Here is a 144,179-nt window from a genome sequence, read left to right as displayed (position 1 = left end):
AAGTTTTCAACTCGCACCAGTCGACTGACCATTGGCAAAAAGTCTACAAACAATAAATGCTGAAGAGGTTTTAGAGAACTGTGTACCCTCTAGCTGCTGGTGAGATGTAAAAGGGTTAAACGCTAATAATGAGAACAGAAAGGAGCTGCGTTTAAAAGGAAAAATTGAGGTACCATTCAATCCAGCAGGCGCACCAATGGGCCTCTCACCTGAGAAGACAAGAATGAAGAAGACCCGGGCTGCCAAAACTGCACTGCAGCCTTATTCACAATAGACAGGACAGTGAAGCAACCAAAATGTCCATCAACAGATGAAAGGGTAAAGAAGAAGTGGTCCATGTACACAATGAATACTAGCCATGGAAAACAATGAAACACTGCGCTTTGAGGCACCATAGATGATCTTGGAGATAATCACAGAATATGAGGTAAGTCGGAAAGCAAAAGTCCTATATCCTATGATATCACTTAGAGGCGTTATCTAATAACTGACACAAAGGAACATATTTCCACAGAGAAAGTCAATCACAGACTTATTAAAAAAAATACTATGCTTATCTAAAAGGAAAGGTGGGGGGAATGGATAAATGAAGATTAGCATTACCATATGTATACAAACACATATTATACACATATATCAAAAAGACCGACCATACAGCAAGGAGGGTTTACGCAACACTCTGTAATAATTTACACGGGAAGAGGATCTCTACATAAATAGGTATATAGAATATGTAGATGAACCAGAGTGCGTATACCTTGGACAAGCAACATTCTAACCTTTACCCCAATTGAAAAAATTAAAACCACGAACTAGGAGTAATGAGACATGAACTTATGGGGGGTTTTCCTGGCCCATTGCATTCAAATTTACACCCTAGGCAAACGACTTCCAGAACGGCTCTGCTGCCCTAGTACCCAGATTTGGGAATGGAGAAATGCTGCATCCTTGTGGCCGTTTCCCACAACAGCAGCTTTAAACCCACTGCAAAAGGTCACTAAATATTCACCAATTGCAGTGCTGTAAATGACACCTGCCCTCCAAAAAATCCTGAGGTCGAAAATCGACCAAAAAATTCTAGAGTGCAACCTTCCAAAAAGGAAATTTGAAGAGGTATATTATACTCACACTTTTTTTCTTTTTTCTTTTAACAGAAAAGAAAAAGGCGTGGAAAAATGATGAATTGTAGGAATTTTTACAGACACGTAAACCCAAATTACAAAAACCTATCAGCTCACACCAGTCAGAATGGCCATCAACAAAAATGCTGCAAACAATAGATGCTGACGTGATTGTGGAGAAATGTGTACCCTCGATTCTAAGGGGGACGTGGTAAGAGCCACTAATGAAAGCACAATTGAGGTGCCTTGAAAAGGTAAACGTTGAGCTACCATACCAGTCAATCAATCATACCCACTGCTGGGTCTATCACCTGAGAAAATGAAAATCAAAAATCACAGGCTGGCAATCCTGCACTCCAGCAATATTTACCATAGGCAACACTTGGAAGCAACGAAAATGTCCATCAACAGAGGAATGCACCAAGAAGAAGTGGTCCATGTACACAATGGAATATTAGCCATGGAAAACATTGAAGCACTGCTCTTTGAGGCACCATAGATGAGCCTGGGGATAATCACAAAACATGAAGTAGGTCGGAAAGCAAAAGGCCTATAGCCTATATTATCACTTATGGCATTATCTAATAAGTGACACAGATGAACAGATTTACAAAGAGAAAGACACTCACAGGCTTAGAAAACAAACTATGCTCATCTAAAAGGAAAGGAGGGGGGGAAATTGAGAAATGAAGATTAGTGATACTATACATATACAAATACATATTATATACATGTATCAAAAAGACCGAACATATAGCAAGGGAGGTCGACGGAACACTGGTATATTTTACATGGGAAGAGGATCTGTACGTTAATAGACATACATGATGTACAAATGAACCAGATTGTGTACACCTAGGACAAACAATATTCTAAACTTTACCCAGATTAAAAAAATTTTAAAAACCAAGAAGAAGTAATGAGACATAAACTTATGGGGATTTCTCCTGGCAAATTCCATTCTAATTTACAACCTAGGACAATGACTTCCAGAAAGGCTCTGCTGCCCTAGTACCCAGATTGGGGCATGGAGAAATGCTACCTCCTTGTGGCCGTTTCCCACAACAGCAGCTTTGAACCCACTGCAAAAGGTCACTAAATTTTCACCAACTTGCAGTTCTGTAAATGACACCAGCCCTCCAGAAAATGTCTGGGGTCAAAAATCGACCAAAAAATTCAAAAGAGGGCAACCTTCGAAGAAGACAATTTCAAGAGCTCTATTGTACTCACGGTTTTTTCTTTTAAGAGAAAAGAAAAAGGCGTAGGAATATGATGAATTTTAAAAATTTTAATGACATGCATACCCATATTACAAAAACCTATCAGCTCACAGCAGTCAGAATGGCCATTAGGAAAAATGCTGCAAAAAATAAATGGTGAAGGGTGTGTGGAGAAATACGTACCCTCGGTTGTAAGGGGGGGCATGTAAAGAGCCACGAATGAAAACACAATGTAGGTGCTTTGAAAAGGGAAACATTGAGCTACCAGTCAATCAATCACAACCGCTGCTTGGCCTATCACCTGAGAAAATGAGAATCAAAAAGTCACAGGCTGGAAAACCTGTACGCCAGCAAGATTTACCACAGCCAGCACTGGGAAGCCATGAAAATGTCCATCAACAGAGGAATGCACCAAGAAGAAGTGGTCCACGTACACAATGGACTATTACTCCAATAATAACTATACATTAAATTTAAAAACAAACAAAAGCAAGGAGACATCAACATTTGTGGGTTTACCCGGGCACATTGCACTCTAATTTATAACCGAAGAACACCACTGGCCGGTAGGTCTGTTTCCCTAGTACCAGCATGGGGAACGTAGAAAGGCTGCCGCTCGCTGGCCGTTACCTGCAAAAGCAGGTTTAAAGCCTGAGCTAACGGTCACTTCATGTGAACAAGAACTGCAGGGCTGTAAATGAAACCTGCCCTCAAAATGTCTTGAGGGAGATAATGGCCAAAATATTTCAAATGGTGACACATACTTTAAGAAAACACTTTGAAGAAATAAGCTCTAATCACAGCTGGAAAAATAAAAAGGACGTGTCTTAAAGCTCAATTTCAACGCATTATGAGACACATGCAAATTCAACCACAAAGAGGTATCAGCTCACACCACTCAGAATAACCATCAGCAAAAACTACAAAGAATAAATGCTGAAGGTGCTGGGAAGAAATACATACCCTCCACTTTAAGTGGGACGTTACCTGGAAAGAGCCACTAAGGAGAACAAAATAGAGGTGCCTTGAAAAGGTAAACATTGAGCTACCATATGATCCAGCAGACCTATTCCTGGACCTATAAACTAAGAAGACAGAATTGGAAGGACACAGGCACGCAAATCTGCATTGCATAGTATTACAATAGCCAAGATATGGAAGTAACCAAAAAGTCCAACGACAGATGGGTGGACAAAGAAAGCTGCTACCTGTACAGATGGAATATGAGCTAGTGAAAAAATGAAACAATGCCATTTGCAGCACCATAGATGAGTCTAGAAGTAATCACGCAACTTGGAGTAAGTGAGAAAGCGAAAGACACATATCCTATCATATCACACATAGGTGTTACCTAAAAAATGATACAAACAAAGATATTTCCACAGAGAAACACTATCATAGATTCATTAAAAAAACTTATGGTTCGCCATATGGAATGGTGTGAGGATTGGATACATTACCATATTGAGGTGAACAGAGAGATACATACACGTATGAAATATATAATCACCAAAGACCTACGCAATACCAAGAGAAGACTACTCAACATTGTGTCATAACCTACATGGGAAAAGGATCCGAAGAAGAACAGATATATGTATATGTGTGAAAGAACCACATCTTGCACACCTAGAACAAACAAAACATTGTAATCAAGTTTGCTGTGGTAAAAAATAAAAATTAAGTTAAAAATACCAACAAGAAGTAATGAGACATAAATTAAAGGGCTGTTTCCTCGCACATTCCATTCTAATTTACAACCTAGAACACCACTTCCAGTAAGGCTCTGTTGCCCTAGTAACCAGATTTGGTAAAGGAGAAATGCTGCCGCCTTGTGGCCGATTCCCGCAAGAGCAGCTTTTAACCCACAGCTAATGGTCACTTACCTTTCACAAGGACTCAGGGCTGTAAAGGACACCTGCCCTCAAAATTGTGCTGAGGTAGGGAATGTATAAAAAAAATTCAAAACAGGCAAAATTTTCAAGAAGATAGTATGAAGAGGTAAGTTTTACTCACTCTCTTTTTAAAGAAAGGAAAATGGATAAAAGCTCAACCTCAGGAATTAGTAGACTCATGCAATCTAATCTACAAAAAGTTTTCAACTCGCACCAGTCGACTGACCATTGGCAAAAAGTCTACAAACAATAAATGCTGAAGAGGTTTTAGAGAACTGTGTACCCTCTAGCTGCTGGTGAGATGTAAAAGGGTTAAACGCTAATAATGAGAACAGAAAGGAGCTGCGTTTAAAAGGAAAAATTGAGGTACCATTCAATCCAGCAGGCGCACCAATGGGCCTCTCACCTGAGAAGACCAGAATGAAGAAGACCCGGGCTGCCAAAACTGCACTGCAGCCTTATTCACAATAGACAGGACAGTGAAGCAACCAAAATGTCCATCAACAGATGAAAGGGTAAAGAAGAAGTGGTCCATGTACACAATGAATACTAGCCATGGAAAACAATGAAACACTGCTCTTTGAGGCACCATAGATGATCTTGGAGATAATCACAGAATATGAGGTAAGTCGGAAAGCAAAAGTCCTATATCCTATGATATCACTTAGAGGCGTTATCTAATAACTGACACAAAGGAACATATTTCCACAGAGAAAGTCAATCACAGACTTATTAAAAAAAATACTATGCTTATCTAAAAGGAAAGGTGGGGGGAATGGATAAATGAAGATTAGCGTTACCATATGTATACAAACACATATTATACACATATATCAAAAAGACCGACCATACAGCAAGGAGGTTTTACGCAACACTCTGTAATAATTTACACGGGAAGAGGATCTCTACATAAATAGGTATATAGAATATGTAGATGAACCAGAGTGCGTATACCTTGGACAAGCAACATTCTAACCTTTACCCCAATTGAAAAAATTAAAACCACGAACTAGGAGTAATGAGACATGAACTTATGGGGGGTTTTCCTGGCCCATTGCATTCAAATTTACACCCTAGGCAAACGACTTCCAGAATGGCTCTGCTGCCCTAGTACCCAGATTTGGGAATGGAGAAATGCTGCATCCTTGTGGCCGTTTCCCACAACAGCAGCTTTAAACCCACTGCAAAAGGTCACTAAATATTCACCAATTGCAGTGCTGTAAATGACACCTGCCCTCCAAAAAATACTGAGGTCGAAAATCGACCAAAAAATTCTAGAGTGCAACCTTCCAAAAAGGAAATTTGAAGAGGTATATTATACTCACACTTTTTTTCTTTTTTCTTTTAACAGAAAAGAAAAAGGCGTGGAAAAATGATGAATTGTAGGAATTTTTACAGACACGTAAACCCAAATTACAAAAACCTATCAGCTCACACCAGTCAGAATGGCCATCAACAAAAATGCTGCAAACAATAGATGCTGACGTGATTGTGGAGAAATGCGTACCCTCGATTCTAAGGGGGACGTGGTAAGAGCCACTAATGAAAGCACAATTGAGGTGCCTTGAAAAGGTAAACGTTGAGCTACCATACCAGTCAATCAATCATACCCACTGCTGGGTCTATCACCTGAGAAAATGAAAATCAAAAATCACAGGCTGGCAATCCTGCAGTCCAGCAATATTTACCATAGGCAACACTTGGAAGCAACGAAAATGTCCATCAACAGAGGAATGCACCAAGAAGAAGTGGTCCATGTACACAATGGAATATTAGCCATGGAAAACATTGAAGCACTGCTCTTTGAGGCACCATAGATGAGCCTGGAGATAATCACAAAACATGAAGTAGGTCGGAAAGCAAAAGGCCTATAGCCTATATTATCACTTATGGCATTATCTAATAAGTGACACAGATGAACAGATTTACAAAGAGAAAGACACTCACAGGCTTAGAAAACAAACTATGCTCATCTAAAAGGAAAGGAGGGGGGGAAATTGAGAAATGAAGATTAGTGATACTATACATATACAAATACATATTATATACATGTATCAAAAAGACCGAACATATAGCAAGGGAGGTCGACGGAACACTGGTATATTTTACATGGGAAGAGGATCTGTACGTTAATAGACATACATGATGTACAAATGAACCAGATTGTGTACACCTAGGACAAACAATATTCTAAACTTTACCCAGATTAAAAAAATTTTACAAACCAAGAAGAAGTAATGAGACATAAACTTATGGGGATTTCTCCTGGCAAATTCCATTCTAATTTACAACCTAGGACAATGACTTCCAGAAAGGCTCTGCTGCCCTAGTACCCCGATTGGGGCATGGAGAAATGCTACCTCCTTGTGGCCGTTTCCCACAACAGCAGCTTTGAACCCACTGCAAAAGGTCACTAAATTTTCACCAACTTGCAGTTCTGTAAATGACACCAGCCCTCCAGAAAATGTCTGGGGTCAAAAATCGACCAAAAAATTCAAAAGAGGGCAACTTTCGAAGAAGACAATTTCAAGAGCTCTATTGTACTCACGTTTTTTTCTTTTAAGAGAAAAGAAAAAGGCGTAGGAATATGATGAATTTTAAAAATTTTAATGACATGCATACCCATATTACAAAAACCTATCAGCTCACAGCAGTCAGAATGGCCATTAGGAAAAATGCTGCAAAAAATAAATGGTGAAGGGTGTGTGGAGAAATACGTACCCTCGGTTGTAAGGGGGGGCATGTAAAGAGCCACGAATGAAAACACAATGTAGGTGCTTTGAAAAGGGAAACATTGAGCTACCAGTCAATCAATCACAACCGCTGCTTGGCCTATCACCTGAGAAAATGAGAATCAAAAAGTCACAGGCTGGAAAACCTGTACGCCAGCAAGATTTACCACAGCCAGCACTTGGAAGCCATGAAAATGTCCATCAACAGAGGAATGCACCAAGAAGAAGTGGTCCACGTACACAATGGACTATTACTCTAAAAATAACTATACATTAAATTTAGAAACAAACAAAAGCAAGGAGACATCAACATTTGTGGGTTTACCCGGGCACATTGCACTCTAATTTATAACCGAAGAACACCACTGGCCGGTAGGTCTGCTTCCCTAGTACCAGCATGGGGAACGTAGAAAGGCTGCCGCTCGCTGGCCGTTACCTGCAAAAGCAGGTTTAAAGCCTGAGCTAACGGTCACTTCATGTGAACAAGTACTGCAGGGCTGTAAATGAAACCTGCCCTCAAAATGTCTTGAGGGAGATAACGGCTAAAATATTTCAAATGGTGACACATACTTTAAGAAAACACTTTGAAGAAATAAGCTCTAATCACAGCTGGAAAAATAAAAAGGACATGTCTTAAAGCTCAATTTCAACGCATTATGAGACACATGCAAATTCAACCACAAAGGGTTATCAGCTCACACCACTCAGAATAACCATCAGCAAAAACTACAAAGAATAAATGCTGAAGGTGCTGGGAAGAAATACATACCCTCCACTTTAAGTGGGACGTAACCTGGAAAGAGCCACTAAGGAAAACAAAATAGAGGTGCCTTGAAAAGGTAAACATTGAGCTACCATATGATCCAGCAGACCTATTCCTGGACCTATAAACTAAGAAGACAGAATTGGAAGGACACAGGCACGCAAATCTGCATTGCATAGTATTACAATAGCCAAGATATGGAAGTAACCAAAAAGTCCAATGACAGATGGGTGGACAAAGAAAGCTGCTACCCGTACAGATGGAATATGAGCTAGTGAAAAAATGAAACAATGCCATTTGCAGCACCATAGTTGAGTCTAGAAGTAATCACGCAACTTGGAGTAAGTGAGAAAGCGAAAGACACATATCCTACCATATCACACATAGGTGTTACCTAAAAAATGATACAAACAAAGATATTTCCACAGAGAAACACTATCATAGATTCATTAAAAAAACTTATGGTTCACCATATGGAATGGTGTGAGGATTGGATACATTACCATATTGAGGTTAACAGAGAGATACATACACATATGAAATATATAATCACCAAAGACCTACGCAATACCAAGAGAAGACTACTCAACATTGTGTCATAACCTACATGGGAAAAGGATCCGAAGAAGAACAGATATATGTATATGTGTGAAAGAACCACATCTTGCACACCTAGAACAAACAAAACATTGTAATCAAGTTTGCTGTGGTAAAAAATAAAAATTAAGTTAAAAATACCAACAAGAAGTAATGAGACATAAATTAAAGGGCTGTTTCCTCGCACATTCCATTCTAATTGACAACCTAGAACACCACTTCCAGTAAGGCTCTGTTGCCCTAGTAACCAGATTTGGTAAAGGAGAAATGCTGCCGCCTTGTGGCCGATTCCCGCAAGAGCAGCTTTTAACCCACAGCTAATGGTCACTTACCATTCACAAGGACTCAGGGCTGTAAAGGACACCTGCCCTCAAAATTGTGCTGAGGTAGGGAATGGATAAAAAATAATTCAAAACAGGCAAAATTTTCAAGAAGATAGTATGAAGAGGTAAGTTTTACTCAATCTCTTTTTAAAGAAAGGAAAATGGATAAAAGCTCAACCTCAGGAATTAGTAGACTCATGCAATCTAATCTACAAAAAGTTTTCAACTCGCACCAGTCGACTGACCATTGGCAAAAAGTCTACAAACAATAAATGCTGAAGAGGTTTTAGACAACTGTGTACCCTCTAGCTGCTGGTGAGATGTAAAAGGGTTAAACGCTAATAATGAGAAGAGAAAGGAGCTGCGTTTAAAAGGAAAAATTGAGGTACCATTCAATCCAGCAGGCGCACCAATGGGCCTCTCACCTGAGAAGACCAGAATGAAGAAGACCCGGGCTGCCAAAGCTGCACTGCAGCCTTATTCACAATAGACAGGACAGTGAAGCAACCAAAATGTCCATCAACAGATGAAAGGATAAAGAAGAAGTGGTCCATGTACACAATGAATACTAGCCATGGAAAACAATGAAACACTGCTCTTTGAGGCACCATAGATGATCTTGGAGATAATCACAGAACATGAGGTAAGTCGGAAAGCAAAAGTCCTATATCCTATGATATCACTTAGAGGCGTTATCTAATAACTGACACAAAGGAACATATTTCCACAGAGAAAGTCAATCACAGACTTATTAAAAAAAATACTATGCTTATCTAAAAGGAAAGGTGGGGGGAATGGATAAATGAAGATTAGCATTACCATATGTATACAAACACATATTATACACATATATCAAAAAGACCGACCATACAGCAAGGAAGGTTTACGCAACACTCTGTAATAATTTACACGGGAAGAGGATCTCTACATAAATAGGTATATAGAATATGTAGATGAACCAGAGTGCGTATACCTTGGACAAGCAACATTCTAACCATTACCCCAATTGAAAAAATTAAAACCACGAACTAGGAGTAATGAGACATGAACTTATGGGGGGTTTTCCTGGCCCATTCCATTCAAATTTACAACCTAGGCAAACGACTTCCAGAACGGCTCTGCTGCCCTAGTACCCAGATTTGGGAATGGAGAAATGCTGCATCCTTGTGGCCGTTTCCCACAACAGCAGCTTTAAACCCACTGCAAAAGGTCACTAAATATTCACCAATTGCAGTGCTGTAAATGACACCTGCCCTCCAAAAAATCCTGAGGTCGAAAATCGACCAAAAAATTCTAGAGTGCAACCTTCCAAAAAGGAAATTTGAAGAGGTATATTATACTCACACTTTTTTTCTTTTTTCTTTTAACAGAAAAGAAAAAGGCGTGGAAAAATGATGAATTGTAGGAATTTTTACAGACACGTAAACTCAAATTACAAAAACCTATCAGCTCACACCAGTCAGAATGGCCATCAACAAAAATGCTGCAAACAATAAATGCTGACGTGATTGTGGAGAAATGCGTACCCTCGATTCTAAGGGGGACATGGTAAGAGCCACTAATGAAAGCACAATTGAGGTGCCTTGAAAAGGTAAACGTTGAGCTACCATACCAGTCAATCAATCATACCCACTGCTGGGTCTATCACCTGAGAAAATGAAAATCAAAAATCACAGGCTGGCAATCCTGCACTCCAGCAATATTTACCATAGGCAACACTTGGAAGCAACGAAAATGTCCATCAACAGAGGAATGCACCAAGAAGAAGTGGTCCATGTACACAATGGAATATTAGCCATGGAAAACATTGAAGCACTGCTCTTTGAGGCACCATAGATGAGCCTGGAGATAATCACAGAACATGAAGTAGGTCGGAAAGCAAAAGGCCTACAGCCTATATTATCACTTATGGCATTATCTAATAACTGACACAGATGAACAGATTTCCAAAGAGAAAGACACTCACAGGCTTAGAAAACAAACTATGCTCATCTAAAAGGAAAGGAGGGGGGGAAATTGAGAAATGAAGATTAGTGTTACTATACATATACAAATACATATTATATACATGTATCAAAAAGACCGAACATATAGCAAGGGAGGTCGACGGAACACTGGTATATTTTACATGGGAAGAGGATCTGTACGTTAATAGACATACATGATGTACAAATGAACCAGATTGTGTACACCTAGGACAAACAATATTCTAAACTTTACCCAGATTAAAAAAATTTTAAAAACCAAGAAGAAGTAATGAGACATAAACTTATGGGGATTTCTCCTGGCAAATTCCATTCTAATTTACAACCTAGGACAATGACTTCCAGAAAGGCTCTGCTGCCCTAGTACCGAGATTGGGGTATGGAGAAATGCTACCTCCTTGTGGCCGTTTCCCACAACAGCAGCTTTGAACCCACTGCAAAAGGTCACTAAATTTTCACCAACTTGCAGTTCTGTAAATGACACCAGCCCTCCAGAAAATGTCTGGGGTCAAAAATCGACCAAAAAATTCAAAAGACGGCAACCTTCGAAGAAGACAATTTCAAGAGCTCTATTGTACTCACGGTTTTTTCTTTTAAGAGAAAAGAAAAAGGCGTAGGAATATGATGAATTTTAAAAATTTTAATGACATGCATACCCATATTACAAAAACCTATCAGCTCACAGCAGTCAGAATGGCCATTAGGAAAAATGCTGCAAAAAATAAATGGTGAAGGGAGTGTGGAGAAATGCGTACCCTCGGTTGTAAGGGGGGCATGTAAAGAGCCACTAATGAAAACACAATGTAGGTGCTTTGAAAAGGGAAACATTGAGCTACCAGTCAATCAATCACAACCGCTGCTTGGCCTATCACCTGAGAAAATGAGAATCAAAAAGTCACAGGCTGGCAAACCTGTACGCCAGCAAGATTTACCACAGCCAGCACTTGGAAGCCATGAAAATGTCCATCAACAGAGGAATGCACCAAGAAGAAGTGGTCCACGTACACAATGGACTATTACTCTAATAATAAATAGAAATTAAATTTAAAAACAAACAAAAGCAAGGAGACATCAACATTCGTGGGTTTACCCGGGCACATTGCACTCTAATTTATAACCGAAGAACACCCCTGGCCGGTAGGTCTGTTTCCCTAGTACCAGCATGGGGAACGTAGAAAGGCTGCCGCTCTCTGGCCGTTACCTGCAAAAGCAGGTTTAAAGCCTGAGCGAACGGTCACTTCATGTGAACAAGTACTGCAGGGCTGTAAATGAAACCTGCCCTCAAAATGTCTTGAGGGAGATAATGGCCAAAATATTTCAAATGGTGACACATACTTTAAGAAAAGACTTGGAAGAAATAAGCTCTAATCACAGCTGGAAAAATAAAAAGGACGTGTCTTAAAGCTCAATTTCAACGCATTATGAGACACATGCAAATTCAACCACAAAGAGGTATCAGCTCACACCACTCAGAATAACCATCAGCAAAAACTACAAAGAATAAATGCTGAAGGTGCTGGGAAGAAATACATACCCTCCACTTTAAGTGGGACGTAACCTGGAAAGAGCCACTAAGGAGAACAAAATAGAGGTGCCTTGAAAAGGTAAACATTGAGCTACCATATGATCCAGCAGACCTATTCCTGGACCTATAAACTAAGAAGACAGAATTGGAAGGACACAGGCACGCAAATCTGCATTGCATAGTATTACAATAGCCAAGATATGGAAGTAACCAAAAAGTCCAACGACAGATGGGTGGACAAAGAAAACTGCTACCCGTACAGATGGAATATGAGCTAGTGAAAAAATGAAACAATGCCATTTGCAGCACCATAGATGAGTCTAGAAGTAATCACGCAACTTGGAGTAAGTGAGAAAGCGAAAGACACATATCCTATCATATCACATATAGGTGTTACCTAAAAAATGATACAAACAAAGATATTTCCACAGAGAAACACTATCATAGATTCATTAAAAAAACTTATGGTTCACCATATGGAATGGTGTGAGGATTGGATACATTACCATATTGAGGTTAACAGAGAGATACATACACATATGAAATATATAATCACCAAAGACCTACGCAATACCAAGAGAAGACTACTCAACATTGTGTCATAACCTACATGGGAAAAGGATCCGAAGAAGAACAGATATATGTATATGTGTGAAAGAACCACATCTTGCACACCTAGAACAAACAAAACATTGTAATCAAGTTTGCTGTGGTAAAAAATAAAAATTAAGTTAAAAATACCAACAAGAAGTAATGAGACATAAATTAAAGGGCTGTTTCCTCGCACATTCCATTCTAATTGACAACCTAGAACACCACTTCCAGTAAGGCTCTGTTGCCCTAGTAACCAGATTTGGTAAAGGAGAAATGCTGCCGCCTTGTGGCCGATTCCCGCAAGAGCAGCTTTTAACCCACAGCTAATGGTCACTTACCATTCACAAGGACTCAGGGCTGTAAAGGACACCTGCCCTCAAAATTGTGCTGAGATAGGGAATGGATAAAAAAAATTCAAAACAGGCAAAATTTTCAAGAAGATAGTATGAAGAGGTAAGTTTTACTCACTCTCTTTTTAAAGAAAGGAAAATGGATAAAAGCTCAACCTCAGGAATTATTAGACTCATGCAATCTAATCTACAAAAAGTTTTCAACTCGCACCAGTCGACTGACCATTGGCAAAAAGTCTACAAACAATAAATGCTGAAGAGGTTTTAGAGAACTGTGTACCCTCTAGCTGCTGGTGAGATGTAAAAGGGTTAAACGCTAATAATGAGAACAGAAAGGAGCTGCGTTTAAAAGGAAAAATTGAGGTACCATTCAATCCAGCAGGCGCACCAATGGGCCTCTCACCTGAGAAGACCAGAATGAAGAAGACCCTGGCTGCCAAAGCTGCACTGCAGCCTTATTCACAATAGACAGGACAGTGAAGCAACCAAAATGTCCATCAACAGATGAAAGGATAAAGAAGAAGTGGTCCATGTACACAATGAATACTAGCCATGGAAAACAATGAAACACTGCTCTTTGAGGCACCATAGATGATCTTGGAGATAATCACAGAACATGAGGTAAGTCGGAAAGCAAAAGTCCTATATCCTATGATATCACTTAGAGGCGTTATCTAATAACTGACACAAAGGAACATATTTCCACAGAGAAAGTCAATCACAGACTTATTAAAAAAAATACTATGCTTATCTAAAAGGAAAGGTGGGGGGAATGGATAAATGAAGATTAGCATTACCATATGTATACAAACACATATTATACACATATATCAAAAAGACCGACCATACAGCAAGGAAGGTTTACGCAACACTCTGTAATAATTTACACGGGAAGAGGATCTCTACATAAATAGGTATATAGAATATGTAGATGAACCAGAGTGCGTATACCTTGGACAAGCAACATTCTAACCATTACCCCAATTGAAAAAATTAAAACCACGAAGTAGGAGTAATGAGACATGAACTTATGGGGGGTTTTCCTGGCCCATTCCATTCAAATTTACAACCTAGGCAAACGACTTCCAGAACGGCTCTGCTGCCCTAGTACCCAGATTTGGGAATGGAGAAATGCTGCATCCTTGTGGCCGTTTCCCACAACAGCAGCTTTAAACCCACTGCAAAAGGTCACTAAATATTCACCAATTGCAGTGCTGTAAATGACACCTGCCCTCCAAAAAATACTGAGGTCGAAAATCGACCAAAAAATTCTAGAGTGCAACCTTCCAAAAAGGAAATTTGAAGAGGTATATTATACTCACACTTTTTTTCTTTTTTCTTTTAACAGAAAAGAAAAAGGCGTGGAAAAATGATGAATTGTAGGAATTTTTACAGACACGTAAACCCAAATTACAAAAACCTATCAGCTCACACCAGTCAGAATGGCCATCAACAAAAATGCTGCAAACAATAAATGCTGACGTGATTGTGGAGAAATGCGTACCCTCGATTCTAAGGGGGACGTGGTAAGAGCCACTAATGAAAGCACAATTGAGGTGCCTTGAAAAGGTAAACGTTGAGCTACCATACCAGTCAATCAATCATACCCACTGCTGGGTCTATCACCTGAGAAAATGAAAATCAAAAATCACAGGCTGGCAATCCTGCACTCCAGCAATATTTACCATAGGCAACACTTGGAAGCAACGAAAATGTCCATCAACAGAGGAATGCACCAAGAAGAAGTGGTCCATGTACACAATGGAATATTAGCCATGGAAAACATTGAAGCACTGCTCTTTGAGGCACCATAGATGAGCCTGGAGATAATCACAGAACATGAAGTAGGTCGGAAAGCAAAAGGCCTACAGCCTATATTATCACTTATGGCATTATCTAATAACTGACACAGATGAACAGATTTCCAAAGAGAAAGACACTCACAGGCTTAGAAAACAAACTATGCTCATCTAAAAGGAAAGGAGGGGGGGAAATTGAGAAATGAAGATTAGTATTACTATACATATACAAATACATATTATATACATGTATCAAAAAGACCGAACATATAGCAAGGGAGGTCGACGGAACACTGGTATATTTTACATGGGAAGAGGATCTGTACGTTAATAGACATACATGATGTACAAATGAACCAGATTGTGTACACCTAGGACAAACAATATTCTAAACTTTACCCAGATTAAAAAAATTTTAAAAACCAAGAAGAAGTAATGAGACATAAACTTATGGGGATTTCTCCTGGCAAATTCCATTCTAATTTACAACCTAGGACAATGACTTCCAGAAAGGCTCTGCTGCCCTAGTACCCAGATTGGGGCATGGAGAAATGCTACCTCCTTGTGGCCGTTTCCCACAACAGCAGCTTTGAACCCACTACATAAGGTCACTAAATTTTCACCAACTTGCATTTCTGTAAATGACACCAGCCCTCCAGAAAATGTCTGGGGTCAAAAATCGACCAAAAAATTCAAAAGAGGGCAACCTTCGAAGAAGACAATTTCAAGAGCTCTATTGTACTCACGTTTTTTTCTTTTAAGAGAAAAGAAAAAGGCGTAGGAATATGATGAATTTTAAAAATTTTAATGACATGCATACCCATATTACAAAAACCTATCAGCTCACAGCAGTCAGAATGGCCATTAGGAAAAATGCTGCAAAAAATAAATGGTGAAGGGTGTGTGGAGAAATGCGTACCCTCGGTTGTAAGGGGGGGCATGTAAAGAGCCACTAATGAAAACACAATGTAGGTGCTTTGAAAAGGGAAACATTGAGCTACCAGTCAATCAATCACAACCGCTGCTTGGCCTATCACCTGAGAAAATGAGAATCAAAAAGTCACAGGCTGGCAAACCTGTACGCCAGCAAGATTTACCACAGCCAGCACTTGGAAGCCATGAAAATGTCCATCAACAGAGGAATGCACCAAGAAGAAGTGGTCCACGTACACAATGGACTATTACTCTAATAATAAATATAAATTAAATTTAAAAACAAACAAAAGCAAGGAGACATCAACATTTGTGGGTTTACCCGGGCACATTGCACTCTAATTTATAACCGAAGAACACCCATGGCCGGTAGGTCTGTTTCCCTAGTACCAGCATGGGGAACGTAGAAAGGCTGCCGCTCTCTGGCCGTTACCTGCAAAAGCAGGTTTAAAGCCTGAGCGAACGGTCACTTCATGTGAACAAGTACTGCAGGGCTGTAAATGAAACCTGCCCTCAAAATGTCTTGAGGGAGATAACGGCCAAAATATTTCAAATGGTGACACATACTTTAAGAAAACACTTTGAAGAAATAAGCTCTAATCACAGCTGGAAAAATAAAAAGGACGTGTCTTAAAGCTCAATTTCAACGCATTATGAGACACATGCAAATTCAACCACAAAGAGGTATCAGCTCACACCACTCAGAATAACCATCAGCAAAAACTACAAAGAATAAATGCTGAAGGTGCTGGGAAGAAATACATACCCTCCACTTTAAGTGGGACGTAACCTGGAAAGAGCCACTAAGGAGAACAAAATAGAGGTGCCTTGAAAAGGTAAACATTGAGCTACCATATGATCCAGCAGACCTATTCCTGGACCTATAAACTAAGAAGACAGAATTGGAAGGACACAGGCACGCAAATCTGCATTACATAGTATTACAATAGCCAAGATATGGAAGTAACCAAAAAGTCCAACGACAGATGGGTGGACAAAGAAAGCTGCTACCCATACAGATGGAATATGAGCTAGTGAAAAAATGAAACAATGCCATTTGCAGCACCATAGATGAGTCTAGAAGTAATCACGCAACTTGGAGTAAGTGAGAAAACGAAAGACACATATCCTATCATATCACATATAGGTGTTACCTAAAAAATGATACAAACAAAGATATTTCCACAGAGAAACACTATCATAGATTCATTAAAAAAACTTATGGTTCACCATATGGAATGGTGTGAGGATTGGATACATTACCATATTGAGGTTAACAGAGAGATACATACACATATGAAATATATAATCACCAAAGACCTACGCAATACCAAGAGAAGACTACTCAACATTGTGTCATAACCTACATGGGAAAAGGATCCGAAGAAGAACAGATATATGTATATGTGTGAAAGAACCACATCTTGCACACCTAGAACAAACAAAACATTGTAATCAAGTTTGCTGTGGTAAAAAATAAAAATTAAGTTAAAAATACCAACAAGAAGTAATGAGACATAAATTAAAGGGCTTTTTCCTCGCACATTCCATTCTAATTTACAACCTAGAACACCACTTCCAGTAAGGCTCTGTTGCCCTAGTAACCAGATTTGGTAAAGGAGAAATGCTGCCGCCTTGTGGCCGATTCCCGCAAGAGCAGCTTTTAACCCACAGCTAATGGTCACTTACCATTCACAAGGACTCAGGGCTGTAAAGGACACCTGCCCTCAAAATTGTGCTGAGATAGGGAATGGATAAAAAAAATTCAAAACAGGCAAAATTTTCAAGAAGATAGTATGAAGAGGTAAGTTTTACTCACTCTCTTTTTAAAGAAAGGAAAATGGATAAAAGCTCAACCTCAGGAATTAGTAGACTCATGCAATCTAATCTACAAAAAGTTTTCAACTCGCACCAGTCGACTGACCATTGGCAAAAAGTCTACAAACAATAAATGCTGAAGAGGTTTTAGAGAACTGTGTACCCTCTAGCTGCTGGTGAGATGTAAAAGGGTTAAACGCTAATAATGAGAACGGAAAGGAGCTGCGTTTAAAAGGAAAAATTGAGGTACCATTCAATCCAGCAGGCGCACCAATGGGCCTCTCACCTGAGAAGACCAGAATGAAGAAGACCCGGGCCGCCAAAGCTGCACTGCAGCCTTATTCACAATAGACAGGACAGTGAAGCAACCAAAATGTCCATCAACAGATGAAAGGATAAAGAAGAAGTGGTCCATGTACACAATGAATACTAGCCATGGAAAACAATGAAACACTGCTCTTTGAGGCACCATAGATGATCTTGGAGATAATCACAGAACATGAGGTAAGTCGGAAAGCAAAAGTCCTATATCCTATGATATCACTTAGAGGCGTTATCTAATAACTGACAAAAATGAACATATTTCCACAGAGAAAGTCAATCACAGACTTATTAAAAAAATACTATGCTTATCTAAAAGGAAAGGTAGGGGGAATGGATAAATGAAGATTAGCGTTACCATATGTATACAAACACATATTATACACATATATCAAAAAGACCGACCATACAGCAAGGAGGGTTTACGCAACACTCTGTAATAATTTACACGGGAAGAGGATCTCTACATAAATAGGTATATAGAATATGTAGATGAACCAGAGTGCGTACACCTTGGATAAGCAACATTCTAACCTTTACCCCAATTGAAAAAATTAAAACCACGAACTAGGAGTAATGAGACATGAACTTATGGGGGGTTTTCCTGGCCCATTCCATTCAAATTTACAACCTAGGCAAACGACTTCCAGAACGGCTCTGCTGCCCTAGTACCCAGATTTGGGAATGGAGAAATGCTGCATCCTTGTGGCCGTTTCCCACAACAGCAGCTTTAAACCCACTGCAAAAGGTCACTAAATATTCACCAATTGCAGTGCTGTAAATGACACCTGCCCTCCAAAAAATACTGAGGTCGAAAATCGACCAAAAAATTCTAGAGTGCAACCTTCCAAAAAGGAAATTTGAAGAGGTATATTATACTCACACTTTTTTTCTTTTTTCTTTTAACAGAAAAGAAAAAGGCGTGGAAAAATGATGAATTGTAGGAATTTTTACAGACACGTAAACCCAAATTACAAAAACCTATCAGCTCACACCAGTCAGAATGGCCATCAACAAAAATGCTGCAAACAATAGATGCTGACGTGATTGTGGAGAAATGCGTACCCTCGATTCTAAGGGGGACGTGGTAAGAGCCACTAATGAAAGCACAATTGAGGTGCCTTGAAAAGGTAAACGTTGAGCTACCATACCAGTCAATCAATCATACCCACTGCTGGGTCTATCACCTGAGAAAATGAAAATCAAAAATCACAGGCTGGCAATCCTGCAGTCCAGCAATATTTACCATAGGCAACACTTGGAAGCAACGAAAATGTCCATCAACAGAGGAATGCACCAAGAAGAAGTGGTCCATGTACACAATGGAATATTAGCCATGGAAAACATTGAAGCACTGCTCTTTGAGGCACCATAGATGAGCCTGGAGATAATCAAAAAACATGAAGTAGGTCGGAAAGCAAAAGGCCTATAGCCTATATTATCACTTATGGCATTATCTAATAACTGACACAGATGAACAGATTTCCAAAAAGAAAGACACTCACAGGCTTAGAAAACAAACTATGCTCATCTACAAGGAATGGAGGGGGGGAAATTGAGAAATGAAGATTAGTGGTACCATACATATGCAAATACATATTATATACATGTATCAAAAAGACCGAACATATAGCAAGGGAGGTCGACGGAACACCTGAATATTTTACATGGGAAGAGGATCTGTACGTTAATAGACATACATGATGTACAAATGAACCAGATTGTGTACACCTAGGACAAACAATATTCTAAACTTTACCCAGATTAAAAAAATTTTAAAAACCAAGAAGAAGTAATGAGACATAAACTTATGGGGATTTCTCCTGGCAAATTCCATTCTAATTTACAACCTAGGACAATGACTTCCAGAAAGGCTCTGCTGCCCTAGTACCCAGATTGGGGCATGGAGAAATGCTACCTCCTTGTGGCCGTTTCCCACAACAGCAGCTTTGAACCCACTGCAAAAGGTCACTAAATTTTCACCAACTTGCAGTTCTGTAAATGACACCAGCCCTCCAGAAAATGTCTGGGGTCAAAAATCGACCAAAAAATTCAAAAGAGGGCAACCTTCGAAGAAGACAATTTCAAGAGCTCTATTGTACTCACGGTTTTTTCTTTTAAGAGAAAAGAAAAAGGCGTAGGAATATGATGAATTTTAAAAATTTTAATGACATGCATACCCATACTACAAGAACCTATCAGTTCACAGCAGTCAGAATGGCCATTAGGAAAAATGCTGCAAAAAATAAATGGTGAAGGGAGTGTGGACAAATGCGTACCCTCGGATGTAACGGGGGGCATTTAAAGAGCCAATAATGAAAACACAATGTAGGTGCTTTGAAAAGGGAAACATTGAGCTACCAGTCAATCAATCAAAACCGCTACTTGGCCTATCACCTGAGAAAATGAGAATCAAAAAGTCACAGGCTGGCAAACCTGTACACCAGCAAGATTTACCACAGCCAGCACTTGGAAGCCATGAAAATGTCCATCAACAGAGGAATGCACCAAGAAGAAGTGGTCCACGTACACAATGGACTATTACTCTAATAATAAATAGAAATTAAATTTAAACACAAACAAAAGCAAGGAGACATCAACATTTGTGGGTTTACCCGGGCACATTGCACTCTAATTTATAACCGAAGAACACCACTGGCCGGTAGGTCTGTTTCCCTAGTACCAGCATGGGGAACGTAGAAAGGCTGCCGCTCGCTGGCCGTTACCTGCAAAAGCAGGTTTAAAGCCTGAGCTAACGGTCACATCATATGAACAAGTACTGCAGGGCTGTAAATGAAACCTGCCCTCAAAATGTCTTGAGGGAGATAATGGCCAAAATATTTCAAATGGTGACACAAACTTTAAGAAAACACTTTGAAGAAATAAGCTCTAATCACAGCTGGAAAAATAAAAAGGACATGTCTTAAAGCTCAATTTCAACGCATTATGTGACACATGCAAATTCAACCACAAAGAGGTATCAGCTCACACCACTCAGAATAACCATCAGCAAAAACTACAAAGAATAAATGCTGAAGGTGCTGGGAAGACATACATACCCTCCACTTTAAGTGGGACGTAACCTGGAAAGAGCCACTAAGGAGAAGAAAATAGAGGTGCCTTGAAAAGGTAAACATTGAGCTAACATATGATCCAGCAGACCTATTCCTGGACCTATAAACTAAGAAGACAGAATTGGAAGGACACAGGCACGCAAATCTGCATTGCATAGTATTACAATAGCCAAGATATGGAAGTAAGCAAAAAGTCCAACGACAGATGGGTGGACAAAGAAAGCTGCTACCTGTACAGATGGAATATGAGCTAGTGAAAAATTGAAACAATGCCATTTGCAGCACCATAGATGAGTCTAGAAGTAATCACGCAACTTGGAGTAAGTGAGAAAGCTAAAGACACATATCCTATCATATCACACATAGCTGTTACCTAAAAAATGATACAAACAAAGATATTTCCACAGAGAAACACTATCATAGACTCATTAAAAAAACTTATGGTTCACCATATGGAATGGTGTGAGGATAGGATACATTACCATATTGAGGTTAACAGAGAGATACATACACATATGAAATATATAATCACCAAAGACCTACGCAATACCAAGAGAAGACTACTCAACATTGTGTCATAACCTACATGGGAAAAGGATCCGAAGAAGAACAGATATATGTATATGTGTGAAAGAACCACATCTTGCACACCTAGAACAAACAAAACGTTGTAATCAAGTTTGCTGTGATAAAAAATAAAAAATTAAGTTAAAAATACCAAGAAGAAGTAATGAGACATAAATTAAAGGGCTGTTTCCTCGCACATTCCATTCTAATTTACAACCTAGAACACCACTTCCAGTAAGGCTCTGTTGCCCTAGTAACCAGATTTGGTAAAGGAGAAATGCTGCCGCCTTGTGGCCGATTCCCGCAAGAGCAGCTTTTAACCCACAGCTAATGGTCACTTACCATTCACAAGGACTCAGGGCTGTAAAGGACACCTGCCCTCAAAATTGTGCTGAGGTAGGGAATGGATAAAAAAAATTCAAAACAGGCAAAATTTTCAAGAAGATAGTATGAAGAGGTAAGTTTTACTCACTCTCTTTTTAAAGAAAGGAAAATGGATAAAAGCTCAACCTCAGGAATTAGTAGACTCATGCAATCTAATCTACAAAAAGTTTTCAACTCGCACCAGTCGACTGACCATTGGCAAAAAGTCTACAAACAATAAATGCTGAAGAGGTTTTAGAGAACTGTGTACCCTCTAGCTGCTGGTGAGATGTAAAAGGGTTAAACGCTAATAATGAGAACGGAAAGGAGCTGCGTTTAAAAGGAAAAATTGAGGTACCATTCAATCCAGCAGGCGCACCAATGGGCCTCTCACCTGAGAAGACCAGAATGAAGAAGACCCGGGCTGCCAAAGCTGCACTGCAGCCTTATTCACAATAGACAGGACAGTGAAGCAACCAAAATGTCCATCAACAGATGAAAGGGTAAAGAAGAAGTGGTCCATGTACACAATGAATACTAGCCATGGAAAACAATGAAATACTGCTCTTTGAGGCACCATAGATGATCTTGGAGATAATCACAGAACATGAGGTAAGTCGGAAAGCAAAAGTCCTATATCCTATGATATCACTTAGAGGCGTTATCTAATAACTGACACAAAGGAACATATTTCCACAGAGAAAGTCAATCACAGACTTATTAAAAAAAATACTATGCTTATCTAAAAGGAAAGGTGGGGGGAATGGATAAATGAAGATTAGCGTTACCATATGTATACAAACACATATTATACACATATATCAAAAAGACCGACCATACAGCAAGGAGGGTTTACGCAACACTCTGTAATAATTTACACGGGAAGAGGATCTCTACATAAATAGGTATATAGAATATGTAGATGAACCAGAGTGCGTACACCTTGGACAAGCAACATTCTAACCTTTACCCCAATTGAAAAAATTAAAACCACGAACTAGGAGTAATGAGACATGAACTTATGGGGGGTTTTCCTGGCCCATTCCATTCAAATTTACAACCTAGGCAAACGACTTCCAGAACGGCTCTGCTGCCCTAGTACCCAGATTTGGGAATGGAGAAATGCTGCATCCTTGTGGCCATTTCCCACAAGAGCAGCTTTAAACCCACTGCAAAAGGTCACTAAATATTCACCAATTGCAGTGCTGTAAATGACACCTGCCCTCCAAAAAATACTGAGGTCGAAAATCGACCAAAAAATTCTAGAGTGCAACCTTCCAAAAAGGAAATTTGAAGAGGTGTATTATACTCACACTTTTTTTTCTTTTTTCTTTTAACAGAAAAGAAAAAGGCGTGGAAAAATGATGAATTGTAGGAATTTTTACAGACACGTAAACCCAAATTACAAAAACCTATCAGCTCACACCAGTCAGAATGGCCATCAACAAAAATGCTGCAAAAAATAGATGCTGACGTGATTGTGGAGACATGCGTACCCTCGATTCTAAGGGGGACCTGGTAAGAGCCACTAATGAAAGCAAAATTGAGGTGCCTTGAAAAGGTAAACGTTGAGCTACCATACCAGTCAATCAATCATACCCACTGCTGGGTCTATCACCTGAGAAAATGAAAATCAAAAATCACAGGCTGGCAATCCTGCACTCCAGCAATATTTACCATAGGCAACACTTGGAAGCAACGAAAATGTCCATCAACAGAGGAATGCACCAAGAAGAAGTGGTCCATGTACACAATGGAATATTAGCCATGGAAAACATTGAAGCACTGCTCTTTGAGGCACCATAGATGAGCCTGGAGATAATCACAAAACATGAAGTAGGTCGGAAAGCAAAAGGCCTACAGCCTATATTATCACTTATGGCATTATCTAATAACTGACACAGATGAACAGATTTCCAAAGAGAAAGACACTCACAGGCTTAGAAAACAAACTATGCTCATCTAAAGGGAAAGGAAGGGGGGAAATTGAGAAATGAAGATTAGTGTTACTATACATATACAAATACATATTATATACATGTATCAAAAAGACCGAACATATAGCAAGGGAGGTCGAAGGAACACTGGAATATTTTACATGGGAAGAGGATCTGTACGTTAATAGACATACATGATGTACAAATGAACCAGATTGTGTACACCTAGGACAAACAGTATTCTAAACTTTACCCAGATTAAAAAAATTTTAAAAACCAAGAAGAAGTAATGAGACATAAACTTATGGGGATTTCTCCTGGCAAATTCCATTCGAATTTACAACCTAGGAAAATGACTTCCAGAAAGGATCTGCTGCCCTAGTACCCAGATTGGGGCATGGAGAAATGCTACCTCCTTGTGGCCGTTTCCCACAACAGCAGCTTTGAACCCACTGCAAAAGGTCACTAAATTTTCACCAACTTGCAGTTCTGTAAATGACACCAGCCCTCCAGAAAAAGTCTGGGGTCAAAAATCGACCAAAAAATTCAAAAGAGGGCAACCTTCGAAGAAGACAATTTCAGGAGCTCTATTGTACTCACGGTTTTTTCTTTTAAGAGAAAAGAAAAAGGCGTAGGAATATGATGAATTTTAAAAATTTTAATGACATGCATACCCATACTACAAAAACCTATCAGCTCACAGCAGTCAGAATGACCATTAGGAAAAATGCTGCAAAAATTAAATGGTGAAGGGAGTGTGGAGAAATGCGTACCCTCGGTTGTAAGGGGGGGCATGCAAAGAGCCACTAATGAAAACACAATGTAGGTGCTTTGAAAAGGGAAACATTGAGCTACCAGTCAATCAATCACAACCGCTGCTTGGCCTATCACCTGAGAAAATGAGAATCAAAAAGTCACAGGCTGGCAAACCTGTACGCCAGCAAGATTTACCACAGCCAGCACTTGGAAGCCATGAAAATGTCCATCAACAGAGGAATGCACCAAAAAGAAGTGGTCCACGTACACAATGGACTATTACTCTAATAATAAATATAAATTAAATTTAGAAACAAACAAAAGCAAGGAGACATCAACATTTGTGGGTTTACCCGGGCACATTGCACTCTAATTTATAACCGAAGAACACCACTGGCCGGTAGGTCTGTTTCCCTAGTACCAGCATGGGGAACGTAGAAAGGCTGCCGCTCTCTGGCCGTTACCTGCAAAAGCAGGTTTAAAGCCTGAGCTAACAGTCACTTCATATGAACAAGTACTGCAGGGCTGTAAATGAAACCTGCCCTCAAAATGTCTTGAGGGAGATAATGGCCAAAATATTTCAAATGGTGACACATACTTTAAGAAAACACTTTGAAGAAATAAGCTCTAATCACAGCTGTAAAAATACAAAGGACGTGTCTTAAAGATCAATTTCAACGCATTATGTGACACATGCAAATTCAACCACAAAGAGGTATCAGCTCACACCACTCAGAATAACCATCAGCAAAAACTACAAAGAATAAATGCTGAAGGTGCTGGGAAGAAATACATACCCTCCACTTTAAGTGGGACGCAACCTGGAAAGAGCCACTAAGGAGAACAGAATAGAGGTGCCTTGAAAAGGTAAACATTGAGCTACCATATGATCCAGCAGACCTATTCCTGGACCTATAAACTAAGAAGACAGAATTGGAAGGACACAGGCATGCAAATCTGCATTGCATAGTATTACAATAGCCAAGATATGGAAGTAACCAAAAAGTCCAACAACAGATGGGTGGACAAAGAAAGCTGCTACCTGTACAGATGGAATATGAGCTAGTGAAAAAATGAAACAATGCCATTTGCAGCACCATAGATGAGTCTAGAAGTAATCACGCAACTTGGAGTAAGTGAGAAAGCGAAAGACACATATCCTATCATATCACACATAGGTGTTACCTAAAAAATGATACAAACAAAGATATTTCCACAGAGAAACACTATCATAGATTCATTAAAAAAACTTATGGTTCGCCATATGGAATGGTGTGAGGATTGGATACATTACCATATTGAGGTGAACAGAGAGATACATACACATATGAAATATATAATCACCAAAGACCTACGCAATACCAAGAGAAGACTACTCAACATTGTGTCATAACCTACATGGGAAAAGGATCCGAAGAAGAACAGATATATGTATATGTGTGAAAGAACCACATCTTGCACACCTAGAACAAACAAAACATTGTAATCAAGTTTGCTGTGATAAAAAATAAAAATTAAGTTAAAAATCCCAACAAGAAGTAATGAGACATAAATTAAAGGGCTGTTTCCTCGCACATTCCATTCTAATTTACAACCTAGAACACCACTTCCAGTAAGGCTCTGTTGCCCTAGTAACCAGATTTGGTAAAGGAGAAATGCTGCCGCCTTGTGGCCGATTCCCGCAAGAGCAGCTTTTAACCCACAGCTAATGTTCACTTACCATTCACAAGGACTCAGGGCTGTAAAGGACACCTGCCCTCAAAATTGTGCTGAGATAGGGAATGGATAAAAAAAATTCAAAACAGGCAAAATTTTCAAGAAGATAGTATGAAGAGGTAAGTTTTACTCACTCTCTTTTTAAAGAAAGGAAAATGGATAAAAGCTCAACCTCAGGAATTAGTAGACTCATGCAATCTAATCTACAAAAAGTTTTCAACTCGCACCAGTCGACTGACCATTGGCAAAAAGTCTACAAACAATAAATGCTGAAGAGGTTTTAGAGAACTGTGTACCCTCTAGCTGCTGGTGAGATGTAAAAGGGTTAAACGCTAATAATGAGAACAGAAAGGAGCTGCGTTTAAAAGGAAAAATTGAGGTACCATTCAATCCAGCAGGCGCACCAATGGGCCTCTCACCTGAGAAGACCAGAATGAAGAAGACCCGGGCTGCCAAAACTGCACTGCAGCCTTATTCACAATAGACAGGACAGTGAAGCAACCAAAATGTCCATCAACAAATGAAAGGGTAAAGAAGAAGTGGTCCATGTACACAATGAATACTAGCCATGGAAAACAATGAAACACTGCGCTTTGAGGCACCATAGATGATCTTGGAGATAATCACAGAATATGAGGTAAGTCGGAAAGCAAAAGTCCTATATCCTATGATATCACTTAGAGGCGTTATCTAATAACTGACACAAAGGAACATATTTCCACAGAGAAAGTCAATCACAGACTTATTAAAAAAAATACTATGCTTATCTAAAAGGAAAGGTGGGGGGAATGGATAAATGAAGATTAGCATTACCATATGTATACAAACACATATTATACACATATATCAAAAAGACCGACCATACAGCAAGGAGGGTTTACGCAACACTCTGTAATAATTTACACGGGAAGAGGATCTCTACATAAATAGGTATATAGAATATGTAGATGAACCAGAGTGCGTATACCTTGGACAAGCAACATTCTAACCTTTACCCCAATTGAAAAAATTAAAACCACGAACTAGGAGTAATGAGACATGAACTTATGGGGGGTTTTCCTGGCCCATTGCATTCAAATTTACACCCTAGGCAAACGACTTCCAGAACGGCTCTGCTGCCCTAGTACCCAGATTTGGGAATGGAGAAATGCTGCATCCTTGTGGCCGTTTCCCACAACAGCAGCTTTAAACCCACTGCAAAAGGTCACTAAATATTCACCAATTGCAGTGCTGTAAATGACACCTGCCCTCCAAAAAATCCTGAGGTCGAAAATCGACCAAAAAATTCTAGAGTGCAACCTTCCAAAAAGGAAATTTGAAGAGGTATATTATACTCACACTTTTTTTCTTTTTTCTTTTAACAGAAAAGAAAAAGGCGTGGAAAAATGATGAATTGTAGGAATTTTTACAGACACGTAAACCCAAATTACAAAAACCTATCAGCTCACACCAGTCAGAATGGCCATCAACAAAAATGCTGCAAACAATAGATGCTGACGTGATTGTGGAGAAATGCGTACCCTCGATTCTAAGGGGGACGTGGTAAGAGCCACTAATGAAAGCACAATTGAGGTGCCTTGAAAAGGTAAACGTTGAGCTACCATACCAGTCAATCAATCATACCCACTGCTGGGTCTATCACCTGAGAAAATGAAAATCAAAAATCACAGGCTGGCAATCCTGCACTCCAGCAATATTTACCATAGGCAACACTTGGAAGCAACGAAAATGTCCATCAACAGAGGAATGCACCAAGAAGAAGTGGTCCATGTACACAATGGAATATTAGCCATGGACAACATTGAAGCACTGCTCTTTGAGGCACCATAGATGAGCCTGGGGATAATCACAAAACATGAAGTAGGTCGGAAAGCAAAAGGCCTATAGCCTATATTATCACTTATGGCATTATCTAATAAGTGACACAGATGAACAGATTTACAAAGAGAAAGACACTCACAGGCTTAGAAAACAAACTATGCTCATCTAAAAGGAAAGGAGGGGGGGAAATTGAGAAATGAAGATTAGTGATACTATACATATACAAATACATATTATATACATGTATCAAAAAGACCGAACATATAGCAAGGGAGGTCGACGGAACACTGGTATATTTTACATGGGAAGAGGATCTGTACGTTAATAGACATACATGATGTACAAATGAACCAGATTGTGTACACCTAGGACAAACAATATTCTAAACTTTACCCAGATTAAAAAAATTTTAAAAACCAAGAAGAAGTAATGAGACATAAACTTATGGGGATTTCTCCTGGCAAATTCCATTCTAATTTACAACCTAGGACAATGACTTCCAGAAAGGCTCTGCTGCCCTAGTACCCAGATTGGGGCATGGAGAAATGCTACCTCCTTGTGGCCGTTTCCCACAACAGCAGCTTTGAACCCACTGCAAAAGGTCACTAAATTTTCACCAACTTGCAGTTCTGTAAATGACACCAGCCCTCCAGAAAATGTCTGGGGTCAAAAATCGACCAAAAAATTCAAAAGAGGGCAACCTTCGAAGAAGACAATTTCAAGAGCTCTATTGTACTCACGGTTTTTTCTTTTAAGAGAAAAGAAAAAGGCGTAGGAATATGATGAATTTTAAAAATTTTAATGACATGCATACCCATATTACAAAAACCTATCAGCTCACAGCAGTCAGAATGGCCATTAGGAAAAATGCTGCAAAAAATAAATGGTGAAGGGTGTGTGGAGAAATACGTACCCTCGGTTGTAAGGGGGGGCATGTAAAGAGCCACGAATGAAAACACAATGTAGGTGCTTTGAAAAGGGAAACATTGAGCTACCAGTCAATCAATCACAACCGCTGCTTGGCCTATCACCTGAGAAAATGAGAATCAAAAAGTCACAGGCTGGAAAACCTGTACGCCAGCAAGATTTACCACAGCCAGCACTGGGAAGCCATGAAAATGTCCATCAACAGAGGAATGCACCAAGAAGAAGTGGTCCACGTACACAATGGACTATTACTCCAATAATAACTATACATTAAATTTAAAAACAAACAAAAGCAAGGAGACATCAACATTTGTGGGTTTACCCGGGCACATTGCACTCTAATTTATAACCGAAGAACACCACTGGCCGGTAGGTCTGTTTCCCTAGTACCAGCATGGGGAACGTAGAAAGGCTGCCGCTCGCTGGCCGTTACCTGCAAAAGCAGGTTTAAAGCCTGAGCTAACGGTCACTTCATGTGAACAAGAACTGCAGGGCTGTAAATGAAACCTGCCCTCAAAATGTCTTGAGGGAGATAATGGCCAAAATATTTCAAATGGTGACACATACTTTAAGAAAACACTTTGAAGAAATAAGCTCTAATCACAGCTGGAAAAATAAAAAGGACGTGTCTTAAAGCTCAATTTCAACGCATTATGAGACACATGCAAATTCAACCACAAAGAGGTATCAGCTCACACCACTCAGAATAACCATCAGCAAAAACTACAAAGAATAAATGCTGAAGGTGCTGGGAAGAAATACATACCCTCCACTTTAAGTGGGACGTTACCTGGAAAGAGCCACTAAGGAGAACAAAATAGAGGTGCCTTGAAAAGGTAAACATTGAGCTACCATATGATCCAGCAGACCTATTCCTGGACCTATAAACTAAGAAGACAGAATTGGAAGGACACAGGCACGCAAATCTGCATTGCATAGTATTACAATAGCCAAGATATGGAAGTAACCAAAAAGTCCAACGACAGATGGGTGGACAAAGAAAGCTGCTACCTGTACAGATGGAATATGAGCTAGTGAAAAAATGAAACAATGCCATTTGCAGCACCATAGATGAGTCTAGAAGTAATCACGCAACTTGGAGTAAGTGAGAAAGCGAAAGACACATATCCTATCATATCACACATAGGTGTTACCTAAAAAATGATACAAACAAAGATATTTCCACAGAGAAACACTATCATAGATTCATTAAAAAAACTTATGGTTCGCCATATGGAATGGTGTGAGGATTGGATACATTACCATATTGAGGTGAACAGAGAGATACATACACGTATGAAATATATAATCACCAAAGACCTACGCAATACCAAGAGAAGACTACTCAACATTGTGTCATAACCTACATGGGAAAAGGATCCGAAGAAGAACAGATATATGTATATGTGTGAAAGAACCACATCTTGCACACCTAGAACAAACAAAACATTGTAATCAAGTTTGCTGTGGTAAAATATAAAAATTAAGTTAAAAATACCAACAAGAAGTAATGAGACATAAATTAAAGGGCTGTTTCCTCGCACATTCCATTCTAATTTACAACCTAGAACACCACTTCCAGTAAGGCTCTGTTGCCCTAGTAACCAGATTTGGTAAAGGAGAAATGCTGCCGCCTTGTGGCCGATTCCCGCAAGAGCAGCTTTTAACCCACAGCTAATGGTCACTTACCTTTCACAAGGACTCAGGGCTGTAAAGGACACCTGCCCTCAAAATTGTGCTGAGGTAGGGAATGTATAAAAAAAATTCAAAACAGGCAAAATTTTCAAGAAGATAGTATGAAGAGGTAAGTTTTACTCACTCTCTTTTTAAAGAAAGGAAAATGGATAAAAGCTCAACCTCAGGAATTAGTAGACTCATGCAATCTAATCTACAAAAAGTTTTCAACTCGCACCAGTCGACTGACCATTGGCAAAAAGTCTACAAACAATAAATGCTGAAGAGGTTTTAGAGAACTGTGTACCCTCTAGCTGCTGGTGAGATGTAAAAGGGTTAAACGCTAATAATGAGAACAGAAAGGAGCTGCGTTTAAAAGGAAAAATTGAGGTACCATTCAATCCAGCAGGCGCACCAATGGGCCTCTCACCTGAGAAGACCAGAATGAAGAAGACCCGGGCTGCCAAAACTGCACTGCAGCCTTATTCACAATAGACAGGACAGTGAAGCAACCAAAATGTCCATCAACAGATGAAAGGGTAAAGAAGAAGTGGTCCATGTACACAATGAATACTAGCCATGGAAAACAATGAAACACTGCTCTTTGAGGCACCATAGATGATCTTGGAGATAATCACAGAATATGAGGTAAGTCGGAAAGCAAAAGTCCTATATCCTATGATATCACTTAGAGGCGTTATCTAATAACTGACACAAAGGAACATATTTCCACAGAGAAAGTCAATCACAGACTTATTAAAAAAATACTATGCTTATCTAAAAGGAAAGGTGGGGGGAATGGATAAATGAAGATTAGCGTTACCATATGTATACAAACACATATTATACACATATATCAAAAAGACCGACCATACAGCAAGGAGGTTTTACGCAACACTCTGTAATAATTTACACGGGAAGAGGATCTCTACATAAATAGGTATATAGAATATGTAGATGAACCAGAGTGCGTATACCTTGGACAAGCAACATTCTAACCTTTACCCCAATTGAAAAAATTAAAACCACGAACTAGGAGTAATGAGACATGAACTTATGGGGGGTTTTCCTGGCCCATTGCATTCAAATTTACACCCTAGGCAAACGACTTCCAGAACGGCTCTGCTGCCCTAGTACCCAGATTTGGGAATGGAGAAATGCTGCATCCTTGTGGCCGTTTCCCACAACAGCAGCTTTAAACCCACTGCAAAAGGTCACTAAATATTCACCAATTGCAGTGCTGTAAATGACACCTGCCCCCCAAAAAATACTGAGGTCGAAAATCGACCAAAAAATTCTAGAGTGCAACCTTCCAAAAAGGAAATTTGAAGAGGTATATTATACTCACACTTTTTTTCTTTTTTCTTTTAACAGAAAAGAAAAAGGCGTGGAAAAATGATGAATTGTAGGAATTTTTACAGACACGTAAACCCAAATTACAAAAACCTATCAGCTCACACCAGTCAGAATGGCCATCAACAAAAATGCTGCAAACAATAGATGCTGACGTGATTGTGGAGAAATGCGTACCCTCGATTCTAAGGGGGACGTGGTAAGAGCCACTAATGAAAGCACAATTGAGGTGCCTTGAAAAGGTAAACGTTGAGCTACCATACCAGTCAATCAATCATACCCACTGCTGGGTCTATCACCTGAGAAAATGAAAATCAAAAATCACAGGCTGGCAATCCTGCAGTCCAGCAATATTTACCATAGGCAACACTTGGAAGCAACGAAAATGTCCATCAACAGAGGAATGCACCAAGAAGAAGTGGTCCATGTACACAATGGAATATTAGCCATGGAAAACATTGAAGCACTGCTCTTTGAGGCACCATAGATGAGCCTGGAGATAATCACAAAACATGAGGTAGGTCGGAAAGCAAAAGGCCTATAGCCTATATTATCACTTATGGCATTATCTAATAAGTGAGACAGATGAACAGATTTACAAAGAGAAAGACACTCACAGGCTTAGAAAACAAACTATGCTCATCTAAAAGGAAAGGAGGGGGGGAAATTGAGAAATGAAGATTAGTGATACTATACATATACAAATACATATTATATACATGTATCAAAAAGACCGAACATATAGCAAGGGAGGTCGACGGAACACTGGTATATTTTACATGGGAAGAGGATCTGTACGTTAATAGACATACATGATGTACAAATGAACCAGATTGTGTACACCTAGGACAAACAATATTCTAAACTTTACCCAGATTAAAAAAAATTTACAAACCAAGAAGAAGTAATGAGACATAAACTTATGGGGATTTCTCCTGGCAAATTCCATTCTAATTTACAACCTAGGACAATGACTTCCAGAAAGGCTCTGCTGCCCTAGTACCCCGATTGGGGCATGGAGAAATGCTACCTCCTTGTGGCCGTTTCCCACAACAGCAGCTTTGAACCCACTGCAAAAGGTCACTAAATTTTCACCAACTTGCAGTTCTGTAAATGACACCAGCCCTCCAGAAAATGTCTGGGGTCAAAAATCGACCAAAAAATTCAAAAGAGGGCAACCTTCGAAGAAGACAATTTCAAGAGCTCTATTGTACTCACGGTTTTTTCTTTTAAGAGAAAAGAAAAAGGCGTAGGAATATGATGAATTTTAAAAATTTTAATGACATGCATACCCATATTACAAAAACCTATCAGCTCACAGCAGTCAGAATGGCCATTAGGAAAAATGCTGCAAAAAATAAATGGTGAAGGGTGTGTGGAGAAATACGTACCCTCGGTTGTAAGGGGGGGCATGTAAAGAGCCACGAATGAAAACACAATGTAGGTGCTTTGAAAAGGGAAACATTGAGCTACCAGTCAATCAATCACAACCGCTGCTTGGCCTATCACCTGAGAAAATGAGAATCAAAAAGTCACAGGCTGGAAAACCTGTACGCCAGCAAGATTTACCACAGCCAGCACTTGGAAGCCATGAAAATGTCCATCAACAGAGGAATGCACCAAGAAGAAGTGGTCCACGTACACAATGGACTATTACTCTAATAATAACTATACATTAAATTTAAAAACAAACAAAAGCAAGGAGACATCAACATTTGTGGGTTTACCCGGGCACATTGCACTCTAATTTATAACCGAAGAACACCACTGGCCGGTAGGTCTGTTTCCCTAGTACCAGCATGGGGAACGTAGAAAGGCTGCCGCTCGCTGGCCGTTACCTGCAAAAGCAGGTTTAAAGCCTGAGCTAACGGTCACTTCATGTGAACAAGTACTGCAGGGCTGTAAATGAAACCTGCCCTCAAAATGTCTTGAGGGAGATAACGGCTAAAATATTTCAAATGGTGACACATACTTTAAGAAAACACTTTGAAGAAATAAGCTCTAATCACAGCTGGAAAAATAAAAAGGACATGTCTTAAAGCTCAATTTCAACGCATTATGAGACACATGCAAATTCAACCACAAAGGGTTATCAGCTCACACCACTCAGAATAACCATCAGCAAAAACTACAAAGAATAAATGCTGAAGGTGCTGGGAAGAAATACATACCCTCCACTTTAAGTGGGACGTAACCTGGAAAGAGCCACTAAGGAGAACAAAATAGAGGTGCCTTGAAAAGGTAAACATTGAGCTACCATATGATCCAGCAGACCTATTCCTGGACCTATAAACTAAGAAGACAGAATTGGAAGGACACAGGCACGCAAATCTGCATTGCATAGTATTACAATAGCCAAGATATGGAAGTAACCAAAAAGTCCAATGACAGATGGGTGGACAAAGAAAGCTGCTACCCGTACAGATGGAATATGAGCTAGTGAAAAAATGAAACAATGCCATTTGCAGCACCATAGTTGAGTCTAGAAGTAATCACGCAACTTGGAGTAAGTGAGAAAGCGAAAGACACATATCCTACCATATCACACATAGGTGTTACCTAAAAAATGATACAAACAAAGATATTTCCACAGAGAAACACTATCATAGATTCATTAAAAAAACTTATGGTTCACCATATGGAATGGTGTGAGGATTGGATACATTACCATATTGAGTTTAACAGAGAGATACATACACATATGAAATATATAATCACCAAAGACCTACGCAATACCAAGAGAAGACTACTCAACATTGTGTCATAACCTACATGGGAAAAGGATCCGAAGAAGAACAGATATATGTATATGTGTGAAAGAACCACATCTTGCACACCTAGAACAAACAAAACATTGTAATCAAGTTTGCTGTGGTAAAAAATAAAAATTAAGTTAAAAATACCAACAAGAAGTAATGAGACATAAATTAAAGGGCTGTTTCCTCGCACATTCCATTCTAATTGACAACCTAGAACACCACTTCCAGTAAGGCTCTGTTGCCCTAGTAACCAGATTTGGTAAAGGAGAAATGCTGCCGCCTTGTGGCCGATTCCCGCAAGAGCAGCTTTTAACCCACAGCTAATGGTCACTTACCATTCACAAGGACTCAGGGCTGTAAAGGACACCTGCCCTCAAAATTGTGCTGAGGTAGGGAATGGATAAAAAATAATTCAAAAAAGGCAAAATTTTCAAGAAGATAGTATGAAGAGGTAAGTTTTACTCAATCTCTTTTTAAAGAAAGGAAAATGGATAAAAGCTCAACCTCAGGAATTAGTAGACTCATGCAATCTAATCTACAAAAAGTTTTCAACTCGCACCAGTCGACTGACCATTGGCAAAAAGTCTACAAACAATAAATGCTGAAGAGGTTTTAGACAACTGTGTACCCTCTAGCTGCTGGTGAGATGTAAAAGGGTTAAACGCTAATAATGAGAAGAGAAAGGAGCTGCGTTTAAAAGGAAAAATTGAGGTACCATTCAATCCAGCAGGCGCACCAATGGGCCTCTCACCTGAGAAGACCAGAATGAAGAAGACCCGGGCTGCCAAAGCTGCACTGCAGCCTTATTCACAATAGACAGCACAGTGAAGCAACCAAAATGTCCATCAACAGATGAAAGGATAAAGAAGAAGTGGTCCATGTACACAATGAATACTAGCCATGGAAAACAATGAAACACTGCTCTTTGAGGCACCATAGATGATCTTGGAGATAATCACAGAACATGAGGTAAGTCGGAAAGCAAAAGTCCTATATCCTATGATATCACTTAGAGGCGTTATCTAATAACTGACACAAAGGAACATATTTCCACAGAGAAAGTCAATCACAGACTTATTAAAAAAAATACTATGCTTATCTAAAAGGAAAGGTGGGGGGAATGGATAAATGAAGATTAGCATTACCATATGTATACAAACACATATTATACACATATATCAAAAAGACCGACCATACAGCAAGGAAGGTTTACGCAACACTCTGTAATAATTTACACGGGAAGAGGATCTCTACATAAATAGGTATATAGAATATGTAGATGAACCAGAGTGCGTATACCTTGGACAAGCAACATTCTAACCATTACCCCAATTGAAAAAATTAAAACCACGAACTAGGAGTAATGAGACATGAACTTATGGGGGGTTTTCCTGGCCCATTCCATTCAAATTTACAACCTAGGCAAACGACTTCCAGAACGGCTCTGCTGCCCTAGTAGCCAGATTTGGGAATGGAGAAATGCTGCATCCTTGTGGCCGTTTCCCACAACAGCAGCTTTAAACCCACTGCAAAAGGTCACTAAATATTCACCAATTGCAGTGCTGTAAATGACACCTGCCCTCCAAAAAATCCTGAGGTCGAAAATCGACCAAAAAATTCTAGAGTGCAACCTTCCAAAAAGGAAATTTGAAGAGGTATATTATACTCACACTTTTTTTCTTTTTTCTTTTAACAGAAAAGAAAAAGGCGTGGAAAAATGATGAATTGTAGGAATTTTTACAGACACGTAAACTCAAATTACAAAAACCTATCAGCTCACACCAGTCAGAATGGCCATCAACAAAAATGCTGCAAACAATAAATGCTGACGTGATTGTGGAGAAATGCGTACCCTCGATTCTAAGGGGGACATGGTAAGAGCCACTAATGAAAGCACAATTGAGGTGCCTTGAAAAGGTAAACGTTGAGCTACCATACCAGTCAATCAATCATACCCACTGCTGGGTCTATCACCTGAGAAAATGAAAATCAAAAATCACAGGCTGGCAATCCTGCACTCCAGCAATATTTACCTTAGGCAACACTTGGAAGCAACGAAAATGTCCATCAACAGAGGAATGCACCAAGAAGAAGTGGTCCATGTACACAATGGAATATTAGCCATGGAAAACATTGAAGCACTGCTCTTTGAGGCACCATAGATGAGCCTGGAGATAATCACAGAACATGAAGTAGGTCGGAAAGCAAAAGGCCTACAGCCTATATTATCACTTATGGCATTATCTAATAACTGACACAGATGAACAGATTTCCAAAGAGAAAGACACTCACAGGCTTAGAAAACAAACTATGCTCATCTAAAAGGAAAGGAGGGGGGGAAATTGAGAAATGAAGATTAGTGTTACTATACATATACAAATATATATTATATACATGTATCAAAAAGACCGAACATATAGCAAGGGAGGTCGACGGAACACTGGTATATTTTACATGGGAAGAGGATCTGTACGTTAATAGACATACATGATGTACAAATGAACCAGATTGTGTACACCTAGGACAAACAATATTCTAAACTTTACCCAGATTAAAAAAATTTTAAAAACCAAGAAGAAGTAATGAGACATAAACTTATGGGGATTTCTCCTGGCAAATTCCATTCTAATTTACAACCTAGGACAATGACTTCCAGAAAGGCTCTGCTGCCCTAGTACCGAGATTGGGGTATGGAGAAATGCTACCTCCTTGTGGCCGTTTCCCACAACAGCAGCTTTGAACCCACTGCAAAAGGTCACTAAATTTTCACCAACTTGCAGTTCTGTAAATGACACCAGCCCTCCAGAAAATGTCTGGGGTCAAAAATCGACCAAAAAATTCAAAAGACGGCAACCTTCGAAGAAGACAATTTCAAGAGCTCTATTGTACTCACGGTTTTTTCTTTTAAGAGAAAAGAAAAAGGCGTAGGAATATGATGAATTTTAAAAATTTTAATGACATGCATACCCATATTACAAAAACCTATCAGCTCACAGCAGTCAGAATGGCCATTAGGAAAAATGCTGCAAAAAATAAATGGTGAAGGGAGTGTGGAGAAATGCGTACCCTCGGTTGTAAGGGGGGCATGTAAAGAGCCACTAATGAAAACACAATGTAGGTGCTTTGAAAAGGGAAACATTGAGCTACCAGTCAATCAATCACAACCGCTGCTTGGCCTATCACCTGAGAAAATGAGAATCAAAAAGTCACAGGCTGGCAAACCTGTACGCCAGCAAGATTTACCACAGCCAGCACTTGGAAGCCATGAAAATGTCCATCAACAGAGGAATGCACCAAGAAGAAGTGGTCCACGTACACAATGGACTATTACTCTAATAATAAATAGAAATTAAATTTAAAAACAAACAAAAGCAAGGAGACATCAACATTTGTGGGTTTACCCGGGCACATTGCACTCTAATTTATAACCGAAGAACACCCCTGGCCGGTAGGTCTGTTTCCCTAGTACCAGCATGGGGAACGTAGAAAGGCTGCCGCTCTCTGGCCGTTACCTGCAAAAGCAGGTTTAAAGCCTGAGCGAACGGTCACTTCATGTGAACAAGTACTGCAGGGCTGTAAATGAAACCTGCCCTCAAAATGTCTTGAGGGAGATAATGGCCAAAATATTTCAAATGGTGACACATACTTTAAGAAAAGACTTGGAAGAAATAAGCTCTAATCACAGCTGGAAAAATAAAAAGGACGTGTCTTAAAGCTCAATTTCAACGCATTATGAGACACATGCAAATTCAACCACAAAGAGGTATCAGCTCACACCACTCAGAATAACCATCAGCAAAAACTACAAAGAATAAATGCTGAAGGTGCTGGGAAGAAATACATACCCTCCACTTTAAGTGGGACGTAACCTGGAAAGAGCCACTAAGGAGAACAAAATAGAGGTGCCTTGAAAAGGTAAACATTGAGCTACCATATGATCCAGCAGACCTATTCCTGGACCTATAAACTAAGAAGACAGAATTGGAAGGACACAGGCACGCAAATCTGCATTGCATAGTATTACAATAGCCAAGATATGGAAGTAACCAAAAAGTCCAACGACAGATGGGTGGACAAAGAAAACTGCTACCCGTACAGATGGAATATGAGCTAGTGAAAAAATGAAACAATGCCATTTGCAGCACCATAGATGAGTCTAGAAGTAATCACGCAACTTGGAGTAAGTGAGAAAGCGAAAGACACATATCCTATCATATCACATATAGGTGTTACCTAAAAAATGATACAAACAAAGATATTTCCACAGAGAAACACTATCATAGATTCATTAAAAAAACTTATGGTTCACCATATGGAATGGTGTGAGGATTGGATACATTACCATATTGAGGTTAACAGAGAGATACATACACTTATGAAATATATAATCACCAAAGACCTACGCAATACCAAGAGAAGACTACTCAACATTGTGTCATAACCTACATGGGAAAAGGATCCGAAGAAGAACAGATATATGTATATGTGTGAAAGAACCACATCTTGCACACCTAGAACAAACAAAACATTGTAATCAAGTTTGCTGTGGTAAAAAATAAAAATTAAGTTAAAAATACCAACAAGAAGTAATGAGACATAAATTAAAGGGCTGTTTCCTCGCACATTCCATTCTAATTGACAACCTAGAACACCACTTCCAGTAAGGCTCTGTTGCCCTAGTAACCAGATTTGGTAAAGGAGAAATGCTGCCGCCTTGTGGCCGATTCCCGCAAGAGCAGCTTTTAACCCACAGCTAATGGTCACTTACCATTCACAAGGACTCAGGGCTGTAAAGGACACCTGCCCTCAAAATTGTGCTGAGATAGGGAATGGATAAAAAAAATTCAAAACAGGCAAAATTTTCAAGAAGATAGTATGAAGAGGTAAGTTTTACTCACTCTCTTTTTAAAGAAAGGAAAATGGATAAAAGCTCAACCTCAGGAATTATTAGACTCATGCAATCTAATCTACAAAAAGTTTTCAACTCGCACCAGTCGACTGACCATTGGCAAAAAGTCTACAAACAATAAATGCTGAAGAGGTTTTAGAGAACTGTGTACCCTCTAGCTGCTGGTGAGATGTAAAAGGGTTAAACGCTAATAATGAGAACAGAAAGGAGCTGCGTTTAAAAGGAAAAATTGAGGTACCATTCAATCCAGCAGGCGCACCAATGGGCCTCTCACCTGAGAAGACCAGAATGAAGAAGACCCTGGCTGCCAAAGCTGCACTGCAGCCTTATTCACAATAGACAGGACAGTGAAGCAACCAAAATGTCCATCAACAGATGAAAGGATAAAGAAGAAGTGGTCCATGTACACAATGAATACTAGCCATGGAAAACAATGAAACACTGCTCTTTGAGGCACCATAGATGATCTTGGAGATAATCACAGAACATGAGGTAAGTCGGAAAGCAAAAGTCCTATATCCTATGATATCACTTAGAGGCGTTATCTAATAACTGACACAAAGGAACATATTTCCACAGAGAAAGTCAATCACAGACTTATTAAAAAAAATACTATGCTTATCTAAAAGGAAAGGTGGGGGGAATGGATAAATGAAGATTAGCATTACCATATGTATACAAACACATATTATACACATATATCAAAAAGACCGACCATACAGCAAGGAAGGTTTACGCAACACTCTGTAATAATTTACACGGGAAGAGGATCTCTACATAAATAGGTATATAGAATATGTAGATGAACCAGAGTGCGTATACCTTGGACAAGCAACATTCTAACCATTACCCCAATTGAAAAAATTAAAACCACGAACTAGGAGTAATGAGACATGAACTTATGGGGGGTTTTCCTGGCCCATTCCATTCAAATTTACAACCTAGGCAAACGACTTCCAGAACGGCTCTGCTGCCCTAGTACCCAGATTTGGGAATGGAGAAATGCTGCATCCTTGTGGCCGTTTCCCACAACAGCAGCTTTAAACCCACTGCAAAAGGTCACTAAATATTCACCAATTGCAGTGCTGTAAATGACACCTGCCCTCCAAAAAATCCTGAGGTCGAAAATCGACCAAAAATTTCTAGAGTGCAACCTTCCAAAAAGGAAATTTGAAGAGGTATATTATACTCACACTTTTTTTCTTTTTTCTTTTAACAGAAAAGAAAAAGGCGTGGAAAAATGATGAATTGTAGGAATTTTTACAGACACGTAAACTCAAATTACAAAAACCTATCAGCTCACACCAGTCAGAATGGCCATCAACAAAAATGCTGCAAACAATAAATGCTGACGTGATTGTGGAGAAATGCGTACCCTCGATTCTAAGGGGGACATGGTAAGAGCCACTAATGAAAGCACAATTGAGGTGCCTTGAAAAGGTAAACGTTGAGCTACCATACCAGTCAATCAATCATACCCACTGCTGGGTCTATCACCTGAGAAAATGAAAATCAAAAATCACAGGCTGGCAATCCTGCACTCCAGCAATATTTACCATAGGCAACACTTGGAAGCAACGAAAATGTCCATCAACAGAGGAATGCACCAAGAAGAAGTGGTCCATGTACACAATGGAATATTAGCCATGGAAAACATTGAAGCACTGCTCTTTGAGGCACCATAGATGAGCCTGGAGATAATCACAAAACATGAAGTAGGTCGGAAAGCAAAAGGCCTACAGCCTATATTATCACTTATGGCATTATCTAATAACTGACACAGATGAACAGATTTCCAAAGAGAAAGACACTCACAGGCTTAGAAAACAAACTATGCTCATCTAAAAGGAAAGGAGGGGGGGAAATTGAGAAATGAAGATTAGTGTTACTATACATATACAAATACATATTATATACATGTATCAAAAAGACCGAACATATAGCAAGGGAGGTCGACGGAACACTGGTATATTTTACATGGGAAGAGGATCTGTACGTTAATAGACATACATGATGTACAAATGAACCAGATTGTGTACACCTAGGACAAACAATATTCTAAACTTTACCCAGATTAAAAAAAATTTTAAAAACCAAGAAGAAGTAATGAGACATAAACTTATGGGGATTTCTCCTGGCAAATTCCATTCTAATTTACAACCTAGGACAATGACTTCCAGAAAGGCTCTGCTGCCCTAGTACCCAGATTGGGGCATGGAGAAATGCTACCTCCTTGTGGCCGTTTCCCACAACAGCAGCTTTGAACCCACTGCAAAAGGTCACTAAATTTTCACCAACTTGCAGTTCTGTAAATGACACCAGCCCTCCAGAAAATGTCTGGGGTCAAAAATCGACCAAAAAATTCAAAAGAGGGCAACCTTCGAAGAAGACAATTTCAAGAGCTCTATTGTACTCACGGTTTTTTTCTTTTAAGAGAAAAGAAAAGGCGTAGGAATATGATGAATTTTAAAAATTTTAATGACATGCATACCCATATTACAAAAACCTATCAGCTCACAGCAGTCAGAATGGCCATTAGGAAAAATGCTGCAAAAAATAAATGGTGAAGGGTGTGTGGAGAAATGCGTACCCTCGGTTGTAAGGGGGGGCATGTAAAGAGCCACTAATGAAAACACCATGTAGGTGCTTTGAAAAGGGAAACATTGAGCTACCAGTCAATCAATCACAACCGCTGCTTGGCCTATCACCTGAGAAAATGAGAATCAAAAAGTCACAGGCTGGCAAACCTGTACGCCAGCAAGATTTACCACAGCCAGCACTTGGGAGCCATGAAAATGTCCATCAACAGAGGAATGCACCAAGAAGAAGTGGTCCACGTACACAATGGACTATTACTCTAATAATAAATATAAATTAAATTTAAAAACAAACAAAAGCAAGGAGACATCAACATTTGTGGGTTTACCCGGGCACATTGCACTCTAATTTATAACCGAAGAACACCACTGGCCGGTAGGTCTGTTTCCCTAGTACCAGCATGGGGAACGTAGAAAGGCTGCCGCTCTCTGGCCGTTACCTGCAAAAGCAGGTTTAAAGCCTGAGCGAACGGTCACTTCATGTGAACAAGTACTGAAGGGCTGTAAATGAAACCTGCCCTCAAAATGTCTTGAGGGAGATAACGGCCAAAATATTTCAAATGGTGACACATACTTTAAGAAAACACTTTGAAGAAATAAGCTCTAATCACAGCTGGAAAAATAAAAAGGACGTGTCTTAAAGCTCAATTTCAACGCATTATGAGACACATGCAAATTCAACCACAAAGAGGTATCAGCTCACACCACTCAGAATAACCATCAGCAAAAACTACAAAGAATAAATGCTGAAGGTGCTGGGAAGAAATACATACCCTCCACTTTAAGTGGGACGTAACCTGGAAAGAGCCACTAAGGAGAACAAAATAGAGGTGCCTTGAAAAGGTAAACATTGAGCTACCATATGATCCAGCAGACCTATTCCTGGACCTATAAACTAAGAAGACAGAATTGGAAGGACACAGGCACGCAAATCTGCATTGCATAGTATTACAATAGCCAAGATATGGAAGTAACCAAAAAGTCCAACGACAGATGGGTGGACAAAGAAAGCTGCTACCCGTACAGATGGAATATGAGCTAGTGAAAAAATGAAACAATGCCATTTGCAGCACCATAGATGAGTCTAGAAGTAATCACGCAACTTGGAGTAAGTGAGAAATCAAAAGACACATATCCTACCATATCACATATAGGTGTTACCTAAAAAATGATACAAACAGAGATATTTCCACAGAGAAACACTATCATAGATTCATTAAAAAAACTTATGGTTCGCCATATGGAATGGTGTGAGGATTGGATACATTACCATATTGAGATTAACAGAGAGATACATACACATATGAAATATATAATCACCAAAGACCTACGCAATACCAAGAGAAGACTACTCAACATTGTGTCATAACCTACATGGGAAAAGGATCCGAAGAAGAACAGATATATGTATATGTGTGAAAGAACCACATCTTGCACACCTAGAACAAACAAAACATTGTAATCAAGTTTGCTGTGGTAAAAAATAAAAATTAAGTTAAAAATACCAGCAAGAAGTAATGAGACATAAATTAAAGGGCTTTTTCCTCGCACATTCCATTCTAATTTACAACCTAGAACACCACTTCCAGTAAGGCTCTGTTGCCCTAGTAACCAGATTTGGTAAAGGAGAAATGCTGCCGCCTTGTGGCCGATTCCCGCAAGAGCAGCTTTTAACCCACAGCTAATGGTCACTTACCATTCACAAGGACTCAGGGCTGTAAAGGACACCTGCCCTCAAAATTGTGCTGAGATAGGGAATGGATAAAAAAAAATTCAAAACAGGCAAAATTTTCAAGAAGATAGTATGAAGAGGTAAGTTTTACTCACTCTCTTTTAAAGAAAGGAAAATGGATAAAAGCTCAACCTCAGGAATTATTAGACTCATGCAATCTAATCTACAAAAAGTTTTCAACTCGCACCAGTCGACTGACCATTGGCAAAAAGTCTACAAACAATAAATGCTGAAGAGGTTTTAGAGAACTGTGTACCCTCTAGCTGCTGGTGAGATGTAAAAGGGTTAAACGCTAATAATGAGAACAGAAAGGAGCTGCGTTTAAAAGGAAAAATTGAGGTACCATTCAATCCAGCAGGCACACCAATGGGCCTCTCACCTGAGAAGACCAGAATGAAGAAGACCCGGGCTGCCAAAGCTGCACTGCAGCCTTATTCACAATAGACAGGACAGTGAAGCAACCAAAATGTCCATCAACAGATGAAAGGATAAAGAAGAATTGGTCCATGTACACAATGAAAACTAGCCATGGAAAAAAATGAAACACTGCTCTTTGAGGCACCATAGATGATCTTGGAGATAATCACAGAACATGAGGTAAGTCGGAAAGCAAAAGTCCTATATCCTATGATATCACTTAGAGGCGTTATCTAATAACTGACACAAAGGAACATATTTCCACAGAGAAAGTCAATCACAGACTTATTAAAAAAAATACTATGCTTATCTAAAAGGAAAGTTGGGGGGAATGGATAAATGAAGATTAGCATTATCATATGTATACAAACACATATTATACACATATATCAAAAAGACCGACCATACAGCAAGGAGGGTTTACGCAACACTCTGTAATAATTTACACGGGAAGAGGATCTCTACATAAATAGGTATATAGAATATGTAGATGAACCAGAGTGCGTATACCTTGGACAAGCAACATTCTAACCATTACCCCAATTGAAAAAATTAAAACCACGAACTAGGAGTAATGAGACATGAACTTATGGGGGGTTTTCCTGGCCCATTCCATTCAAATTTACAACCTAGGCAAACGACTTCCAGAACGGCTCTGCTGCCCTAGTACCCAGATTTGGGAATGGAGAAATGCTGCATCCTTGTGGCCGTTTCCCACAACAGCAGCTTTAAACCCACTGCAAAAGGTCACTAAATATTCACCAATTGCAGTGCTGTAAATGACACCTGCCCCCCAAAAAATACTGAGGTCGAAAATCGACCAAAAAATTCTAGAGTGCAACCTTCCAAAAAGGAAATTTGAAGAGGTATATTATACTCACACTTTTTTTCTTTTTTCTTTTAACAGAAAAGAAAAAGGCGTGGAAAAATGATGAATTGTAGGAATTTTTACAGACACGTAAACCCAAATTACAAAAACCTATCAGCTCACACCAGTCAGAATGGCCATCAACAAAAATGCTGCAAACAATAAATGCTGACGTGATTGTGGAGAAATGCGTACCCTCGATTCTAATGGGGACGTGGTAAGAGCCACTAATGAAAGCACAATTGAGGTGCCTTGAAAAGGTAAACGTTGAGCTACCATACCAGTCAATCAATCATACCCACTGCTGGGTCTATCACCTGAGAAAATGAAAATCAAAAATCACAGGCTGGCAATCCTGCACTCCAGCAATATTTACCATAGGCAACACTTGGAAGCAACGAAAATGTCCATCAACAGAGGAATGCACCAAGAAGAAGTGGTCCATGTACACAATGGAATATTAGCCATGGAAAACATTGAAGCACTGCTCTTTGAGGCACCATAGATGAGCCTGGAGATAATCACAAAACATGAAGTAGGTCGGAAAGCAAAAGGCCTACAGCCTATATTATCACTTATGGCATTATCTAATAACTGACACAGATGAACAGATTTCCAAAGAGAAAGACACTCACAGGCTTAGAAAACAAACTATGCTCATCTAAAAGGAAAGGAGGGGGGGAAATTGAGAAATGAAGATTAGTGTTACTATACATATACAAATACATATTATATACATGTATCAAAAAGACCGAACATATAGCAAGGGAGGTCGACGGAACACTGGTATATTTTACATGGGAAGAGGATCTGTACGTTAATAGACATACATGATGTACAAATGAACCAGATTGTGTACACCTAGGACAAACAATATTCTAAACTTTACCCAGATTAAAAAAATTTTAAAAACCAAGAAGAAGTAATGAGACATAAACTTATGGGGATTTCTCCTGGCAAATTCCATTCTAATTTACAACCTAGGACAATGACTTCCAGAAAGGCTCTGCTGCCCTAGTACCCAGATTGGGGCATGGAGAAATGCTACCTCCTTGTGGCCGTTTCCCACAACAGCAGCTTTGAACCCACTGCAAAAGGTCACTAAATTTTCACCAACTTGCAGTTCTGTAAATGACACCAGCCCTCCAGAAAATGTCTGGGGTCAAAAATCGACCAAAAAATTCAAAAGAGGGCAACCTTCGAAGAAGACAATTTCAAGAGCTCTATTGTACTCACGGTTTTTTCTTTTAAGAGAAAAGAAAAAGGCGTAGGAATATGATGAATTTTAAAAATTTTAATGACATGCATACCCATATTACAAAAACCTATCAGCTCACAGCAGTCAGAATGGCCATTAGGAAAAATGCTGCAAAAAAAAATGGTGAAGGGAGTGTGGAGAAATGCGTACCCTCGGTTGTAAGGGGGGGCATGTAAGGAGCCACTAATGAAAACACAATGTAGGTGCTTTGAAAAGGGAAACATTGAGCTACCAGTCAATCAATCACAACCGCTGCTTGGCCTATCACCTGAGAAAATGAGAATCAAAAAGTCACAGGCTGGCAAACCTGTACGCCAGCAAGATTTACCACAGCCAGCACTTGGGAGCCATGAAAATGTCCATCAACAGAGGAATGCACCAAGAAGAAGTGGTCCACGTACACAATGGACTATTACTCTAATAATAAATATAAATTAAATTTAAAAACAAACAAAAGCAAGGAGACATCAACATTTGTGGGTTTACCCGGGCACATTGCACTCTAATTTATAACCGAAGAACACCCCTGGCCGGTAGGTCTGTTTCCCTAGTACCAGCATGGGGAACGTAGAAAGGCTGCCGCTCTCTGGCCGATACCTGCAAAAGCAGGTTTAAAGCCTGAGCGAACGGTCACTTCATGTGAACAAGTACTGCAGGGCTGTAAATGAAACCTGCCCTCAAAATGTCTTGAGGGAGATAACGGCCAAAATATTTCAAATGGTGACACATACTTTAAGAAAACACTTTGAAGAAATAAGCTCTAATCACAGCTGGAAAAATAAAAAGGACGTGTCTTAAAGCTCAATTTCAACGCATTATGAGACACATGCAAATTCAACCACAAAGAGGTATCAGCTCACACCACTCAGAATAACCATCAGCAAAAACTACAAAGAATAAATGCTGAAGGTGCTGGGAAGAAATACATACCCTCCACTTTAAGTGGGACGTAACTTGGAAAGAGCCACTAAGGAGAACAAAATAGAGGTGCCTTGAAAAGGTAAACATTGAGCTACCATATGATCCAGCAGACCTATTCCTGGACCTATAAACTAAGAAGACAGAATTGGAAGGACACAGGCACGCAAATCTGCATTGCATAGTATTACAATAGCCAAGATATGGAAGTAACCAAAAAGTCCAACGACAGATGGGTGGACAAAGAAAGCTGCTACCCGTACAGATGGAATATGAGCTAGTGAAAAAATGAAACAATGCCATTTGCAGCACCATAGATGAGTCTAGAAGTAATCACGCAACTTGGAGTAAGTGAGAAAGCGAAAGACACATATCCTACCATATCACATATAGGTGTTACCTAAAAAATGATACAAACAGAGATATTTCCACAGAGAAACACTATCATAGATTCATTAAAAAAAACTTATGGTTCACCATATGGAATGGTGTGAGGATTGGATACATTACCATATTGAGTTTAACAGAGAGATACATACACATATGAAATATATAATCACCAAAGACCTACGCAATACCAAGAGAAGACTACTCAACATTGTGTCATAACCTACATGGGAAAAGGATCCGAAGATGAACAGATATATGTATATGTGTGAAAGAACCACATCTTGCACACCTAGAACAAACAAAACATTGTAATCAAGTTTGCTGTGGTAAAAAATAAAAATTAAGTTAAAAATACCAACAAGAAGTAATGAGACATAAATTAAAGGGCTGTTTCCTCGCACATTCCATTCTAATTGACAACCTAGAACACCACTTCCAGTAAGGCTCTGTTGCCATAGTAACCAGATTTGGTAAAGGAGAAATGCTGCCGCCTTGTGGCCGATTCCCGCAAGAGCAGCTTTTAACCCACAGCTAATGGTCACTTACCATTCACAAGGACTCAGGGCTGTAAAGGACACCTGCCCTCAAAATTGTGCTGAGGTAGGGAATGGATAAAAAATAATTCAAAACAGGCAAAATTTTCAAGAAGATAGTATGAAGAGGTAAGTTTTACTCAATCTCTTTTTAAAGAAAGGAAAATGGATAAAAGCTCAACCTCAGGAATTAGTAGACTCATGCAATCTAATCTACAAAAAGTTTTCAACTCGCACCAGTCGACTGACCATTGGCAAAAAGTCTACAAACAATAAATGCTGAAGAGGTTTTAGACAACTGTGTACCCTCTAGCTGCTGGTGAGATGTAAAAGGGTTAAACGCTAATAATGAGAAGAGAAAGGAGCTGCGTTTAAAAGGAAAAATTGAGGTACCATTCAATCCAGCAGGCGCACCAATGGGCCTCTCACCTGAGAAGACCAGAATGAAGAAGACCCGGGCTGCCAAAGCTGCACTGCAGCCTTATTCACAATAGACAGGACAGTGAAGCAACCAAAATGTCCATCAACAGATGAAAGGATAAAGAAGAAGTGGTCCATGTACACAATGAATACTAGCCATGGAAAACAATGAAACACTGCTCTTTGAGGCACCATAGATGATCTTGGAGATAATCACAGAACATGAGGTAAGTCGGAAAGCAAAAGTCCTATATCCTATGATATCACTTAGAGGCGTTATCTAATAACTGACACAAAGGAACATATTTCCACAGAGAAAGTCAATCACAGACTTATTAAAAAAAATACTATGCTTATCTAAAAGGAAAGGTGGGGGGAATGGATAAATGAAGATTAGCATTACCATATGTATACAAACACATATTATACACATATATCAAAAAGACCGACCATACAGCAAGGAAGGTTTACGCAACACTCTGTAATAATTTACACGGGAAGAGGATCTCTACATAAATAGGTATATAGAATATGTAGATGAACCAGAGTGCGTATACCTTGGACAAGCAACATTCTAACCATTACCCCAATTGAAAAAATTAAAACCACGAACTAGGAGTAATGAGACATGAACTTATGGGGGGTTTTCCTGGCCCATTCCATTCAAATTTACAACCTAGGCAAACGACTTCCAGAACGGCTCTGCTGCCCTAGTACCCAGATTTGGGAATGGAGAAATGCTGCATCCTTGTGGCCGTTTCCCACAACAGCAGCTTTAAACCCACTGCAAAAGGTCACTAAATATTCACCAATTGCAGTGCTGTAAATGACACCTGCCCTCCAAAAAATACTGAGGTCGAAAATCGACCAAAAAATTCTAGAGTGCAACCTTCCAAAAAGGAAATTTGAAGAGGTATATTATACTCACACTTTTTTTCTTTTTTCTTTTAACAGAAAAGAAAAAGGCGTGGAAAAATGATGAATTGTAGGAATTTTTACAGACACGTAAACCCAAATTACAAAAACCTATCAGCTCACACCAGTCAGAATGGCCATCAACAAAAATGCTGCAAACAATAAATACTGACGTGATTGTGGAGAAATGCGTACCCTCGATTCTAAGGGGGACGTGGTAAGAGCCACTAATGAAAGCACAATTGAGGTGCCTTGAAAAGGTAAACGTTGAGCTACCATACCAGTCAATCAATCATACCCACTGCTGGGTCTATCACCTGAGAAAATGAAAATCAAAAATCACAGGCTGGCAATCCTGCACTCCAGCAATATTTACCATAGGCAACACTTGGAAGCAATGAAAATGTCCATCAACAGAGGAATGCACCAAGAAGAAGTGGTCCATGTACACAATGGAATATTAGCCATGGAAAACATTGAAGCACTGCTCTTCGAGGCACCATAGATGAGCCTGGAGATAATCACAAAACATGAAGTAGGTCGGAAAGCAAAAGGCCTACAGCCTATCTTATCACTTATGGCATTATCTAATAACTGACACAGATGAACAGATTTCCAAAGAGAAAGACACTCACAGGCTTAGAAAACAAACTATGCTCATCTAAAAAAAAAGGAGGGGGGGAAATTGAGAAATGAAGATTAGTGTTACTATACATATACAAATACATATTATATACATGTATCAAAAAGACCGAACATATAGCAAGGGAGGTCGACGGAACACTGGTATATTTTACATGGGAAGAGGATCTGTACGTTAATAGACATAAATGATGTACAAATGAACCAGATTGTGTACACCTAGGACAAACAATATTCTAAACTTTACCCAGATTAAAAAAATTTTAAAAACCAAGAAGAAGTAATGAGACATAAACTTATGGGGATTTCTCCTGGCAAACTCCATTCTAATTTACGACCTAGGACAATGACTTCCAGAAAGGCTCTGCTGCCCTAGTACCCAGATTGGGGCATGGAGAAATGCTACCTCCTTGTGGCCGTTTCCCACAACAGCAGCTTTGAACCCACTGCAAAAGGTCACTAAATTTTCACCAACTTGCAGTTCTGTAAATGACACCAGCCCTCCAGAAAATGTCTGGGGTCAAAAATCGACCAAAAAATTCAAAAGAGGGCAACCTTCGAAGAAGACAATTTCAAGAGCTCTATTGTACTCACGGTTTTTTCTTTTAAGAGAAAAGAAAAAGGCGTAGGAATATGATGAATTTCAAAAATTTTAATGACATGCATACCCATACTACAAAAACCTATCAGCTCACAGCAGTCAGAATGGCCATTAGGAAAAATGCTGCAAAAATTAAATGGTGAAGGGAGTGTGGAGAAATGCGTACCCTCGGTTGTAAGGGGGGACATGTAAGGAGCCACTAATGAAAACACAATGTAGGTGCTTTGAAAAGGGAAACATTGAGCTACCAGTCAATCAATCACAACCGCTGCTTGGCCTATCACCTGAGAAAATGAGAATCAAAAAGTCACAGGCTGGCAAACCTGTACGCCAGCAAGATTTACCACAGCCAGCACTTGGGAGCCATGAAAATGTCCATCAACAGAGGAATGCACCAAGAAGAAGTGGTCCACGTACACAATGGACTATTACTCTAATAATAAATATAAATTAAATTTAAAAACAAACAAAAGCAAGGAGACATCAACATTTGTGGGTTTACCCGGGCACATTGCACTCTAATTTATAACCGAAGAACACCACTGGCCGGTAGGTCTGTTTCCCTAGTACCAGCATGGGGAACGTAGAAAGGCTGCCGCTCTCTGGCCGTTACCTGCAAAAGCAGGTTTAAAGCCTGAGCGAAGGGTCACTTCATGTGAACAAGTACTGCAGGGCTGTAAATGAAACCTGCCCTCAAAATGTCTTGAGGGAGATAATGGCCAAAATATTTCAAATGGTGACACATACTTTAAGAAAACACTTGGAAGAAATAAGCTCTAATCACAGCTGGAAAAATAAAAAGGACGTGTCTTAAAGCTCAATTTCAACGCATTATGAGACACATGCAAATTCAACCACAAAGATGTATCAGCTCACACCACTCAGAATAACCATCAGCAAAAACTACAAAGAATAAATGCTGAAGGTGCTGGGAAGAAATACATACCCTCCACTTTAAGTGGGACGTAACCTGGAAAGAACCACTAAGGAGAACAAAATAGAGGTGCCTTGAAAAGGTAAACATTGAGCTACCATATGATCCAGCAGACCTATTCCTGGACCTATAAACTAAGAAGACAGAATTGGAAGGACACAGGCACGCAAATCTGCATTGCATAGTATTACAATAGCCAAGATATGGAAGTAACCAAAAAGTTCAACGACAGATGGGTGGACAAAGAAAGCTGCTACCCGTACAGATGGAATATGAGCTAGTGAAAAAATGAAACAATGCCATTTGCAGCACCATAGATGAGTCTAGAAGTAATCACGCAACTTGGAGTAAGTGAGAAAGCGAAAGACACATATCCTACCATATCACATATAGGTGTTACCTAAAAAATGATACAAACAGAGATATTTCCACAGAGAAACACTATCATAGATTCATTAAAAAAACTTATGGTTCACCATATGGAATGGTGTGAGGATTGGATACATTACCATATTGAGGTTAACAGAGAGATACATACACATATGAAATATATAATCACCAAAGACCTACGCAATACCAAGAGAAGACTACTCAACATTGTGTCATAACCTACATGGGAAAAGGATCCGAAGAAGAACAGATATATGTATATGTGTGAAAGAACCACATCTTGCACACCTAGAACAAACAAAACATTGTAATCAAGTTTGCTGTGGTAAAAAATAAAAATTAAGTTAAAAATACCAACAAGAAGTAATGAGACATAAATTAAAGGGCTTTTTCCTCGCACATTCCATTCTAATTTACAACCTAGAACACCACTTCCAGTAAGGCTCTGTTGCCCTAGTAACCAGATTTGGTAAAGGAGAAATGCTGCCGCCTTGTGGCCGATTCCAGCAAGAGCAGCTTTTAACCCACAGCTAATGGTCACTTACCATTCACAAGGACTCAGGGCTGTAAAGGACACCTGCCCTCAAAATTGTGCTGAGATAGGGAATGGATAAAAAAAATTCAAAACAGGCAAAATTTTCAAGAAGATAGTATGAAGAGGTAAGTTTTACTCACTCTCTTTTTAAAGAAAGGAAAATGGATAAAAGCTCAACCTCAGGAATTATTAGACTCATGCAATCTAATCTACAAAAAGTTTTCAACTCGCACCAGTCGACTGACCATTGGCAAAAAGTCTACAAACAATAAATGCTGAAGAGGTTTTAGAGAACTGTGTACCCTCTAGCTGCTGGTGAGATGTAAAAGGGTTAAACGCTAATAATGAGAACAGAAAGGAGCTGCGTTTAAAAGGAAAAATTGAGGTACCATTCAATCCAGCAGGCGCACCAATGGGCCTCTCACCTGAGAAGACCAGAATGAAGAAGACCCGGGCTGCCAAAGCTGCACTGCAGCCTTATTCACAATAGACAGGACAGTGAAGCAACCAAAATGTCCATCAACAGATGAAAGGATAAAGAAGAAGTGGTCCATGTACACAATGAATACTAGCCATGGAAAACAATGAAACACTGTTCTTTGAGGCACCATAGATGATCTTGGAGATAATCACAGAACATGAGGTAAGTCGGAAAGCAAAAGTCCTATATCCTATGATATCACTTAGAGGCGTTATCTAATAACTGACACAAAGGAACATATTTCCACAGAGAAAGTCAATCACAGACTTATTAAAAAAAATACTATGCTTATCTAAAAGGAAAGGTGGGGGGAATGGATAAATGAAGATTAGCATTACCATATGTATACAAACACATATTATACACATATATCAAAAAGACCGACCATACAGCAAGGAAGGTTTACGCAACACTCTGTAATAATTTACACGGGAAGAGGATCTCTACATAAATAGGTATATAGAATATGTAGATGAACCAGAGTGCGTATACCTTGGACAAGCAACATTCTAACCATTACCCCAATTGAAAAAATCAAAACCACGAACTAGGAGTAATGAGACATGAACTTATGGGGGGTTTTCCTGGCCCATTCCATTCAAATTTACAACCTAGGCAAACGACTTCCAGAACGGCTCTGCTGCCCTAGTACCCAGATTTGGGAATGGAGAAATGCTGCATCCTTGTGGCCGTTTCCCACAACAGCAGCTTTAAACCCACTGCAAAAGGTCACTAAATATTCACCAATTGCAGTGCTGTAAATGACACCTGCCCTCCAAAAAATACTGAGGTCGAAAATCGACCAAAAAATTCTAGAGTGCAACCTTCCAAAAAGGAAATTTGAAGAGGTATATTATACTCACACTTTTTTTCTTTTTTCTTTTAACAGAAAAGAAAAAGGCGTGGAAAAATGATGAATTGTAGGAATTTTTACAGACACGTAAACCCAAATTACAAAAACCTATCAGCTCACACCAGTCAGAATGGCCATCAACAAAAATGCTGCAAACAATAAATGCTGACGTGATTGTGGAGAAATGCGTACCCTCGATTCTAAGGGGGACGTGGTAAGAGCCACTAATGAAAGCACAATTGAGGTGCCTTGAAAAGGTAAACGTTGAGCTACCATACCAGTCAATCAATCATACCCACTGCTGGGTCTATCACCTGAGAAAATGAAAATCAAAAATCACAGGCTGGCAATCCTGCACTCCAGCAATATTTACCATAGGCAACACTTGGAAGCAACGAAAATGTCCATCAACAGAGGAATGCACCAAGAAGTGGTCCATGTACACAATGGAATATTAGCCATGGAAAACATTGAAGCACTGCTCTTCGAGGCACCATAGATGAGCCTGGAGATAATCACAAAACATGAAGTAGGTCGGAAAGCAAAAGGCCTACAGCCTATATTATCACTTATGGCATTATCTAATAACTGACACAGATGAACAGATTTCCAAAGAGAAAGACACTCACAGGCTTAGAAAACAAACTATGCTCATCTAAAAGGAAAGGAGGGGGGGAAATTGAGAAATGAAGATTAGTGTTACTATACATATACAAATACATATTATATACATGTATCAAAAAGACCGAACATATAGCAAGGGAGGTCGACGGAACACTGGTATATTTTACATGGGAAGAGGATCTGTACGTTAATAGACATACATGATGTACAAATGAACCAGATTGTGTACACCTAGGACAAACAATATTCTAAACTTTACCCAGATTAAAAAAAATTTTAAAAACCAAGAAGAAGTAATGAGACATAAACTTATGGGGATTTCTCCTGGCAAATTTCATTCTAATTTACAACCTAGGACAATGACTTCCAGAAAGGCTCTGCTGCCCTAGTACCCAGATTGGGGCATGGAGAAATGCTACCTCCTTGTGGCCGTTTCCCACAACAGCAGCTTTGAACCCACTGCAAAAGGTCACTAAATTTTCACCAACTTGCAGTTCTGTAAATGACACCAGCCCTCCAGAAAATGTCTGGGGTCAAAAATCGACCAAAAAATTCAAAAGAGGGCAAGCTTCGAAGAAGACAATTTCAAGAGCTCTATTGTACTCACGGTTTTTTCTTTTAAGAGAAAAGAAAAAGGCGTAGGAATATGATGAATTTCAAAAATTTTAATGACATGCATACCCATACTACAAAAACCTATCAGCTCACAGCAGTCAGAATGGCCATTAGGAAAAATGCTGCAAAAAATAAATGGTGAAGGGAGTGTGGAGAAATGCGTACCCTCGGTTGTAAGGGGGGGCATGTAAAGAGCCACTAATGAAAACACAATGTAGGTGCTTTGAAAAGGGAAACATTGAGCTACCAGTCAATCAATCACAACCGCTGCTTGACCTATCACCTGAGAAAATGAGAATCAAAAAGTCACAGGCTGGCAAACCTGTACGCCAGCAAGATTTACCACAGCCAGCACTTGGAAGCCATGAAAATGTCCATCAACAGAGGAATGCACCAAGAAGAAGTGGTCCACGTACACAATGGACTATTACTCTAATAATAAATAGAAATTAAATTTAAAAACAAACAAAAGCAAGGAGACATCAACATTTGTGGGTTTACCCGGGCACATTGCACTCTAATTTATAACCGAAGAACACCCCTGGCCGGTAGGTCTGTTTCCCTAGTACCAGCATGGGGAACGTAGAAAGGCTGCCGCTCTCTGGCCGTTACCTGCAAAAGCAGGTTTAAAGCCTGAGCGAACGGTCACTTCATGTGAACAAGTACTGCAGGGCTGTAAATGAAACCTGCCCTCAAAATGTCTTGAGGGAGATAACGGCCAAAATATTTCAAATGGTGACACATACTTTAAGAAAACACTTGGAAGAAATAAGCTCTAATCACAGCTGGAAAAATAAAAAGGATGTGTCTTAAAGCTCAATTTCAACGCATTATGAGACACATGCAAATTCAACCACAAAGAGGTATCAGCTCACACCACTCAGAATAACCATCAGCAAAAACTACAAAGAATAAATGCTGAAGGTGCTGGGAAGAAATACATACCCTCCACTTTAAGTGGGACGTAACCTGGAAAGAGCCACTAAGGAGAACAAAATAGAGGTGCCTTGAAAAGGTAAACATTGAGCTACCATATGATCCAGCAGACCTATTCCTGGACCTATAAACTAAGAAGACAGAATTGGAAGGACACAGGCACGCAAATCTGCATTGCATAGTATTACAATAGCCAAGATATGGAAGTAACCATAAAGTCCAACGACAGATGGGTGGACAAAGAAAGCTGCTACCCGTACAGATGGAATATGAGCTAGTGAAAAAATGAAACAATGCCATTTGCAGCACCATAGATGAGTCTAGAAGTAATCACGCAACTTGGAGTAAGTGAGAAAGCGAAAGACACATATCCTACCATATCACATATAGGTGTTACCTAAAAAATGATACAAACAAAGATATTTCCACAGAGAAACACTATCATAGATTCATTAAAAAAACTTATGGTTCACCATATGGAATGGTGTGAGGATTGGATACATTACCATATTGAGGTTAACAGAGAGATACATACACATATGAAATATATAATCACCAAAGACCTACGCAATACCAAGAGAAGACTACTCAACATTGTGTCATAACCTACATGGGAAAAGGATCCGAAGAAGAACAGATATATGTATATGTGTGAAAGAACCACATCTTGCACACCTAGAACAAACAAAACATTGTAATCAAGTTTGCTGTGGTAAAAAATAAAAATTAAGTTAAAAATACCAACAAGAAGTAATGAGACATAAATTAAAGGGCTTTTTCCTCGCACATTCCATTCTAATTTACAACCTAGAACACCACTTCCAGTAAGGCTCTGTTGCCCTAGTAACCAGATTTGGTAAAGGAGAAATGCTGCCGCCTTGTGGCCGATTCCCGCAAGAGCAGCTTTTAACCCACAGCTAATGGTCACTTACCATTCACAAGGACTCAGGGCTGTAAAGGACACCTGCCCTCAAAATTGTGCTGAGATAGGGAATGGATAAAAAATAATTCAAAACAGGCAAAATTTTCAAGAAGATAGTATGAAGAGGTAAGTTTTACTCACTCTCTTTTTAAAGAAAGGAAAATGGATAAAAGCTCAACCTCAGGAATTATTAGACTCATGCAATCTAATCTACAAAAAGTTTTCAACTCGCACCAGTCGACTGACCATTGGCAAAAAGTCTGCAAACAATAAATGCTGAAGAGTTTTTAGAAAACTGTGTACCCTCTAGCTGCTGGTGAGATGTAAAAGGGTTAAACGCTAATAATGAGAACAGAAAGGAGCTGCGTTTAAAAGGAAAAATTGAGGTACCATTCAATCCAGCAGGCGCACCAATGGGCCTCTCACCTGAGAAGACCAGAATGAAGAAGACCCGGGCTGCCAAAGCTGCACTGCAGCCTTATTCACAATAGACAGGACAGTGAAGCAACCAAAATGTCCATCAACAGATGAAAGGATAAAGAAGAAGTGGTCCATGTACACAATGAATACTAGCCATGGAAAACAATGAAACACTGCTCTTTGAGGCACCATAGATGATCTTGGAGATAATCACAGAACATGAGGTAAGTCGGAAAGCAAAAGTCCTATATCCTATGATATCACTTAGAGGCGTTATCTAATAACTGACACAAAGGAACATATTTCCACAGAGAAAGTCAATCACAGACTTATTAAAAAAAATACTATGCTTATCTAAAAGGAAAGGTGGGGGGAATGGATAAATGAAGATTAGCATTACCATATGTATACAAACACATATTATACACATATATCAAAAAGACCGACCATACAGCAAGGATGGTTTACGCAACACTCTGTAATAATTTACACGGGAAGAGGATCTCTACATAAATAGGTATATAGAATATGTAGATGAACCAGAGTGCGTATACCTTGGACAAGCAACATTCTAACCATTACCCCAATTGAAAAAATTAAAACCACGAACTAGGAGTAATGAGACATGAACTTATGGGGGGTTTTCCTGGCCCATTCCATTCAAATTTACAACCTAGGCAAACGACTTCCAGAACGGCTCTGCTGCCCTAGTACCCAGATTTGGGAATGGAGAAATGCTGCATCCTTGTGGCCGTTTCCCACAACAGCAGCTTTAAACCCACTGCAAAAGGTCACTAAATATTCACCAATTGCAGTGCTGTAAATGACACCTGCCCTCCAAAAAATACTGAGGTCGAAAATCGACCAAAAAATTCTAGAGTGCAACCTTCCAAAAAGGAAATTTGAAGAGGTATATTATACTCACACATTTTTCTTTTTTCTTTTAACAGAAAAGAAAAAGGCGTGGGAAAATGATGAATTGTAGGAATTTTTACAGACACGTAAACCCAAATTACAAAAACCTATCAGCTCACACCAGTCAGAATGGCCATCAACAAAAATGCTGCAAACAATAAATGCTGACGTGATTGTGGAGAAATGCGTACCCTCGATTCTAAGGGGGACGTGGTAAGAGCCACTAATGAAAGCACAATTGAGGTGCCTTGAAAAGGTAAACGTTGAGCTACCATACCAGTCAATCAATCATACCCACTGCTGGGTCTATCACCTGAGAAAATGAAAATCAAAAATCACAGGCTGGCAATCCTGCACTCCAGCAATATTTACCATAGGCAACACTTGGAAGCAACGAAAATGTCCATCAACAGAGGAATGCACCAAGAAGAAGTGGTCCATGTACACAATGGCATATTAGCCATGGAAAACATTGAAGCACTGCTCTTTGAGGCACCATAGATGAGCCTGGAGATAATCACAAAACATGAAGTAGGTCGGAAAGCAAAAGGCCTATAGCCTATATTATCACTTATGGCATTATCTAATAACTGACACAGATGAACAGATTTCCAAAGAGAAAGACACTCACAGGCTTAGAAAACAAACTATGCTCATCTAAAAGGAAAGGAGGGGGGAAATTGAGAAATGAAGATTAGAGTTACTATACATATACAAATACATATCATATACATGTATCAAAACGACTGAACATATAGCAAGGGAGGTCGATGGAACACTGTAATATTTTACATGGGAAGAAGGTCTGTACATTAATACACATACATGATGTACAAATGAACCAGATTGTGTACACCTAGGACAAACAATATTCTAAACTTTACCCAGATTAAAAAAATTTTAAAAACCAAGAAGAAGTAATGAGACATAAACTTATGGGGATTTCTCCTGGCAAATTCCATTCTAATTTACGACCTAGTACAATGACTTCCAGAAAGGCTCTGCTGCCCTAGTACCCAGATTGGGGCATGGAGAAATGCTACCTCCTTGTGGCCGTTTCCCACAACAGCAGCTTTGAACCCACTGCAAAAGGTCACTATATTTTCACCAACTTGCAGTTCTGTAAATGTCACCAGCCCTCCAGAAAATTTCTGGGGTCAAAATCGACCAAAAATTCAGAAGAGGGCAACCTTCGAAGAAGACAATTTCAAGAGCTCTATTGTACTCACGGTTTTTTCTTTTAAGAGAAAAGAAAAAGGCGTAGGAATATGATGAATTTTAAAAATTTTAATGACATGAATACCCATATTACAAAAACCTATTAGCTCACAGCAGTCAGAATGGCCATTAGGAAAAATGCTGCAAAAAATAAATGGTGAAGGGAGTGTGGATAAATGCGTACCCTCGGTTGTAAGGGGTGGCATGTAAAGAGCCACTAATGAAAACACAATATAGGTGCTTTGAAAAGGGAAACATTGAGCTACCAGTCAATCAGTCACAACCACTGCTGGGCCTATCACCTGAGAAAATGAAAATCATAAAGTCACTGGCTGGCAATCCCGCACTCCAGCACTATTTACCATAGCCAACACTTGGAAGCAATGAAAATGTCCATCAACCGACCAATGCACCAAGACGATGTGGTCCATGTACACAATGGAATATTACTCCAATAATAAATATAAATTAAATCTAAAAAAACAAAAGTAAGGAGACATCAGCATTTGTGGGTTTATCCGGGCACATTGCACTCTAATTTATAACTGAGGGCCACCAGTGGCCGGAAGGTGTGTTTCCCTAGTTACCAGATTGGGGAACACAGAAAGGCTACCGCCTTTTGGCCGTTACCTGCAAAAGCAGCTTTAAAGCCTGTGCTAATAGTCACTTCATATGAACAAGTACTGCAGGGCTGTAAATGAAACCTGCCCTCAAAATGTCTTGAGGGAGGTAATGGCCAAAAAATTTCAAAATGTGACACATACTTTAAGTAAACACTTTGAAGAACTAAGCTGTAATCACATTTTGATAAATAAAAAGTACATGCTTTAAAGCTCAATTTCAACAGATTATGGGACACATGCAAGTTCAACCACAAAGAGGTCTCAGCTCGTACCTGTCAGAATAACCATCAGCAATAAAACTACAAACAATAAATACTGAAGGTGTTTTGGAGAAATGCATACCCTCAACTTTAAGTGGGACGTAACCTGGAAAGAGCCACTAATGAGAACTGAATGGTGGTGCCTTTAAAACGTACACAGTGAGCTACCATATGATACAGCAAGCCCACTCCTTGGCCTATAATATAGGAAGATAGATCTGGAAAGACACAGGTAAGCAAATGTGCATTGCAGCAGTATTACAATAGCCAAGACATGGATGCAACCAAAAAGTCCATCAAGAGTTGCGTGGCCAAAGAAGAACTGGTTCATGTACAGATTGAATATTAGCCTGGGAAAAAAATGAAACAATGCCATTTGCAGCACCATGTATGATTCTTGAGGTAATCAGGCAAATTGTACTAAGTCAGAAAACAAAAGACACATATCCTATAATATCACTTATAGGTCTTAGCTAAAAATTGATACCAATGAAGATATTTCCACAGAGAAATGCAATCACAGATTCATTAAAGAAACTTATGTTTCACCAAATGGAAAGGTGTGAGGATTGGATACATTAGGATATTGGGGTTAACATAGATATAGATACACATGTGAAATATGTAATCACCAAAGACCTACGTAATACCAAGAGAAGATTACTCAACATTGTGTCATAACCTACATGGGAAAATGATCCAAAGAAGAATAGATATATGTATATGTTTAAAATAACCACATCTTGCACACCTAGAAGAAACAAAACATTTTAATCAAATTTGCTCTGATAAAAAATAAAAATTAAATAAAAAAAAGAACAAGAAGTAATGAGACATAAACTTAAGGAGATTTTGCTGGCACATTGCATGCTACTTTACAACCAGAACATGACTTCCATTAAGGCTCTGTCATCACTAATAAAGCAGCTTTATAAGCAATGTTGAAGATAGCTTAAAAGAAGTCTCACTAATTATTGATAGTAGCAAGAAAACAAAGTAAGGTAAAAATCTCACTGCAAAAAGTATACATAGAATGAGGATAGTAGATCAAACACTTATTACACTTCTGTAAAGAATAAAAGACAACAATAGTATGTTTTTTTTAAAAAGAAAGGGCCCAAATAAATCTGAAATGAAAGAGATGATGTTACAACAGACACCACAGGAATACAAAGTATCCTAAGATACACACAGGGTAACTCATGGCTCAGACTGGACAGAGCCCACTCTCCAGTCCCCTTTACATGACTTACAGGAGCCTCAGGTACTGAGGAGGGGGTCCCTGAGGAGAGGCTCAAGATAGAATATGGTAGGCATTAACATGGCTCCATTTATCTTAAACATGCCTGAACTACATTCACACGAGATGATTTTGTCCTGTATGTACATCGGCACCTCTAGTTGGAACTGCAGATCTTTGGCTTCATCACCTCTACTGAGAGCATTAGCTTCACCTGCTGTGGACCGTCTCCTATAGGATTTCTAGAACCACAAAACATCGAAGCTTCACAGGACCCAGAGTCTGTGCGACTCCACGCAGAGTGTGAGAGTCTCAACTCCACTCAGATACTCCACTCTTGGAGGGCACACACAAAGTAGTGTGCACATCAGGGCCCAGGGGAAGGAGCAGTGACCCCGTAGGAGAATGACCAGAACTACCTGATAGTTTTAGAGGGTCTCCTGCAGAGGCAGGTGGTGGCTGTGGCTGTGGCTCACCGTGAGGACAACGACACTGGCAGCAGAAGTTCTGGGAAATACTCCTTGGTGTGAGCCCTCCCAGAGTCAGCCATTAGCCCCACCAAGAGCAAGGTAGGCTCCAGTGCTGTGTTGCCTCAGGCCAAACAACCAACAGGGAGGGAACCCAGCCCCATGGATCAGCAGGCAAGCGGATTAAACTTTTTATTAAAGTTTTATTTAATCCGCAGACAAGCGGATTAAAGTTCTGCCCACCAAAGCAACACCCAGCTCTACCCACCACCAGTCCCTCCCATCAGGAAGCTTGCACAAGCCTCTAAGATAGACTCATCCACTGGAGAGCAGACAGCAGAAGGAAGAAGAACTACAATTCTGAAGCCTGTGGAAGGAAAACCACATTCACAGAAAGATAGACAAAATGAAAAGGCAGAGGACTTTATACCAGATCAAGGAACAAGATAAAACCCCAGAAAAAAAACGAAATGAGGTGGAGATAGGGAACCTTCCAGAAAAAGAATCAGAATAAAGATAGTGAAGATGATCCAAGACCTTGGCAAAAGAATGGAGGCAAAAACAAAAAGAATAAAATATCTAGGAATAAACCTACCTAAGGAGACAAAAGAACTGTATCCAGAAAATTATAGGACACTGATGAAAGAAATTAAAGATGATACAAATAGATGGAGAGAGATACCATGGTCTTGGATTGGAAGAATCAACATTGTGAAAATGATTCTACTACCCAAAGCAATCTACAGATTCAATGCAATCCCTATCAAATTACCACTGGCATTTTTCACAAAACTAGAACAAAATATTTCACAATTTGTATGGAGACACAAAAGACCCCGAATAGCCAAAGCAATCTTGAGAATGAAAAATGGAGCTGGAGGAATCAGGCTCCCTGACTTCAGACTATATTACAAAGCTACAGTAATCAAGACAGTTTCGTATTGGCACAAAAACAGAAATATAGATCAATGGAACAGGATAGAAAGCCCAGAGATAAACCCACGCACATATGGTCACCTTATCTTTGATAAAGGAGGCAAGCATATACAGTGGAGAAAAGACAGCCTCTTCAATAAGTGGTGCTGGGAAAATTGGACAGGTACATGTAAAAGTATGAAATTAGAACACTCCCTGACACCATACACAAAAATAAACTCAAAATGGATTAAAGACCTAAGTGTAAAGCCAGACACTATCAAACTCTTAGAGGAAAACATAGGCAGAACACTCTATGACATAAATCACAGCAAGATCCTTTTTGAACCAGCTCCTAGAGAAATGGAAATAAAAACACAAATAAACAAATGGGACCTAATGAAACTTAAAAGCTTTTGCACAGCAAAGGAAACCATAAATAAGACCAAAAGACAACCCTCATAATGGGAGAAAATATTTGCAAATGAAGCAACTGACAAAGGATTAATCTCCAAGATTTACAAGCAGCTCATGCAGCTCAATAACAAAAAAAAAAAAAAAAAAAAAAAAACAATCCAAAAATGGGCAAAAGACCTAAATAGACATTTCTCCAAAGAAGATATACAAATGGCCAACAGACACATGAAAGAATGCTCAACATCATTAATCATTAGAGAAATGCAAATCAAAACTACAATGAGATATCATCTCACACCGGTCAGAAGGGCCATCATCAAAAAATCTAGAAACAATAAATGCTGGAGAGGGTGTGGAGGAAAGGGAACACTCTTGCACTGTTGGTGGGAATGTAAGTTGATACAGCCACTATGGAGAACAGTATGGAGGTTCCTTAAAAAACTAAAAATAGAACTACCATACGACCCAGCAATCCCACTACTGGGCATATACCCTGAGAAAACCATAATTCAAAAAGAGTCATGTACCAAAATGTTCATTGCAGCTCTATTTACAATAGCCAGGACATGGAAGCAACCTAAGTGTCCATCATTGGATGAATGGATAAAGAAGATGTGACACATATATACAATGCAATATTACTCAGCCATAAAAAGAAATGAAATGGAGGTATTTGTAATGAAGTGGATGGAGTTAGAGTCTGTCATACAGAGTGAAGTAAGTCAGAAAGAGAAAAACAAATACAGTATGCTAACACATATATATGGAATCTAAGGGGAAAAAAAAGGTCATGAAGAACCTAGTGGCAAGATGGGAATAAAGACACAGACCTACTAAAGAATGGACTTGAGGATATGGGGAGGGGGAGGGGTGAGATGTGACAGGGTGACAGAATGTCATGGACATATATACACTACCAAATGTAAAATAGATGGCTAGTGGGAAGCATCCACATAGCACAGGGAGATCAGCTCGGTGCTTTATGACCGCCTGGGGGGGTGGGATGGGGAAGGTGGGAGGGAGTGAGATGCGGGAGGGAGGAGATATGGGAACGTGTGTATATGTGTAGCTGATTCACTTTGTTATAAAGCAGAAACTAACACACCATTGTGAAGCAATTATACTTCAATAAAGATGTTTAAAAAAAAAAGTAAAAAAAAAAAAAAGAATGGAGGCAAAGATCGAGAAGATGCAAGAAATGCTTAACAAAGACCTAGAAAAATTAAGGAACAAACACCTAGAAGAATTAAAGAACAAACAAACAGAGGTGAATAATATAATAACTGAAATGAAAAATACACTAGAAGGAATCAGTAGCAGAATAACTGTGGCAGAAGAACGGATAAGTGACCTGGAAGACATAAAGGTGGAAATCACTGCCATGGAACAGAATAAAGAAAAAGAATGAAAATAAATGAAGACACCCTAAGAGTCCTCTGGGACAACATTAAATGCAACAACATTCACATTATAGGGGTCCCAGAAGGAGAAGAGATAGAGAAAGGACGCAAGAATATATTTGAAGAGATTATAGTCAAAAATTTCCCTAGCATGGAAAAAGAAATAGCCACCCAAGTTCAGGAAGCGCAGAGAGTCCCAGGCAGGATAAATCAAAGGAGAAAAATGCCAAGACACATAGTAACCAAATTGACAAAAATTAAAGACAAAAATTATTGAAAGCAACAAGGGAAAAATGACAAATAACATAAAAGGGAACTCCCATAACAGCTGATTTCTCAGCAGAAAACCTACAAGCCAGAAGGGAGTGGCATGATAAATTTAAAGTGATGAAAGGGAAGAACCGACAACCAAGAGTACTCCACCCAGCAAGGATCTCTTTCAGATTTCAAAGGGAAATCAAAAGTCCTACAGACAAGCAAAACTAAGAGAATTCAGCACCATGAAACCAGCTCTACAACAAATGCTAAAGGAAATTCTCTAAGTGGGAAACACAAGAGAAGAAAAGGACCCAACAAGACAAACCCGTAACAATTAAGAAAATAGTAATATACATATCAATAATGACCTTAAACATGAATGGACTAAATGTTCCAACCAAAAGACACAGCCTCTCTGAATGGATACAAAAACAAGACCTATATATATGCTGTCTACAAGAGACCCATTTCAGACCTAGGGACACATACAGACTGAAAGTGAGGCGATGGAAAAATATAGTCTATGCAAATGAAAATCAAAAGAAAGCTGGAGTAGCAATACTCATATCAGATAAAATAGACTTTAAAATAAAGAATGTTACAAGAGACAAGGAAAGACACTACATAACGGTCAAGGGATCAATCCAAGAAGAAGATATAACAATTATAAATATATATGTACCCAACATAGGAGCACCTCAATATATAAGGCAACTGCTAACAGCTATAAAAGAGGAAATCAACAGTAACACAATAATAGCAGGAGACTTTAACAGCTCACTTACACCAGTGGAGATCATCCAGACAGAAAATTAATAAGGAAACACAAGCTTTAAATGACACAATAGACCAGATATAGTTAATTGATATTTATAGGACATTCCATCCAAAAACAGCAGATTACACGTTCTTCTCAACTGCACATGGAACATTCTCGAGGATAGATCACATCTTGGGTCACAAATAAAGCCTCAGTAAATTAAAGAGAACTGAAATCATATCAAGCAGCTGTTCCGACCACAATGCTATGAGATTAGAAATCAATTACAGGGAAAAATCCGTAAAAAACAAAAAAAACATGGAGGCTAAGCAATACCTTACTAAATAACCAAGAGATCACTGAAGAAATAAAAGAGGAAATCAAAAACTACCTAGAGACAAGTGACAACAAATGCACGATGATCCAAAACCTATGGGATGCAGCAAAAGCTGTTCTAAGAGGGAAGTTTATAGCAATACAAGCCTACCTCAAGAAACAAGAAAAATCTCAAATAAACAATCTAACCTTACACCTAGAGGAACTAGAGAAAGAAGAACAAAACCCAAAGTTAGTAGAATGAAAGAAATCATAAAGATCAAAGCAGAAATAAATGAAATAGAAGCAAAGAAAACGAAAGCAAAGATCAATAAAACTAAAAGCCGGTTCTTTGAGAAGATAAACAAAAATGATAAACCTTTAGCCAGACTCAAGAAAAAGAGGGAGAGGAATCAAATCAACAAAATTAGAAGTGAAAAACGAGAAGTTACAACAGACACCACAGGAATACAAAGCATCCTAAGAGACTACTACAAGCAACTCTATGCCAATAAAATGGACAACCTGGAAGAAATGGCCAAATTCTTAGAAAGGGATAACCTTCCAAGACTGAACCAGGAAGAAATCGAAAATATGAACAAACCTATCACAAGCAATGAAATTGAAACTGTGATTAAAAATCTTCCAACAAACAAAAGTCCAGAACCAGATGGCATCACAGGTGAATTCTGTCAAACATTTAGAGAAGAGCTAACACCCAACCTTCTCAAATTCTTCAAAACAATTGCAGGGGAAGGAACACTCCCAAACTCATTCTATGAGACCACCGTCACTCTGATACCAAAACCAGACAAAGATACTACAAGGAAAGACAATTATAGACCAATATCACTGATGGATATAGATGTAAAAATCCTCAACAAAATACTAGCAAACAGAATCGAACAACACATTAAAAGGATCATACACCATGATCAAGTGGGGTTTATCCCAGGGATGCAAGGATTCTTCAATATACACAAATCAATGTGATACACCATATTAACAAATTGTAGAATAAAACCATACGATCATCTCAATAGATGCAGGAAAAGATTTTGAGAAAATTCAACACCCATTTATGATAAAAACTCTGCAGAGTGTGGGCATAGAGGGAAACTACCTCAACATAATAAAGGCCATATATGACAAACCCACAGCAAACATCATTCTCAACGGTGAAAAACTGAAAACGTTTCCTCTAAGATCAGGAACAAGACGAGGATGTCCACTCTCACCACTACTATTCAACATAGTTTTGGAAGTCCTAGCCATGGCAATCAGAGAAGAAAAAGAAATAAAAGAAATACAAAAAGGAAAAGAAGAAGTAAAATTGTCACTGTTTGCAGATGACATCATATCATAGATAGAGAATCCTAAAGATGCCACCAGAAAACCACTGGAGCTAATCAATGAATTTGGTAAAGTTGCAGGATACAAAATTAATGCACAGAAATTGCTTGCATTCCTATACACTAACAATGAAAGAACAGAAAGAGAAATTAAGGAAACAATCCCATTACCACTGCAACAAAAATAAAATACCTAGGAATAAACCTACCTAAGGAAGCAAAAGACCTGTACTCAGAAAACTATAAGACACTGATGAAAGAAATCAAAGATGATATAAACAGATGGAGACATATACCATGTTCTTGGATTAGAAGAATCAATATTGTGAAAATGACGATACTACCCAAAGCAATCTACAGATTCAATGCAATCCCTATCAAAATACCTTTGGCATTTTCTACAGAACTAGAAAAAAAAATCTGAAAATTTGTAGGGAGACAAAAAAGACCCCGGATAGCCAAAGCAGTCTTGAGGGGGAAAAAAAAGAGCTGGAGGAATCAGACTTCCAGACTTCAGACTATATTACAAAGCTACAGTAATCAAGATAATATGGTACTGGCACAAAAACAGAAATATAGATCAATAGAACAGGATAGAAAGCACAGAGATAAACCCACATATCTACGGTACACTAATTTGACAAATGAGGCAAGGGTATACAATGGAGAAAAGACAGTGTCTTCAGTAAGTGGTGCTGGGAAAACTGGACAGCTACATGTAAAAGAATGAAATTAGAACACTCCCTAACACCATACACAAAAATAAACTCAAAATGGATTAGAGACCTAAATGTAAGACCAGCCATTATAAAACTCTTAGAGGAAAACATAAGCAGAACAGTCTATGACATAAATCACAGCAAGATCCTTTTTGACCCACCTCCTAGAGAAATGGAAATAAAAACAAAAATTAAAAAATGGGACTTAATGAAATTTAAAATCTTTTGCACAGCAAAGGAAAACATAAGCAAGATGAAAAGACAACCATCAGAATGGGAGAAAATATTTTCAAATGAAGCAAATGACAAAGGATTAACCTCCAAAAAGCAGCTCCTGTAGCTCAATATCACAAAACCAAACAACCCAATCCAAAAATGGGCAGAAGACCTAAGTAGACATTTCTCCAAAGAAGATATACAGGTTGCCAACAAACACATGAAAGGATGTTGAACATCACTAATTATTAGACAAATGCAAATCAAAACTACAATGAGGTATCACCTCACACCAGTCAGAATGGCCATCATCAAAAAATCTACCAACAATAAATGCTGGAGAGGCATTTATTAGAGAAAAGGGAACCCTCTTGCACTGTTGGTGGGAATGTAAATTGATATAGCCACTAGGGAGAACGGTATGGGGGTTCCTTAAAAAGTAAAAATAGAACAACCGTACAACCCAGCAATCCCACTACTGGACATTTACCCTAAGAAAACCATAATTCAAAAAGGGTCATGTACCACAATGTTCGTTGTAGCTCTATTTACAATAGCCAGGACATGGAAGCAACCTAAGTGTCCATCAACAGATAACTGGATAAAGAAGATGTGACACATATATACAATGGAACATTATTCAGCCATAAAAAGAAACGAAGTTGAGTTATTTGTAGTGAGGTGGATGGATCTAGAGTCTGTCCTACAGAGTGAAGTAAGTCAGAAAGAGAAAAACAAATACCGTATGCTAACACATATGTATGGAATCTATAAGAAAAAAAGTTTATGAAGAACCTAGGGGCAGGAAAGGATTAAGGACACAGACGTAGAGAAAGGACTTGAGGACACGGGGAGGGGGAATGGTAAGCTGGGACAAAGTGAGAGAGTGGTATGGACATATATACACTACCAAATGTAAAATTGATAGCTACTGGGAAGCAGCCACATAGCACAGGGAGATCAGCTCGGTGCTTTTTGACCACCTAAAGGGGTGGGATAAGGGAGTGAGAGGGAGGTGCAAGAGGGAGGGGATATGGTGTTATATGTATACGTATAGCTGATTCACTTTTTTATACAGCAGAAACTAACACACAATTGTAAAGCAATTATACTCCAATAAAGATGTAAAAGGAAAAAAAAGAAAGCCCAGAGACAAACCTACACACCTATGGTCCACTAATCTATGACAAAGGAGGCAAGGATATACAATGGAGAAAGGACAGTCTCTTCAATAAGTGGTCCTGGGAAAAATGGACAGCTACATGTAACAGAATGAAATTAGAACACTCCCTAACACCATACACAAAAAATAAACTCAAAATGGATTAGAGACCGAAATATAAGACCGGACACTATAAAACTCTTAGAGGAAAACATAGGAAGAATACTCTTTGACAAAAATCACAACAAGATCTTTTTTGATCCACCTACTAGAGTAATGGAATAAAAAACAAAAATAAACAAATGGGAGCAAATGAAACCTAAAAGCTTTTGCAAAGCAAAGGAAACTACAAACAAGATGAAAAGACAACCTCAGAATGGGAGAAAATATTTGCAAACGAATCAATGGAGAAAGGATTAATCTCCAATATATATAAACAGCACATGCAGCTCAACAGTAAAAAAACAAACAACCCAATCCAAAAATGGGCAGATGACGTAAATAGACATTTGTCCCGAGAAGACATACAGACATTTGTCCCGAGATGGCCAAGAAGCACATGAAAAGCTGCTCAACATCACTAATTATTAGAGAAATATAAACCAAAACTACAATGAGGTATCACCTCACACAAGTTAGAATGGGCATCATCAGAAAATCTACAAACAACAAATGCTGGAGAGGGTGTGGAGAAAAGGGAACCCTCTTACACTATTTGTGGGGATGTAAATTGATACAGTCACTATGGAGAACAGTATGGAGGTTCCTTAAAAAACTAAAAATAGAATTACCATATGATCCAGCAATCCCACTACTGGGCATATACCCAGAGAAAACCATAATTCAAAAAGATATTCACACAATGTTCATTGCAGCACTATTTAAAATAGCCAGGTCATGGAAGCAACCTAAATGCCCATAGACAGACGAATGGAAAAGATGTGGTACATATATAAAATGGAATATTACTCAGCCATAAAAAGGAACGAAATTGGGTCATTTGTAGAGACGTGGATAGATCTAGAGACTGTCATACAGAGTGAAGTAAGTCAGAAAGAGAAAAACAAATACCATATTTAAGCGCATACATGCGGAACCTAGAAAAATGGTACAGATGAACCGGTTTGCAAGGCAGAAATAGAGACACAGATGGAGAGAACAAATGTATGGACACCAAGGGGGGAAAGTGGCAGGGTGGTGGTGGTGGGATGAATTGCGAGCCTGGGATTGACATATATACACTTATATGTATAAAATAGATAACCAATAAGAACCTGCTGTTTAAAAAAATGAATAAAATTAAAAAGTTAAAACATAAATAATATTAAAAAAAATAAAACAGAAAAAAGTTCTTTCCTTCCCATAGACGTATTTATATGAATGAATTATTTCCATGCTTATATCTATAAATACAAAAAGAGGAATAAAACCTACCTTGAACCAAAAAAGAAAAAAAAAAACAAAAAAACAGAACCCACTGGTCATACAGAGGAAAACCCTATCAGGGCACTTGCTCCAGTGGTAAACAATTCTGAAGTTGGTCAGAGGTGGGGAATCGTCTCCCATGCAGCCAGCAGCCCCCCCGCAAGGAGCGTCCTCATTGCAAAGCTGGGGGACCGTGAGGAGGCGTCTCTGAGTAAACGTGAGCTGAGCCCCAGGCCAGCTGCTGCTGAACTTTTCCCACCCTTCCCAGGTAAAACACCTGAATGTGTGCAAAGACTTTAAAGCCTAGAGGAAGGGGCTTGGAGTCACACCAGCGACAGCACGCAGGACAACTTGGTGCCTGCAGGCCAGCCAGGATGGTCCTGGCCCCAGGCGCTCTTCTGGAAGCTTTCCATTTCCCTGCCTGAGGTACCCCTCCTGTCCCGGCCCCCACTGCTTTTTTCCTTCCTCACCTCTGCCCGGGGAGAAATTCCAGCAACAGGTGTGGGTGACACATCCTCTTCTTTAGCAGGTGGCAGCCCGGCAACTCCTGCAGAAAGTCCAGCAGAGCCCCACTCACACGGGGCCACTCATAGAGCCGTGGGTGGTACTCCCTCCCACCAGCACAACCCCGAGACTGCTGACGGGGCAGAGAATATGGCGTCAGGCACAGCTACAGAGGCTTTTGCTGCCTGGAGGGGTGTTTATATTGACCTCAACACAGGCACACCTGGGAAGGGCTGGCCGGCAGGGTCAGGCTGCCCAGGTCAGCCAATCCTCGCCCCTCAGGGGCTCAGAGTTGCAGAAAATGGGCTTTGCTGCACCGGCCAGGTCCAAGGAACAGATGTAGGGTCCCGAGAGTCAGGATAGACAAGGGGCGGCAGCCCTGGCTTGTTTTCTAATCATTTTATCTGGTCCATGAGTGGGAGACAACTTCAAGAAGACCCTCTCCTAATGAGAGGAACCCAGGAGTCAGGGAGAGGAGGGGTGGTGGATGGAGACAGAGGCCTGGTGCCCCGGCTGCAGTGGAAGCCCCTGGAAGACCAGGCGGAGGGAGGCCACACAGAGAGAAGCCTAGGGTCACAGACCTGTCGGAGCTGATGTTTGTTAGTCCAAGCCCTGCTCTGAGGTGCTCTGTGTCAGCTCTGAGCGACAGGTGTGCTGGGGGTGCTCTGCAATGAGGGCTACGTGCACGGTTCCTGTGTGCCCAGCCCTGCCGGGGTACCTGTCCAGGGGAGCTCCATATCCAGGGAGGGGCCTGCCCACGAGAGCCCCGTGAGCTGCTGGGTACCTGCCCAGGTGAGCTCCATATCCTGGGAGGGGCCTGACCACGAGAGCCCCGTGGGCTGCTGGGTACCTGCCCAGGTGAGCTCCATATCCTGGGAGGGGCCTGCCCACGAGAGCCCCGTGGGCTGCTGGGTACCTGCCCAGGTGAGCTCCATATCCTGGGAGGGGCCTGACAATGAGAGCCCCGTGGGCTGCTGGGTACCTGCCCAGGTGAGCTCCATATCCTGGAAGGGGCCTGACAATGAGAGCCCCGTGGGCTGCTGGGTACCTGCACAGGTGAGCACCATATCTTGGGAGGGGCCTGACCATGAGAGCCCCGTGGGCTGCTGCGTACCTGCCCAGGTGAGTTCCATATCCTGGGAGGGGCCTGACCATGAGAGCCCCGTGGGCTGCTGGGGACCTGGTAAAGGACGCCAGGACAGTCAGTGAAGCCACAGAGGATATACATCCAGTAGTTCCTAATTCCTATACCCTGCTGGTCATTCTACCATCCACCAGGACATGGTATTATGTATTAGACTTCAATGATGCCTTCTTCTGTATTCCATTAGTCCCAGAGTCACAAGAAATTTTGGCTATGAGTGGCAGGACTCAACGTACAACAAAAACAATACTGCTGGGCCGTCCTGCCCCAGGGGTTCAAAAATTACCACACCATCTCTGGGGAAACGTTAGCTAAAGCCCTAAAAGATCTACCTCGGGAGAAGGGAACCCTCCTTCAATATGCAGACGACATTCTGATCGCCAGCCCTACTAAGGAGGCCTCTGGACTACCTAGCCAATAAAAGATAGAAGGTGTCCAAGAAAAAGGCTCAAATATCACAGACTAAGGTGACCTGCCTGGGCTTCATTCTCACAGAAGATCGGAGAAGCCCATCCCAGGAAAGGGAAGAAGCCATTTGCAGCCTCACCCTTCCTAAAACTAGAAGACAGCTTCGGGGTTCCTGGGAAGACCGGGGTTTGCTGCATCTGGATCCCTAACTACAGTCTAATAACTGGGCCTCTATATGAAACACTGAAAGGAAAAGATGATGATCCTTTTGAATAGAATCCAGAAGTGGCCTTTCAAGAAAGGAAAGAGCAGTCAATTCAGACCCTTGCCCTGGACCTCCCTAATTTAGCTAAACCCTTTGACCTTTACATTCCTGGTCGAAGGCGAATCGCCCTTGGAGTATTAGTGCAAAAACTGGGACCACTTGAAATGGAACAACGCAAGAATGCCCTCCAGGCATTGGCCAGCCACCCCATCCGACCAGGATACTGGGGGTATCTAAAAACCTGGAAATGAGCAGCCCGCAAGGCCAGCTCCCTCCTAAGGGAAAAGGACGCCACTTGGTGTTCCTAACCACCCACCATGCCCTGAAGTTGCGGGGATTGCTCCGCGGGCACAATGACCTCGAGTGAGGAGGCCCTCCAACTCCAACCTCCAGAGAGACAACCTGGGGCAACGGGCCCCCATGACGACTCGTGTGACCATCACTTGACCTGGAGCTTCTCTCAGAAAACCACAAGAGTGTGCCCCAAAAGAACAGACTATTGCTTGCGGGACTTACTGCACCCAGAGCGGAGCTAATAAACTTGGCAGGGGAACCCTAAATAACGCTGCCACCATAGAAAAGCCTACAGACACCACTGTGACGGCGACCAATGAGACCAGCTGAACTCCTGGCTACTTCAAAAGGCCGTTGACTGAGTGGCCGTCATGGTCCTGGATCACCACCGGCCCTGGACTGTCTGGGAGTTGAGCAGACAGGGCTCTGACACCTGGTGCTGTTTGTACATTAATTCAGTGGCCTAACTGAAGAAAGCGCAGACTACTGGTCAGAACATCTAGGCTGGCAGAAACCGTCAGCCTAAGAGGGCCGAACCAATGTGGAGCAGGGTAAAACCGGCCCCCCCAGCGTCCCTGCGCATCTCTTTCCTGGACCCTTAAAGGTCATTAGAATCTACAAAACTTCCAACGCTGGTGCTCAGGCAGACGAGCAGTGAGGGAGGAGGCCTGGGGACAATCAACCTCACCTGGAGGCTGCTGGGGAGAAGTCCTGCCCCTCCCCCCGGGTATGAGGACACCCAACTCAGCACGAAGCATTTACAGAAGAGGTGTCTGCACCCTCAGCGCCCCAAGAATGTGGAATGGGAAAAGAGGCAGAGGAGGGGTTTGTCACCGGCAAAGCCCATTAAAAATTCCTGAGAGATAAAAATAGAATCTGGGCAATAAAATAAAGTCTAACCTTTTTTTCCTTTCTGCTTTTTCTAATTTCACTTGTTCCTAGGTTTCCACAGGCAGACGTCCCACACCCGGCACTTCAGACCCGATTTCCTAGTGCAAGATGGCTGGGCCGACACCTCAGCTCTCCGGGCCCCGTGCAGACTCCGCCACATAGAGCCTGAGCTCCAGCCAACCCGGCCCTCGAGAGCTCCGCCCCGTCCCTCCCGCTGACGCTGACGGGATCCCTACACAGCAGCCCGGCCCACAGCCCGCGGGGGAGCGCACGCTCTCACCTCTCCATTCTCTGATCAAAATATAAAGTTTTCCTTTGCTTCTGAACCAAACTCAGTCTCGATCTGTTGGCTCCAATGACACTGGGCAGGGGGACCCTTGTTGGGGTCCACTCTGCAGGATCAGTAACAGAATTTGAGAACATTGTAACTTAAAAGAATAGATGGGTGAGCCAAACTGTTATTAACATAGAACAGTGTATAAGGCTCGTGTAAAATAAGATGTTTCTAACACTTCCATTTGATATTTCCATCACTTTATTATAAGCAAGTTCAGTGGAGGGGTTTGTCGTATTTGTCAGGTCAACATTAGAGAAATGCAGTGATTTCTTTCCAAGGATGTGGATCTACTAATCTTGGCTGAGGGTTCCATCTTTCTATGAATGATTTTCTGTTGAAAATGATACCTCTCTTTCAGCTCCTGGATTTCTGCGAAGTATAAAATCTTATATATTTTATTACCAAAGGGTAAGGGTGGGAGGAGAGATAAATTAACAGTTTCGGATTAACATGTACACACTTCTATGTATAAAATATGTCATCAACAAGGAACTACTGTATACCACAGGGAACCATACTCAATATTTTGTAATAACCCCTAAGGGGAAATAATCTGAAAAACAATAGATATCTATATCGACATCATGTATCAACTACAGATAAAAAGGAACCTAAAGGAGGCCGATGGCGAGCGTTTCTGACCCTGAAGACTTCACTCCCCTAAATTTCGGACTCTGCTTACGGCCCAAGCCCCTTAATGAACATACATGTACCAGTGGCTTAAAAATTCTCCAGATTGGGGTTCGGGGAGACACTGATTTGTAAAAATCCCTGGTGTTCTCCTTACATACATGGGAACTTTCCTACAGCTAAAACATGCCTGTGACACCCAGAAGATGGTACACGGTTGGATCAGGAAGATTTTGGAAAAGGCACCTCATCTCTTAATCTCATGGTGGTCGAGTTCACCCCACCAGCCTCTTTCCTAACAATCTCCCAACTTGAGGATGTCAGCACCGTCTATGTCCTGTTGCACAGAGTTGGGAATTTGTCCACAGGATGAAGGGGAAGGAGGAGAAACAATGAGAGACAAGCCCTAGATGTTCGGACAGGCAAAAGTCACTCTAATTTCCAATCAGGAAGAAGAATTAAGCAAAGGCTTACCCTGCCGCCCGAAACCACAGTAGGGGCAGAAGCACACCACCGGTTTTGCGGCCAGCTCCCAAAAAAGCGAGTTGACAAATGAAGCTCAGGAAACTTCAATTCACAAATCTGCAGAATTATAAATTATGACTCTCCAAGCAAGCCGGAATTGCAAATCAACAATACAAAGAAGTCTCACTTCCCATCGGTCAAAGGGGACCATGCTGAAAAAAGTGTAAAAATCAGAAACGCAGGACAGGCCATGGAGAAAAGGGAGCCTTGCTACGCTGATGGGCGGGATGTAAATTGCCAACAGCCACTCTGGAGAAGTGTACGGTGTGTCCTGAAACATCTAAAAAACACAGCTAGAGAGCATAGGGCACTTCCACTCATGGGCGTATAAACTGGGAAATCTAAAAATCAACAAGACACGGGCACCCCAAAATTTAGGGCTGCTCATTAACAAGAAACTCCAATTCGGTACACCTTAAATATCCCAGGAAAGAGAAAAATGGATAAAGAAGTTGTGGTCCTTATGTACAATGGAATATCACTCAGCCAAGAAATCAACGTCATAAGGCTAGTAGCAGCACGATGAGTGGATTTAGGTACGACGATTCTAAGTGAAATATGTCACACAGATAATGACACTTGTCATAAGATATCACTTATAGAGGGAATGTAAAAACCGCTACACTTCAACTGAATTACAAAACGGAACAGAGTCACACGTTTAGAAAACACACTATGGCTGCTCAACGGCAAAAGTGAGGCGGGGTGATGCATAAAACACGGGTTTCAAATTAGCTCAGATACCGTTCCATAAACCCAATATGTAATAGACAAGACCTACTCCTTGCTCAGGGAACTGGACTCAACACCCCCTACTCACCGCCCAAGAATATACCTGACTAGTAAGAATCTTAAAGCCTATGTATTGCTATCTCTCTGTAAGTGAGTCAAGTGGGTGTAAAGCGGCATAAACACAGCAGTGAAAAGCAGCTAAACCCCATTATAAAAATCAATTACTTTTAAAAACCCGTGAAACAAGGACAGTGAAAGAGAGAGAAATTCTTACAAAATTCGTTCACGGGCTGTGATGCCACCTGGATTGACCATATCTAGACCCGCAGCTGATGGAGACATAAGGGTGGACACTCTTGGGGCTGAGAGGTTTGGTGAGGTTGGGTGAGCAAACGCAGACCCTTTAAAGTAATACTGCGTGGTACCCATCCCATGGGTCCCAAATCTCCAGGTTCAAGGGCATGTTCCTACATCGAAAACATGCATGAGAAACCCAGAAGCTGGTACACCGTGTGATCGGGAAAGGTTTCTAAAACGCACCTCATTTCTCATCTCCTTGTGCTCGGGTTCGCCATTCCAGCCCCTTTACTAGCAATCTCCCTCCTTGGAGACTCAGCACCTTTAACCTCCTGTTCCGTACAGGTTGCAATTTGTCCTGAGGATGAACAGGAAGAGGGGGAACCAATGAGAGAATAGCTCTAGGTGTTGGGACTGGCACAGGTCACTCTATTTTCCCGTCAGGAAGAAGAATTAACCACAGGCTCAGCCTGCCGCCCGGGACCAGACCACGGCCTGAAGCAATCCTGCGCTTTTGCGGCCAGCTCCCAAGAAAGCGAGTTGAACATTGGAGCTCAGGGGCACTGCAGTTCACAAACCTACAGAGTTATAAATGATAACTCTCGTCCACAAATATATTGAGGGAAGGCAACGAAGAGGATTTGAAAGCAAGGCAGAATTGCAGGAAACAGATTTCAGGAGGTAGATTCGAATCGCCTTGAAAGCACAGGAAAAGCGGCCAAACCTCGACAATCATGCCCTTGGCCAAAAAGCGCGTATGCGTTTTTTCCTGAATATATTCAGGAAAAAACGCATACGCCCTTTTTGGCCAACCAAGCAACCTGGAAAGGTAAATCAGCGCTACAAAGAAGTCTCGCTTCCCATGGGTCAAAAGGGCCATGCTGAAAAAAGTGTCAAAACCAGAAATGCAGGACAGGCCATGGAGAAAAGGGAGCCTTGCTACGCTGATGGACGGGATGTAAATTGCCAACAGCCACTCTGGAGAAGTGTACGGTGTGTCCTGAAACATCTAAAAAACTCAGCTTAGAGAGCATAGGGCACTTCCACTCATGGGCGTATAAATTGGGAAAACTAAAAATCAGCAAGACACAGGCACCCCAAAATTTAAGGCTGCTCTCTTGAAAAGAACCTGCACTTCGTTACGCCTTAAATATCCCAGGACAGAGAAAAAAGGATAAAGAAGTTGTGGTCCTTATGTACAATGGAATATCACTCAGCCATGAAATCAACGTCATAAGGCTAGTAGCAGCATGATGAGTGGATTTAGGTACGACGATTCTAAGTGAAAAAAGTCACACAGATAAAGACACTTGTCATAAGATATCACTTATAGAGGGAATGTAAAAACCGCTACACTTGAACTGAATTACAAAACGGAACAGAGTCACACGTTTAGAAAACACACTATGGCTGCTCAACGGGAAAGGTGAGGTGGGGTGATGCATAAAACACGGGTTTCAAATTAGCTCAGATACCGTTCCATAAACCCAATATGTAATAGACAAGACCTAGTCCTTGCTCAGGGAACTGGACTCAACACCCCTAGTCACCGCCCAAGAATATACCTGACTAGTAAGAATCTTAAAACCTATGTATTGATATCTCTCTGTAAGTGAGTCAAGTGGGTGTAAAGCGGCATAAACACAGCAGTGAAAAGCAACTAAACCCCATTATAAAAATCAATTACTTTTAAAAACCCGTGAAACAAAGACAGTGAAAGAGAGAGAAATTCTTACACAATTCGTTCAGGGGCTGTGATGCCACCTGGATTGACCATATCTAGACCCACAGCTGATGGAGACATAAGGGTGGACACTCTTGGGGCTGAGAGGTTTGGTGAGGTTGGGTGAGCAAACGCAGACCCTTTAAAGTAATACTGCGTGGTACCCATCCCATGGGTCCCAAATCTCCAGGTTCAAGGGCATGTTCCTACATCGAAAACATGCATGAGAAACCCAGAAGCTGGTACACCGTGTGATCGGGACAGGTTTCTAAAACGCACCTCATTTCTCATCTCCTTGTGCTCGGGTTCGCCATTCCAGCCGCTTTACTAGCAATCTCCCTCCTTGGAGACTCAGCACCTTTAACTTCCTGTTCCGTACAGGTTGCAATTTGTCCTGAGGATGAACGGGAAGAGGGGGAACCAATGAGAGACTAGCTCTAGGTGTTGGGACTGGCAAGGGTCACTCTATTTTCCCATCAGGAAGAAGAATTAACCACAGGCTCAGCCTGCCGCCCGGGAGCAGACCACGGCCTGAAGCAATCCTGCGCTTTTGCGGCCAGCTCCCAAGTAAGCGAGTTGAACAATGGAGCTCAGGGGCACTGCAATTCACAAACCTGCAGAGTTATAAATGATAACTCTCGTCCACAAATATATTGAGGGAAGGCAACGAAGAGGATTTGAAAGCAAGGCAGAATTGCAGGAAACAGATTTCAGGAGGTAGATTCGAATAGTCTTGAAAGCACAGGAAAAGCGGCCAAACCTCGACAATCATGCCCTTGGCCAAAAAGCGCGTATGCGTTTTTTCCTGAATATATTCAGGAAAAAACGCATACGCCCTTTTTGGCCAACCAAGCAACCTGGAAAGGCAAATCAGCGCTACAAAGAAGTCTCGCTTCCCATCGGTCAAAAGGGCCATGCTGAATAAAGTGTCAAAACCAGAAATGCAGGACAGGCCATGGAGAAACGGGAGCCTTGCTACGCTGATGGGCGGGATGTAAATTGCCAACAGCCACTCTGGAGAAGTGTACGGTGTGTCCTGAAACATCTAAAAAACTCAGGTTAGAGAGCATGGGGCACTTCCACTCATGGTCGTATAAATTGGGAAAACTAAAAATCAGCAAGACACAGGCACCCCGAAGTTTAGGGCTGCTCTCTTGACAAGAACCTGCACTTCGTTACGCCTTAAATATCCCAGGAAAGAGAAAAAAGGATAAAGAAGTTGTGGTCCTTATGTACAATGGAATATCACTCAGCCATGAAATCAACGTCATAAGGCTAGTAGCAGTATGATGAGTGGATTTAGGTACGACGATTCTAAGTGAAAAAAGTCACACAGATAAAGACACTTGTCATAAGATATCACTTATAGAGGGAATGTAAAAACCGCTACACTTGAACTGAATTACAAAACGGAACAGAGTCACACGTTTAGAAAACACACTATGGCTGCTCCACGGGAAACGTGAGGTGGGGTGATGCATAAAACACGGGTTTCAAATTAGCTCAGATACCGTTCCATAAACCCAATATGTAATAGACAAGACCTACTCCTTGCTCAGGGAACTGGACTCAACACCCCTACTCACCGCCCAAGAATATATCTGACTAGTAAGAATCTTAAAACCTATGTATTGATATCTCTCTGTAAGTGAGTCAAGTGGGTGTAAAGCGGCATAAACACAGCAGTGAAAAGCAGCTAAACCCCATTATAAAAATCAATTACTTTTAAAAACCCGTGAAACAAAGACAGTGAAAGAGAGAGAAATTCTTACAAACTTCGTTCAGGGGCTGTGATGCCACCTGGATTGACCATATCTAGACCCACAGCTGATGGAGACATAAGGGTGGACACTCTTGGGGCTGAGAGGTTTGGTGAGGTTGGGTGAGCAAACGCAGACCCTTTAAAGTAATACTGCGTGGTACCCATCCCATGGGTCCCAAATCTCCAGGTTCAAGGGCATCTTCCTACATCGAAAACATGCATGAGAAACCCAGAAGCTGGTACACAGTGTGATCGGGATAGGTTTCTAAAACGCACCTCATTTCTCATCTCCTTGTGCTCGGGTTCGCCATTCCAGCCGCTTTACTAGCAATCTCCCTCCTTGGAGACTCAGCACCTTTAACTTCCTGTTCCGTACAGGTTGCAATTTGTCCTGAGGATGAACGGGAAGAGGGAGAACCAATGAGAGACTAGCTCTAGGTGTTGGGACTGGCACAGGTCACTCTATTTTCCCATCAGGAAGAAGAATTAACCACAGGCTCAGCCTGCCGCCCGGGACCAGAATAGGGCCTGAAGCAATCCTGCGCTTTTGCGGCCAGCTCCCAAGAAAGCGAGTTGAACAATGGAGCTCAGGGGCACTGCAATTCACAAACCTGCAGAGTTATAAATGATAACTCTCGTCCACAATTATATTGAGGGAAGGCAACGAAGAGGATTTGAAAGCAAGGCAGAATTGCAGGAAACAGATTTCAGAAGGTAGATTCGAATCGCCTTGAAAGCACAGGAAAAGCGGCCAAACCTCGACAATCATGCCCTTGGCGAAAAAGGGCGTATGCGTTTTTTCCTGAATATATTCAGGAAAATACGCATACGCCCTTTTTGGCCAACCAAGCAACCTGGAAAGGCAAATCAGCGCTACAAAGAAGTCTCGCTTCCCATCGGTCAAAAGGGCCATGCTGAATAAAGTGTCAAAACCAGAAATGCAGGACAGGCCATAGAGAAACGGGAGCCTTGCTACGCTGATGGGCGGGATGTAAATTGCCAACAGCCACTCTGGAGAAGTGTACGGTGTGTCCTGAAACATCTAAAAAACTCAGCTTAGAGAGCATAGGGCACTTCCACTCATGGGCGTATAAATTGGGAAAACTAAAAATCAGCAGGACACAGGCACCCCAAAGTTTAGGGCTGCTGTCTTGACAAGAACGTGCACTTCGTTACGCCTTAAATATCCCAGGAAAGAGAAAAAAGGATAAAGAAGTTGTGGTCCTTATGTACAATGGAATATCACTCAGCCATGAAATCAACGTCATAAGGCTAGTAGCAGTATGATGAGTGGATTTAGGTACGACGATTCTAAGTGAAATAAGTCACACAGAAAGAGACACTTGTCATAAGATATCACTAATAGAGGGAATGTAAAAACCGATACACTTGAACTGAATTACAAAACGGAACAGAGTCACACGTTTAGAAAACACACTATGGCTGCTCAACGGGAAAGGTGAGGCGGGGTGATGCATAAAACACGGGTTTCAAATTAGCTCAGATACCGATCCATAAACCCAATATGTAATAGACAAGACCTACTCCTTGCTCAGGGAACTGGACTCAACACCACCTACTCACCGCCCAAGAATATACCTGACTAGTAAGAATCTTAAAACCTCTGTATTGATATCTCTCTGTAAGTGAGTCAAGTGGGTGTAAAGCGGCATAAACACAGCAGTGAAAAGCAGCTAAACCCCATTATAAAAATCAATTGCTTTTAAAAACCCGTGAAACAAAGACAGTGAAAGAGAGAGAAATTCTTACAAAATTCGTTCACGGGCTGTGATGCCACCTGGATTGACCATATCTAGACCCACAGCTGATGGAGACATAAGGGTGGACACTCTTGGGGCTGAGAGGTTTGGTGAGGTTGGGTGAGCAAACGCAGACCCTTTAAAGTAATACTGCATGGTACCCATCCCATGGGTCCCAAATCTCCAGGTTCAAGGGCATGTTCCTACATCGAAAACTTGCATGAGAAACCCAGAAGCTGGTACACCGTGTGATCGGGAAAGGTTTCTAAAACGCACCTCATTTCTCATCTCCTTGTGCTCGGGTTCGCCATTCCAGCCGCTTTACTAGCAATCTCCCTCCTTGGAGAGTCAGCACCTTTAACCTCCTGTTCCGTACAGGTTGCAATTTGTCCTGAGGATGAACGGGAAGAGGTGGAACCAATGAGAGACTAGCTCTAGGTGTTGGGACTGGCACAGGTCACTCTATTTTCCCATCAGGAAGAAGAATTAACCACAGGCTCAGCCTGCCGCCCGAGACCAGAATAGGGCCTGAAGCAATCCTGTGCTTTTGCGGCCAGCTCCCAAGTAAGCGAGTTGAACAATGGAGCTCAGGGGCACTGCAATTCACAAACCTGCAGAGTTATAAATGATAACTCTTGTCCACAAATATATTGAGGGAAGGCACCGAAGAGCATTTGAAAGCAAGGCAGAATTGCAGGAAACGGATTTCAGGAGGTAGATTCGAATCGCCTTGAAAGCACAGGAAAAGCGGCCAAACCTCGACAATCATGCCCTTGGCCAAAAAGGGCGTATGCGTTTTTTCCTGAATATATTCAGGAAAAAACGCATACGCCCTTTTTGGCCAACCAAGCAACCTGGAAAGGCAAATCAGCGCTACAAAGAAGTGTCGCTGCCCATCGGTCAAAAGGGCCATGCTGAATAAAGTGTCAAAACCAGAAATGCAGGACAGGCCATGGAGAACCGGGAGCCTTGCTACGCTGAAGGGCGGGATGTAAATTGCCAACAGCCACTCTGGAGAAGTGTACGGTGTGTCCTGAAACATCTAAAAAACTCAGCTTAGAGAGCATAGGGCACTTCCACTCATGGGCGTATACATTGGGAAAACTAAAAATCAGCAAGACACAGGCACCCCAAAGTTTAGGGCTGCTCTCTTGACAAGAACCTCCACTTCGTTACACCTTAAATATCCCAGGAAAGAGAAAAAAGGATAAAGCAGTTGTGGTCCTTATGTACAATGGAATATCACTCAGCCATGAGATCAAGGTCATAAGGCTAGTAGCAGCATGATGAGTGGATTTAGGTACGACGATTCTAAGTGAAAAAAGTCACACAGAAAAAGACACTTGTCATAAGATATCACTAATAGAGGGAATGTAAAAACCGCTACACTTGAACTGAATTACAAAACGGAACAGAGTCACACGTTTAGAAAACACACTATGGCTGCTCAACGGGAAAGGTGAGGCGGGGGGATGCATAAAACACGGGTTTCAAATTAGCTCAGATACCGTTCCATAAACCCAATATGTAATAGACAAGACCTACTCCTTGCTCAGGGAACTGGACTCAACACCCCCTACTCACCGCCCAATAATATATCTGACTAGTAAGAATCTTAAACCTATGTATTGATATCTCTCTGTAAGTGAGTCAAGTGGGTGTAAAGCGGCATAAACACAGCAGTGAAAAGCAGCTAAACCCCATTATAAAAATCAATTACTTTTAAAAACCCATGAAACAAAGACAGTGAAAGAGAGAGAAATTCTTACAAAATTCGTTCAGGGGCTGTGATGCCAACTGGATTGACCATATCTAGACCCACAGCTGATGGAGACATAAGGGTGGACACTCTTGGGGCTAAGAGGTTTGGTGAGGTTGGGTGAGCAAACGCAGACCCTTTAAAGTAATACTGTGTGGTACCCATCCCATGGGTCCGAAATCTCCAGGTTCAAGGGCATCTTCCTACATCGAAAACATGCATGAGAAACCCAGAAGCTGGTACACCGTGTGATGGGGAAAGGTTTCTAAAACGCACCTCATTTCTCATCTCCTTGTGCTCGGGTTCGCCATTCCAGCCACTTTACTAGCAATCTCCCTCCTTGGATACTCAGCACCTTTAACCTCCTGTTCCGTACAGGTTGCAATTTGTCCTGAGGATGAACGGGAAGAGGGGGAACCAATGAGAGACTAGCTCTAGGTTTTGGGACTGGCACAGGTCACTCTATTTTCCCATCAGGAAGAAGAATTAACCACAGGCTCAGCCTGCCGCCCGGGACCAGAATAGGGCCTGAAGCAATCCTGCGCTTTTGCGGCCAGCTCCCAAGTAAGCGAGTTGAACAATGGAGCTCAGGGGCACTGCAATTCACAAAGCTGCAGAGTTATAAATGATAACTCTCGTCCACAAATATATTGAGGGAAGGCAACGAAGAGGATTTGAAAGCAAGGCAGAATTGCAGGAAACAGATTTCAGGAGGTAGATTCGAATCGCCTTGAAAGCACAGGAAAAGCGGCCAAACCTCGACAATCATGCCCTTGGCCAAAAAGGGCGTATGCGTTTTTTCCTGAATATATTCAGGAAAAAACTCATACGCCCTTTTTGGCCAACCAAGCAACCTGGAAAGGTAAATCAGCGCTACAAAGAAGTCTCGCTTCCCATCGGTCAAAAGGGCCATGCTGAATAAAGTGTCAAAACCAGAAATGCAGGACAGGCCATGGAGAAACGGGAGCCTTGCTACGCTGATGGGCGGGATGTAAATTGCCAACAGCCACTCTGGAGAAGTGTACGGTGTGTCCTGAAACATCTAAAAAACTCAGCTTAGAGAGCATAGGGCACTTCCACTCATGGGCGTATAAATTGGGAAAACTAAAAATCAGCAAGACACAGGCACCCCAAAATTTAAGGCTGCTCTCTTGACAAGAACCTGCACTTCATTACGCCTTAAATATCCCAGGAAAGAGAAAAAAGGATAAAGAAGTTGTGGTCCTTATGTACAATGGAATATCACTCAGCCATGAAATCAACGTCATAAGGCTAGTAGCAGCATGATGAGTGGATTTAGGTACGACGATTCTAAGTGAAAAAAGTCACACAGATAAAGACACTTGTCATAAGATATCACTTATAGAGGGAATGTAAAAACCGCTACACTTGAACTGAATTACAAAACGGAACAGAGTCACACGTTTAGAAAACACACTATGGCTGCTCCACGGGAAACGTGAGGTGGGGTGATGCATAAAACACGGGTTTCAAATTAGCTCAGATACCGTTCCATAAACCCAATATGTAATAGACAAGACCTACTCCTTGCTCAGGGAACTGGACTCAACACCCCTACTCACCGCCCAAGAATATACCTGACTAGTAAGAATCTTAAAACCTATGTATTGATATCTCTCTGTAAGTGAGTCAAGTGGGTGTAAAGCGGCATAAACACAGCAGTGAAAAGCAGCTAAACCCCATTATAAAAATCAATTACTTTTAAAAACCCGTGAAACAAAGACAGTGAAAGAGAGAGAAATTCTTACAAAATTCGTTCAGGGGCTGTGATGCCACCTGGATTGACCATATCTAGACCCACAGCTGATGGAGACATAAGGGTGGACACTCTTGGGGCTGAGAGGTTTGTTGAGGTTGGGTGAGCAAACGCAGACCCTTTAAAGTAATACTGCGTGGTACCCATCCCATGGGTCCCAAATCTCCAGGTTCAAGGGCATCTTCCTACATCGAAAACATGCATGAGAAACCCAGAAGCTGGTACACCGTGTGATCGGGAAAGGTTTCTAAAACGCACCTCATTTCTCATCTCCTTGTGCTCGGGTTCGCCATTCCAGCCGCTTTACTATCCATCTCCCTCCTTGGAGACTCAGCACCTTTAACTTCCTGTTCCGTACAGGTTGCAATTTGTCCTGAGGATGAATGGGAAGAGGGGGAACCAATGAGAGACTAGCTCTAGGTGTTGGGACTGGCACAGGTCACTCTATTTTCCCATCAGGAAGAAGAATTAACCACAGGCTCAGCCTGCCGCCCGGGACCAGAATAGGGCCTGAAGCAATCCTGCGCTTTTGCGGCCAGCTCCCAAGAAAGCGAGTTGAACAATGGAGCTCAGGGGCACTGCAATTCACAAACCTGCAGACTTATAAATGATAACTCTTGTCCACAAATATATTGAGGGAAGGCAACGAAGAGGATTTGAAAGCAAGGCAGAATTGCAGGAAACAGATTTCAGGAGGTAGATTCGAATCGCCTTGAAAGCACAGGAAAAGCGGCCAAACCTCGACAATCATGCCCTTGGCCAAAAAGGGCGTATGCGTTTTTTCCTGAATATATTCAGGAAAAAACGCATACGCCCTTTTTGGCCAACCAAGCAACCTGGAAAGGTAAATCAGCGCTACAAAGAAGTCTCGCTTACCATCGGTCAAAAGGGCCATGCTGAATAAAGTGTCAAAACCAGAAATGCAGGACAGGCCATGGAGAACCGGGAGCCTTGCTACGCTGTTGGGCGGGATGTAAATTGCCAACAGCCACTCTGGAGAAGTGTACGGTGTGTCCTGAAACATCTAAAAAACTCAGCTTAGAGAGCATAGGGCACTTCCACTCATGGGCGTATACATTGGGAAAACTAAAAATCAGCAAGACACAGGCACCCCAAAGTTTAGGGCTGCTCTCTTGACAAGAACCTCCACTTCATTACGCCTTAAATATCCCAGGAAAGAGAAAAAAGGATAAAGAAGTTGTGGTCCTTATGTACAATGGAATATCACTCAGCCATGAAATCAACGTCATAAGGCTAGTAGCAGTATGATGAGTGGATTTAGGTACGACGATTCTAAGTGAAAAAGTCACACAGATAAAGACACTTGTCGTAAGATATCACTTATAGAGGGAATGTAAAAACCGCTACACTTGAACTTAATTACAAAACGGAACAGAGTCACACGTTTAGAAAACACACTATGGCTGCTCCACGGGAAACGTGAGGTGGAGTGATGCATAAAACACGGGTTTCAAATTAGCTCAGATACCGTTCCATAAACCCAATATGTAATAGACAAGACCTACTCCTTGCTCAGGGAACTGGACTCAACACCCCTACTCACCGCCCAAGAATATATCTGACTAGTAAGAATCTTAAAACCTATGTATTGATATCTCTCTGTAAGTGAGTCAAGTGGGTGTAAAGCGGCATAAACACAGCAGTGAAAAGCAGCTAAAGCCCATTATAAAAATCAATTACTTTTAAAAACCCGTGAAACAAAGACAGTGAAAGAGAGAGAAATTCTTACAAACTTCGTTCAGAGGCTGTGATGCCACCTGGATTGACCATACCTAGACCCACAGCTGATGGAGACATAAGGGTGGACACTCTTGGGGCTGAGAGGTTTGGTGAGGTTGGGTGAGCAAACGCAGACCCTTTAAAGTAATACTGCGTGGTACCCATCCCATGGGTCCCAAATCTCCAGGTTCAAGGGCATCTTCCTATATCGAAAACATGCATGAGAAACCCAGAAGATGGTACACCGTGTGATCGGGAAAGGTTTCTAAAACGCACCTCATTTCTCATCTCCTTGTGCTCGGGTTCGCCATTCCAGCCGCTTTACTAGCAATCTCCCTCCTTGGAGACTCAGCACGTTTAACTTCCTGTTCCGTACAGGTTCCAATTTGTCCTGAGGATGAACGGGAAGAGGGGGAACCACTGAGAGACTAGCTCTAGGTGTTGGGATTGGCACACGTCACTCTATTTTCCCATCAGGAAGAAGAATTAACCACAGGCTCAGCCTGCCGCCCGGGACCAGAATAGGGCCTGAAGCAATCCTGTGCTTTTGCGCCCAGCTCCCAAGTAAGCGAGTTGAACAATGGAGCTCAGGGGCACTGCAATTCACAAACCTGCAGAGTTATAAATGATAACTCTCGTCCACAAATATATTGAGGGAAGGCAACGAAGAGGATTTGAAAGCAAGGCAGAATTGCTGGAAACAGATTTCAGGAGGTAGATTCGAATCGCCTTGAAAGCACAGGAAAAGCGGCCAAACCTCGACAATCATGCCCTTGGCCAAAAAGGGCGTATGCGTTTTTTCCTGAATATATTCAGGAAAAAACGCATACGCCCTTTTTGGCCAACCAAGCAACCTGGAAAGGCAAATCAGCGCTACAAAGAAGTCTCGCTTCCCATCGGTCAAAAGGGCCATGCTGAATAAAGTGTCAAAACCAGAAATGCAGGACAGGCCATGGAGAAACGGGAGCCTAGCTACGCTGATGGGCGGGATGTAAATTGCCAACAGGCACTCTGGAGAAGTGTACGGTGTGTCCTGAAACATCTAAAAAACTCAGCTTAGGGAGCATAGGGCACTTCCACTCATGGGCGTATAAATTGGGAAAACTAAAAATCAGCAAGACACAGGCACCCCAAAGTGTAGGGCTGCTCTCTTGACAAGAACCTGCACTTCGTTACGCCTTAATTATCCCTGGAAAGAGAAAAAAGATAAAGAAGTTGTGGTCCTTATGTACAATGGAATATCACTCAGCCATGAAATCAACGTCATAAGGCTAGTAGCAGTATGATGAGTGGATTTAGGTACGACGATTCTAAGTGAAATAAGTCACACAGAAAGAGACACTTGTCATAAGATATCACTAATAGAGGGAATGTAAAAACCGATACACTTGAACTCAATTACAAAATGGAACAGAGTCACACGTTTAGAAAACACACTATGGCTGCTCAACGGGAAAGGTGAGGCGGGGTGATGCATAAAACACGGGTTTCAAATTAGCTCAGATACCGATCCATAAACCCAATATGTAATAGACAAGACCTAGTCCTTGCTCAGGGAACTGGACTCAACACCACCTACTCACCGCCCAAGAATATACCTGACTAGTAAGAATCTTAAAACCTCTGTATTGATATCTCTCTGTAAGTGAGTCAAGTGGGTGTAAAGCGGCATAAACACAGCAGTGAAAAGCAGCTAAACCCCATTATAAAAATCAATTACTTTTAAAAACCCGTGAAACAAAGACAGTGAAAGAGAGAGAAATTCTTACAAAATTCGTTCACGGGCTGTGATGCCACCTGGATTGACCATATCTAGACCCACAGCTGATGGAGACATAAGGGTGGACACTCTTGGGGCTGAGAGGTTTGGTGAGGTTGGGTGAGCAAACGCAGACCCTTTAAAGTAATACTGCGTGGTACCCATCCCATGGGTCCCAAATCTCCAGGTTCAAGGGCATCTTCCTACATCGAAAACATGCATGAGAAACCCAGAAGCTGGTACACCGTGTGATCGGGAAAGGTTTCTAAAACGCACCTCATTTCTCATCTCCTTGTGCTCGGGTTCGCCATTCCAGCCGCTTTACTAGCAATCTCCCTCCTTGGAGACTCAGCACCTTTAACCTCCTGTTCCGTACAGGTTGCAATTTGTCCTGAGGATGAACAGGAAGAGGGGGAACCAATGAGAGAATAGCTCTAGGTGTTGGGACTGGCACAGGTCACTCTATTTTCCCGTCAGGAAGAAGAATTAACCACAGGCTCAGCCTGCCGCCCGGGACCAGACCACGGCCTGAAGCAATCCTGCGCTTTTGCGGCCAGCTCCCAAGAAAGCGAGTTGAACATTGGAGCTCAGGGGCACTGCAGTTCACAAACGTACAGAGTTATAAATGATAACTCTCGTCCACAAATATATTGAGGGAAGGCAACGAAGAGGATTTGAAAGCAAGGCAGAATTGCAGGAAACAGATTTCAGGAGGTAGATTCGAATCGCCTTGAAAGCACAGGAAAAGCGGCCAAACCTCGACAATCATGCCCTTGGCCAAAAAGCGCGTATGCGTTTTTTCCTGAATATATTCAGGAAAAAACGCATACGCCCTTTTTGGCCAACCAAGCAACCTGGAAAGGTAAATCAGCGCTACAAAGAAGTCTCGCTTCCCATGGGTCAAAAGGGCCATGCTGAAAAAAGTGTCAAAACCAGAAATGCAGGACAGGCCATGGAGAAACGGGAGCCTTGCTACGCTGATGGACGGGATGTAAATTGCCAACAGCCACTCTGGAGAAGTGTACGGTGTGTCCTGAAACATCTAAAAAACTCAGCTTAGAGAGCATAGGGCACTTCCACTCATGGGCGTATAAATTGGGAAAACTAAAAATCAGCAAGACACAGGCACCCCAAAATTTAAGGCTGCTCTCTTGACAAGAACCTGCACTTCGTTACGCCTTAAATATCCCAGGACAGAGAAAAAAGGATAAAGAAGTTGTGGTCCTTATGTACAATGGAATATCACTCAGCCATGAAATCAACGTCATAAGGCTAGTAGCAGTATGATGAGTGGATTTAGGTACGACGATTCTAAGTGAAATAAGTCACACAGAAAGAGACACTTGTCATAAGATATCACTAATAGAGGGAATGTAAAAACCGATACACTTGAACTCAATTACAAAACGGAACAGAGTCACACGTTTAGAAAACACACTATGGCTGCTCAACGGGAAAGGTGAGGCGGGGTGATGCATAAAACACGGGTTTCAAATTAGCTCAGATACCGATCCATAAACCCAATATGTAATAGACAAGACCTAGTCCTTGCTCAGGGAACTGGACTCAACACCACCTACTCACAGCCCAAGAATATACCTGACTAGTAAGAATCTTAAAACCTCTGTATTGATATCTCTCTGTAAGTGAGTCAAGTGGGTGTAAAGCGGCATAAACACAGCAGTGAAAAGCAGCTAAACCCCATTATAAAAATCAATTACTTTTAAAAACCCGTGAAACAAAGACAGTGAAAGAGAGAGAAATTCTTACAAAATTCGTTCACGGGCTGTGATGCCACCTGGATTGACCATATCTAGACCCACAGCTGATGGAGACATAAGGGTGGACACTCTTGGGGCTGAGAGGTTTGGTGAGGTTGGGTGAGCAAAAGCAGACCCTTTAAAGTAATACTGCGTGGTACCCATCCCATGGGTCCCAAATCTCCAGGTTCAAGGGCATGTTCCTACATCGAAAACATGCATGAGAAACCCAGAAGCTGGTACACCTTGTGATCGGGAAAGGTTTCTAAAACGCACCTCATTTCTCACCTCCTTGTGCTCGGGTTCGCCATTCCAGCCGCTTTACTAGCAATCTCCCTCCTTGGAGACTCAGCACCTTTAACCTCCTGTTCCGTACAGGTTGCAATTTGTCCTGAGGATGAACAGGAAGAGGGGGAACCAATGAGAGAATAGCTCTAGGTGTTGGGACTGGCACAGGTCACTCTATTTTCCCGTCAGGAAGAAGAATTAACCACAGGCTCAGCCTGCCGCCCGGGACCAGACCACGGCCTGAAGCAATCCTGCGCTTTTGCGGCCAGCTCCCAAGAAAGCGAGTTGAACATTGGAGCTCAGGGGCACTGCAGTTCACAAACCTACAGAGTTATAAATGATAACTCTCGTCCACAAATATATTGAGGGAAGGCAACGAAGAGGATTTGAAAGCAAGGCAGAATTGCAGGAAACAGATTTCAGGAGGTAGATTCGAATCGCCTTGAAAGCACAGGAAAAGCGGCCAAACCTCGACAATCATGCCCTTGGCCAAAAAGCGCGTATGCGTTTTTTCCTGAATATATTCAGGAAAAAACGCATACGCCCTTTTTGGCCAACCAAGCAACCTGGAAAGGTAAATCAGCGCTACAAAGAAGTCTCGCTTCCCATGGGTCAAAAGGGCCATGCTGAAAAAAGTGTCAAAACCAGAAATGCAGGACAGGCCATGGAGAAACGGGAGCCTTGCTACGCTGATGGACGGGATGTAAATTGCCAACAGCCACTCTGGAGAAGTGTACGGTGTGTCCTGAAACATCTAAAAAACTCAGCTTAGAGAGCATAGGGCACTTCCACTCATGGGCGTATAAATTGGGAAAACTAAAAATCAGCAAGACACAGGCACCCCAAAATTTAAGGCTGCTCTCTTGACAAGAACCTGCACTTCGTTACGCCTTAAATATCCCAGGACAGAGAAAAAAGGATAAAGAAGTTGTGGTCCTTATGTACAATGGAATATCACTCAGCCATGAAATCAACGTCATAAGGCTAGTAGCAGCATGATGAGTGGATTTAGTTACGACGATTCTAAGTGAAAAAAGTCACACAGATAAAGACACTTGTCATAAGATATCACTTATAGAGGGAATGTAAAAACCGCTACACTTGAACTGAATTACAAAACGGAACAGAGTCACACGTTTAGAAAACACACTATGGCTGCTCAACGGGAAAGGTGAGGTGGGGTGATGCATAAAACACGGGTTTCAAATTAGCTCAGATACCGTTCCATAAACCCAATATGTAATAGACAAGACCTAGTCCTTGCTCAGGGAACTGGACTCAACACCCCTAGTCACCGCCCAAGAATATACCTGACTAGTAAGAATCTTAAAACCTATGTATTTATATCTCTCTGTAAGTGAGTCAAGTGGGTGTAAAGCGGCATAAACACAGCAGTGAAAAGCAGCTAAACCCCATTATAAAAATCAATTACTTTTAAAAACCCGTGAAACAAAGACAGTGAAAGAGAGAGAAATTCTTACAAACTTCGTTCAGGGGCTGTGATGCCACCTGGATTGACCATATCTAGACCCACAGCTGATGGAGACATAAGGGTGGACACTCTTGGGGCTGAGAGGTTTGGTGAGGTTGGGTGAGCAAACGCAGACCCTTTAAAGTAATACTGCGTGGTACCCATCCCATGGGTCCCAAATCTCCAGGTTCAAGGGCATGTTCCTACATCGAAAACATGCATGAGAAACCCAGAAGCTGGTACACCGTGTGATCGGGACAGGTTTCTAAAACGCACCTCATTTCTCATCTCCTTGTGCTCGGGTTCGCCATTCCAGCCGCTTTACTAGTAATCTCCCTCCTTGGAGACTCAGCACCTTTAACTTCCTGTTCCGTACAGGTTGCAATTTGTCCTGAGGATGAACGGGAAGAGGGGGAACCAATGAGAGACTAGCTCTAGGTGTTGGGACTGGCAAGGGTCACTCTATTTTCCCATCAGGAAGAAGAATTAACCACAGGCTCAGCCTGCCGCCCGGGAGCAGACCACGGCCGGAAGCAATCCTGCGCTTTTGCGGCCAGCTCCCTAGTAAGCGAGTTGAACAATGGAGCTCAGGGGCACTGCAATTCACAAACCTGCAGAGTTATAAATGATAACTCTCGTCCACAAATATATTGAGGGAAGGCAACGAAGAGGATTTGAAAGCAAGGCAGAATTGCAGGAAACAGATTTCAGGAGGTAGATTCGAATCGTCTTGAAAGCACAGGAAAAGCGGCCAAACCTCGACAATCATGCCCTTGGCCAAAAAGCGCGTATGCGTTTTTTCCTGAATATATTCAGGAAAATACGCATACGCCCTTTTTGGCCAAACAAGCAACCTGGAAAGGCAAATCAGCGCTACAAAGAAGTCTCGCTTCCCATCGGTCAAAAGGGCCATGCTGAATAAAGTGTCAAAACCAGAAATGCAGGACAGGCCATGGAGAAACGGGAGCCTTGCTACGCTGATGGGCGGGATGTAAATTGCCAACAGCCACTCTGGAGAAGTGTACGGTGTGTCCTGAAACATCTAAAAAACTCAGCTTAGAGAGCATGGGGCACTTCCACTCATGGTCGTATAAATTGGGAAAACTAAAAATCAGCAAGACACAGGCACCCCAAAATTTAAGGCTGCTCTCTTGACAAGAACCTGCACTTCGTTACGCCTTAAATATCCCAGGAAAGAGAAAAAAGGATAAAGAAGTTGTGGTCCTTATGTACAATGGAATATCACTCAGCCATGAAATCAACGTCATAAGGCTAGTAGCAGTATGATGAGTGGATTTAGGTACGACGATTCTAAGTGAAAAAAGTCACACAGATAAAGACACTTGTCATAAGATATCACTTATAGAGGGAATGTAAAAACCGCTACACTTGAACTGAATTACAAAACGGAACAGAGTCACACGTTTAGAAAACACACTATGGCTGCTCCACGGGAAAGGTGAGGTGGGGTGATGCATAAAACACGGGTTTCAAATTAGCTCAGATACCGTTCCATAAACCCAATATGTAATAGACAAGACCTACTCCTTGCTCAGGGAACTGGACTCAACACCCCTACTCACCGCCCAAGAATATATCTGACTAGTAAGAATCTTAAAACCTATGTATTGATATCTCTCTGTAAGTGAGTCAAGTGGGTGTAAAGCGGCATAAACACAGCAGTGAAAAGCAGCTAAACCCCATTATAAAAATCAATTACTTTTAAAAACCCGTGAAACAAAGACAGTGAAAGAGAGAGAAATTCTTACAAACTTCGTTCAGGGGCTGTGATGCCACCTGGATTGACCATATCTAGACCCACAGCTGATGGAGACATAAGGGTGGACACTCTTGGGGCTGAGAGGTTTGGTGAGGTTGGGTGAGCAAACGCAGACCCTTTAAAGTAATACTGCGTGGTACCCATCCCATGGGTCCCAAATCTCCAGGTTCAAGGGCATCTTCCTACATCGAAAACATGCATGAGAAACCCAGAAGCTGGTACACAGTGTGATCGGGATAGGTTTCTAAAACGCACCTCATTTCTCATCTCCTTGTGCTCGGGTTCGCCATTCCAGCCGCTTTACTAGCCATCTCCCTCCTTGGAGACTCAGCACCTTTAACTTCCTGTTCCGTACAGGTTGCAATTTGTCCTGAGGATGAACGGGAAGATGGAGAACCAATGAGAGACTAGCTCTAGGTGTTGGGACTGGCACAGGTCACTCTATTTTCCCATCAGGAAGAAGAATTAACCACAGGCTCAGCCTGCCGCCCGGGACCAGAATAGGGCCTGAAGCAATCCTGCGCTTTTGCGGCCAGCTCCCAAGAAAGCGAGTTGAACAATGGAGCTCAGGGGCACTGCAATTCACAAACCTGCAGAGTTATAAATGATAACTCTCGTCCACAATTATATTGAGGGAAGGCAACAAAGAGGATTTGAAAGCAAGGCAGAATTGCAGGAAACAGATTTCAGGAGGTAGATTCGAATCGCCTTGAAAGCACAGGAAAAGCGGCCAAACCTCGACAATCATGCCCTTGGCCAAAAAGGGCGTATGCGTTTTTCCTGAATATATTCAGGAAAAAACGCATACGCCCTTTTTGGCCAACCAAGCAACCTGGAAAGGTAAATCAGCGCTACAAAGAAGTCTCGCTTCCCATCGGTCAAAAGGGCCATGCTGAATAAAGTGTCAAAACCAGAAATGCAGGACAGGCCATGGAGAAACGGGAGCCTTGCTACGCTGATGGGCGGGATGTAAATTGCCAACAGCCACTCTGGAGAAGTGTACGGTGTGTCCTGAAACATCTAAAAAACTCAGCTTAGAGAGCATAGGGCACTTCCACTCATGGGCGTATAAATTGGGAAAACTAAAAATCAGCAAGACACAGGCACCCCAAAGTTTAGGGCTGCTCTCTTGACAAGAACCTCCACTTCGTTACGCCTTAAATATCCCAGGAAAGAGAAAAAAGGATAAAGAAGATGTGGTCCTTATGTACAATGGAATATCACTCAGCCATGAAATCAACGTCATAAGGCTAGTAGCAGTATGATGAGTGGATTTAGGTACGACGATTCTAAGTGAAAAAAGTCAAACAGATAAAAACACTTGTCATAAGATATCACTTATAGAGGGAATGTAAAAACCGCTACACTTGAACTGAATTACAAAACGGAACAGAGTCACACGTTTAGAAAACACACTATGGCTGCTCCACGGGAAAGGTGAGGTGGGGTGATGCATAAAACACGGGTTTCAAATTAGCTCAGATACCGTTCCATAAACCCAATATGTAATAGACAAGACCTACTCCTTGCTCAGGGAACTGGACTCAACACCCCTACTCACCGCCCAAGAATATATCTGACTAGTAAGAATCTTAAAACCTATGTATTGATATCTCTCTGTAAGTGAGTCAAGTGGGTGTAAAGCGGCATAAACACAGCAGTGAAAAGCAGCTAAACCCCATTATAAAAATCAATTACTTTTAAAAACCCGTGAAACAAAGACAGGGAAAGAGAGAGAAATTCTTACAAAATTCGTTCAGGGGCTGTGATGCCACCTGGATTGACCATATCTAGACCCACAGCTGATGGAGACATAAGGGTGGACACTCTTGGGGCTGAGAGGTTTGGTGAGGTTGGGTGAGCAAACGCAGACCCTTTAAAGTAATACTGCGTGGTACCCATCCCATGGGTCCCAAATCTCCAGGTTCAAGGGCATCTTCCTACATCGAAAACATGCATGAGAAACCCAGAAGCTGGTACACCGTGTGATCGGGAAAGGTTTCTAAAACGCACCTCATTTCTCATCTCCTTGTGCTCGGGTTCGCCATTCCAGCCGCTATACTAGCCATCTCCCTCCTTGGAGACTCAGCACCTTTAACTTCCTGTTCCGTACAGGTTGCAATTTTTCCTGAGGATGAACGGGAAGAGGGGGAACCAATGAGAGACTAGATCTAGGTGTTGGGACTGGCACAGGTCACTCTATTTTCCCATCAGGAAGAAGAATTAACCACAGGCTCAGCCTGCCGCCCGGGACCAGAATAGGGCCTGAAGCAATCCTGCGCTTTTGCGGCCAGCTCCCAAGAAAGCGAGTTGAACAATGGAGCTCAGGGGCACTGCAATTCACAAACCTGCAGAGTTATAAATGATAACTCTCGTCCACAAATATATTGAGGGAAGGCAACTAAGAGGATTTGAAAGCAAGGCAGAATTGCAGGAAAGAGATTTCAGGAGGTAGATTCGAATCGCCTTGAAAGCACAGGAAAAGCGGCCAAACCTCGACAATCATGCCCTTGGCCAAAAAGGGCGTATGCGTTTTTTCCTGAATATATTCAGGAAAATACGCATACGCCCTTTTTGGCCAACCAAGCAACCTGGAAAGGCAAATCAGCGCTACAAAGAAGTCTCGCTTCCCATCGCTCAAAAGGGCCATGCTGAATAAAGTGTCAAAACCAGAAATGCAGGACAGGCCATGGAGAAACGGGAGCCTTGCTACGCTGATGGGCGGGATGTAAATTGCCAACACCCACTCTGGAGAAGTGTACGGTGTGTCCTGAAATATCTAAAAAACTCAGCTTAGAGAGCATAGGGCACTTCCACTCATGGGCGTATAAATTGGGAAAACTAAAAATCAGCAAGACACAGGCACCCCGAAGTTTAGGGCTGCTCTCTTGACAAGAACCTCCACTTCGTTACGCCTTAAATATCCCAGGAAAGAGAAAAAAGGATAAAGAAGATGTGGTCCTTATGTACAATGGAATATCACTCAGCCATGAAATCAACGTCATAAGGCTAGTAGCAGTATGATGAGTGGATTTAGGTACGACGATTCTAAGTGAAAAAAGTCAAACAGATAAAAACACTTGTCATAAGATATCACTTATAGAGGGAATGTAAAAACCGCTACACTTGAACTGAATTACAAAACGGAACAGAGTCACACGTTTAGAAAACACACTATGGCTGCTCCACGGGAAAGGTGAGGTGGGGTGATGCATAAAACACGGGTTTCAAATTAGCTCAGATACCGTTCCATAAACCCAATATGTAATAGACAAGACCTACTCCTTGCTCAGGGAACTGGACTCAACACCCCTACTCACCGCCCAAGAATATATCTGACTAGTAAGAATCTTAAAACCTATGTATTGATATCTCTCTGTAAGTGAGTCAAGTGGGTGTAAAGCGGCATAAACACAGCAGTGAAAAGCAGCTAAACCCCATTATAAAAATCAATTACTTTTAAAAACCCGTGAAACAAAGACAGTGAAAGAGAGAGAAATTCTTACAAAATTCGTTCAGGGGCTGTGATGCCACCTGGATTGACCATATCTAGACCCACAGCTGATGGAGACATAAGGGTGGACACTCTTGGGGCTGAGAGGTTTGGTGAGGTTGGGTGAGCAAACGCAGACCCTTTAAAGTAATACTGCGTGGTACCCATCCCATGGGTCCCAAATCTCCAGGTTCAAGGGCATCTTCCTACATCGAAAACATGCATGAGAAACCCAGAAGCTGGTACACCGTGTGATCGGGAAAGGTTTCTAAAACGCACCTCATTTCTCATCTCCTTGTGCTCGGGTTCGCCATTCCAGCCGCTTTACTAGCCATCTCCCTCCTTGGAGACTCAGCACCTTTAACTTCCTGTTCCGTACAGGTTGCAATTTGTCCTGAGGATGAACGGGAAGAGGGGGAACCAATGAGAGACTAGCTCTAGGTGTTGGGACTGGCACAGGTCACTCTATTTTCCCATCAGGAAGAAGAATTAACCACAGGCTCAGCCTGCCGCCCGGGACCAGAATAGGGCCTGAAGCAATCCTGTGCTTTTGCGCCCAGCTCCCAAGTAAGCGAGTTGAACAATGGAGCTCAGGGGCACTGCAATTCACAAACCTGCAGAGTTATAAATGATAACTCTCGTCCACAAATATATTGAGGGAAGGCAACGAAGAGGATTGAAAGCAAGGCAGAATTGCAGGAAACAGATTTCAGGAGGTAGATTCGAATCGCCTTGAAAGCACAGGAAAAGCAGCCAAACCTCGACAATCATGCCCTTGGCCAAAAAGGGCGTATGCGTTTTTTCCTGAATATATTCAGGAAAAAACGCATACGCCCTTTTTGGCCAACCAAGCAACCTGGAAAGGCAAATCAGCGCTACAAAGAAGTCTCGCTTCCCATCGGTCAAAAGGGCCATGCTGAATAAAGTGTCAAAACCAGAAATGCAGGACAGGCCATGGAGAAACGGGAGCCTAGCTACGCTGATGGGCGGGATGTAAATTGCCAACAGGCACTCTGGAGAAGTGTACGGTGTGTCCTGAAACATCTAAAAAACTCAGCTTAGGGAGCATAGGGCACTTCCACTCATGGGCGTATAAATTGGGAAAACTAAAAATCAGCAAGACACAGGCACCCCAAAGTGTAGGGCTGCTCTCTTGACAAGAACCTGCACTTCGTTATGCCTTAATTATCCCTGGAAAGAGAAAAAAGATAAAGAAGTTGTGGTCCTTATGTACAATGGAATATCACTCAGCCATGAAATCAACGTCATAAGGCTAGTAGCAGTATGATGAGTGGATTTAGGTACGACGATTCTAAGTGAAATAAGTCACACAGAAAGAGACACTTGTCATAAGATATCACTAATAGAGGGAATGTAAAAACCGATACACTTGAACTCAATTACAAAACGGAACAGAGTCACACGTTTAGAAAACACACTATGGCTGCTCAACGGGAAAGGTGAGGCGGGGTGATGCATAAAACACGGGTTTCAAATTAGCTCAGATACCGATCCATAAACCCAATATGTAATAGACAAGACCTAGTCCTTGCTCAGGGAACTGGACTCAACACCACCTACTCACCGCCCAAGAATATACCTGACTAGTAAGAATCTTAAAACCTCTGTATTGATATCTCTCTGTAAGTGAGTCAAGTGGGTGTAAAGCGGCATAAACACAGCAGTGAAAAGCAGCTAAACCCCATTATAAAAATCAATTACTTTTAAAAACCCGTGAAACAAAGACAGTGAAAGAGAGAGAAATTCTTACAAAATTCGTTCACGGGCTGTGATGCCACCTGGATTGACCATATCTAGACCCACAGCTGATGGAGACATAAGGGTGGACACTCTTGGGGCTGAGAGGTTTGGTGAGGTTGGGTGAGCAAACGCAGACCCTTTAAAGTAATACTGCGTGGTACCCATCCCATGGGTCCCAAATCTCCAGGTTCAAGGGCATGTTCCTACATCGAAAACATGCATGAGAAACCCAGAAGCTGGTACACCGTGTGATCGGGAAAGGTTTCTAAAACGCACCTCATTTCTCATCTCCTTGTGCTCGGGTTCGCCATTCCAGCCGCTTTACTAGCAATCTCCCTCCTTGGAGACTCAGCACCTTTAACCTCCTGTTCCGTACAGGTTGCAATTTGTCCTGAGGATGAACAGGAAGAGGGGGAACCAATGAGAGAATAGCTCTAGGTGTTGGGACTGGCACAGGTCACTCTATTTTCCCGTCAGGAAGAAGAATTAACCACAGGCTCAGCCTGCCGCCCGGGACCAGACCACGGCCTGAAGCAATCCTGCGCTTTTGCGGCCAGCTCCCAAGAAAGCGAGTTGAACATTGGAGCTCAGGGGCACTGCAGTTCACAAACGTACAGAGTTATAAATGATAACTCTCGTCCACAAATATATTGAGGGAAGGCAACGAAGAGGATTTGAAAGCAAGGCAGAATTGCAGGAAACAGATTTCAGGAGGTAGATTCGAATCGCCTTGAAAGCACAGGAAAAGCGGCCAAACCTCGACAATCATGCCCTTGGCCAAAAAGCGCGTATGCGTTTTTTCCTGAATATATTCAGGAAAAAACGCATACGCCCTTTTTGGCCAACCAAGCAACCTGGAAAGGTAAATCAGCGCTACAAAGAAGTCTCGCTTCCCATGGGTCAAAAGGGCCATGCTGAAAAAAGTGTCAAAACCAGAAATGCAGGACAGGCCATGGAGAAACGGGAGCCTTGCTACGCTGATGGACGGGATGTAAATTGCCAACAGCCACTCTGGAGAAGTGTACGGTGTGTCCTGAAACATCTAAAAAACTCAGCTTAGAGAGCATAGGGCACTTCCACTCATGGGCGTATAAATTGGGAAAACTAAAAATCAGCAAGACACAGGCACCCCAAAATTTAAGGCTGCTCTCTTGACAAGAACCTGCACTTCGTTACGCCTTAAATATCCCAGGACAGAGAAAAAAGGATAAAGAAGTTGTGGTCCTTATGTACAATGGAATATCACTCAGCCATGAAATCAACGTCATAAGGCTAGTAGCAGTATGATGAGTGGATTTAGGTACGACGATTCTAAGTGAAATAAGTCACACAGAAAGAGACACTTGTCATAAGATATCACTAATAGAGGGAATGTAAAAACCGATACACTTGAACTCAATTACAAAACGGAACAGAGTCACACGTTTAGAAAACACACTATGGCTGCTCAACGGGAAAGGTGAGGCGGGGTGATGCATAAAACACGGGTTTCAAATTAGCTCAGATACCGATCCATAAACCCAATATGTAATAGACAAGACCTAGTCCTTGCTCAGGGAACTGGACTCAACACCACCTACTCACAGCCCAAGAATATACCTGACTAGTAAGAATCTTAAAACCTCTGTATTGATATCTCTCTGTAAGTGAGTCAAGTGGGTGTAAAGCGGCATAAACACAGCAGTGAAAAGCAGCTAAACCCCATTATAAAAATCAATTACTTTTAAAAACCCGTGAAACAAAGACAGTGAAAGAGAGAGAAATTCTTACAAAATTCGTTCACGGGCTGTGATGCCACCTGGATTGACCATATCTAGACCCACAGCTGATGGAGACATAAGGGTGGACACTCTTGGGGCTGAGAGGTTTGGTGAGGTTGGGTGAGCAAACGCAGACCCTTTAAAGTAATACTGCGTGGTACCCATCCCATGGGTCCCAAATCTCCAGGTTCAAGGGCATGTTCCTACATCGAAAACATGCATGAGAAACCCAGAAGCTGGTACACCTTGTGATCGGGAAAGGTTTCTAAAACGCACCTCATTTCTCACCTCCTTGTGCTCGGGTTCGCCATTCCAGCCGCTTTACTAGCAATCTCCCTCCTTGGAGACTCAGCACCTTTAACCTCCTGTTCCGTACAGGTTGCAATTTGTCCTGAGGATGAACAGGAAGAGGGGGAACCAATGAGAGAATAGCTCTAGGTGTTGGGACTGGCACAGGTCACTCTATTTTCCCGTCAGGAAGAAGAATTAACCACAGGCTCAGCCTGCCGCCCGGGACCAGACCACGGCCTGAAGCAATCCTGCGCTTTTGCGGCCAGCTCCCAAGAAAGCGAGTTGAACATTGGAGCTCAGGGGCACTGCAGTTCACAAACCTACAGAGTTATAAATGATAACTCTCGTCCACAAATATATTGAGGGAAGGCAACGAAGAGGATTTGAAAGCAAGGCAGAATTGCAGGAAACAGATTTCAGGAGGTAGATTCGAATCGCCTTGAAAGCACAGGAAAAGCGGCCAAACCTCGACAATCATGCCCTTGGCCAAAAAGCGCGTATGCGTTTTTTCCTGAATATATTCAGGAAAAAACGCATACGCCCTTTTTGGCCAACCAAGCAACCTGGAAAGGTAAATCAGCGCTACAAAGAAGTCTCGCTTCCCATGGGTCAAAAGGGCCATGCTGAAAAAAGTGTCAAAACCAGAAATGCAGGACAGGCCATGGAGAAACGGGAGCCTTGCTACGCTGATGGACGGGATGTAAATTGCCAACAGCCACTCTGGAGAAGTGTACGGTGTGTCCTGAAACATCTAAAAAACTCAGCTTAGAGAGCATAGGGCACTTCCACTCATGGGCGTATAAATTGGGAAAACTAAAAATCAGCAAGACACAGGCACCCCAAAATTTAAGGCTGCTCTCTTGACAAGAACCTGCACTTCGTTACGCCTTAAATATCCCAGGACAGAGAAAAAAGGATAAAGAAGTTGTGGTCCTTATGTACAATGGAATATCACTCAGCCATGAAATCAACGTCATAAGGCTAGTAGCAGCATGATGAGTGGATTTAGTTACGACGATTCTAAGTGAAAAAAGTCACACAGATAAAGACACTTGTCATAAGATATCACTTATAGAGGGAATGTAAAAACCGCTACACTTGAACTGAATTACAAAACGGAACAGAGTCACACGTTTAGAAAACACACTATGGCTGCTCAACGGGAAAGGTGAGGTGGGGTGATGCATAAAACACGGGTTTCAAATTAGCTCAGATACCGTTCCATAAACCCAATATGTAATAGACAAGACCTAGTCCTTGCTCAGGGAACTGGACTCAACACCCCTAGTCACCGCCCAAGAATATACCTGACTAGTAAGAATCTTAAAACCTATGTATTGATATCTCTCTGTAAGTGAGTCAAGTGGGTGTAAAGCGGCATAAACACAGCAGTGAAAAGCAGCTAAACCCCATTATAAAAATCAATTACTTTTAAAAACCCGTGAAACAAAGACAGTGAAAGAGAGAGAAATTCTTACACAATTCGTTCAGGGGCTGTGATGCCACCTGGATTGACCATATCTAGACCCACAGCTGATGGAGACATAAGGGTGGACACTCTTGGGGCTGAGAGGTTTGGTGAGGTTGGGTGAGCAAACGCAGACCCTTTAAAGTAATACTGCGTGGTACCCATCCCATGGGTCCCAAATCTCCAGGTTCAAGGGCATCTTCCTACATCGAAAACATGCATGAGAAACCCAGAAGCTGGTACACCGTGTGATCGGGAAAGGTTTCTAAAACGCACCTCATTTCTCATCTCCTTGTGCTCGGGTTCGCCATTCCAGCCGCTTTACTAGCCATCTCCCTCCTTGGAGACTCAGCACCTTTAACTTCCTGTTCCGTACAGGTTGCAATTTGTCCTGAGGATGAACGGGAAGAGGGGGAACCAATGAGAGACTAGCTCTAGGTGTTGGGACTGGCAAGGGTCACTCTATTTTCCCATCAGGAAGAAGAATTAACCACAGGCTCAGCCTGCCGCCCGGGACCAGAATAGGGCCTGAAGCAATCCTGCGCTTTTGCGGCCAGCTCCCAAGAAAGCGAGTTGAACAATGGAGCTCAGGGGCACTGCAATTCACAAACCTGCAGAGTTATAAATGATAACTCTCGTCCACAAATATATTGAGGGAAGGCAACTAAGAGGATTTGAAAGCAAGGCAGAATTGCAGGAAACAGATTTCAGGAGGTAGATTCGAATCGCCTTGAAAGCACAGGAAAAGCGGCCAAACCTCGACAATCATGCTTTTGGCCAAAAAGGGCGTATGCGTTTTTTCCTGAATATATTCAGGAAAATACGCATACGCCCTTTTTGGCCAACCAAGCAACCTGGAAAGGCAAATCAGCGCTACAAAGAAGTCTCGCTTCCCATCGCTCAAAAGGGCCATGCTGAATAAAGTGTCAAAACCAGAAATGCAGGACAGGCCATGGAGAAACGGGAGCCTTGCTACGCTGATGGGCGGGATGTAAATTGCCAACACCCACTCTGGAGAAGTGTACGGTGTGTCCTGAAATATCTAAAAAACTCAGCTTAGAGAGCATAGGGCACTTCCACTCATGGGCGTATAAATTGGGAAAACTAAAAATCAGCAAGACACAGGCACCCCGAAGTTTAGGGCTGCTCTCTTGACAAGAACCTCCACTTCGTTACGCCTTAAATATCCCAGGAAAGAGAAAAAAGGATAAAGAAGATGTGGTCCTTATGTACAATGGAATATCACTCAGCCATGAAATCAACGTCATAAGGCTAGTAGCAGTATGATGAGTGGATTTAGGTACGACGATTCTAAGTGAAAAAAGTCAAACAGATAAAAACACTTGTCATAAGATATCACTTATAGAGGGAATGTAAAAACCGCTACACTTGAACTGAATTACAAAACGGAACAGAGTCACACGTTTAGAAAACACACTATGGCTGCTCCACGGGAAAGGTGAGGTGGGGTGATGCATAAAACACGGGTTTCAAATTAGCTCAGATACCGTTCCATAAACCCAATATGTAATAGACAAGACCTACTCCTTGCTCAGGGAACTGGACTCAACACCCCTACTCACCGCCCAAGAATATATCTGACTAGTAAGAATCTTAAAACCTATGTATTGATATCTCTCTGTAAGTGAGTCAAGTGGGTGTAAAGCGGCATAAACACAGCAGTGAAAAGCAGCTAAACCCCATTATAAAAATCAATTACTTTTAAAAACCCGTGAAACAAAGACAGTGAAAGAGAGAGAAATTCTTACAAAATTCGTTCAGGGGCTGTGATGCCACCTGGATTGACCATATCTAGACCCACAGCTGATGGAGACATAAGGGTGGACACTCTTGGGGCTGAGAGGTTTGGTGAGGTTGGGTGAGCAAACGCAGACCCTTTAAAGTAATACTGCGTGGTACCCATCCCATGGGTCCCAAATCTCCAGGTTCAAGGGCATCTTCCTACATCGAAAACATGCATGAGAAACCCAGAAGCTGGTACACCGTGTGATCGGGAAAGGTTTCTAAAACGCACCTCATTTCTCATCTCCTTGTGCTCGGGTTCGCCATTCCAGCCGCTTTACTAGCCATCTCCCTCCTTGGAGACTCAGCACCTTTAACTTCCTGTTCCGTACAGGTTGCAATTTGTCCTGAGGATGAACGGGAAGAGGGGGAACCAATGAGAGACTAGCTCTAGGTGTTGGGACTGGCAAGGGTCACTCTATTTTCCCATCAGGAAGAAGAATTAACCACAGGCTCAGCCTGCCGCCCGGGACCAGAATAGGGCCTGAAGCAATCCTGCGCTTTTGCGGCCAGCTCCCAAGAAAGCGAGTTGAACAATGGAGCTCAGGGGCACTGCAATTCACAAACCTGCAGAGTTATAAATGATAACTCTCGTCCACAAATATATTGAGGGAAGGCAACTAAGAGGATTTGAAAGCAAGGCAGAATTGCAGGAAACAGATTTCAGGAGGTAGATTCGAATCGCCTTGAAAGCACAGGAAAAGCGGCCAAACCTCGACAATCATGCTTTTGGCCAAAAAGGGCGTATGCGTTTTTTCCTGAATATATTCAGGAAAATACGCATACGCCCTTTTTGGCCAACCAAGCAACCTGGAAAGGCAAATCAGCGCTACAAAGAAGTCTCGCTTCCCATCGCTCAAAAGGGCCATGCTGAATAAAGTGTCAAAACCAGAAATGCAGGACAGGCCATGGAGAAACGGGAGCCTTGCTACGCTGATGGGCGGGATGTAAATTGCCAACACCCACTCTGGAGAAGTGTACGGTGTGTCCTGAAATATCTAAAAAACTCAGCTTAGAGAGCATAGGGCACTTCCACTCATGGGCGTATAAATTGGGAAAACTAAAAATCAGCAAGACACAGGCACCCCGAAGTTTAGGGCTGCTCTCTTGACAAGAACCTCCACTTCGTTACGCCTTAAATATCCCAGGAAAGAGAAAAAAGGATAAAGAAGATGTGGTCCTTATGTACAATGGAATATCACTCAGCCATGAAATCAACGTCATAAGGCTAGTAGCAGTATGATGAGTGGATTTAGGTACGACGATTCTAAGTGAAAAAAGTCAAACAGATAAAAACACTTGTCATAAGATATCACTTATAGAGGGAATGTAAAAACCGCTACACTTGAACTGAATTACAAAACGGAACAGAGTCACACGTTTAGAAAACACACTATGGCTGCTCCACGGGAAAGGTGAGGTGGGGTGATGCATAAAACACGGGTTTCAAATTAGCTCAGATACCGTTCCATAAACCCAATATGTAATAGACAAGACCTACTCCTTGCTCAGGGAACTGGACTCAACACCCCTACTCACCGCCCAAGAATATATCTGACTAGTAAGAATCTTAAAACCTATGTATTGATATCTCTCTGTAAGTGAGTCAAGTGGGTGTAAAGCGGCATAAACACAGCAGTGAAAAGCAGCTAAACCCCATTATAAAAATCAATTACTTTTAAAAACCCGTGAAACAAAGACAGTGAAAGAGAGAGAAATTCTTACAAACTTCGTTCAGGGGCTGTGATGCCACCTGGATTGACCATATCTAGACCCACAGCTGACGGAGACATAAGGGTGGACACTCTTGGGGCTGAGAGGTTTGGTCAGGTTGGGTGAGCAAACGCAGACCCTTTAAAGTAATACTGCGTGGTACCCATCCCATGGGTCCCAAATCTCCAGGTTCAAGGGTAGCTTCCTACATCGAAAACATGCATGAGAAACCCAGAAGCTGGTACACAGTGTGATCGGGATAGGTTTCTAAAACGCACCTCATTTCTCATCTCCTTGTGCTCGGGTTTGCCATTCCAGCCGCTTTACTAGCAATCTCCCTCCTTGGAGACTCAGCACCTTTAACTTCCTGTTCCGTACAGGTTGCAATTTGTCCTGAGGATGAACGGGAAGAGGGGGAACCAATGAGAGACTAGCTCTAGGTGTTGGGACTGGCATAGGTCACTCTATTTTCCCATCAGGAAGAAGAATTAACCACAGGCTCAGCCTGCCGCCCGGGACCAGAATAGGGCCTGAAGCAATCCTGCGCTTTTGCGGCCAGCTCCCAAGAAAGCGAGTTGAACATTGGAGCTCAGGGGCACTGCAGTTCACAAACCTGCAGAGTTATAAATGATAACTCTCGTCCACAAATATATTGAGGGAAGGCAACGAAGAGGATTTGAAAGCAAGGCAGAATTGCAGGAAACAGATTTCAGGAGGTAGATTCAAATCGCCTTGAAAGCACAGGAAAAGCGGCCAAACCTCGACAATCATGCAGTTGGCCAAACAGGGCGTATGCGTTTGTTCCTGAATATATTCAGGAAAAAACGCATACGCCCTGTTTGGCCAACCAAGCAACCTGGAAAGGCAAATCAGCGCTACAAAGAAGTCTCGCTTCCCATCGGTCAAAACGGCCATGCTGAATAAAGTGTCAAAACCAGAAATGCAGGACAGGCCATGGAGAAACGGGAGCCTTGCTACGCTGATGGGCGGGATGTAAATTGCCAACAGCCACTCTGGAGAAGTGTACGGTGTGTCCTGAAACATCTAAAAAACTCAGCTTAGAGAGCATAGGGCACTTCCACTCATGGGCGTATAAATTGGGAAAACTAAAAATCAGCAAGACACAGGCACCCCAAAGTTTAGGGCTGCTCTCTTGACAAGAACCTGCACTTCGTTACGCCTTAAATATCCCAGGAAAGAGAAAAAAGATAAAGAAGTTGTGGTCCTTATGTACAATGGAATTTCACTCAGCCATGAAATCAACGTCATAAGGCTAGTAGCAGTATAATGAGTGGATTTAGGTACGACGATTCTAAGTGAAAAAAGTCACACAGAAAGAGACACTTGTCATAAGATATCACTTATAGAGGGAATGTAAAAACCGCTACACTTGAAGTGAATTACAAAACGGAACAGAGTCACACGTTTAGAAAACACACTATGGCTGCTCAACGGGAAAGGTGAGGCGGAGGGATGCATAAAACACGGGTTTCAAATTAGCTCAGAAACCGTTCCATAAACCCAATATGTAATAGACAAGACGTACTCCTTGCTCAGGGAACTGGACTCAACACCCCCTACTCACCACCCAAGAATATATCTGACTAGTAACAATCTTAAACCTATGTATTGATATCTCTCTGTAAGTGAGTCAAGTGGGTGTAAAGCGGCATAAACACAGCAGTGAAAAGCAGCTAAACCCCATTATAAAAATCAATTACTTTTAAAAACCCGTGAAACAAAGACAGTGAAAGAGAGAGAAATTCTTACAAACTTCGTTCAGGGGCTGTGATGCCACCTGGATTGACCATATCTAGACCCACAGCTGACGGAGACATAAGGGTGGACACTCCTGGGGCTGAGAGGTTTGGTGAGGTTGGGTGAGCAAATGCAGACCCTTTAAAGTAGTACTGCGTGGTACCCATCCCATGGGTCCCAAATCTCCAGGTTCAAGGGCATCTTCCTACATCGAAAACATGCATGAGAAACCCAGAAGCTGGTACACCGTGTGATCGGGAAAGGTTTCTAAAACGCGCCTCATTTCTCACCTCCTTGTGCTCGGGTTCGCCAATCCAGCCGCTTTACTAGCAATCTCCCTCCTTGGAGACTCAGCACCTTTAACCTCCTGTTCCGTACAGGTTGCGAATTGTCCTGAGGATGAACGGGAAGAGGGGGAACCAATGAGAGACTAGCTCTAGGTGTTGGGACTGGCACAGGTCACTCTATTTTCCCATCAGGAAGAAGAATTAACCACAGGCTCAGCCTGCCGCCCGGGACCAGAATAGGGCCTGAAGCAATCCTGTGCTTTTGCGGCCAGCTCCCAAGTAAGCGAGTTGAACAATGGAGCTCAGGGGCACTGCAATTCACAAACCTGCAGAGTTATAAATGATAACTCTTGTCCACAAATATATTGAGGGAAGGCACCGAAGAGGATGTGAATGCAAGGCAGAATTGCAGGAAACAGATTTCAGGAGGTAGATTCGAATCGCCTTGAAAGCACAGGAAAAGCGGCCAAACCTCGACAATCATGCCCTTGGCCAAAAAGGGCGTATGCGTTTTTTCCTGAATATATTCAGGAAAAAACGCATACGCCCTTTTTGGCCAACCAAGCAACCTGGAAAGGCAAATCAGCGCTACAAAGAAGTCTCGCTTCCCATCGGTCAAAAGGGCCATGCTGAATAAAGTGTCAAAACCAGAAATGCAGGACAGGCCATGGAGAACCGGGAGCCTTGCTACGCTGATGGGCGGGATGTAAATTGCCAACAGCCACTCTGGAGAAGTGTACGGTGTGTCCTGAAACATCTAAAAAACTCAGCTTAGAGAGCATAGGGCACTTCCACTCATGGGCGTATACATTGGGAAAACTAAAAATCAGCAAGACACAGGCACCCCAAAGTTTAGGGCTGCTCTTTGACAAGAACCTCCACTTCGTTACACCTTAAATATCCCAGGAAAGAGAAAAAAGGATAAAGAAGTTGTGGTCCTTATGTACAATGGAATATCACTCAGCCATGAAATCAAGGTCATAAGGCTAGTAGCAGCATGATGAGTGGATTTAGGTACGACGATTCTAAGTGAAAAAAGTCACACAGAAAAAGACACTTGTCATAAGATATCACTAATAGAGGGAATGTAAAAACCGCTACACTTGAACTGAATTACAAAACGGAACATAGTCACACGTTTAGAAAACTCACTATGGCTGCTCAAAGGGAAAGGTGAGGCGTTGGGATGCATAAAACACGGGTTTCAAATTAGCTCAGATACCGTTCCATAAACCCAATATGTAATAGACAAGACCTACTCCTTGCTCAGGGAACTGGACTCAACACCCCCTACTCACCGCCCAAGAATATATCTGACTAGTAAGAATCTTAAACCTATGTATTGATATCTCTCTGTAAGTGAGTCAAGTGGGTGTAAAGCGGCATAAACACAGCAGTGAAAAGCAGCTAAACCCCATTATAAAAATCAATTACTTTTAAAAACCCGTGAAACAAAGACAGTGAAAGAGAGAGAAATTCTTACAAACTTCGTTCAGGGGCTGTGATGCCACCTGGATTGACCATATCTAGACCCACAGCTGACGGAGACATAAGGGTGGACACTCTTGGGGCTGAGAGGTTTGGTGAGGTTGGGTGAGCAAACGCAGACCCTTTAAAGTAGTACTGCGTGGTACCCACCCCATGGGTCCCAAATCTCCAGGTTCAAGGGCATCTTCCTACATCGAAAACATGCATGAGAAACCCAGAAGCTGGTACACCGTGTGATCGGGAAAGGTTTCTAAAACGCGCCTCATTTCTCACCTCCTTGTGCTCGGGTTCGCCATTCCAGCCGCTTTACTAGCAATCTCCCTCCTTGGAGACTCAGCACCTTTAACCTCCTGTTCCGTACAGGTTGCGAATTGTCCTGAGGATGAACGGGAAGAGGGGGAACCAATGAGAGACTAGCTCTAGGTGTTGGGACTGGCACAGGTCACTCTATTTTCCCATCAGGAAGAAGAATTAACCACAGGCTCAGCCTGCCGCCCGGGACCAGAATAGGGCCTGAAGCAATCCTGTGCTTTTGCGGCCAGCTCCCAAGTAAGCGAGTTGAACAATGGAGCTCAGGGGCACTGCAATTCACAAAACTGCAGAGTTATAAATGATAACTCTTGTCCACAAATATATTGAGGGAAGGCACCGAAGAGGATGTGAATGCAAGGCAGAATTGCAGGAAACAGATTTCAGGAGGTAGATTCGAATCGCCTTGAAAGCACAGGAAAAGCGGCCAAACCTCGACAATCATGCCCTTGGCCAAAAAGGGCGTATGCGTTTTTTCCTGAATATATTCAGGAAAAAACGCATACGCCCTTTTTGGCCAACCAAGCAACCTGGAAAGGCAAATCAGCGCTACAAAGAAGTCTCGCTTCCCATCGGTCAAAAGGGCCATGCTGAATAAAGTGTCAAAACCAGAAATGCAGGACAGGCCATGGAGAACCGGGAGCCTTGCTACGCTGATGGGCGGGATGTAAATTGCCAACAGCCACTCTGGAGAAGTGTACGGTGTGTCCTGAAACATCTAAAAAACTCAGCTTAGAGAGCATAGGGCACTTCCACTCATGGGCGTATACATTGGGAAAACTAAAAATCAGCAAGACACAGGCACCCCAAAGTTTAGGGCTGCTCTCTTGACAAGAACCTCCACTTCGTTACACCTTAAATATCCCAGGAAAGAGAAAAAAGGATAAAGAAGTTGTGGTCCTTATGTACAATGGAATATCACTCAGCCATGAAATCAAGGTCATAAGGCTAGTAGCAGCATGATGAGTGGATTTAGGTACGACGATTCTAAGTGAAAAAAGTCACACAGAAAAAGACACTTGTCATAAGATATCACTAATAGAGGGAATGTAAAAACCGCTACACTTGAACTGAATTACAAAACGGAACAGAGTCACACGTTTAGAAAACACACTATGGCTGCTCAACGGGAAAGGTGAGGCGGGGGGATGCATAAAACACGGGTTTCAAATTAGCTCAGATACCGTTCCATAAACCCAATATGTAATAGACAAGACCTACTCCTTGCTCAGGGAACTGGACTCAACACTCCCTACTCACCGCCCAAGAATATATCTGACTAGTAAGAATCTTAAACCTATGTATTGATATCTCTCTGTAAGTGAGTCAAGTGGGTGTAAAGCGGCATAAACACAGCAGTGAAAAGCAGCTAAACCCCATTATAAAAATCAATTACTTTTAAAAACCCGTGAAACAAAGACAGTGAAAGAGAGAGAAATTCTTACAAACTTCGTTCAGGGGCTGTGATGCCACCTGGATTGACCATATCTAGACCCACAGCTGACGGAGACATAAGGGTGGACACTCTTGGGGCTGAGAGGTTTGGTGAGGTTGGGTGAGCAAACGCAGACCCTTTAAAGTAGTACTGCGTGGTACCCACCCCATGGGTCCCAAATCTCCAGGTTCAAGGGCATCTTCCTACATCGAAAACATGCATGAGAAACCCAGAAGATGGTACACCGTGTGATCGGGAAAGGTTTCTAAAACGCACCTCATTTCTCACCTCCTTGTGCTCGGGTTCGCCATTCCAGCCGCTTTACTAGCAATCTCCCTCCTTGGAGACTCAGCACCTTTAACCTCCTGTTCCGTACAGGTTGCGAATTGTCCTGAGGATGAACGGGAAGAGGGGGAACCAATGAGAGACTAGCTCTAGGTGTTGGGACTGGCACAGGTCACTCTATTTTCCCATCAGGAAGAAGAATTAACCACAGGCTCAGCCTGCCGCCCGGGACCAGAATAGGGCCTGAAGCAATCCTGTGCTTTTGCGGCCAGCTCCCAAGTAAGCGAGTTGAACAATGGAGCTCAGGGGCACTGCAATTCACAAACCTGCAGAGTTATAAATGATAACTCTTGTCCACAAATATATTGAGGGAAGGCACCGAAGAGGATTTGAAAGCAAGGCAGAATTGCAGGAAACAGATTTCAGGAGGTAGATTCGAATCGCCTTGAAAGCAAAGGAAAAGCGGCCAAACCTCGACAATCATGCCCTTGGCCAAAAAGGGCGTATGCGTTTTTTCCTGAATATATTCAGGAAAAAACGCATACGCCCTTTTTGGCCAACCAAGCAACCTGGAAAGGCAAATCAGCGCTACAAAGAAGTCTCGCTTCCCATCGGTCAAAAGGGCCATGCTGAATAAAGTGTCAAAACCAGAAATGCAGGACAGGCCATGGAGAACCGGGAGCCTTGCTACGCTGATGGGCGGGATGTAAATTGCCAACAGCCACTCTGGAGAAGTGTACGGTGTGTCCTGAAAAATCTAAAAAACTCAGCTTAGAGAGCATAGGGCACTTCCACTCATGGGCGTATACATTGGGAAAACTAAAAATCATCAAGACACAGGCACCCCAAAGTTTAGGGCTGCTCTCTTGACAAGAACCTCCACTTCGTTACACCTTAAATATCCCAGGAAAGAGAAAAAAGGATAAAGAAGTTGTGGTCCTTATGTACAATGGAATATCACTCAGCCATGAAATCAAGGTCATAAGGCTAGTAGCAGCATGATGAGTGGATTTAGGTACGACGATTCTAAGTGAAAAAAGTCACACAGAAAAAGACACTTGTCATAAGATATCACTAATAGAGGGAATGTAAAAACCGCTACACTTGAACTGAATTACAAAACGGAACAGAGTCACACGTTTAGAAAACACACTATGGCTGCTCAACGGGAAAGGTGAGGCGGGGGGATGCATAAAACACGGGTTTCAAATTAGCTCAGATACCGTTCCATAAACCCAATATGTAATAGACAAGACCTACTCCTTGCTCAGGGAACTGGACTCAACACCCCCTACTCACCGCCCAAGAATATATCTGACTAGTAAGAATCTTAAACCTATGTATTGATATCTCTCTGTAAGTGAGTCAAGTGGGTGTAAAGCGGCATAAACACAGCAGTGAAAAGCAGCTAAACCCCATTATAAAAATCAATTACTTTTAAAAACCCGTGAAACAAAGACAGTGAAAGAGAGAGAAATTCTTACAAACTTCGTTCAGGGGCTGTGATGCCACCTGGATTGACCATATCTAGACCCACAGCTGACGGAGACATAAGGGTGGACACTCTTGGGGCTGAGAGGTTTGGTGAGGTTGGGTGAGCAAACGCAGACCCTTTAAAGTAGTACTGCGTGGTACCCATCCCATGGGTCCCAAATCTCCAGGTTCAAGGGCATCTTCCTACATCGAAAACATGCATGAGAAACCCAGAAGATGGTACACCGTGTGATCGGGAAAGGTTTCTAAAACGCACCTCATTTCTCACCTCCTTGTGCTCGGGTTCGCCATTCCAGCCGCTTTACTAGCAATCTCCCTCCTTGGAGACTCAGCACCTTTAACCTCCTGTTCCGTACAGGTTGCGATTTGTCCTGAGGATGAACGGGAAGAGGGGGAACCAATGAGAGACTAGCTCTAGGTGTTGGGACTGGCACAGGTCACTCTATTTTCCCATCAGGAAGAAGAATTAACCACAGGCTCAGCCTGCCGCCCGGGACCAGAATAGGGCCTGAAGCAATCCTGTGCTTTTGCGGCCAGCTCCCAAGTAAGCGAGTTGAACAATGGAGCTCAGGGGCACTGCAATTCACAAACCTGCAGAGTTATAAATGATAACTCTTGTCCACAAATATATTGAGGGAAGGCACCGAAGAGGATTTGAAAGCAAGGCAGAATTGCAGGAAACAGATTTCAGGAGGTAGATTCGAATCGCCTTGAAAGCACAGGAAAAGCGGCCAAACCTCGACAATCATGCCCTTGGCCAAAAAGGGCGTATGCGTTTTTTCCTGAATATATTCAGGAAAAAACGCATACGCCCTTTTTGGCCAACCAAGCAACCTGGAAAGGCAAATCAGCGCTACAAAGAAGTCTCGCTTCCCATCGGTCAAAAGGGCCATGCTGAATAAAGTGTCAAAACCAGAAATGCAGGACAGGCCATGGAGAACCGGGAGCCTTGCTACGCTGAAGGGCGGGATGTAAATTGCCAACAGCCACTCTGGAGAAGTGTACGGTGTGTCCTGAAACATCTAAAAAACTCAGCTTAGAGAGCATAGGGCACTTCCACTCATGGGCGTATACATTGGGAAAACTAAAAATCAGCAAGACACAGGCACCCCAAAGTTTAGGGCTGCTCTCTTAACAAGAACCTCCACTTCGTTACACCTTAAATATCCCAGGAAAGAGAAAAAAGGATAAAGAAGTTGTGGTCCTTATGTACAATGGAATAACACTCAGCCATGAAATCAAGGTCATAAGGCTAGTAGCAGCATGATGAGTGGATTTAGGTACGACGATTCTAAGTGAAAAAAGTCACACAGAAAAAGACACTTGTCATAAGATATCACTAATAGAGGGAATGTAAAAACCGCTACACTTGAACTGAATTACAAAACGGAACAGAGTCACACGTTTAGAAAACACACTATGGCTGCTCAACGGGAAAGGTGAGGCGGGGGGATGCATAAAACACGGGTTTCAAATTAGCTCAGATACCGTTCCATAAACCCAATATGTAATAGACAAGACCTACTCCTTGCTCAGGGAACTGGACTCAACACCCCCTACTCACCGCCCAAGAATATATCTGACTAGTAAGAATCTTAAACCTATGTATTGATATCTCTCTGTAAGTGAGTCAAGTGGGTGTAAAGCGGCATAAACACAGCAGTGAAAAGCAGCTAAACCCCATTATAAAAATCAATTACTTTTAAAAACCCGTGAAACAAAGACAGTGAAAGAGAGAGAAATTCTTACAAACTTCGTTCAGGGGCTGTGATGCCACCTGGATTGACCATATCTAGACCCACAGCTGATGGAGACATAAGGGTGGACACTCTTGGGGCTGAGAGGTTTGGTCAGGTTGGGTGAGCAAACGCAGACCCTTTAAAGTAATACTGCGTGGTACCCATCCCATGGGTCCCAAATCTCCAGGTTCAAGGGCATCTTCCTACATCGAAAACATGCATGAGAAACCCAGAAGCTGGTACACAGTGTGATCGGGATAGGTTTCTAAAACGCACCTCATTTCTCATCTCCTTGTGCTCGGGTTCGCCATTCCAGCCGCTTTACTAGCCATCTCCCTCCTTGGAGACTCAGCACCTTTAACTTCCTGTTCCGTACAGGTTGCAATTTGTCCTGAGGATGAACGGGAAGATGGAGAACCAATGAGAGACTAGCTCTAGGTGTTGGGACTGGCACAGGTCACTCTATTTTCCCATCAGGAAGAAGAATTAACCACAGGCTCAGCCTGCCGCCCGGGACCAGAATAGGGCCTGAAGCAATCCTGCGCTTTTGCGGCCAGCTCCCAAGAAAGCGAGTTGAACAATGGAGCTCAGGGGCACTGCAATTCACAAACCTGCAGAGTTATAAATGATAACTCTCGTCCACAATTATATTGAGGGAAGGCAACAAAGAGGATTTGAAAGCAAGGCAGAATTGCAGGAAACAGATTTCAGGAGGTAGATTCGAATCGCCTTGAAAGCACAGGAAAAGTGGCCAAACCTCGACAATCATGCCCTTGGCCAAAAAGGGCGTATGCGTTTTTCCTGAATATATTCAGGAAAAAACGCATACGCCCTTTTTGGCCAACCAAGCAACCTGGAAAGGTAAATCAGCGCTACAAAGAAGTCTCGCTTCCCATCGGTCAAAAGGGCCATGCTGAATAAAGTGTCAAAACCAGAAATGCAGGACAGGCCATGGAGAAACGGGAGCCTTGCTACGCTGATGGGCGGGATGTAAATTGCCAACAGCCACTCTGGAGAAGTGTACGGTATGTCCTGAAACATCTAAAAAACTCAGCTTAGAGAGCATAGGGCACTTCCACTCATGGGCGTATAAATTGGGAAAACTAAAAATCAGCAAGACACAGGCACCCCAAAGTTTAGGGCTGCTCTCTTGACAAGAACCTCCACTTCGTTACGCCTTAAATATCCCAGGAAAGAGAAAAAAGGATAAAGAAGATGTGGTCCTTATGTACAATGGAATATCACTCAGCCATGAAATCAACGTCATAAGGCTAGTAGCAGTATGATGAGTGGATTTAGGTACGACGATTCTAAGTGAAAAAAGTCAAACAGATAAAAACACTTGTCATAAGATATCACTTATAGAGGGAATGTAAAAACCGCTACACTTGAACTGAATTACAAAACGGAACAGAGTCACACGTTTAGAAAACACACTATGGCTGCTCCACGGGAAAGGTGAGGTGGGGTGATGCATAAAACACGGGTTTCAAATTAGCTCAGATACCGTTCCATAAACCCAATATGTAATAGACAAGACCTACTCCTTGCTCAGGGAACTGGACTCAACACTCCCTACTCACCGCCCAAGAATATATCTGACTAGTAAGAATCTTAAAACCTATGTATTGATATCTCTCTGTAAGTGAGTCAAGTGGGTGTAAAGCGGCATAAACACAGCAGTGAAAAGCAGCTAAACCCCATTATAAAAATCAATTACTTTTAAAAACCCGTGAAACAAAGACAGTGAAAGAGAGAGAAATTCTTACAAAATTCGTTCAGGGGCTGTGATGCCACCTGGATTGACCATATCTAGACCCACAGCTGATGGAGACATAAGGGTGGACACTCTTGGGGCTGAGAGGTTTGGTGAGGTTGGGTGAGCAAACGCAGACCCTTTAAAGTAATACTGCGTGGTACCCATCCCATGGGTCCCAAATCTCCAGGTTCAAGGGCATCTTCCTACATCGAAAACATGCATGAGAAACCCAGAAGCTGGTACACCGTGTGATCGGGAAAGGTTTCTAAAACGCACCTCATTTCTCATCTCCTTGTGCTCGGGTTCGCCATTCCAGCCGCTTTACTAGCCATCTCCCTCCTTGGAGACTCAGCACCTTTAACTTCCTGTTCCGTACAGGTTGCAATTTGTCCTGAGGATGAACGGGAAGTGGGGGAACCAATGAGAGACTAGCTCTAGGTGTTGGGACTGGCACAGGTCACTCTATTTTCCCATCAGGAAGAAGAATTAACCACAGGCTCAGCCTGCCGCCCGGGACCAGAATAGGGCCTGAAGCAATCCTGCGCTTTTGCGGCCAGCTCCCAAGAAAGCGAGTTGAACAATGGAGCTCAGGGGCACTGCAATTCACAAACCTGCAGAGTTATAAATGATAACTCTCGTCCACAAATATATTGAGGGAAGGCAACGAAGAGGATTTGAAAGCAAGGCAGAATTGCAGGAAACAGATTTCAGGAAGTAGATTCGAATCGCCTTGAAAGCACAGGAAAAGCGGCCAAACCTCGACAATCACGCCCTTGGCCAAAAAGGGCGTATGCGTTTTTTCCTGAATATATTCAGGAAAAAACGCATACGCCCTATTTGGCCAACCAAGCAACCTGGAAAGGTAAATCAGCGCTACAAAGAAGTCTCGCTTCCCATCGGTCAAAAGGGCCATGCTGAATAAAGTGTCAAAACCAGAAATGCAGGACAGGCCATGGAGAAACGGGAGCCTTGCTACGCTGATGGGCGGGATGTAAATTGCCAACAGCCACTCTGGAGAAGTGTAAGGTGTGTACTGAAACATCTAAAAAACTCAGCTTAGAGAGCATAGGGCACTTCCACTCATGGGCGTATAAATTGGGAAAACTAAAAATCAGCAGGACACAGGCACCCCAAAGTTTAGGGCTGCTCTCTTGCCAAGAACCTGCACTTCGTTACGCCTTAAATATCCCAGGAAAGAGAAAAAAGGATAAAGAAGTTGTGGTCCTTATGTACAATGGAATATCACTCAGCCATGAAATCAACGTCATAAGGCTAGTAGCAGCATGATGAGTGGATTTAGGTACGACGATTCTAAGTGAAATAAGTCACACAGATAAAGACACTTGTCATAAGATATCACTTATAGAGGGAATGTAAAAACCGCTACACTTGAACTGAATTACAAAACGGAACAGAGTCACACGTTTAAAAAACACACTATGGCTGCTCCACGGGAAAGGTGAGGCGGGGGGATGCATAAAACACGGGTTTCAAATTAGCTCAGATACCGTTCCATAAACCCAATATGTAATAGACAAGACCTACTCCTTGCTCAGGGAACTGGACTCAACACCCCTACTCACCGCCCAAGAATATATCTGACTAGTAAGAATCTTAAAACCTATGTATTGATATCTCTCTGTAAGTGAGTCAAGTGGGTGTAAAGCGGCATAAACACAGCAGTGAAAAGCAGCTAAACCCCATTATAAAAATCAATTACTTTTAAAAACCCGTGAAACAAAGACAGTGAAAGAGAGAGAAATTCTTACAAACTTCGTTCAGGGGCTGTGATGCCACCTGGATTGACCATATCTAGACTCACAGCTGATGGAGACATAAGGGTGGACACTCTTGGGGCTGAGAGGTTTGGTCAGGTTGGGTGAGCAAACGCAGACCCTTTAAAGTAATACTGCGTGGTACCCATCCCATGGGTCCCAAATCTCCAGGTTCAAGGGCATCTTCCTACATCGAAAACATGCATGAGAAACCCAGAAGCTGGTACACAGTGTGATCGGGATAGGTTTCTAAAACGCACCTCATTTCTCATCTCCTTGTGCTCGGGTTTGCCATTCCAGCCGCTTTACTAGCAATCTCCCTCCTTGGAGACTCAGCACCTTTAACTTCCTGTTCGTACAGGTTGCAATTTTTCCTGAGGATGAACGGGAAGAGGGGGAACCAATGAGAGACTAGCTCTAGGTGTTGGGACTGGCATAGGTCACTCTATTTTCCCATCAGGAAGAAGAATTAACCACAGGCTCAGCCTGCCGCCCGGGACCAGAATAGGGCCTGAAGCAATCCTGCGCTTTTGCGGCCAGCTCCCAAGAAAGCGAGTTGAACATTGGAGCTCAGGGGCACTGCAGTTCACAAACCTGCAGAGTTATAAATGATAACTCTCGTCCACAAATATATTGAGGGAAGGCAACGAAGAGGATTTGAAAGCAAGGCAGAATTGCAGGAAACAGATTTCAGGAGGTAGATTCAAATCGCCTTGAAAGCACAGGAAAAGCGGCCAAACCTCGACAATCATGCCCTTGGCCAAACAGGGCGTATGCGTTTGTTCCTGAATATATTCAGGAAAAAACGCATACGCCCTGTTTGGCCAACCAAGCAACCTGGAAAGGCAAATCAGCGCTACAAAGAAGTCTCGCTTCCCATCGGTCAAAACGGCCATGCTGAATAAAGTGTCAAAACCAGAAATGCAGGACAGGCCATGGAGAAACGGGAGCCTTGCTACGCTGATGGGCGGGATGTAAATTGCCAACAGCCACTCTGGAGAAGTGTACGGTGTGTCCTGAAACATCTAAAAAACTCACCTTAGAGAGCATAGGGCACTTCCACTCATGGGCGTATAAATTGGGAAAACTAAAAATCAGCAAGACACAGGCACCCCAAAGTTTAGGGCTGCTCTCTTGACAAGAACCTGCACTTCGTTACGCCTTAAATATCCCAGGAAAGAGAAAAAAGATAAAGAAGTTGTGGTCCTTATGTACAATGGAATATCACTCAGCCATGAAATCAACGTCATAAGGCTAGTAGCAGTATAATGAGTGGATTTAGGTACGACGATTCTAAGTGAAAAAAGTCACACAGAAAGAGACACTTGTCATAAGATATCACTTATTGAGGGAATGTAAAAACCGCTACACTTGAAGTGAATTACAAAACGGAACAGAGTCACACGTTTAGAAAACACACTATGGCTGCTCAACGGGAAAGGTGAGGCGGAGGGATGCATAAAACACGGGTTTCAAATTAGCTCAGAAACCGTTCCATAAACCCAATATGTAATAGACAAGACCTACTCCTTGCTCAGGGAACTGGACTCAACACCCCCTACTCACCACCCAAGAATATATCTGACTAGTAACAATCTTAAACCTATGTATTGATATCTCTCTGTAAGTGAGTCAAGTGGGTGTAAAGCGGCATAAACACAGCAGTGAAAAGCAGCTAAACCCCATTATAAAAATCAATTACTTTTAAAAACCCGTGAAACAAAGACAGTGAAAGAGAGAGAAATTCTTACAAACTTCGTTCAGGGGCTGTGATGCCACCTGGATTGACCATATCTAGACCCACAGCTGACGGAGACATAAGGGTGGACACTCCTGGGGCTGAGAGGTTTGGTGAGGTTGGGTGAGCAAATGCAGACCCTTTAAAGTAGTACTGCGTGGTACCCATCCCATGGGTCCCAAATCTCCAGGTTCAAGGGCATCTTCCTACATCGAAAACATGCATGAGAAACCCAGAAGCTGGTACACCGTGTGATCGGGAAAGGTTTCTAAAACGCGCCTCATTTCTCACCTCCTTGTGCTCGGGTTCGCCATTCCAGCCGCTTTACTAGCAATCTCCCTCCTTGGAGACTCAGCACCTTTAACCTCCTGTTCCGTACAGGTTGTGAATTGTCCTGAGGATGAACGGGAAGAGGGGGAACCAATGAGAGACTAGCTCTAGGTGTTGGGACTGGCACAGGTCACTCTATTTTCCCATCAGGAAGAAGAATTAACCACAGGCTCAGCCTGCCGCCCGGGACCAGAATAGGGCCTGAAGCAATCCTGTGCTTTTGCGGCCAGCTCCCAAGTAAGCGAGTTGAACAATGGAGCTCAGGGGCACTGCAATTCACAAACCTGCAGAGTTATAAATGATAACTCTTGTCCACAAATATATTGAGGGAAGGCACTGAAGAGGATGTGAATGCAAGGCAGAATTGCAGGAAACAGATTTCAGGAGGTAGATTCGAATCGCCTTGAAAGCACAGGAAAAGCGGCCAAACCTCGACAATCATGCCCTTGGCCAAAAAGGGCGTATGCGTTTTTTCCTGAATATATTCAGGAAAAAACGCATACGCCCTTTTTGGCCAACCAAGCAACCTGGAAAGGCAAATCAGCGCTACAAAGAAGTCTCGCTTCCCATCGGTCAAAAGGGCCATGCTGAATAAAGTGTCAAAACCAGAAATGCAGGACAGGCCATGGAGAACCGGGAGCCTTGCTACGCTGATGGGCGGGATGTAAATTGCCAACAGCCACTCTGGAGAAGTGTACGGTGTGTCCTGAAACATCTAAAAAACTCAGCTTAGAGAGCATAGGGCACTTCCACTCATGGGCGTATACATTGGGAAAACTAAAAATCAGCAAGACACAGGCACCCCAAAGTTTAGGGCTGCTCTTTGACAAGAACCTCCACTTCGTTACACCTTAAATATCCCAGGAAAGAGAAAAAAGGATAAAGAAGTTGTGGTCCTTATGTACAATGGAATATCACTCAGCCATGAAATCAAGGTCATAAGGCTAGTAGCAGCATGATGAGTGGATTTAGGTACGACGATTCTAAGTGAAAAAAGTCACACAGAAAAAGACACTTGTCATAAGATATCACTAATAGAGGGAATGTAAAAACCGCTACACTTGAACTGAATTACAAAACGGAACATAGTCACACGTTTAGAAAACTCACTATGGCTGCTCAACGGGAAAGGTGAGGCGTTGGGATGCATAAAACACGGGTTTCAAATTAGCTCAGATACCGTTCCATAAACCCAATATGTAATAGACAAGACCTACTCCTTGCTCAGGGAACTGGACTCAACACCCCCTACTCACCGCCCAAGAATATATCTGACTAGTAAGAATCTTAAACCTATGTATTGATATCTCTCTGTAAGTGAGTCAAGTGGGTGTAAAGCGGCATAAACACAGCAGTGAAAAGCAGCTAAACCCCATTATAAAAATCAATTACTTTTAAAAACCCGTGAAACAAAGACAGTGAAAGAGAGAGAAATTCTTACAAACTTCGTTCAGGGGCTGTGATGCCACCTGGATTGACCATATCTAGACCCACAGCTGACGGAGACATAAGGGTGGACACTCTTGGGGCTGAGAGGTTTGGTGAGGTTGGGTGAGCAAACGCAGACCCTTTAAAGTAGTACTGCGTGGTACCCACCCCATGGGTCCCAAATCTCCAGGTTCAAGGGCATCTTCCTACATCGAAAACATGCATGAGAAACCCAGAAGCTGGTACACCGTGTGATCGGGAAAGGTTTCTAAAACGCGCCTCATTTCTCACCTCCTTGTGCTCGGGTTCGCCATTCCAGCCGCTTTACTAGCAATCTCCCTCCTTGGAGACTCAGCACCTTTAACCTCCTGTTCCGTACAGGTTGCGAATTGTCCTGAGGATGAACGGGAAGAGGGGGAACCAATGAGAGACTAGCTCTAGGTGTTGGGACTGGCACAGGTCACTCTATTTTCCCATCAGGAAGAAGAATTAACCACAGGCTCAGCCTGCCGCCCGGGACCAGAATAGGGCCTGAAGCAATCCTGTGCTTTTGCGGCCAGCTCCCAAGTAAGCGAGTTGAACAATGGAGCTCAGGGGCACTGCAATTCACAAAACTGCAGAGTTATAAATGATAACTCTTGTCCACAAATATATTGAGGGAAGGCACCGAAGAGGATTTGAATGCAAGGCAGAATTGCAGGAAACAGATTTCAGGAGGTAGATTCGAATCGCCTTGAAAGCACAGGAAAAGCGGCCAAACCTCGACAATCATGCCCTTGGCCAAAAAGGGCGTATGCGTTTTTTCCTGAATATATTCAGGAAAAAACGCATACGCCCTTTTTGGCCAACCAAGAAACCTGGAAAGGCAAATCAGCGCTACAAAGAAGTCTCGCTTCCCATCGGTCAAAAGGGCCATGCTGAATAAAGTGTCAAAACCAGAAATGCAGGACAGGCCATGGAGAACCGGGAGCCTTGCTACGCTGATGGGCGGGATGTAAATTGCCAACAGCCACTCTGGAGAAGTGTACGGTGTGTCCTGAAACATCTAAAAAACTCAGCTTAGAGAGCATAGGGCACTTCCACTCATGGGCGTATACATTGGGAAAACTAAAAATCAGCAAGACACAGGCACCCCAAAGTTTAGGGCTGCTCTCTTGACAAGAACCTCCACTTCGTTACACCTTAAATATCCCAGGAAAGAGAAAAAAGGATAAAGAAGTTGTGGTCCTTATGTACAATGGAATATCACTCAGCCATGAAATCAAGGTCATAAGGCTAGTAGCAGCATGATGAGTGGATTTAGGTACGACGATTCTAAGTGAAAAAAGTCACACAGAAAAAGACACTTGTCATAAGATATCACTAATAGAGGGAATGTAAAAACCGCTACACTTGAACTGAATTACAAAACGGAACAGAGTCACACGTTTAGAAAACACACTATGGCTGCTCAACGGGAAAGGTGAGGCGGGGGGATGCATAAAACACGGGTTTCAAATTAGCTCAGATACCGTTCCATAAACCCAATATGTAATAGACAAGACCTACTCCTTGCTCAGGGAACTGGACTCAACACCCCCTACTCACCGCCCAAGAATATATCTGACTAGTAAGAATCTTAAACCTATGTATTGATATCTCTCTGTAAGTGAGTCAAGTGGGTGTAAAGCGGCATAAACACAGCAGTGAAAAGCAGCTAAACCCCATTATAAAAATCAATTACTTTTAAAAACCCGTGAAACAAAGACAGTGAAAGAGAGAGAAATTCTTACAAACTTCGTTCAGGGGCTGTGATGCCACCTGGATTGACCATATCTAGACCCACAGCTGACGGAGACATAAGGGTGGACACTCTTGGGGCTGAGAGGTTTGGTGAGGTTGGGTGAGCAAACGCAGACCCTTTAAAGTAGTACTGCGTGGTACCCACCCCATGGGTCCCAAATCTCCAGGTTCAAGGGCATCTTCCTACATCGAAAACATGCATGAGAAACCCAGAAGATGGTACACCGTGTGATCGGGAAAGGTTTCTAAAACGCACCTCATTTCTCACCTCCTTGTGCTCGGGTTCGCCATTCCAGCCGCTTTACTAGCAATCTCCCTCCTTGGAGACTCAGCACCTTTAACCTCCTGTTCTGTACAGGTTGCGAATTGTCCTGAGGATGAACGGGAAGAGGGGGAACCAATGAGAGACTAGCTCTAGGTGTTGGGACTGGCACAGGTCACTCTATTTTCCCATCAGGAAGAAGAATTAACCACAGGCTCAGCCTGCCGCCCGGGACCAGAATAGGGCCTGAAGCAATCCTGTGCTTTTGCGGCCAGCTCCCAAGTAAGCGAGTTGAACAATGGAGCTCAGGGGCACTGCAATTCACAAACCTGCAGAGTTATAAATGATAACTCTTGTCCACAAATATATTGAGGGAAGGCACCGAAGAGGATTTGAAAGCAAGGCAGAATTGCAGGAAACAGATTTCAGGAGGTAGATTCGAATCGCCTTGAAAGCAAAGGAAAAGCGGCCAAACCTCGACAATCATGCCCTTGGCCAAAAAGGGCGTATGCGTTTTTTCCTGAATATATTCAGGAAAAAACGCATACGCCCTTTTTGGCCAACCAAGCAACCTGGAAAGGCAAATCAGCGCTACAAAGAAGTCTCGCTTCCCATCGGTCAAAAGGGCCATGCTGAATAAAGTGTCAAAACCAGAAATGCAGGACAGGCCATGGAGAACCGGGAGCCTTGCTACGCTGATGGGCGGGATGTAAATTGCCAACAGCCACTCTGGAGAAGTGTACGGTGTGTCCTGAAACATCTAAAAAACTCAGCTTAGAGAGCATAGGGCACTTCCACTCATGGGCGTATACATTGGGAAAACTAAAAATCATCAAGACACAGGCACCCCAAAGTTTAGGGCTGCTCTCTTGACAAGAACCTCCACTTCGTTACACCTTAAATATCCCAGGAAAGAGAAAAAAGGATAAAGAAGTTGTGGTCCTTATGTACAATGGAATATCACTCAGCCATGAAATCAAGGTCATAAGGCTAGTAGCAGCATGATGAGTGGATTTAGGTACGACGATTCTAAGTGAAAAAAGTCACACAGAAAAAGACACTTGTCATAAGATATCACTAATAGAGGGAATGTAAAAACCGCTACACTTGAACTGAATTACAAAACGGAACAGAGTCACACGTTTAGAAAACACACTATGGCTGCTCAACGGGAAAGGTGAGGCGGGGGGATGCATAAAACACGGGTTTCAAATTAGCTCAGATACCGTTCCATAAACCCAATATGTAATAGACAAGACCTAATCCTTGCTCAGGGAACTGGACTCAACACCCCCTACTCACCGCCCAAGAATATATCTGACTAGTAAGAATCTTAAACCTATGTATTGATATCTCTCTGTAAGTGAGTCAAGTGGGTGTAAAGCGGCATAAACACAGCAGTGAAAAGCAGCTAAACCCCATTATAAAAATCAATTACTTTTAAAAACCCGTGAAACAAAGACAGTGAAAGAGAGAGAAATTCTTACAAACTTCGTTCAGGGGCTGTGATGCCACCTGGATTGACCATATCTAGACCCACAGCTGACGGAGACATAAGGGTGGACACTCTTGGGGCTGAGAGGTTTGGTGAGGTTGGGTGAGCAAACGCAGACCCTTTAAAGTAGTACTGCATGGTACCCATCCCATGGGTCCCAAATCTCCAGGTTCAAGGGCATCTTCCTACATCGAAAACATGCATGAGAAACCCAGAAGATGGTACACCGTGTGATCGGGAAAGGTTTCTAAAACGCACCTCATTTCTCATCTCCTTGTGCTCGGGTTCGCCATTCCAGCCGCTATACTAGCCATCTCCCTCCTTGGAGACTCAGCACCTTTAACTTCCTGTTCCGTACAGGTTGCAATTTGTCCTGAGGATGAACGGGAAGAGGGGGAACCAATGAGAGACTAGCTCTAGGTGTTGGGACTGGCACAGGTCACTCTATTTTCCCATCAGGAAGAAGAATTAACCACAGGCTCAGCCTGCCGCCCCGGACCAGAATAGGGCCTGAAGCAATCCTGCGCTTTTGCGGCCAGCTCCCAAGAAAGCGAGTTGAACAATGGAGCTCAGGGGCACTGCAATTCACAAACCTGCAGAGTTATAAATGATAACTCTCGTCCACAAATATATTGAGGGAAGGCAACTAAGAGGATTTGAAAGCAAGGCAGAATTGCAGGAAACAGATTTCAGGAGGTAGATTCGAATCGCCTTGAAAGCACAGGAAAAGCGGCCAAACCTCGACAATCATGCCCTTGGCCAAAAAGGGCGTATGCGTTTTTTCCTGAATATATTCAGGAAAATACGCATACGCCCTTTTTGGCCAACCAAGCAACCTGGAAAGGCAAATCAGCGCTACAAAGAAGTCTCGCTTCCCATCGCTCAAAAGGGCCATGCTGAATAAAGTGTCAAAACCAGAAATGCAGGACAGGCCATGGAGAAACGGGAGCCTTGCTACGCTGATGGGCGGGATGTAAATTGCCAACACCCACTCTGGAGAAGTGTACGGTGTGTCCTGAAATATCTAAAAAACTCAGCTTAGAGAGCATAGGGCACTTCCACTCATGGGCGTATAAATTGGGAAAACTAAAAATCAGCAAGACACAGGCACCCCGAAGTTTAGGGCTGCTCTCTTGACAAGAACCTCCACTTCGTTACGCCTTAAATATCCCAGGAAAGAGAAAAAAGGATAAAGAAGATGTGGTCCTTATGTACAATGGAATATCACTCAGCCATGAAATCAACGTCATAAGGCTAGTAGCAGTATGATGAGTGGATTTAGGTACGACGATTCTAAGTGAAAAAAGTCAAACAGATAAAAACACTTGTCATAAGATATCACTTATAGAGGGAATGTAAAAACCGCTACACTTGAACTGAATTACAAAACGGAACAGAGTCACACGTTTAGAAAACACACTATGGCTGCTCCACGGGAAAGGTGAGGTGGGGTGATGCATAAAACACGGGTTTCAAATTAGCTCAGATACCGTTCCATAAACCCAATATGTAATAGACAAGACCTACTCCTTGCTCAGGGAACTGGACTCAACACCCCTACTCACCGCCCAAGAATATATCTGACTAGTAAGAATCTTAAAACCTATGTATTGATATCTCTCTGTAAGTGAGTCAAGTGGGTGTAAAGCGGCATAAACACAGCAGTGAAAAGCAGCTAAACCCCATTATAAAAATCAATTACTTTTAAAAACCCGTGAAACAAAGACAGTGAAAGAGAGAGAAATTCTTACACAATTCGTTCAGGGGCTGTGATGCCACCTGGATTGACCATATCTAGACCCACAGCTGATGGAGACATAAGGGTGGACACTCTTGGGGCTGAGAGGTTTGGTGAGGTTGGGTGAGCAAACGCAGACCCTTTAAAGTAATACTGCGTGGTACCCATCCCATGGGTCCCAAATCTCCAGGTTCAAGGGCATCTTCCTACATCGAAAACATGCATGAGAAACCCAGAAGCTGGTACACCGTGTGATCGGGAAAGGTTTCTAAAACGCACCTCATTTCTCATCTCCTTGTGCTCGGGTTCGCCATTCCAGCCGCTTTACTAGCCATCTCCCTCCTTGGAGACTCAGCACCTTTAACTTCCTGTTCCGTACAGGTTGCAATTTGTCCTGAGGATGAACGGGAAGTGGGGGAACCAATGAGAGACTAGCTCTAGGTGTTGGGACTGGCACAGGTCACTCTATTTTCCCATCAGGAAGAAGAATTAACCACAGGCTCAGCCTGCCGCCCGGGACCAGAATAGGGCCTGAAGCAATCCTGCGCTTTTGCGGCCAGCTCCCAAGAAAGCGAGTTGAACAATGGAGCTCAGGGGCACTGCAATTCACAAACCTGCAGAGTTATAAATGATAACTCTCGTCCACAAATATATTGAGGGAAGGCAACGAAGAGGATTTGAAAGCAAGGCAGAATTGCAGGAAACAGATTTCAGGAAGTAGATTCGAATCGCCTTGAAAGCACAGGAAAAGCGGCCAAACCTCGACAATCACGCCCTTGGCCAAAAAGGGCGTATGCGTTTTTTCCTGAATATATTCAGGAAAAAAACGCATACGCCCTATTTGGCCAACCAAGCAACCTGGAAAGGTAAATCAGCGCTACAAAGAAGTCTCGCTTCCCATCGGTCAAAAGGGCCATGCTGAATAAAGTGTCAAAACCAGAAATGCAGGACAGGCCATGGAGAAACGGGAGCCTTGCTACGCTGATGGGCGGGATGTAAATTGCCAACAGCCACTCTGGAGAAGTGTAAGGTGTGTACTGAAACATCTAAAAAACTCAGCTTAGAGAGCATAGGGCACTTCCACTCATGGGCGTATAAATTGGGAAAACTAAAAATCAGCAGGACACAGGCACCCCAAAGTTTAGGGCTGCTCTCTTGCCAAGAACCTGCACTTCGTTACGCCTTAAATATCCCAGGAAAGAGAAAAAAGGATAAAGAAGTTGTGGTCCTTATGTACAATGGAATATCACTCAGCCATGAAATCAACGTCATAAGGCTAGTAGCAGCATGATGAGTGGATTTAGGTACGACGATTCTAAGTGAAATAAGTCACACAGATAAAGACACTTGTCATAAGATATCACTTATAGAGGGAATGTAAAAACCGCTACACTTGAACTGAATTACAAAACGGAACAGAGTCACACGTTTAAAAAACACACTATGGCTGCTCCACGGGAAAGGTGAGGCGGGGGGATGCATAAAACACGGGTTTCAAATTAGCTCAGATACCGTTCCATAAACCCAATATGTAATAGACAAGACCTACTCCTTGCTCAGGGAACTGGACTCAACACCCCTACTCACCGCCCAAGAATATATCTGACTAGTAAGAATCTTAAAACCTATGTATTGATATCTCTCTGTAAGTGAGTCAAGTGGGTGTAAAGCGGCATAAACACAGCAGTGAAAAGCAGCTAAACCCCATTATAAAAATCAATTACTTTTAAAAACCCGTGAAACAAAGACAGTGAAAGAGAGAGAAATTCTTACAAACTTCGTTCAGGGGCTGTGATGCCACCTGGATTGACCATATCTAGACCCACAGCTGATGGAGACATAAGGGTGGACACTCTTGGGGCTGAGAGGTTTGGTCAGGTTGGGTGAGCAAACGCAGACCCTTTAAAGTAATACTGCGTGGTACCCATCCCATGGGTCCCAAATCTCCAGGTTCAAGGGCATCTTCCTACATCGAAAACATGCATGAGAAACCCAGAAGCTGGTACACAGTGTGATCGGGATAGGTTTCTAAAACGCACCTCATTTCTCATCTCCTTGTGCTCGGGTTTGCCATTCCAGCCGCTTTACTAGCAATCTCCCTCCTTGGAGACTCAGCACCTTTAACTTCCTGTTCCGTACAGGTTGCAATTTGTCCTGAGGATGAACGGGAAGAGGGGGAACCAATGAGAGACTAGCTCTAGGTGTTGGGACTGGCATAGGTCACTCTATTTTCCCATCAGGAAGAAGAATTAACCACAGGCTCAGCCTGCCGCCCGGGACCAGAATAGGGCCTGAAGCAATCCTGCGCTTTTGCGGCCAGCTCCCAAGAAAGCGAGTTGAACATTGGAGCTCAGGGGCACTGCAGTTCACAAACCTGCAGAGTTATAAATGATAACTCTCGTCCACAAATATATTGAGGGAAGGCAACGAAGAGGATTTGAAAGCAAGGCAGAATTGCAGGAAACAGATTTCAGGAGGTAGATTCAAATCGCCTTGAAAGCACAGGAAAAGCGGCCAAACCTCGACAATCATGCCCTTGGCCAAACAGGGCGTATGCGTTTGTTCCTGAATATATTAAGGAAAAAACGCATACGCCCTGTTTGGCCAACCAAGCAACCTGGAAAGGCAAATCAGCGCTACAAAGAAGTCTCGCTTCCCATCGGTCAAAACGGCCATGCTGAATAAAGTGTCAAAACCAGAAATGCAGGACAGGCCATGGAGAAACGGGAGCCTTGCTACGCTGATGGGCGGGATGTAAATTGCCAACAGCCACTCTGGAGAAGTGTACGGTGTGTCCTGAAACATCTAAAAAACTCAGCTTAGAGAGCATAGGGCACTTCCACTCATGGGCGTATAAATTGGGAAAACTAAAAATCAGCAAGACACAGGCACCCCAAAGTTTAGGGCTGCTCTCTTGACAAGAACCTGCACTTCGTTACGCCTTAAATATCCCAGGAAAGAGAAAAAAGATAAAGAAGTTGTGGTCCTTATGTACAATGGAATATCACTCAGCCATGAAATCAACGTCATAAGGCTAGTAGCAGTATAATGAGTGGATTTAGGTACGACGATTCTAAGTGAAAAAAGTCACACAGAAAGAGACACTTGTCATAAGATATCACTTATAGAGGGAATGTAAAAACCGCTACACTTGAAGTGAATTACAAAACGGAACAGAGTCACACGTTTAGAAAACACACTATGGCTGCTCAACGGGAAAGGTGAGGCGGAGGGATGCATAAAACACGGGTTTCAAATTAGCTCAGAAACCGTTCCATAAACCCAATATGTAATAGACAAGACCTACTCCTTGCTCAGGGAACTGGACTCAACACCCCCTACTCACCACCCAAGAATATATCTGACTAGTAACAATCTTAAACCTATGTATTGATATCTCTCTGTAAGTGAGTCAAGTGGGTGTAAAGCGGCATAAACACAGCAGTGAAAAGCAGCTAAACCCCATTATAAAAATCAATTACTTTTAAAAACCCGTGAAACAAAGACAGTGAAAGAGAGAGAAATTCTTACAAACTTCGTTCAGGGGCTGTGATGCCACCTGGATTGACCATATCTAGACCCACAGCTGACGGAGACATAAGGGTGGACACTCCTGGGGCTGAGAGGTTTGGTGAGGTTGGGTGAGCAAATGCAGACCCTTTAAAGTAGTACTGCGTGGTACCCATCCCATGGGTCCCAAATCTCCAGGTTCAAGGGCATCTTCCTACATCGAAAACATGCATGAGAAACCCAGAAGCTGGTACACCGTGTGATCGGGAAAGGTTTCTAAAACGCGCCTCATTTCTCACCTCCTTGTGCTCGGGTTCGCCAATCCAGCCGCTTTACTAGCAATCTCCCTCCTTGGAGACTCAGCACCTTTAACCTCCTGTTCCGTACAGGTTGCGAATTGTCCTGAGGATGAACGGGAAGAGGGGGAACCAATGAGAGACTAGCTCTAGGTGTTGGGACTGGCACAGGTCACTCTATTTTCCCATCAGGAAGAAGAATTAACCACAGGCTCAGCCTGCCGCCCGGGACCAGAATAGGGCCTGAAGCAATCCTGTGCTTTTGCGGCCAGCTCCCAAGTAAGCGAGTTGAACAATGGAGCTCAGGGGCACTGCAATTCACAAACCTGCAGAGTTATAAATGATAACTCTTGTCCACAAATATATTGAGGGAAGGCACCGAAGAGGATGTGAATGCAAGGCAGAATTGCAGGAAACAGATTTCAGGAGGTAGATTCGAATCGCCTTGAAAGCACAGGAAAAGCGGCCAAACCTCGACAATCATGCCCTTGGCCAAAAAGGGCGTATGCGTTTTTTCCTGAATATATTCAGGAAAAAACGCATACGCCCTTTTTGGCCAACCAAGCAACCTGGAAAGGCAAATCAGCGCTACAAAGAAGTCTCGCTTCCCATCGGTCAAAAGGGCCATGCTGAATAAAGTGTCAAAACCAGAAATGCAGGACAGGCCATGGAGAACCGGGAGCCTTGCTACGCTGATGGGCGGGATGTAAATTGCCAACAGCCACTCTGGAGAAGTGTACGGTGTGTCCTGAAACATCTAAAAAACTCAGCTTAGAGAGCATAGGGCACTTCCACTCATGGGCGTATACATTGGGAAAACTAAAAATCAGCAAGACACAGGCACCCCAAAGTTTAGGGCTGCTCTTTGACAAGAACCTCCACTTCGTTACACCTTAAATATCCCAGGAAAGAGAAAAAAGGATAAAGAAGTTGTGGTCCTTATGTACAATGGAATATCACTCAGCCATGAAATCAAGGTCATAAGGCTAGTAGCAGCATGATGAGTGGATTTAGGTACGACGATTCTAAGTGAAAAAAGTCACACAGAAAAAGACACTTGTCATAAGATATCACTAATAGAGGGAATGTAAAAACCGCTACACTTGAACTGAATTACAAAACGGAACATAGTCACACGTTTAGAAAACTCACTATGGCTGCTCAACGGGAAAGGTGAGGCGTTGGGATGCATAAAACACGGGTTTCAAATTAGCTCAGATACCGTTCCATAAACCCAATATGTAATAGACAAGACCTACTCCTTGCTCAGGGAACTGGACTCAACACCCCCTACTCACCGCCCAAGAATATATCTGACTAGTAAGAATCTTAAACCTATGTATTGATATCTCTCTGTAAGTGAGTCAAGTGGGTGTAAAGCGGCATAAACACAGCAGTGAAAAGCAGCTAAACCCCATTATAAAAATCAATTACTTTTAAAAACCCGTGAAACAAAGACAGTGAAAGAGAGAGAAATTCTTACAAACTTCGTTCAGGGGCTGTGATGCCACCTGGATTGACCATATCTAGACCCACAGCTGACGGAGACATAAGGGTGGACACTCTTGGGGCTGAGAGGTTTGGTGAGGTTGGGTGAGCAAACGCAGACCCTTTAAAGTAGTACTGCGTGGTACCCACCCCATGGGTCCCAAATCTCCAGGTTCAAGGGCATCTTCCTACATCGAAAACATGCATGAGAAACCCAGAAGCTGGTACACCGTGTGATCGGGAAAGGTTTCTAAAACGCGCCTCATTTCTCACCTCCTTGTGCTCGGGTTCGCCATTCCAGCCGCTTTACTAGCAATCTCCCTCCTTGGAGACTCAGCACCTTTAACCTCCTGTTCCGTACAGGTTGCGAATTGTCCTGAGGATGAACGGGAAGAGGGGGAACCAATGAGAGACTAGCTCTAGGTGTTGGGACTGGCACAGGTCACTCTATTTTCCCATCAGGAAGAAGAATTAACCACAGGCTCAGCCTGCCGCCCGGGACCAGAATAGGGCCTGAAGCAATCCTGTGCTTTTGCGGCCAGCTCCCAAGTAAGCGAGTTGAACAATGGAGCTCAGGGGCACTGCAATTCACAAAACTGCAGAGTTATAAATGATAACTCTTGTCCACAAATATATTGAGGGAAGGCACCGAAGAGGATGTGAATGCAAGGCAGAATTGCAGGAAACAGATTTCAGGAGGTAGATTCGAATCGCCTTGAAAGCACAGGAAAAGCGGCCAAACCTCGACAATCATGCCCTTGGCCAAAAAGGGCGTATGCGTTTTTTCCTGAATATATTCAGGAAAAAACGCATACGCCCTTTTTGGCCAACCAAGCAACCTGGAAAGGCAAATCAGCGCTACAAAGAAGTCTCGCTTCCCATCGGTCAAAAGGGCCATGCTGAATAAAGTGTCAAAACCAGAAATGCAGGACAGGCCATGGAGAACCGGGAGCCTTGCTACGCTGATGGGCGGGATGTAAATTGCCAACAGCCACTCTGGAGAAGTGTACGGTGTGTCCTGAAACATCTAAAAAACTCAGCTTAGAGAGCATAGGGCACTTCCACTCATGGGCGTATACATTGGGAAAACTAAAAATCAGCAAGACACAGGCACCCCAAAGTTTAGGGCTGCTCTCTTGACAAGAACCTCCACTTCGTTACACCTTAAATATCCCAGGAAAGAGAAAAAAGGATAAAGAAGTTGTGGTCCTTATGTACAATGGAATATCACTCAGCCATGAAATCAAGGTCATAAGGCTAGTAGCAGCATGATGAGTGGATTTAGGTACGACGATTCTAAGTGAAAAAAGTCACACAGAAAAAGACACTTGTCATAAGATATCACTAATAGAGGGAATGTAAAAACCGCTACACTTGAACTGAATTACAAAACGGAACAGAGTCACACGTTTAGAAAACACACTATGGCTGCTCAACGGGAAAGGTGAGGCGGGGGGATGCATAAAACACGGGTTTCAAATTAGCTCAGATACCGTTCCATAAACCCAATATGTAATAGACAAGACCTACTCCTTGCTCAGGGAACTGGACTCAACACCCCCTACTCACCGCCCAAGAATATATCTGACTAGTAAGAATCTTAAACCTATGTATTGATATCTCTCTGTAAGTGAGTCAAGTGGGTGTAAAGCGGCATAAACACAGCAGTGAAAAGCAGCTAAACCCCATTATAAAAATCAATTACTTTTAAAAACCCGTGAAACAAAGACAGTGAAAGAGAGAGAAATTCTTACAAACTTCGTTCAGGGGCTGTGATGCCACCTGGATTGACCATATCTAGACCCACAGCTGACGGAGACATAAGGGTGGACACTCTTGGGGCTGAGAGGTTTGGTGAGGTTGGGTGAGCAAACGCAGACCCTTTAAAGTAGTACTGCGTGGTACCCACCCCATGGGTCCCAAATCTCCAGGTTCAAGGGCATCTTCCTACATCGAAAACATGCATGAGAAACCCAGAAGATGGTACACCGTGTGATCGGGAAAGGTTTCTAAAACGCACCTCATTTCTCACCTCCTTGTGCTCGGGTTCGCCATTCCAGCCGCTTTACTAGCAATCTCCCTCCTTGGAGACTCAGCACCTTTAACCTCCTGTTCCGTACAGGTTGCGAATTGTCCTGAGGATGAACGGGAAGAGGGGGAACCAATGAGAGACTAGCTCTAGGTGTTGGGACTGGCACAGGTCACTCTATTTTCCCATCAGGAAGAAGAATTAACCACAGGCTCAGCCTGCCGCCCGGGACCAGAATAGGGCCTGAAGCAATCCTGTGCTTTTGCGGCCAGCTCCCAAGTAAGCGAGTTGAACAATGGAGCTCAGGGGCACTGCAATTCACAAACCTGCAGAGTTATAAATGATAACTCTTGTCCACAAATATATTGAGGGAAGGCACCGAAGAGGATTTGAAAGCAAGGCAGAATTGCAGGAAACAGATTTCAGGAGGTAGATTCGAATCGCCTTGAAAGCAAAGGAAAAGCGGCCAAACCTCGACAATCATGCCCTTGGCCAAAAAGGGCGTATGCGTTTTTTCCTGAATATATTCAGGAAAAAACGCATACGCCCTTTTTGGCCAACCAAGCAACCTGGAAAGGCAAATCAGCGCTACAAAGAAGTCTCGCTTCCCATCGGTCAAAAGGGCCATGCTGAATAAAGTGTCAAAACCAGAAATGCAGGACAGGCCATGGAGAACCGGGAGCCTTGCTACGCTGATGGGCGGGATGTAAATTGCCAACAGCCACTCTGGAGAAGTGTACGGTGTGTCCTGAAACATCTAAAAAACTCAGCTTAGAGAGCATAGGGCACTTCCACTCTTGGGCGTATACATTGGGAAAACTAAAAATCATCAAGACACAGGCACCCCAAAGTTTAGGGCTGCTCTCTTGACAAGAACCTCCACTTCGTTACACCTTAAATATCCCAGGAAAGAGAAAAAAGGATAAAGAAGTTGTGGTCCTTATGTACAATGGAATATCACTCAGCCATGAAATCAAGGTCATAAGGCTAGTAGCAGCATGATGAGTGGATTTAGGTACGACGATTCTAAGTGAAAAAAGTCACACAGAAAAAGACACTTGTCATAAGATATCACTAATAGAGGGAATGTAAAAACCGCTACACTTGAACTGAATTACAAAACGGAACAGAGTCACACGTTTAGAAAACACACTATGGCTGCTCAACGGGAAAGGTGAGGCGGGGGGATGCATAAAACACGGGTTTCAAATTAGCTCAGATACCGTTCCATAAACCCAATATGTAATAGACAAGACCTACTCCTTGCTCAGGGAACTGGACTCAACACCCCCTACTCACCGCCCAACAATATATCTGACTAGTAAGAATCTTAAACCTATGTATTGATATCTCTCTGTAAGTGAGTCAAGTGGGTGTAAAGCGGCATAAACACAGCAGTGAAAAGCAGCTAAACCCCATTATAAAAATCAATTACTTTTAAAAACCCGTGAAACAAAGACAGTGAAAGAGAGAGAAATTCTTACAAACTTCGTTCAGGGGCTGTGATGCCACCTGGATTGACCATATCTAGACCCACAGCTGACGGAGACATAAGGGTGGACACTCTTGGGGCTGAGAGGTTTGGTGAGGTTGGGTGAGCAAACGCAGACCCTTTAAAGTAGTACTGCGTGGTACCCATCCCATGGGTCCCAAATCTCCAGGTTCAAGGGCATCTTCCTACATCGAAAACATGCATGAGAAACCCAGAAGATGGTACACCGTGTGATCGGGAAAGGTTTCTAAAACGCACCTCATTTCTCACCTCCTTGTGCTCGGGTTCGCCATTCCAGCCGCTTTACTAGCAATCTCCCTCCTTGGAGACTCAGCACCTTTAACCTCCTGTTCCGTACAGGTTGCGATTTGTCCTGAGGATGAACGGGAAGAGGGGGAACCAATGAGAGGCTAGCTCTAGGTGTTGGGACTGGCACAGGTCACTCTATTTTCCCATCAGGAAGAAGAATTAACCACAGGCTCAGCCTGCCGCCCGGGACCAGAATAGGGCCTGAAGCAATCCTGTGCTTTTGCGGCCAGCTCCCAAGTAAGCGAGTTGAACAATGGAGCTCAGGGGCACTGCAATTCACAAACCTGCAGAGTTATAAATGATAACTCTTGTCCACAAATATATTGAGGGAAGGCACCGAAGAGGATTTGAAAGCAAGGCAGAATTGCAGGAAACAGATTTCAGGAGGTAGATTCGAATCGCCTTGAAAGCACAGGAAAAGCGGACAATCCTCGACAATCATGCCCTTGGCCAAAAAGGGTGTATGCGTTTTTTCCTGAATATATTCAGGAAAAAACGCATACGCCCTTTTTGGCCAACCAAGCAACCTGGAAAGGCAAATCAGCGCTACAAAGAAGTCTCGCTTCCCATCGGTCAAAAGGGCCATGCTGAATAAAGTGTCAAAACCAGAAATGCAGGACAGGCCATGGAGAACCGGGAGCCTTGCTACGCTGATGGGCGGGATGTAAATTGCCAACAGCCACTCTGGAGAAGTGTACGGTGTGTCCTGAAACATCTAAAAAACTCAGCTTAGAGAGCATAGGGCACTTCCACTCATGGGCGTATACATTGGGAAAACTAAAAATCAGCAAGACATAGGCACCCCAAAGTTTAGGGCTGCTCTCTTGACAAGAACCTCCACTTCGTTACACCTTAAATATCCCAGGAAAGAGAAAAAAGGATAAAGAAGTTGTGGTCCTTATGTACAATGGAATATCACTCAGCCATGAAATCAAGGTCATAAGGCTAGTAGCAGCATGATGAGTGGATTTAGGTACGACGATTCTAAGTGAAAAAAGTCACACAGAAAAAGACACTTGTCATAAGATATCACTAATAGAGGGAATGTAAAAACCGCTACACTTGAACTGAATTACAAAACGGAACAGAGTCACACGTTTAGAAAACACACTATGGCTGCTCAACGGGAAAGGTGAGGCGGGGGGATGCATAAAACACGGGTTTCAAATTAGCTCAGATACCGTTCCATAAACCCAATATGTAATAGACAAGACCTACTACTTGCTCAGGGAACTGGACTCAACACCCCCTACTCACCGCCCAAGAATATATCTGACTAGTAAGAATCTTAAACCTATGTATTGATATCTCTCTGTAAGTGAGTCAAGTGGGTGTAAAGCGGCATAAACACAGCAGTGAAAAGCAGCTAAACCCCATTATAAAAATCAATTACTTTTAAAAACCCGTGAAACAAAGACAGTGAAAGAGAGAGAAATTCTTACAAACTTCGTTCAGGGGCTGTGATGCCACCTGGATTGACCATATCTAGACCCACAGCTGACGGAGACATAAGGGTGGACACTCTTGGGGCTGAGAGGTTTGGTGAGGTTGGGTGAGCAAACGCAGACCCTTTAAAGTAGTACTGCGTGGTACCCATCCCATGGGTCCCAAATCTCCAGGTTCAAGGGCATCTTCCTACATCGAAAACATGCATGAGAAACCCAGAAGCTGGTACACCGTGTGATCGGGAAAGGTTTCTAAAACGCGCCTCATTTCTCACCTCCTTGTGCTCGGGTTCGCAATTCCAGCCGCTTTACTAGCAATCTTCCTCCTTGGAGACTCAGCACCTTTAACCTCCTGTTCCGTACAGGTTGCGAATTGTCCTGAGGATGAACGGGAAGAGGGGGAACCAATGAGAGACTAGCTCTAGGTGTTGGGACTGGCACAGGTCACTCCATTTTCCCATCAGGAAGAAGAATTAACCACAGGCTCAGCCTGCCGCCCGGGACCAGAATAGGGCCTGAAGCAATCCTGTGCTTTTGCGGCCAGCTCCCAAGTAAGCGAGTTGAACAAAGGAGCTCAGGGGCACCGCAATTCACAAACCTGCAGAGTTATAAATGATAACTCTTGTCCACAAATATATGGAGGGAAGGCACCGAAGAGGATGTGAATGCAAGGCAGAATTGCAGGAAACAGATTTCAGGAGGTAGATTCGAATCGCCTTGAAAGCACAGGAAAAGCGGCCAAACCTCGACAATCATGCCCTTGGCCAAAAAGGGCGTATGCGTTTTTTCCTGAATATATTCAGGAAAAAACGCATACGCCCTTTTTGGCCAACCAAGCAACCTGGAAAGGCAAATCAGCGCTACAAAGAAGTCTCGCTTCCCATCGGTCAAAAGGGCCATGCTGAATAAAGTGTCAAAACCAGAAATGCAGGACAGGCCATGGAGAACCGGGAGCCTTGCTACGCTGATGGGCGGGATGTAAATTGCCAACAGCCACTCTGGAGAAGTGTACGGTGTGTCCTGAAACATCTAAAAAACTCAGCTTAGAGAGCATAGGGCACTTCCACTCATGGGCGTATACATTGGGAAAACTAAAAATCATCAAGACACAGGCACCCCAAAGTTTAGGGCTGCTCTCTTGACAAGAACCTCCACTTCGTTACACCTTAAATATCCCAGGAAAGAGAAAAAAGGATAAAGAAGTTGTGGTCCTTATGTACAATGGAATATCACTCAGCCATGAAATCAAGGTCATAAGGCTAGTAGCAGCATGATGAGTGGATTTAGGTACGACGATTCTAAGTGAAAAAAGTCACACAGAAAAAGACACTTGTCATAAGATATCACTAATAGAGGGAATGTAAAAACCGCTACACTTGAACTGAATTACAAAACGGAACAGAGTCACACGTTTAGAAAACACACTATGGCTGCTCAACGGGAAAGGTGAGGCGGGGGGATGCATAAAACACGGGTTTCAAATTAGCTCAGATACCGTTCCATAAACCCAATATGTAATAGACAAGACCTACTCCTTGCTCAGGGAACTGGACTCAACACCCCCTACTCACCGCCCAAGAATATATCTGACTAGTAAGAATCTTAAACCTATGTATTGATATCTCTCTGTAAGTGAGTCAAGTGGGTGTAAAGCGGCATAAACACAGCAGTGAAAAGCAGCTAAACCCCATTATAAAAATCAATTACTTTTAAAAACCCGTGAAACAAAGACAGTGAAAGAGAGAGAAATTCTTACAAACTTCGTTCAGGGGCTGTGATGCCACCTGGATTGACCATATCTAGACCCACAGCTGACGGAGACATAAGGGTGGACACTCTTGGGGCTGAGAGGTTTGGTGAGGTTGGGTGAGCAAACGCAGACCCTTTAAAGTAGTACTGCGTGGTACCCATCCCATGGGTCCCAAATCTCCAGGTTCAAGGGCATCTTCCTACATCGAAAACATGCATGAGAAACCCAGAAGCTGGTACACCGTGTGATCGGGAAAGGTTTCTAAAACGCGCCTCATTTCTCACCTCCTTGTGCTCGGGTTCGCCATTCCAGCCGCTTTACTAGCAATCTTCCTCCTTGGAGACTCAGCACCTTTAACCTCCTGTTCCGTACAGGTTGCGAATTGTCCTGAGGATGAACGGGAAGAGGGGGAACCAATGAGAGACTAGCTCTAGGTGTTGGGACTGGCACAGGTCACTCCATTTTCCCATCAGGAAGAAGAATTAACCACAGGCTCAGCCTGCCGCCCGGGACCAGAATAGGGCCTGAAGCAATCCTGTGCTTTTGCGGCCAGCTCCCAAGTAAGCGAGTTGAACAATGGAGCTCAGGGGCACCGCAATTCACAAACCTGCAGAGTTATAAATGATAACTCTTGTCCACAAATATATTGAGGGAAGGCACCGAAGAGGATGTGAATGCAAGGCAGAATTGCAGGAAACAGATTTCAGGAGGTAGATTCGAATCGCCTTGAAAGCACAGGAAAAGCGGCCAAACCTCGACAATCATGCCCTTGGCCAAAAAGGGCGTATGCGTTTTTTCCTGAATATATTCAGGAAAAAACGCATACGCCCTTTTTGGCCAACCAAGCAACCTGGAAAGGCAAATCAGCGCTACAAAGAAGTCTCGCTTCCCATCGGTCAAAAGGGCCATGCTGAATAAAGTGTCAAAACCAGAAATGCAGGACAGGCCATGGAGAACCGGGAGCCTTGCTACGCTGATGGGCGGGATGTAAATTGCCAACAGCCACTATGGAGAAGTGTACGGTGTGTCCTGAAACATCTAAAAAACTCAGCTTAGAGAGCATAGGGCACTTCCACTCATGGGCATATACATTGGGAAAAATAAAAAATCAGCAAGACACAGGCACCCCAAAGTTTAGGGCTGCTCTCTTGACAAGAACCTCCACTTCGTTACACCTTAAATATCCCAGGAAAGAGAAAAAAGGATAAAGAAGTTGTGGTCCTTATGTACAATGGAATATCACTCAGCCATGAAATCAAGGTCATAAGGCTAGTAGCAGCATGATGAGTGGATTTAGGTACGACGATTCTAAGTGAAAAAAGTCACACAGAAAAAGACACTTGTCATAAGATATCACTAATAGAGGGAATGTAAAAACCGCTACACTTGAACTGAATTACAAAACGGAACAGAGTCACACGTTTAGAAAACACACTATGGCTGCTCAACGGGAAAGGTGAGGCGGGGGGATGCATAAAACACGGGTTTCAAATTAGCTCAGATACCGTTCCATAAACCCAATATGTAATAGACAAGACCTACTCCTTGCTCAGGGAACTGGACTCAACACCCCCTACTCACCGCCCAAGAATATATCTGACTAGTAAGAATCTTAAACCTATGTATTGATATCTCTCTGTAAGTGAGTCAAGTGGGTGTAAAGCGGCATAAACACAGCAGTGAAAAGCAGCTAAACCCCATTATAAAAATCAATTACTTTTAAAAACCCGTGAAACAAAGACAGTGAAAGAGAGAGAAATTCTTACAAACTTCGTTCAGGGGCTGTGATGCCACCTGGATTGACCATATCTAGACCCACAGCTGACGGAGACATAAGGGTGGACACTCTTGGGGCTGAGAGGTTTGGTGAGGTTGGGTGAGCAAACGCAGACCCTTTAAAGTAGTACTGCGTGGTACCCATTCCATGGGTCCCAAATCTCCAGGTTCAAGGGCATCTTCCTACATCGAAAACATGCATGAGAAACCCAGAAGATGGTACACCGTGTGATCGGGAAACGTTTCTAAAACGCACCTCATTTCTCACCTCCTTGTGCTCGGGTTCGCCATTCCAGCCGCTTTACTAGCAATCTCCCTCCTTGGAGACTCAGCACCTTTAACCTCCTGTTCCGTACAGGTTGCGATTTGTCCTGAGGATGAACGGGAAGAGGGGGAACCAATGAGAGACTAGCTCTAGGTGTTGGGACTGGCACAGGTCACTCTATTTTCCCATCAGGAAGAAGAATTAACCACAGGCTCAGCCTGCCGCCCGGGACCAGAATAGGGCCTGAAGCAATCCTGTGCTTTTGCGGCCAGCTCCCAAGTAAGCGAGTTGAACAATGGAGCTCAGGGGCACTGCAATTCACAAACCTGCAGAGTTATAAATGATAACTCTTGTCCACAAATATATTGAGGGAAGGCACCGAAGAGGATTTGAAAGCAAGGCAGAATTGCAGGAAACAGATTTCAGGAGGTAGATTCGAATCGCCTTGAAAGCACAGGAAAAGCGGCCAAACCTCGACAATCATGCCCTTGGCCAAAAAGGGCGTATGCGTTTTTTCCTGAATATATTCAGGAAAAAACGCATACGCCCTTTTTGGCCAACCAAGCAACCTGGAAAGGCAAATCAGCGCTACAAAGAAGTCTCGCTTCCCATCGGTCAAAAGGGCCATGCTGAATAAAGTGTCAAAACCAGAAATGCAGGACAGGCCATGGAGAACCGGGAGCCTTGGTACGCTGAAGGGCGGGATGTAAATTGCCAACAGCCACTCTGGAGAAGTGTACGGTGTGTCCTGAAACATCTAAAAAACTCAGCTTAGAGAGCATAGGGCACTTCCACTCATGGGCGTATACATTGGGAAAACTAAAAATCATCAAGACACAGGCACCCCAAAGTTTAGGGCTGCTCTCTTGACAAGAACCTCCACTTCGTTACACCTTAAATATCCCAGGAAAGAGAAAAAAGGATAAAGAAGTTGTGGTCCTTATGTACAATGGAATATCACTCAGCCATGAAATCAAGGTCATAAGGCTAGTAGCAGCATGATGAGTGGATTTAGGTACGACGATTCTAAGTGAAAAAAGTCACACAGGAAAAGACACTTGTCATAAGATATCACTAATAGAGGGAATGTAAAAACCGCTACACTTGAACTGAATTACAAAACGGAACAGAGTCACACGTTTAGAAAACACACTATGGCTGCTCAACGGGAAAGGTGAGGCGGGGGGATGCATAAAACACGGGTTTCAAATTAGCTCAGATACCGTTCCATAAACCCAATATGTAATAGACAAGACCTACTCCTTGCTCAGGGAACTGGACTCAACACCCCCTACTCACCGCCCAAGAATATATCTGACTAGTAAGA

This window comes from Eschrichtius robustus, chromosome 8 (assembly GCF_028021215.1).
Source record: "Eschrichtius robustus isolate mEscRob2 chromosome 8, mEscRob2.pri, whole genome shotgun sequence".
Lineage (NCBI taxonomy): Eukaryota > Metazoa > Chordata > Mammalia > Artiodactyla > Eschrichtiidae > Eschrichtius > Eschrichtius robustus.
This window is presented reverse-complemented; position numbering follows the sequence as displayed.